The sequence below is a fragment of the Ornithorhynchus anatinus genome, chromosome 17 (genome assembly GCF_004115215.2).
Source record: "Ornithorhynchus anatinus isolate Pmale09 chromosome 17, mOrnAna1.pri.v4, whole genome shotgun sequence".
NCBI lineage: Eukaryota > Metazoa > Chordata > Mammalia > Monotremata > Ornithorhynchidae > Ornithorhynchus > Ornithorhynchus anatinus.
Window position 1 is genome coordinate 8,893,706 of NC_041744.1, and position 112,840 is coordinate 9,006,545.

Below are 112,840 nucleotides of genomic sequence, written 5' to 3' on the forward strand. Positions count from 1 at the left end.
GCTCCCGAGGCCTCCCAGGCCGTAGAGAAGCAGCGTGGTTCAGTGGAAAGAGGCCGGGCTTGGGAGTCAGAGATCATGGATTCGACCTCCGGCTCTGCCACTTGTCAGCTGTGTGACTGTGGGCAAGTCACTTCACTTCTCTGTGCCTCAGTGACCTCATCAGGAAAATGGGGATGAGGACTGTGAGCCTCATATGGGACAACCTGATGACCCTGTACTATCCCAGCGCTTAGAACAGTGCTCTGCACATAGTAAGCGCTTAACAAATACCAACATTATTATTAGAAGGTTCGCTGGCTTCTGCCAGCCCCGCGTTGGGGCGGTGCCACCCGGGGCCGCCGCACTGCCAGGGCAGTGCCAGGCCGAGGCCGGGGCCGGTGCCATCCCGGGCGCCGCCAGCAGGGGGCTCCGTCCTCGGGGAGGGGCGGGGGCGGAGCCCGGAGCCCGGAATCCGGAGCGGAGCCCGCAGCTCGGGAGCCGGAGCCCGGAGCCCGGATTCCGGAGCCGGAGTCGCAGCCGGTGGATGCCGCGGGCCTCGTTCGGCTCCCGCCCCGCGGAGGCTCGGCCGGGCAGCGGCGGGCCGGGCTCCCCTCCCCGCCGGAGGAGAGCCCCCTCGACCTCCGGGGACGCCCCCTCGCCGTCCGGAAGAAAGGGTAGGGGGCGAGGCCGAGGGTTTTTCTAGGGGGGCGGGCGTCGGTCCGGCCGCCCCCCGATTTGGGGAGGGTCCCGGAGGAGATCCTCGTCCTGCCCCGGCTGGGCCCGGGGAGAGGGGGCTGGGGTGCAGCCCTGCACCCTCCCAGGGGCTCCCCCGAATCGGGGGGCTGGAGGAGGGCACGCTTAGGGGGGCGGCCGAAGAGGTGGGGGGTGGGGGTCTGCTCTAGGGTCAGGCCTAGGCTCCCTCTGACAGCAGAAGCGGCCGATGCTGCACAGCGGAGTCCTCGGCTCCCCCGGCCCCTCTCTCCCTGCCTGGCATCTGACAGGAGCCCCCCAGGGTCCCCGGAGGGCCGGGCTCCCCGCAAGGGCCGTCCCCGATGGGGGAGATGCAGAGAACTAATTGTGCTAAGCCGAGGGAAGATGCCCAGGCCTCTGGGGGATCGGGGAGCCTAAGCGGCTTCCAGCAGCTGCCAGTCCTGTGACTGCCAGTCCTTTGACTGCCAGTCCTGTGATCGCCAGTCCTTTGACTTGCCGTTTACCGTCTCCCTCTGGGTGGGGGGCGAGGTGGGCCTCATCCGGCCCACCCGACAACCCGCCATGCCAGTCGGGCGACTGGTGCGGCGTGGTCCGTCTGTCCCTTCTCCAGCCCAGTCCGGCCGAGGAGGAGTGGGAAGAGGTAGCCAGGGCCGGACCGCACACTGGGGCATTGTGCCAGGGGGTCTGGGGGGAGCTGGACAAGAGAAGGGAGGTGGGAGGATGTAGCCGGCGTGGAGAGGGTCATGGTGAGGCTGGGGGAGAAGATTCCCCTCCTTATCTCTCTCCCCCCCAGCATCGCCTCAGCCCCCCAGTTCTCAGCCGGCAGGGAAGGCCGGAGCTCTGTCGGCGAGATAGAGCGGCTGTGGAGGAGTGGGTCAGCTCAGTTTCTGCGGCAGGACCTAAAGAGAGAATTAGGGAGAACAAAGCCCAGGAGAAAGGGCAGATGGTTTTGGGTTTTTGTGTTTTTTTTTTCCGAGGAAGGAGGCAGGGGCGGGATGACAGATGGTCAGATCCCAGGTGCTTCTTGCGTCGGGGGGGGGCTTTTCTGGAGGGTCTTTCTGGACGCCACCATCCTCTGCCTTTGAGCTGAGGGTAGCCAGGAGACCGGGGGTTTCCGGGTCTGTCGGGCTTCTGGTCGGGGTTTGGGAGCCAACCGTGCTGCCCACTCAGTGGAGGGTTAAGCCCGCACACACTGGTACCATCTCATTGGGCCCAGGCACCACGGTCCTCTCCCCGGGCAGGAATGGGCCTCTGAGTGAGGCCAGTTGCCATAGCAATGGGCCTTGCCTCTCCTAACCTTTCCTCACCTAGGACACACTCCTCCTTGGGAGACAGTGAAAATAGCCACTGCTTACTGGGATTTGGGGTTTCCTGACAGCCTGCGGTTGGCTCCTTGGCTTCCCTTCAGTCCCTTTGTCCCTCCTGTCCATCTGGGGCTTTCCAGGAAACATTGGTCGTAACTGTTTAGACAGAGCCCCAGGCGGAGGTCTGGCTCACAAAACCTTTTTTCTGCTGGGGGTGGGGGAAGAGTATTTTTTTTAATGGTATTTGTTATAAACTTACTGTGTGCCAGGCACTGTCCTAAGCACCGGGGTTAATACAGCCCCTGTCCTGCTGTGGAGCTCACAGTCACAGTGAGGTAACTTGCCTAAGGTCACGCAGCAGACCAGTGGCCGAGCAGGGATTAGAACCCACATCCTTCTGAGTCTCAGGCCCATGCTCTATCCACTAGGCCATGCTGCTTCTCAGCTGAGGGCAATTTCATCCAGAACCAGTGGTGTTTGCAGCAGGAGACCACCGTGCACTTGCTGCTGGTGTCTCTTCCTGACATAGGCCATTCCGCAAGCCCGGAACCAGGGAGAGAGGATGACAGCCCCAAGGCTGCCCCTTTCCCCCTCCCTCACGATGTGCCAGCTGTGCCCTGGGGCTGGGAGCCCAGGAACCAACAAAGGGATGATGGGAGACTTTGCGCCTCCCCTACCCCCACCAGCCCTCCCTTGGCCTTTCCCGTGTCGGGGGGGGGTCCCTCCGCTTCACCACAGCAGGCGGGGCTACCGACCAGCTGCCCTGCCCGCTTAGCTTCGTGCCCACCCTGGAATTAACCTCCAAACCCTGGGTCGTACCCCCCAGGCCTCGTGTCTAGTCACTCTCACTGGACGGGCTTTCACTAGATGGGTGCAGCCCCGGGGAGAAAGGGATTTCCTAGAGGTGGGGAGGCCGGGAGGTTGGGTGGAGTAGCAGGGAGACTGAGGCCGGAGTCTGGGCGGAAGGAAAATCCTCCTTCCCGAGGGTGGAGCCTCTGTTTGCAGAGACTCAGAAAACCCCTCCTGGCTGTGCCTGGGCGCTGAGAGCAGGGCTCTTTCTCAAAGTAAAGGTCTGTCCACAGCCAGGTAGCTTCCTTCTGGAGCCACCACCGCAGAAAGGAAGCAATTCGTCCACGCGCTGTGCTACTCAGACCGGCTCTGGCTACTGAGCCTGGGGTCTTGGGCAGTGTTGAGCCATCTGCACTGATGGCCCAGCTGGGCAGGGAGCGACTGGGTTGGGGGAGGAAGGTCGAGGGCTTCTCTTTGACTCGGTTATTAACGATGGTACTATTTAATAATAATAATAATGTTGGTATTTGTTAAGCGCTTACTATGTGCAGAGCACTGTTCTAAGCGCTGGAGTAGATACAGGGTAAGCAGGTTGTCCCACATGAGGCTCACAGTTTTAATCCCCATTTTACAGTTGAGGTAACTGAGGCCCAGAGAAGTTAAGTGACTTGCCCACAGTCACACAGCTGCCAAGTGGCAGAACCGGGATTTGAACCCATGACCTCTGACTCCCAAGCCCGTGCTCTTTCCTCTGAGCCACGCTGCTTCTCTATTTGTTAAGTGCTTCCTATGTGCCGAGCACTGTACGAAGCACTGGGGCTCACCATCCCATGCCCCCTCTCTCTTTCTCCTCAGGCCCCCAGAGAGCATCTTGATGTCTCACCTTTGCTCTCTCTCACTTTGGTTGTCGCCCCTCATTTTGGAAACATGGGCCAGGTGAGGCAATTGTTGCTACTTGGAAGGTGAGGGAAAGGGAAAGAGCCTGGTGCTCCTTCACTCCTCCCTCAGCTTCAGTAGGGGTGGATTTCTCTGTCCTTTGTCTAGAGGTGAGTCTTGCGTGGCCTGTCAGCTTCCATTTTCCCTGACTTTCTAAACCCCTCTTATCCGCCTGATCGGCCGTTTGCCTTGTAGTGGTGAACAGGTTCCGGCCCCTTGCTCTCTGCCAGGACTTCACTAGCTTTAAAAAATGATTTTCCGTAGTTATTCCTTCCAGAGTTCTTTGAGGTCTGCGTGATTAATCCTGTTTTGCATAGGAGGCCCAGAGAGGTTAAGAGATTTATCCAAGGTCACCCGGTGAGTTAGAAACAGAGTTGGGATTAGAACTCTCAGCCTGAATCAGAGCCTTAGCCTTACTCTCTGGCCAGCCCAGGTAAAGAGTCACGGCCAGGTCCATGGCCCCAGCCCACTGCCCTGTGCCCCGGGCCAGTGCAGGCGTCTGACTAGGGAGGAGTGTGGCCAACATAGCGAGCGAGCCGGATCCTGTCGGGAGGCGGCCCCCAGATCGGGTAGAGGCACTCGGGCGGGGAAGCTAAACTCAGAGCAACTAGTGGTAAAACAGAGGACTTTGGCCCTGCTGTCGCAGGCCTGGCATATCTCCCCTGGCCTTCGTTCCTCTCGTGCCTGGGCATCTGTGCCCCTCGGGGAAGGGTTGCCGGGTCAGGGATGGGGAGGAGCCATGGGCCACCGGCCTTTGCTCCCTCTTTGTTGCCAGGGGGCACCGGGGAGTTTGCGGGCCATTTGGCTTCCGGCTTCCCGCCGCGGCGGGGAGACGGCCGCCAGCCCCGCTGATGTCATGCGAGAAGCTTGCGTCGGGTTGGAGCGCACCTGGAGCCAGGTAATCTCCGTGTGAGCCAGCTGGGAGGGAGCTGCCAACCTCAGCAGAATGAGCGGCGGGAGGGCCGGAAGGACAGATTCCAGTGCCCAGCTCCTCCAACCCCGGACCCCAACCTGACATAGCCAGGTGATTGGCTGACCCGTCACCTCCAGCTGTCCGGTCTCTTTTCAGTGCCATCCAGGTGGGCCTCCTCAATCCCCATCCCCGGGGCTAAAGGAAGGACTGCCTGGGAGGCCAGGGGAGAAGCAGGGGGAGACCAAGAGAAGCATTTCCTTTGTTTTTATTTATGGATTGGGGGATTGGTTCCCAGTGGATTTTATGAGGGAGCAGGAGGACCCGAGGAAGCATTTCCTACCCAGGTCAGTGTGAATTTCAAACAGCTGACTCCAGTATCACTCAAGCCCCATGTAGAGGTGGGAAGATATTTTCAGACGAGGCTTGAAAACTAAATGAAGCCAGTTAACTATTTGAAAAATGCTCTGGGTTCAGTTCTGCTGTCCATCTTTTGACTGCCACCCCACCCCCACTCCTTTTATTAATCGGATTTTCCTAGGGACCTCTGTTGAAATCTGGCCCTATTTAAAGCCACCAAACCTAGATGTAATTGGGGTCCTTGAAAATGTTTCTAGGGGTTGGGGGTGCCCAGAGCATCGGAGTATCTCTTGAGACAGACACTGAAAGGTCAGTTTTTCAGCTCCCAGAGTGGAGACTGCAGAGGTTTTCTGAAGGGGGTGGTGGGGAGGGGGAAAGAGCAAAGGCTAGAGGAAGCAGGGAGATGTTTGTTTATTTGGGCGATTTTTAAACTCTAGCCTTCCTCTTCTGAAGCCTCAGGGTGCAAAGACCAGAGGGGCTAGTAGCTTCAGGCAGAGTTCAAACAAGAAGGAGAAACTCAAGACCCCTTCCCCCAACCACCAACAGCCCCCCACTGCTCTGCTTTGCTCCTCTTTGAGTCTGAGCCAGCTCCCAAGGAGAGGGCATGGGAGCCTGGAGACATAGGATCTCTAGGGCAAGGGGCCTCTCCTTCCAGTTTTCTGTGGAGGCTTGGTGGGATGTTCAGGGCAGACCCTGTGGAAGTCCCCCGAGGACAGGGATCTTGCGGAAGCCCCCTGAGGACAGGGAACCCGCTGGATGTGTTTTATGTAGAGAGAGACTCACACAAGGACACTTTCATTTATTCAATCGTATTTATTGAGCACTTACTGTGTGCAAAGCAGCACTTAGGAGAGTATACTATAACAATAAGAAACATTCCCTGCCCACAATGAGCATATAATCTAGAGGGGGAGCTTGAAGGACACACGTGTATACACACACAAATTTACACACATGCATGGGCTCAGGATGCGATTTTCAAAAATTACCACTGGCTTTATTTTCCCTGGGTCTCTCCCAGCCTCCTTCAATCCACATGTTCCAGTCCCTGGAGGGTGATGATCTGCTGTTCTCTGTCTCCATCCTGGGAAGGAGTGTGGGCCAGAGGAAAGAGAATGGGCCTGGGGTCAGAGATCCTGGGTTCTAATCCTGGATCCTCCATATACCTGCTCTGTGACCTTGGGCAAGTCACTTAATTTTTCTGTACTTCAGTTCCCTCATATGTAAAATGGGGATTCAATACCTGTTCTCTCACCTGCCTAGACTGTGATTCCTCACATAGGATCTGATTATCTTATATGTACCCCAGTACTTAGTACAGTGCTTGGCACATAGTAAGCGCTTAACAAATACCACACTGAAGGCTGAAGTTGACGGTAGCTGCAGCAGGAGGGATGTAGGTTAGGCAGAAGAGAGGGAGTTAAGTACCTAAGGAGTGACAGGAAGATTGCAGGAGCTCATTAGCAGGGGAGACCCCTCTCACACTCCCCAAACTGTTGAGGCTGGATTAGGGACAGAGTGGCTTGGAGACAAGGGGCTGGAGCTGATGACCTCAGGAGGGCCCAGTCAGCTGAAGGGCTTTGGGTTCCAACACAGGTGGAGTGTCTTCACCCCTGGAGCCTTGACCTTGTACCTATACGAAACAGAGCATGAGGAGGGCAGAAGGTAGAGAGTGAACTTGGAAATTGCCTTGTGTTTTCCTGTTCTGATCTCCCCTGACACACACCCAGCCCATTGCCCCGGCACCCCTCCCTCCTCCGCAGTGTGAGAGGAAGCCAGGGCGGTGGGCGAAGGCAACCATGGGCCCCTAGGGCCACAGGCCAGCCGAGGAGCTAGCAGAGGTGCAGCTGGGGAGGGGAATTGCTGCGGGCGGTGGCCCCAGGTCCCAGCATGCTGTTTTCCCCATTCCGCCATCCTGGCAGGGCACGCTGGGGCCTGTGCCCTCCCCCGCCTTCAGGAGGCGAGCAGCCTAGGCAGCGGCCCGGTCGGCTGCCGTTGGTCCCACTGAGAGTGAGAGTGGCTCAGACTCTATCTACTCATGTTGACCGGGCTTCCTCCTCCCCGTCCTCCCCAGCAGCCTACGGCTCCCACCTCCCTCCACCCTTGCAGTGGGTATGGCACCATGGATTGGGCTCAGGTGCAGAGGAGGCTATGGAAACACTGATGGAGCCCCTTCCTCCCCCCAGCCCCCACCCCCCTGCTCCTCCCGCTGCCATTTTGAGGTAGTGTTGGGGTGGGTGGCAGGCACACCATCCCCAGTGGGGCCAGCAGCATATTAGCAATGTAGATTGGACTCTGCCTCTCCCCTACTCCCACGCTGGTTGGAAGGAGTGGGAGAGTCCAGCCCAGCGCACAAGTTTCATGTGGAGCTGTTTCTCTGGAACATGGCCGAGTGGATAGAGCAAGGGCCTGGGAAGCAGAAGGATCTGGATTCTAATCCTGGCTCCACCACGTCTGCTGCGTGACTTTGGGCAAGTCACTTCACTTCTCTGTGCCTCAGTTAGCTCATCTGTAACAATGGGGGTGGTTAAGGTTGTGAGCCCCGTGCGGGACATGGACTGTGTCCAAACTGATTAGCTCATATTTACTCCCACACTTAGTACGGTGCCTGGCACATAGTAAGCGCTTAACAACAACCACAGAAAACCCTGAATTGTCCCTTCCTCCCTCCTCCCCACACCCACCTGCATCAGTCTTGGGCTCTCTGGCACATAATGGGCTCCTCAGAACCACCCCCTCAGAGAAGTGCCTTTCATGCCCTTAGTGACCGCTCTCAGTGGGCTGGGCAGTGCCAGCTTTTTTGTCCGCCTTGGGCCACCAGGATACCCGCTGGAGAGACCAGTCGAGCTCAAGTGCCTGGCTTGGATGCCCAGGGATGCCCCTGTCACTGATTTCCAGAGGATTCCTTTTCTGGGAAGGGTTAGCATCGTTGATCACCACAGGTCAGAAGAGGAAAGAATTTATCATGTCAGTCAATCGTATTTATTGGGGGTTTACTGTGTGCAGAGCACTGTATGAAGGACTTGGGAGAGCACAATATAACAGATGCATTCCCTGCCCACTATGAGCTTACAATCTAGAGAGGGAGACAGACATTAATATAAATAAATAAAATTACAGGTATAAGTGTTGTGGGGTTGTGGAGGGGTGAATAAAGGGAGAAAATCAATTTAGAGCCATCATCTCTCCTTCCCGGATTTGCCACCTTCCCCCAGGTCAGGAGAGACAGGAGCTGGCTGAGTTCCCAGAAACGGCAGAGTTTGCCCAGAGGAAGTGAGGTGACGGGTATCCCCTGATCACCTAGAGGGTATGGAGGAGCGAGGGCAGAGGGGATCTGGACAGCTTAAGAGCCCTATCAAGGCAGGGTAGCCCAGTGGAAAGAGCATGGGCATAGGTGTCAGGAGACCAGGGTTTTAGTCCCAGCTCCACCATTGGCCTGCTGTTGGACCTTGGGCAAAGTCACTTAATCTCTCAGTGCCCAAGTTTCCTTATTTTTGAAATGGGGAGAAAATGCCTAGGCTGGGCCAGGCCTGGGGCCCGCAGCATCTGTTCATTTCCCCACCACTCCGCCCGGTATCCGGGCTCTGGCACACACATGCCTATGCCAGGCTGCCTGGGGCCGGACTCTCGCCTGCTCCGCCCACAGATTCTGCTTTCCCCAGACTAAATTTAGGTCCTGAGCCTTGGATGAAAAGGATGTGACTTTCCAGGATCCTGTTTATCATTTTTTTTAAAGCATTTACTATGTGCCAGGCACTCTTCTAAGCACTAGAGTAGGTACAAGATAATCAAGTTGGATACAGTCCATGTCCCAAGTGGGACTCACAGTCTTAATCCCCATTTTTTTACAGATGAGAGAACTGAGGCATAGAGAAGTGAAGTGACTTGCTCAAGGTCACACAGCAGATGAGTGGCAGAGCTGGAACTAGAACTCAAATCCTTCTGGCTCCCAGGTGTAGCTTGCTTGGGCTGAGGAATTCTCCCCTCCTTGTACCCCGGCCCCGAACTCTGTACCCCTGCTGAGAATTGGGGAGGGAGTCAGAAGGTCATGGGTTCTAATCCCAGCTCTGCCACTTGTCTGCCGTGTGACCTTGGGCAAGTCACTTCACTTCTCTGCGCCTCAGTTACCTCAATAATAATAATAATGATGGCATTTGTTAAGTGCTTACTATGTGCCAAGCACTGTTCCAAGCACTGAAACACTGTTCTAGCTCATCTGTAAAATGGAGATTGAAACTGTGAGCCCCTCATGGGACAGGGACTGTATCCAACCCAATTGGCTTGTATCCACCCCAGCACTTAGTACAGTGCCTGGCACATAGTAAGCGCTTAATAAATACCGTAATTATTAATGGAGATGGTCAAGGACAGATCGGAGAGGCCTGACCCCCCGGGGGTGAGTGAACAGAGCTGAGCTGTGGTGGGAGGGGGACAGGAGCCAGGGATAGGGGCTCTAGCAGCTCCAGCAGGAGGATGGTGGCCTTCACCAGCCTGACGGTCAGCCCGCCTGCCCTTCCCCCACCAACCCGCCCCGGCCGGAGCACTTCCGCGTGTTGGAAATTGATTTGTTTATTCCACTTGTTCATCCATCCATTCAGCCATTGAGTCATGCTCTGCTCACTGTTGTTGCTACGGGCTACATCTGTTTTGCCTCCCCCTGCCCCCAACTAGATTGCAAACTCCTCAAGGACAGGGATCGGGTCATTCATTCATTCTTTCAATTGTATTTATTGAACGCTTACTGCATACAAAGTGCTGTACTAAGCACTTGGAAAGTACAATTCAGCAATAGAGACAATCTCTGGGTCACTTTCTCTTACTGCATCCTTGCAAATGCCTTGTAGCAGGCTGTGCCCTCAGCGGGTGCCCAATATGGTCTGAGGAGGAGGAGCTGAGACCCAGCAGTACAGTACCCTTTTCCTTCCCATTGTGGTGGGATCCTGGCTTAGCTCCTGGCATGGATTACTCAGGAGACCAGTGGCTCCAAGGCTTCTCCCTGTGTCCGCTGAGGCTAGTGGCACCAGGAGTCCGCGGGCCCTAGGGTGGCCCAGACATTCCAGAACATTTAGGAAGCAACGTGGCCTAGTGGAAAGAGCCTGGACCTGAGACTCAGGGAGCCTTGGTTCTAATTCCGGCTCTGCCACTTGTCTGCTGTGTGACCTTGGGCAAATCACTTGACTTCTCTGGGCCTCAATTTCCTCATCTATTAAATAGGGAATCACGTCCTACTCCCTCCATACCTACATACCTAGACTGTGAGCCCCATGTGGGGCAGGGACTGTGTCCAAACTGATAGCCTTATATATACCCCAGTGCTTAGAACAGTGCTTGGCATAGAGTAAGTGCTTAACAAATACCATAATTGTAACATCTTTGGATAATAATAATAATGATGGTAATTGGAAAGCTTCTACTATGTGCCAGGCACTGTACTAAGCACTGGGGTGGATGCAAGCAAATCTGGTTGGACACAGTCCCTGTCCCACATGGGACTCACAGTTTCGATCCGCATTTTACAGATGAGGTAACTGAGGCACAGAGAAGGCCCAAGTTCACACAGCAGACATGGCGGAGCTGGGATTAGAACCCATGACTGACTCCCGGACGCTTGTTGTATCCACAACCCCAAGATGCTCCCCGACCCTGTGCACTCTGAGTTGGTGTTGGGGTTGACCTCTGGTGCTCCAGAGAGGCGGGGAGCTGGACGAGATGGCCCATCAGGTCTTTCCCAGCTTGGAACCTCTGGGTAGAGTGGTGGGCAGGGTGGGAAGACCTGCTACGGTGACTCCCCAGAGCACTCTGAAGAGCACGGCAAGCCTGGAAAGCGTTGGGTTGCTGCCAGGCCTCTGGCCACAGTCTAACCCTCGGCCTCTGTCCCTTTGTGTCCATAGCACGAGACCGGAAACGGGGTCCCAGCGGCTGTGAGTCCGGGGTCGTGGAGCGGCCCACCGGGGGAGAGCCCCGAGACCTCCCGCCATGTTCCACTTGATAAAGAAAGACAAGGACAAAGACAAGGAGGGCGGGCGGAAGGAACGGAAAGACAAGAGGGAGAAGAAGGAGCGCATGTCAGCGGCGGAGCTGCGCAGCCTGGAGGAGATGCGTCTGCGGCGAGGCTTCTTCAACCTGAACCGCTCATCCAAGCGCGACTCTAAGGCCCGCCTGGAGATCTCCCACCCCATCCCCATCAAGGTGGCCAGCGGGTCGGACCTGCCCCTGACCGACCTCGACTCGGACGGTGGCGCCGCCCTGGACTCAGGTCGGCTGAGCGCGGCCAGCTCCAGCGACGACCTCAAGGCCGAGGAGGGCGGCTTCCGGGGCTCGGTGCTCCAGAGGGCGGCCCGCTTTGGCTCGCTGGCTAAGCAGAACTCCCAGATGATCGCCAAGCGGTTCTCTTTCTCCCAGCGCAGCCGGGATGACAGTGCCTCGGAAGCCTCCACACCCTCAGAGCACTCAGCCGCCCCCTCGCCCCAAGCGGAGGCCCGCTCGCTCGCCGCGCAGCTGGCTCGCCGGGCGGGTGGCCCCCGGGCCCGGGGCCCCGAGCCGGCCGGGGGCGGGCGTTTCGCGGCCGACCTGCGGCTGCCTCCCGTGGCGCCCCCTCCCCCGCCCGCCCCCCGGGAGCTGACGCTGCGGCGGCGCCCCACGGGGGACTTCGGCTTCTCCCTGCGGCGGACCACCACGCTGGACCGCACCCCCGAGGGCCAGGCCTTCCGGCGTGTGGTGCACTTCGCCGAGCCGGGCGCTGGCACCAAGGACCTGGCATTGGGGCTGGTGCCCGGCGACCGACTGGTGGAGATCAATGGGCAGAACGTGGAGAGCAGGTCACGGGACGAGATCGTGGAGATGATCCGTCAGTCCGGAGACAGCCTGAGGCTCAAGGTGCAGCCCATCCCCGAGCTGAGCGAACTGAGCCGCAGCTGGCTGAGAGGCAGTGAGGGCCGGCGAGGGGAGCCCGCCGATGTGAGTACCCACTGGGGGGCTCTGGGACCAGGGGTGCCGGGCGTTGGCGCTGGAAGGGTGCTGATCTCCCGCAGCTTGGGCCAAGTGGCCCCCGGAGGGCTTGTGGTCCAGGTGTCGGTATCCCCTCTTTGAGCGGGTACAGGGTCTCCCACCTCCTTCCCCGCCAAGCTGTGGGCATGCGAGTGATGTCACCTGTCTGGTCTCATGGGATGGAATCCAACCTGATTGTCTTTGTGCAGTACCTGGTGTACAGTAGGATTTTCACAAATCACCCCTCACACACGCGAAATGGGTGTGACATGTGAGGGGAAGCAGAAGTGGATGTCTAGGGAGTTCCAGGAAGTAGACTCATCCTTTCCAAGAGAAGGGGACATGGGGATCCCCTGGTGGGACAGGGATGTGGCAGCGATGGAGCAGCGGCTGATTTGGTTGACGGGGCTGTGGTTCTCCAAAGCTCTCATGATGAGGCCACCTGCGAGAAGTGGAGTGGGCAGAGCTCTCGTGTGTGCAGAGGTCAGCCCTCCTTGGAAGGCCTACACTGCCCGCCGGGGAGCGTCCAGTCGGGAGAGCCGGATGACAGAAACTTGGGGTCCCCCTGGCTGGGGGCCTGATTGGGAAGTGGTGACCAATCTCAGGGAGCTGTCTTGGTGTCCGGGGTCTCAGAAGGCAGGGACTGAGGACAGATTGCTCCATCTGATTGCTCCATCTCTCAATCTGTCAGCTTGGTTTCAAAAAGGCTTGGCTACCACCACGAACCAGAGGGACCTGTGCCTGGTGAGGCTGAGGAGGTTGGTGCTGGAGGTGCTGCTGCCGGGAAAGGGCGGGGGCCTTTGGGGAGAAGGAATGGCATGCCAATGGGAGGAGTTGAGGCGGGCCATGAAGCCGTTCTCCCAGGGGAGGGTCCCGGTGGTTCAGGGAGATCCGGCCCAGCCCAGGTCCTTCCCCAGAGATCTCTGAAGACAACGTTGGTCCCCGCCCGTCCTGGTGAGGTCGAGTCTTGCTTGGAGGCAGGGAGCTGGACGACAAGACCCCTGCCCTCTCTAGGAGCCCAAGATTGCTTGGGATCTGCCCAAAGAGCAGGCCAGTCCAAACGAGCTCCTGCTGAGTGAAAGGCCAGATGTAGCCGGGCCAGCAGAGAGAGGAAATGTAAGGGAAACCGGCAGCATAGCAGCCCCCGCTTCCTCCCACAGAGGAAATGGCCGTGGCCCGACGGCCAAGGCCGCTGTCTGCCCGGGCCAAGCGGCGGGTGGGAGAGCGGGAAGGTGGGGGCAGCCTCCCTCCCACCCCTTATCCCTGCCTTGTTCCTCCTGGAAGAGGCTGGCAGGAGTCCGTGGGGCTCACTTGTGCTAATTCCTCTCTGCCAATCAGAATTCTAGATCTTAAGAGGTCATCTTTGCCAACCCTCTGCCCCCAGGCCGGCCCACACCTTCCCTGCCCCAGACAGACAGGTGTCTCCAGTTCTTGAGGATCTCCAGGAAACCACGGCTTAGTTGGGTGGAATGCGGGGCGCTCCCTCCACTGCCTAGGCTGGGGCTGAGGCGTGGAGCAGGGCTGAGATGAGGGGCGGGGCGGGGGCGGTGCCGTGGCCACAGTCTCTGCCACCCCTTGCTTTCCTTGGCTCTCCCTGGCAGGGTGGGAGAGTGATGGTTCTGGGGTCTGGGACTGGGCAGGGAGGGGACAGGACTGTGTAGAGGTGGGTTTAGGTGGGAACGGGGCTGCGCCCTGGTCTCCTCTGGGGCCCCTCAATTGGGAGATGCAGGCAGCCATCGTGAGAGCCAGCAATCGCACCTCTCTACCCCACCGGCCTGGCCTGGAGCACCCCAGACAGAGCACCCCATTTCTGCCTCCTCCGGGCAGTCCCCTGCTCCCACGCCCTGCTAAGAACAAGTCCCTCAGGCAGGACTCTCCAACAGCGCCGACCGCAGCCTCTTGAGCCCCACAGGTCATCTGTCCGGCACGCCCGAGTGACCCCTGCCCCGGGGAGTTCCACGAGGGGGCCGGCCGGCAGCCAGCTACTCTCTCGCCAGCACGGAGGAGCTGCCTCCGGCTTCCCGACAGAGGTCTGAGGCCGGGTATGTGTATGTGTGGGGGGGGCTGATCCCACCCCACACCCTGCCACCCCATACTTCCTCCTTGGTGGCCAGAAGCCAGCCCGTGGCCATCTGCCGGTTGGCCTCTAAATTGCCATTGGCTCTGGGTGGACAGCGAGAGCAAATCCCGCCTCTGCTACTTGTCAGCTGTGTGACTTCGGGCAAGTCACTTCACTTCTCTGGGCCTTAGTTACCTCATCTGTAAAATGGGGGATGAAGAAAGTGAGCCCTACGTGGAGCAACCCGATTACCCTCATTACCCTATGTGCTGTGCACATAGTAAGCGCTTAACAAATACCAACATTATTATTATTATTATCGGGGCCGGCCCTGGACTTGAGAGAAACCAGGCAGGGTGCCTATGAGAAATCAGGCAGGGGGCCTCATGATTCAATTTCTTCAGTATTCCGGGACTGGAGGGAAATATTAGCGTGTCTCAGAGCGGGCCCCCATTCTGTTTCCTTAGCCTGGCCAGGAGGGCCGTGGAGGGGTCGACCTGGAGTTGGCAAGTGGGAGAATCTCACGGCTTTTGATGGTCTCTTTTCCCTCATCCCCAAACCGCATTTTCCTCAGGGGAGAACAGAGGCCCAGAGAGGCAGGGACAGCCCCGGCCCCACTGTTGCATCCTGTGCTCAGCTGGTGGTTAAGAGCTCTCCCTCATGTGCTGCCTCGGTTTCCAGCTCTGGCCTGGGCTTGTGGGGGGTGGGGGAGAGGAAGTAGTTGTGGACTTCCTGAGCTGGGGAGCGGCTTGGCAGATGGCGTCTCCCCTACTTGGGGGTGAGAGGTCAGTGAACTTGGACCTGGTAGCCGGGTGGACTCATGCCCCTGGACCCCGAGTGGGCTTAGGACTACCTCAGCTGTGCCGGTTGTCCCCGGAGGAGTGAGGGGTGAACTTTGAGCCGGGTTGGAGCCCCTCCTGAGCCCAGACGATCCAGCCTGGGTTTGAGAGATGGGGAGGGTTACCCAGATCCTCTGAGAGCGCTCTTCCTCTTCTCTGGCCTAACCCCAGCTTCATCCAGTTTTCTTCTGTGCCCTCCCCACTCCCTCACCCTAATAGGAAAGCTCTGTGCTGCCTTCTCCCCAGGGACTGCAGGCTCAGTAGGGTTGCAGGGACTGTGGCTGGCTACTTCTCCATTCCCCGGCTTCCTGGTCCAGGACCTCGTCTCCCCCAATCTCTAATCTGCTTCAACTCCCTCCTGCTGCAATTGCAGCCTGCTTCCTCTTGTTCTCTCTCAGCGGGGGTGGAGGGTCCCCCACTGGGGTTATTCCCAGCTGGAGAGAAGGTGCGGAGGTTTGGGAGGGCTCTTCTGGTCTCGACTTGGTAGATGCTCCGTCCCCTCGGTCCCCTCCGTAGCGCCCATCCCCTCACAGGTGATGGCTCAGGATGGGACCTGCCCCCCAATTCCAGCCCCCGCCAATCCCGCCGGGTCATCCTGACTGCCAGGCACAAGCCGGGTGGGCCAGAGGGCCCAGGTCCTGGCTGCCAGCTGGGGAGTGAGTGGGACCTGGGAAGCACACAGAGGGAGGTGTTCCCGGCCAGGGCCGGGGTTCCGGGGTGGGGTGCTAGGGCTGCCCAGCAGCAGGGAGGTGGGCAGTTGTCCATGAGGGTCTCGGGCTCCCCAGGGGTTGACTGGGTGCTGCAGACTCAGCAGGCTGGAATGCTTCTGTTCCTAATTTAACTCCAAACGAGCTTCGGCAATTTTTTTTCAAAAACAGGAAATTTTAGACATATTTTGGACCCAAGCTTCAGGCACCTCTGGCACCGTGGGGGCCTCTTGGGAGCAGCAGCCCCCCGGCGGGGAGGGAGCAGAGGGGACAGGCTGGGGGAGGCTCTCCCAGGTTGAGGAGCTGCTAGTGGGAAGGGTAGGAGCCCGGCTGGGGCAGAGGGATGCCCGGAGGTCGGGGGTGGTCCCTGGAGCAGACATGGAGTTTGCCTCTTGGGGAGGTGATGGGACTTGGGGGTCCCTCCTGCTTCTGCCTGGATCCCACTCCTGGATTGTCGAGCCCCCCAAGTTCCCTTGTGGGACAGGTATGGGCAACTCCAGGTTGGTGGGTATGGGCCCAGGACCCTACTTGGCCCTGCCACCAGCCCAAGGGTGGGTGTGGGGACCGGGCCTCCAGTAGTCTGGCTCAGGTTGGCCTGGCACCTTCTCACTGAGACTCACTGCAGCCTTCCTGGGCACCTCGGGGCCCAACTGCCCCTTGCCACCACCCACCTCCCCCCTCCCGGTATTTACATTGAAATGGTTCTGGAAAATACCAGATATGCAAAGGCCGGGGCCGGCGGGGAGAGCAAGTATTTTAAAAATGCTGCAAAAGGCTCCAGTGTTTCCCAGAAACCACAAATACACGCCGCGGCTGCCAGCGGGGCTCAACCCACCCTCGGCACCGTCCAGGCCGATGATCCCCATCCCACCACCCTGCTGGGGGGTCAGCCTGGCCCCACCCCGCCTGCCGCGCAAGATGGCATTGGTGGGGAGTGGGGCCGGGCCCAGATGGGCAGGCCAGATCCTCGGCCAAAGGGACAGGTGTTCTGGGCTCTGCGCCCTGGCCAGTGCAGCCTGGCCTGCCTTGCCCAGAGTTGTGTGACAAAGGGGTGGGGGCATCCTGTCCCCTCTGCCTGCCTCACGGGGCTGGAGCTTGGCTCCCAACTGCAGTTCAACCCCAGGGGTTTGCCTATGATGCCACACTCTACGTTTCCTCTTCACTGGAAGGGGCGGGCAGCCAGTTGGCTCCTCTTCCAGGCTTTTGGGCACTTCTCAGACAACACAGCCTAGTGACAAGTGCCCGGGCCAGGGACCTGGGTTCTAATCCCAGCTCTGCCTCTTGCCTGCTGTGTATCCTGAGGAAAGGCTTTTCATTTCTCTAGACCTCAGTTTCCTCATTTGTAAAATAGGGATTCAGACCCTGTTCTCCCTCCTCCTTAAGCTGTGAACACCATGGCGGGCTGGTCTTCATGTATTTATCCCAGAACTTAATGCAGTGCTTGGCACATAGTAAGGGCGTCACAAACATAGCAGTAATAATAGTCATAATTATAATTATCCACTTGGGGGTGTTACATCTCTGTGCTCTCAACCCTTCCTTTGTGGATGTGGAAGGCTTGTTTCCTCCACTCTCCAGAGCAGGAACTCGATCTTTTATTTCTTCTGTCGGTTCCTTGGGCCTGTTACCAGTTTCCTTTCTTTTACAGTCTCTCTGGGCTCCCTCGCTCCCCTCTTCTCACCCACCCCCAATTCTGAGAAGGCAAGGGACCACCAATTATTGGCCTCCCCTCTATTCAGGGGTTGTTCTACAAGTCCTGGGGCCCAGCTTTCTTGGGTCTCCCCTGAGAACAGAGCAAGGGGAAATGGGCTGAAAGTGCAGCAGGAAGGAGATGAGTTAAACTTGAGGAAGGGCAAAGACTGTCAGAGTCAGGACCGAACTGTGGTGGGAGGTCGTGACTCTCCTCTTGACAGTGAAGGATCTGTGAGTTTCCTAGGGACTCAGGGGACATCCAGAGTTGCACTGGACCCTGTGGTTTCAGGGCTCAGCTCCCTCCTGCTCCTTGCATCCCTGGCCTGTTGCAGGGTGAAGCGGAGTGGGAGGGTGTGAGGAGTTGGTCCAGACCCCCAGGCTATCTCAGGGTCCACATGCTCTCAGCCCTTTGAGGTTGGTATGGGGAGCAGCTGGGAGAGCCCTCGGGTCCTGGGTTAGGCTGGTGCTGTTGAACAGAGGGAAGGTAGAACCCAGCCAGGGCATGGCCACTGTGAGTAGTGGCCCCTCACCCCCCCGGGGAAGCCCAGGGATTGGGAGCTACGGCACAATAAAGGAGAATGTCTTCCCCCGGGGGGGCAGGTGGAGAGGGGTCCCTGTCTCTAGTCTGCGATGCCCTGGGGGGGCTCCGGGAGCCCTAGCAGAGATGGCTCCCTTTGGTCTTGTGCTCCCTTATAGTGCTTCTGGGAGCCCCGTTACTCCTGGAGAACCGGGGGATCCCCCAGGGAGAATGGGAATTGGGGGGACATCTGTGGCATGTCCCCAAAGACCACCTGCCCTAGGCCCCCAAAAGGCATTAGAGCCCGGGGTGGAGGGTGAGGTGGCCAGCGCCCAGCTGGCCAGCCAGTGTGGAATGTGTTTCCCGCCCCAGCTGGCCGCTGGTCCTTGGGGGGTGGAATGTGACCGGCCGGGGGCCCCACTTCCTCTCACGCCCTCCCCCACTGCCTGAGTGCCGGAATGCCGGCCCTGGGAGTTTGCACGGCACCGACCACCCCCCTCCCCTCCCGCCGGCACCGGTCAGAGCAATGGGTTCCAGCTGCGGAACCGGCCAGGGTGTCCCAGGGAGGCACACATGACGACACACATGATGACATATATTCCGGGATTCTGGCTTGGCGGGCAAGGGGACTAGGGTGATGTAGGATGAATTGAGGGTGTTTCAGGGCCCAGAGTTGGGGCTTCTGGGCGAGGGGGGGATAAGTGGGGGAAGGCCCGAACTTCTTGCGACCGCCCCTTGCGACCACCCCCCTGAGTCAGTGAGCTCTGGGTGAGCCCCGGGCTGGGTCTTAGCAGAGTAGCCCTGTCAGGTGGCTGGGTTAGGTGGCCTCCAAGACCAGTTCAGACCCCCTGCCCCTGCCTCCCCTTCACCTCTACCCCTTCTCCCCTCACGGTGTGGTGCAGTGCAGTATTCAGGCCCTGTCTCACTCCCCCACCCCTCTCTGACCTGCCTTCTCCTCCCTCCCCTCTCGCCTGGAACACCAGGCGTGATTCACTTCCCCCTGCCCAGGTCCCTCCCTGCCACACCCGGGGCAGGGCAGGAGGTGGGAGGAGGTTACTTCCCAGAAAGAATCCTCTGGGGAGGGGAGTGGGGGAGGGTAGAAGGTGAAGACTCAGAGGCCCCAGGTTGTTTCCCAATATGTCCGGTAGAGTGCTGGGCCCCCTGACCTGGGGGGAAGAAAGACTGGGCCCACTGTAGACAGTGGGGGAAGCAGCCCAAGCCCGCCAGGCGGGTGAGGCTGTTGTGACTCTCAGCATTGGAATTCATGGCCGTGCCCTTCGGTTGCCACCTGGGAAGAGTGGGGGGATACAGGGCGCTCCACGGCTGGTCCTTCCTCATGGGGCTGTGCCCCGGCAGGTGGCCCAGGACATCTCTCTCCTTCTTTCCCTTTTTCTTTCTCTCCACCAAAGGCCTCTGGTCTAAGGAAGTGGTTGTGCGGAGGAAGGCGGCACTGTTACCCCAAAGCTGGGCTGTCTGGAAGCTGGTGGATGTGACTGCCTACCTTCTTGGCTGACCAGCAGGACCCAGCACACGGATGGAGCAGGGCACAGGAAGGGTGGGCAGGGGCCTAGGGTGGGTGTGGATCGATAACAGGATGGAATCGATTGCAGCTGCAGCGGGCCAGGCAGGTCAGGTTGCTACTGGCAGGGAGAGGCGGGAAGCAGATATTGACTGCTCAGTCAGGGGTCACGCACGCGCCCTCCACTATCCCTCTCCCGCCCCTCTGCGTCTTTCAGTTGCGGCGGTCAGGAAGCCTAGAGAAGCAGCATGACCTTGTAGAAAGAGCACGGGGCTGGGAATCAGGAGACCTGGGTTCTAGTTCCGACTCTGTCACCTGCCTGCCGCGTGAACTGGGGCAAGTCACTTCACTTCTCTTCATCGTAAACTGTGGGTTCAATACCTATTCTCCCTTTTACTTAGACCAAGAACCCCATGTGAGGCAGGGAGCGGGGCTGACTGCATTATCTTATGTCTACTCTGAAGCTTATAGTGTCCGTGGCCCAGAAAGAAAAGGGCTGGGCTAGCGCTGCAGGAGGACTGTGGCCTCTCTGAAGATTGGAAAGAGAAGGATCCCCTCCCGCCCCCATATTGTGAGGATGCCCCTGCCTCGATTCCATCCCAACCCCAAGAGCTGCATCTCTTGGTCTGTTGCCTTGGAAACACATGCCCAGTCACTATGGAGATGGATGGAGAAAGCCAGGTTTTCAACTGCTTTGTGTCAGTGGTTGAGGGGGGAACAGGGGAGGCAGAACATGGGGGCTGGGGGCTGGCTCGGGGAGAGAACCAGGCCTCTGAAACAAGCATTTGGTTTTCATGTCTGCAGGGGAAGGTATTTCTCCAGACCTAGCCTGTCATGGTCTGGGGTTTGGCTGGCTGCAGGCAGGGACCCTCATCACTCTGACCCATTGTTTTTTCTTTTCTTTTTGTGGTATTTGCTAAGCCCTGACTATGTTCTAAGTGCTGGGGTAGATACAAGATAATCAGGTTGGACACAGTCCATTTCCCACATGGGGCTCACAGCTGTAATCCCCATTTAATAGATGAGGTGGCTGAGGCACAGAGAAGTTAAATCACTTGCCCAAGGTCACATAGACAAGCAGCAGAGCGGGGACTAGAACTCAGGTCCTTCTGACTCCCGGGCCTGTGCTCTATCTACTAGGCCACGTTGCTTTTCATTGTCTGGCAGTTAGTAATCATTCCTTATCGCTGGGGGGCAGGGAGTTGTTGCTTATTGCCCCGGTACTGTAGAGACTCAGTGAGGACCAGCATTGACCCACTAAGGAGTCTGCTGAATTTTCCTGACCTTCCGGGGTCTATCCTCACTTCGCTTTTCCAAGTGTTTACCAAGATGCAATGTAGTCTTTGTGTAGATAATAATAATAATAATAATAATGTTGGTATTTGTTAAGCGCTTACTATGTGCAGAGCACTGTTCTAAGCGCTGGGGTAGACACAGGGGAATCAGGTTGTCCCACGTGGGGCTCACAGTCTTAACCCCCATTTTACAGATGAGGTAACTGAGGCACAGAGAAGTTGTGACTTGCCCACGGTCACCCAGCTGACAAGTGGCAGAGCTGGGATTCGAACCCATGACCTCTGACTCCAAAGCCCGTGCTCTTTCCACTGAGCCACGCTGGGGCCCACCTTGGTCTCCCTTCCTCCTGCAAGATGGGGTTGGGGGGAGGCAGCCCCTTTCCCGGAGCATGACTGGGAGCTGGAGGCCTGCCCCGGTGCCAGCACCTGCTCTCCCTATTCTGAGAAAGCCACACCTGGAGGAGGGAAGGGAGCTGGCTCATGAAGCCCCTTCCTCTTAGTCTCTCCAGAGCAAGGTTGGAGGGCCTGGTCAGGAGGGCTCTGCCCGAATGCCCACCTCAGGGAGCAGGTAGGAAGGGTTGTGCAGGGATAGGAGGATGGCCCCAGGTTCCAATGGCAGAGCTCCTCCTTCCCCTGTCTCAGCCTTAAAGGTTCCTGACACACCCTCTCTGGCACCTGCTCTCCCAGGTTCCCAGGGCCATGCTCTTTGCTCTGCCATCCTCAGTCTGGTGGAGAGTGGACCGTGAAGGGGGCAAGAGGAGTTGGGGCTTGCCTCTGGCACTTGGGAGGTGGCCGGTCCTCCCTGGGGAGAAGAGAGGCTAATTTGGGGGAGAGATATTAGCCAAATCCAGCCTTCAAGAGGCCCAACCTTCAAGTCTAATAGGAGGGCAGCATTTATTAAGCATCCATTTACTAAGCATCTCTAACATCTCCCGACTCCAAAATCCCAGCTGGCCTATCCTCCAAGGGGTGGGTTTGAATGGCCCGGGAGTAGTGGCTGGGACCGGCCCTGCCGTTGGGGTGGGTCCCAACTCTGCTGGCCCAGCCGGGGAAGCGTGAGAGGCATCACATTCCAGGGCCTTCCCCACCCTCTTAGCTGCTCTGCTCCTAGAGCAGTTGGGAACAAGGAGCACTTGTGCTTTAGCCCACACTGGGGGTCTGTCTCCCAGGGCTGGGAGGCCTCAGGGCACCACAATTCAATCTCAGCCCTTTGACTGTTTGCTTCCTGCCTGGTCTGGGGACTCAGTGCCCCTCGTCCACGATGCCGACCTCTCTCCAGCTCAGACGCGGGTTGGAGGCCTGGCAGGGTTTGAGGATGGGGCTGGGATGGGCTGCGTCTGGGCTTCGGGTCCCGAGGGGGAGGACCCCCCCGCCACTCAGAGCAGCCAAGGGTCAGGGGTCAGCACTTTGGGATGGGATGGGAGAAGTGGCTGGGATGAGTTCATTGGCAGGGCCGATGACAGGGTTGGGTGGGACGTTTCTGTAGGTCCCTCTTCTGAAGAAAGGGTTGGACTCCTGTTCACCATGGCACCTGCTGGGGATTAATAAATGGCGATAATTGTGATGGTATTTATAAAAGTGCTTACTACGTGCCAATCACTGTGCTAAACAGCTGGAGTGGATTTGAGAAAATCACATCAATTCCTACCCTCCCACCCCTTTTCTTTCCCTATGTTAAGAAGGCCCAGCCTCAACTGGGCTCTCTGCCACAGGGTTAGCAGTGTAGCTGGGGTTGCTGGGAATCTCTTGACAGTGCCAGGCTGTGAGCAGAACCTTGGCACCAGCTAGCACAGATGACTGTGCCCTCTGCAGTGGCTCGTGTCGGGTCGCTTCCCTGGGTACCAGACTTTTCCTCCTCGGGACTGTGAGCTCCTTGTGGGCAGAAAGCATGTCTTCTAACTCTTGTATCTTACTGTCCCAAGTGCATAGTACAGTGTTCTGAACACAGTAAGCACTCAATAAATACTATTGTTGGGTTGAATCTGTGGACAGTAGAACATCACAGCCTCCCTGACTCTTTAAAGAAGCCTCGTCCAGTCTCCCCTTTGGAAGGCTAGTTGGCATCTAAGTCGTGGGGGTGTGTCAAATGATGTTGAGTAGGTTTGGGAAGGGAGGGAAGCCATGGGAGCTGGAGTTGGAGGCCAAAGGGAACCAGTGGAGGAGCCGGAGAGGGTGCCGGCGGCGGGGGAGCTCTGCGGCACAGGGGAATGGGATTATCCACAACTGGGTCTGTCCCCATTCCTTTGGTGAATCTTCTTGAAGCTCCCCTGGCCCACAATCCCAGGTCCTGCTGCAGCTGCTGAGGATGGGGGATGTGGCTGTTGGGCGTTAGGCATCGGAGTTTCTGATGACCCACCAAATTCCTTGCTGCTGTAACATAGGAATTAATCATATTACTCTTGCCTTCTTTTATGATGCCTTTTCTCCAGAGTTAAAGTGACCATAATTTGTGGGGCTCAAATTGAGATGGGGGAGGGACCAGAAAGGGGGGAAAGGACTAGGAGAATAGTAAGGGGGAAATGAGGAGAGGAAGAAGTTGGAGGGGACTTCTCGGCTTACCAGCTGCTTTCTGCCATCTGCATTTCCTGAAGTTCTCAGTTTCCTGAAGTTCAGTCACCCCGTCCCTTTCATTCATTCATTCAATAGTATTTATTGAGCGCTTACTATGTGCAGAGTACTGTACTAAGCGCTTGGAATGTACAGTCGGTGACAGAGACAGTCCCTGCCCTTTGACGGGATTACAGTTTAATCGGGGGAGACGGACAGACAAGAACAATAGCAATAAATAGGATCAAGGGGATGAACATCTCATTAAAACAATAGCAAATAAATAGAATCAAGGTGATGTACATCTCACTAACAAAATAAATAGGGTAATGAAAATATATACAGCTGAGCGGACGAGTACAGTGCTGAGGGGATGGGAAAGGGGGGAAAAGAGGGTTTAGCTGAGGAGAGGTGAAGGGGGTGGTAGAGGGAGCAGAGGGAAAAGGGAGAGTACAACACGGCAAAACTAGCAGACAGGTGCCCTTCCTGTGACGAGTTTACAATAAGCTCTTAACCAATAGCCACAATTATTATCATGACTGTTGTTATCAGTACCGGCCAGGGCCGTTGGAAAACCATCCCATGCCATGTGAAAGAGGAAACATGGCCCTCACGATTTTGTGGGGGCGAGTTGGCGGAGCTGGGAAGTGGCCGGCTTCCAGTTGCCCTTTGGGTATTTTATATTCACCCCAACTCCAGCCCCACAGCGCCTATCTGTCTTTGAACTGTGTATTGTATCCCAGCTCTGCCACTTGGCAGCTGGGTGACTGTGGGCAAGTCACTTCACTTCTCTGTGCCTCAGTGACCTCCTCTGTCAATTGGGGATGAAGACTGTGAGCCTCACGTGGGACAGCCTCATTCCCCTGTATCCCCCCAGAGCCTAGAACAGTGCTCTGCGCCTAGTGAGCGCTTAACAAATACCAACATTATTATTATTAAATTGCTTATTTATTCATATTAATGGCTGTGTCGACTGTAAGCGCTTTAGGGGCGAGGGGAGCGACTGCCCTCTGCTGGCCTCCCGCGGGAGAGCGGCCCTAGCGGCCGGCCGGGCCCGGGCGCATGCGCCGATTCCGGCCCCGCCCCCTCAGGCCGCGGCCGGGGAAGCGGAAGGACCCGGGGGGGGCGGGGCCTCGGCCTTCCCCTACTGGCAAACGGCGCATGCGCATTGTGTGTGGGGAATTAACTCCCCTCCCTTCCCCAGCAATGAGCCTCAGTCTGGTTGCCTCACCTGGGTTTGAGCTGCCCTTAATGAGAATTATTATAATAGTTTTGGCAATTGTTAAGCACCTCCTAAGTGCCAAGCACTGTTAATAATGTTGGTACTTGTTAAGCACTTACTAGGTGCAGAGCACTGTTCAAAGCGCTGGGAAAGATACAGGGTCATCAGATTGTCCCACATGAGGCTCACAGTCCTAATCCCCATTTTGCAGATGAGAGAACTGAGGCACAGAGAGGTTAAGTGACTTGCCCACAGTCACACGGCTGACAAGTGGCACAGTTGGGATTTGAACCCATGACCTCTGACTCCCAAGCCCGGGCTAATGTTGGTATTAAGTGCTTACTATGTGCAGCGCACTGTTATAAGCGCTGGGGTAGATACAGGGTAATCAGGTTGTCCCATGTGAGACTCACAGTCTTAATCCCCATTTTACAGATGAGGTAACTGAGGCACAGAGAAGTTAAGTGACTTGCCCACAGTCACACAGATGATGAGTGGCGGAGCCGGGATTCAAACCCATGACCTCTGACTCCCAAACCGGTGCTCTTTCCACTGAGCCATGCTGCTTCTCTTTTGGCAATTGTTAAGCACCTCCTAAGTCATCAAACACTGTTCTAAGCGCTGGGGTAGATACTAGTTAGCGTTTAGGTTTAGGCCTTGGAGGTGGCGCTTGCTGGACACAACCCTATTTATTTTATTACCCTATTTTTTTGTTAATGAGGTGTACATCCCCTTGATTCTATTTGTTGTGATTAAGTTGTCTTGTTTTTGCCCGTCTGACTCCCCTGATTAGACTGTGAGCCCGTCAATGGGCAGGGATGGTCTCTATCTGTTGCTGAATTGTACATTCCAAGCGCTTAGTACAGTGCCCTGTACATAGTAAGCGCTCAATAAATACTAATGAATGAATGAAAGGGATGGGGTGACAAGTGAATTCAGAGGAAGAAAAGAAGGAATGTCATGTTTTTAAAATCTACTTAGGCATGTCCCTCCTTTGGGGAAGCAGCGTGGCTAGTGTAAATAATAATAATAATATTGGTTTTTAAGTGCTTACTATGTGCAGAGCACTGTTCTAAGTGCTGGGGGAGATACAGGGTAATCAGGTTGTCCCACCTGAGGCTCACAGTCTTAATCCCCATTTTACAGATGAGGGAATTTAGGCACAGAGAAGTGAAGTGACTTGCCCACAGTCACACAGCTGACAAGTGGCAGAGCTGGGATTCGAACCCATGACCTCTAATTCCCAAGCCCAGGGTCTTTCCACTGAGCCACGCTGCTTCCAACCAAGCCTGTGTGCCAGAAGACCTGAGTTGTTTTTTGTTTTGTTGTGAATGGTATTTAAGCTCTTACTATGTGCCAATCACTGTGCTAAGGGCTGGGGTAGATACAAAATAGCTTGGACACAGTCCATGTCCCACATGGGGCTCACAGTTTGCATCCCCATTTTACAGATGAGGGAACTGAGGCACAGAGAAGTGAAGTGACTTGCCCAGGGTCACACTGCCAACAAGTGTCAGAGCCAGGATAGAACCTGAAGCAGCACGTGAAGCAGCGTGGCTCAGTGGAAAGAGCATGGGCTTTGGAGTCAGAGGTCATGGGTTCGAATCCCAGCTCGGCCACTTGTCAGCTGTGTGACTTTGGGCAAGTCACTTAACTTCTCGGTGCCTCAGTTACCTCATCTGTAAAATGGGGATGGAGACTGTGAGCCCCACGTGGGACAACCTGATTCCCCTCTGTCTACCCCAGCGCTTAGAACAGTGCTCGGCACATAGTAAGCGCTTAACAAATACCAACATTATTATTATTATTATTAACCTAGGTCCTTCTGACTTCTATCTTGTACCTCCCCTAGTGCTTAGTACAGTGCCTGATATTATTAAATTTAACAAATATTATTATCATTATTATTTTTAGAGTGACCTGGTTACAGGAATATGAGAGGAGGGCTGGGGAGATTCTCAGTTTCCCATGGGTAAATGAAGATTCCTCAATTTGTACTTCCAATCTCAATAATAATAAAAATAATAATTGTGGACTCCATTTTTAGTGAGGCCTAGAAAGTGCTTTGAGATCCTCAGAAGGAAGGTGTCATCTGTCCAGTCTGGCAAATGGCCATTTGTTGGTGCATCCAAGGGGAGAAACATTATATAGTAGGTAAATCGGCATGCTCCTGTTATTTAGACCCCTCTGGGCCTTTAGGGGAAAAGAGGGTTCTGGTAAGGTTCTAGTGTTTATTTTCAAGGTTATACAATCCTTTGCTGTCTCCCCTGAGGGTTTTGCAAGGAGAGCCTCTCCCTTACAAGTTTTCAGGGTGGGGAGTTTAGGCAGAGCCGACCCAGACGTGACCCATGTTGGTTCAGCAGGGCTCCTTCTCCTTTTTCACTCCCTTCTTCTTCCTCATTTCCCCAGAGAAGAAAAGGAAAACAGCTGGAGAGGAAAGATAGACAACTGTCCCCTGTTTCTTTCTATCTGGCCTATAAGGTAGGGGTCTCTCCCAGCCAGCTGTCTCCCTATCTCTGTCTGCCCTCCTGGCTTCCTTGCTGCTCAGGAGGGGTTCCAGGCAGCCCCTGACCCATGGTGAGCTGGAATAATAATAATAATAATAATTATTATTATTATAATGGTGGTATTTAAGCGCTTACAATGGGCAGAGCACTGTTCTAAGCGCTGGAGTAGATACAGGGTGATGAGAATAGTGCTTAGGCTGTGGGGGCTGTGGAGGGTGTGGGGCTAGTCGGTCAATCATATTTATTGAGTGCTTACTGTGTGCAGAGCAGTGTACTAAGCACTTGGGAGAGAACGATACAACAATAAACAGATACATTCCCTGCCCACAACGAGGGCTTTGGGGGCCATGGGGCCTGAGGAAGCTGTGGGACCTTCGGGGACCTGTGGGAGCTGGGCTGGATGGAATTACCTGAAGCGGAGGAGTAGGACAGACTGAAAACCTGAGGGTGGCACCACTGCCAGATGCCCACAGGAAATCTTGTGGGCGTTGTCTCCTCGTAACTGTGTGCCGTGACTCTGGGGGAGACTGTGTGGTGTGATTTGGGGGTGTCATCTGTGGTGAATCACTGGGTGGGGGCAGGGAGGTTGTGGGTTGTGTGTGAATGTGCGACGTGTAGGGTCTCCGAGGGGACGCTGCAGCCCTTTGGCCGCAAGAGGCTGTGTATTGGGAACCGGTGAGAAGCAGGGTGGCCTAATGGAAAGAGCACGGGTCCGGGAGTCAGGAGGATGTGGGTTCTGATCCCAGCTCTGCCACTTGTCTGATGGGTGACCTTGAGCAAGTCACTTAACTTCTCTGTGCCTTAGTTCCTTCATGTCTAAAATGGGGATTAAGACTGTGAGCCCTGTGTGGGACATGGACTGTGTTCAACCTATTTGTCTTGCATCTACCTCAGTGCTTAGTACAGTGCACATTGTAAGCGCTTAACAAATAGTACTAAAAAAAAAGAGTGTTTAGGGACTCTGATGCCTAGTGAAGTTGTGTGGGGCATGTAACGGATGACTAATTCAGGGCGCCAGCCTGGAACTCTTCTTCTGCACCATACCGTCTCTGTGTGTGTGTGTGTGTGTGTGACAGTTTAGTGCATCGGTGTGTGTCCCCATTTGATGTCTCTGTGATTTTGGGTCTGTGTGATTGTGTGCCCGGGACAGTGTGTGATGCAGGGGGCCCTGTGGCTCCTGGGCTGACATTCCTCTGCTATTTTTAGGGGCCGTATCAGCGCAGCTGTCCGGGTGCTGGGTGGGGGGAGAGAGCCGCCCCCCGCTCCTTCACCCTCCACCCCCAACCCCACCGCAGAGCCGGGGGGCGGGCCGGGGGGCGGGGAGGGGAAGGGAGGGCGGGACCTCCGTCCCCAGAGCTATTTTGAGGTTATAACGGAGCGGGTGCAACGACCCTCGGCTGCTGTGGCCTAGGCCATGCGGGTGAGTGTCCCCCAGACCCTCTTGCCCCGACCCTGCCTTCCCCAGGACTCCCGGCCCCTGCCTGACCTGAGCAAAGGACCTGCCGGCTCCCCAGTGCAGGAAAAGGGAGGAGCGGGGGGAGTCTCCCCTGCTTCTAGGTATGGGGAGGATCCTTAGAGGGGAGTGGATAGCTGGAGAGGGACTACCCCCTCCCACAAACTCCCAGTGCCCCCACAAACCCGACGCTCCCCAACATCGCTGCTGCCCCAGGCTCCCCAAAATCCCCGAGTCCCGTGCTACCAGTCCTGCTTCACCCCATATCAGTGTCAGTCCCTCCCTCACCTCCGACCTCCAGCTCCTCTTCCTGCTCCCAAAGCCCCCAGACCCTTAGGCAGCCGAGCTTCTGCTGCCACGTCCCATCTCTCCCCGCCCCCTCTGCCTCAGGGGAGAGCCACTCTCCCTGGGCATTGGGCCCAGAAGGAGCAAAGGAGGTAAAAGCTGAAGGCAGAGGGATGGCCTGGATGGGTGGGAGATAAGGGGACTCGAGGGGCTTTCTCCTAGCTGCCCAGTCCTCCCCACTGCCCCAGGCCGGAATGAAACACTGAAAGGACCTGAAGTGGGCCCGAGGTGCCTGCCACTGGGATCGGGGCAAACAGATCTATGCTGTAGTGATGGACTGTTTTCTCTTCAGCTCAAGAGACAGTGAGGGGAGGAGGGGGTGGGTAAGGGTGAGGGGCAGAGGAAGGTTAGTCCCTAGAGGTGCTTGCCTCCCTTGCCAACAGGAGAAGCCCGGCAGAGGAATCAGCAGGATAGGTTCTGAGGATTGAGCTCCCAGTAACTTATAATGAGGAGTATTTATTGAGCGCTTACCATAGGCAGAGTCCTGTGCTAACCCCCTGGGAGAGTACTACAGTAGAGTAGGCAGACGCGATCCCTGCTCTCAAGGAGCGTACAATTTTGCAAGCGGGCACTGCTGGGCAGCCTGGCTGAAGATATGAAGCCCGGCAGGCAGGGAGTCCACTGGGCCATGAGCCCCTCTGGCCTCCGCCGGCCTTTTGCCGTTGGGGTGGGAAATCAGGCTTGTTGCAACTGCAGCGACAGCAGGAAGTGGAGCTGAGGAGCTGATTCACCTGCTTCCTCTGGCCCCAGTCCGGCCCCGCAGCTGTGGACGCTTTCTGTTCCGGGGCTGGAGGGGGGAGACAGCCTACAGGCAGGGAGACCCTCTTTTGTTTTTCTTTAATTTTAATGGTCCTTGTTAAGCAATTATTATATACCAGGCATTGTACTAAGCGCTGGGGTAGATACAAGCTAATCAGGTTGGACACAGGCCATGTCCCACATGGGGTTCATGGTTTTAATCCTCATTTTACAGATGAGGTAACTGAGGCCCAGAAAAGTGAAGTGTCACCCAAGGTCACACAACAGACAAGTGGCGGAGCTGGGTTTAGAACCCAGGTCCTCTGACTCCCAGGCCCTTGCTCCGTCCAGTTGGCCACGCTGCTTCCTGGCTGGTGGTCCTTTCTCCCTGCCTTCCCCTCCCATATCACCCTTCCTCTCTCCCCGCCCCCATCTCACGTGTCCATCGCTGGGGAGAGGCTAGACCCAAGTCTCTAGGTTCTTCCCTTTGGTGGGATTTTGGAAAGCTTCTCGGCAGTGGGGGTTGGACCGAGGCTGGGGGCAAGACCGAAGCCCTTGGTCCTTCCCTGCTGCCCTCCAGATGAGGTGCCCGCCACTCTGGCCCCCCAGATGGCCTCTCTAGATGAGGGGCACTGGCACTGCTTGCCAGCCTGCAGGAACAGGTGACATTTTACTTGGGAATGCTGTGAACATCTGGATCCATAAGGGCCCACTGGACCCACAAACTGCCTTCCCCAATCCCAAGCCTGGGGGTCACGGGTTGCGGGGGGAGGAGTGGAGGTCTGGACTCAGAGCTTCCGAGAGAGAAACAGCACAGTCTAGTGGAAAGGCCATGGACCTGGGATTCAGAGGACCTGGGTTTTAATCCTGCCTCCTCCACTTGCATGCTGTGTCACCTCGGGCAAGCCATTTCACTTCTCTGTGCCTCAGTTTCCTCATCTGTAAAATGGGTATTCAATACCTGTTCTCCCTCCTACTTAGGCTGTGGGTCCCATGTGTGAGTCTGATGTGAGTGTCTTGCATCTACCCCAGTGCATGGCACATAGTAAGCGCCTAACAAAACTACATTATAGTTTTATTCTCCTCCTCTTGGTTCTGGCTTGGGAATGGGCCCACTCCACCCAGCAGCAGCGAGAAGCACCTCTTGGTGGGGAGCCCCAACTCAAACTCAGCCCTGGTTAGGAAACATGTGGTGTCTAGATTGGGGTTGGCGGGGGGGAAGCCAGGACACAAGATTGATTTTCAAGGGAAACTGCAGATGGCAAAAAGGGGCAGCATCTGGGATAGAGCTATATATTCCCATTTCACAGATGGAGAAATTGAGGCCCAGAGGGATGACGTGACTTGCCCAAAGTCACAGGCGAGCTAGTGGCAAAGTTGGAACTGAAATCCAGGTCTCCAAACTCCCAGTCTCGGATATTAGCCAGTAATTGTCTTTCGTCCTCAAAGACACCAGCGATGGTGAAATTCACCCATGAATTAGTGTGTGGTTGAAAAGGCCAATGGGAGGCCCACAGTCCTAAACACATTGTGTGCACGAATAGGTTGCCCTTGCCATGGTTGATGTTTGCAGTGCCTGGTACTGTTTTCCATTTTTCCTCCTTACCTCTCGTTCCTTATGAAGTTTTTGCCCAAAGAGAGCCGCTCCCTTCTTGATGGCAGGGCGCCGTGCTGGCCTCCCCTCAGCAGGTGACTCCTAGTTTTCAGCTGGGCTGCAATGTTGTCTGAGGCTTTGCTTTATAGAACATTTCCTCTGCCCTCCTGCCTTTGTTTCCCGATTTCATCCTTTGACAGAGCATTTGGCCCACTAGGCCGGACAGTGTGGTGACTGGGGTCTGGGCTGGTGGGAAGTTAGCAGAGGCAGGGATGGGTAGCTGCCTGGGTGGTCCGTCTTCCCCTGCTCCCTCTTGCTCAGAACAGGAAAGGAGTCCCGACACCAAGGACCCCCCAAGCAGTACCATAGTTTTCCTTGGTTCCTGCCCGGGGGGACCTGCCTGGAGGAGAGCAAGGGCTCCCCCCGGTGGTGGGGTCATGAACTCCAAACATTCTAGGGATAACTGTGAGCTCCGATTGGGTGTCGTTGCTCCCATTTTTGGGGAAGGATGAGAAGCAGCATGGCCTAGTGGATGGCGCACGGGCCTGGGAGTGGGAAGGACTTGGATTCTAATTCCCGTTCTGTCACTTGTCTCCTGTGTGTCCTTGGAGAAGTCATTTCATTTTCTCTGTGCTTCAGTTACTGCCTCTGAAAATAGGGATTAAGACTGGGAGTCTCTTGTGGAGCAGGGACTATGTCCAACCTGATTAACTTTTATCTATCTAGTGTTTAGTATAGTGGCTCTCACGGTGTTTAACAAACCATAAAAAAGATCGTTTAGAAATTCTGTGTATTAGCTGAGGAGAAGCCTTTCACGGGAAACCTAATAAAGAGCACGGGAGTCAGGATACCTGGGTTCTAGTCTGGCTTCGCCCCTGGCCTTCTGAGTGACCATGGGCAAATCACTTAACTTCTCTGGGCCTCAGTTTCCTCATTTGTAAAATGGGAATTAAAATGCCTGTTATCCCTAACTCTTAAACTGTGAGATAGAGACTGTGGCCCTTGGGAGCCCTCAACAGCCTCTGGGAGTCCCAATTCCTGCTCAAATTCTAACTTTGGTCTTTCCCTTCCTTCCTCTCCACTTCCTTTCCTTCCCTTTGTTGTCCACAGTGTCTGTCTGGTCCTCAGGCGGCCCCAGCAGGTCCGGGTCTTTAGGAAGACGTGCCGTCACCCACTCTGTGTGACTGTTGGGGGTCCTGCCAGTGCCCACCCTCCCTCGTCCTCCCGCCCCAGCCAGGGCGGCGCTGTGTCCACTGCAGACGGCGTCACTATGGCTTTTTCCTCACGGTTCGCCTTCTGGGAGCAAAAGGGAAGTTGGTTTTGTGTCCCATCTCTGCACCCGACATTTGGCATGATGTGTTTGTGAGTGGGCGGCAGGCCAGAGCAGGTCGGAGGAGACTGGCTGGTGGGGGTTGGAGCAGGAAGACAGAAGTTGGGGTCTGGGGAGGCTTGCTGCTCCTTCCTCTGGATAGTTTTCCAGGCTTCCTCAGCCTCTTCCCATCCCGTCGAAGCCCTGGAAAAGCTTTGAATCTGTCCCTGGCCTCCCTCCTTACCTCTGCACCCACCATTAACCCCGCTGCTCCCTGTCATGCACAGCTGCTACCTCGGCCCGGGTCTGGGAGGAGGGTGAGCAGGGCAAGCTCAGGTTCAGGTTCGGAATCCTCCCTCGGGCTCTGGGGGACTGCAGATCCTAAAGTCCAAGGGAGGAGCTGGCCGGAGCAAGGGAGGAGCCTGGGGGACCTGGAGGGAGGACCAGAGGAGTGACTCAGTGCCTAGAAAGAGACATGCCTTTGAGCGCACGCAGGCTCCCGGATGGGGCTGTGACAGCCCTGGGCAGGCCTCTGCACCGGGTAGAGGGCGGATGAGTCAGCCCCCGGCTGGGCATTCTCCAGGCCGTGGGCAGCTGAGGGACTCCCAGTCCTCACTGGGATCCCGCCCTGGAGCCTCCTGGAAGGAACCCGGAGTCAGGCCCGGGGAGAGACATTAGGCAGGCTGCGGTTTCCCTGAACCTCAGGTTCAACTTACGGTAACCCGTATGTATTTGTGCATGTATGTGTTTGTGGTGGGCTTGCATGCTGGGGAGGGATTGTGAAGTAACATCCAATCCTAACCTGAGTTTGGAGAAACTCTCACGGGAGGGATCTTGGGAGTGGGGTGCCGGGGTCTTCTGGAGTGACTACCAGTCTAGTCTGAGGCAGCAGGAAGGGCGATGCCCTGGGGACGGCAGTGCCAATTTGATCTAGTAAAGAAATTTTTGGTGGGGCAGTAAGTTTCTGTGATGTAAAACGTCACCCTTGCCCTTATTTCAGATCAGCGGGTTTGGTGTAAAGGCATGATTTCTCATGCAATTCTTCATGGGCTAGGGCCATTCTGAATTTTGAGCTACTGATGGCTTAAAACAGTGTTTCATTGAAAACCTCCTTTGTGGCTGTTGTCCCCATTAGGGGAGGGGGGGGCTTTTGTAAGTGTTACGAGAGGGAGAATACCAGGGTCAGAGCCTGGGTCATTAACTGGGCCTGGGGAAAAGGGGGTGGTATTTACTGCAGGGGGTGGCAGAATCTTAATACGACCATAGGGAGTTAAGATTAGCCCTGTCCCAGGGAGTCGGGGAGGCCAAGAGCTCCCTCTCCGAGAGATTCATGTCATTCGGGGCAGGGAAGTGGTCCCCAATTCATGAAGCATCAGTCCTCCCGGGAACAGGAAAGGTCCCTAGTGATCATATCATCTTCACCATCACCGGTGGTGTTTCCTGAGAACCTTACTGGGGGCAAAAGCTGTGAATAGGCCCATAGCCCCCACCTTCTCCTTCCTCTGGGTTGGGGTGGCTTTCCTGCCTCTACTGGAGCTCAGAAACATGAGGAGGGGGGGAAGGCAGCCCTGCTCACAGGCTTGGGACTCCACTAGGCAGAGCAAACAACCCAGGCTAACTCCAGAAGTGAGTTTGAATTTACTCTGGGCAGGCCTTTTATACAATGACTAGAGGGACTCTGATGTCTCCATAGCTGGACCTCTGCCAATGGGCCCCTCTCCCTATTCTTCACTCTGTCTCCTGTCAGTATTGGGATTGGATTTAAGCCCTTTCTGATCTATACTGGGTATAACATTGGGAACTTAGGAGGAAGTGAATTAGACCCCCTCTCCCTCTCTGACTCTCTTTTTCTCCCCTGCATTTTCTTCCCCCTCCCTTACTCCTCCCCCTCCCCCTCCTCTTCCCTGTTCCCCTCCCTCCCTCCTTCCCCGGGAAGTTGGTATGTCCAGAAGGAGTTGCCTTCTGGAGGAGAAGCCTGTGGGGCTGGGGTGGTGGGGTGGGGTTGGGCCCACCAGTGACCCCGCCTCCCTCTGTCTGTCCCTCAGGTTAAAGACGAGGACAGGCTGGTTCCCAAGCCCGGGCCTACTGGGAAGGAGAATGGGGCTGTAAGTGTCTTCGGGGCAGGCATGAGGGGAAGGAGACTGGGACTATGGGTAGGCAGGTGGGCCTCTCGTGGCCAGGACAAGGCTGGTTTGCTGACCGGGTGGGATGTCCTGGCTTGGAGAGGGGTCTCTGGGCCCCTGGCTCACCCCAGCCCTCCTCCCTCCCACATTGGCCCCAACAGGTGATGGGGGCAGTGACTATCTGGAGGCTCTAGGACAGTCAACCCCAGGAAAGGTCAAGGGAGAGTTGGGGGGACTGGGAGAGGCCATAGAAGCCCCCGGGGCCCTGGGATTTCTCATTCATTCAGTCATATTTATTGAGCGTTTCATGTGTGCAGCGCACTGTACTAAGCCCTTCTCAAGAAGCAGAGTTTAGAAGGCAGAGGTTCAAGGGCACTGCCAAAGTCTAGTTGCTCCCAGTCCCCCACTATTTACTCTGAAAGGGCAGAGAAGGGGTCCCGGGAGAGCTGGACTCAGTAGCTCTTGGCTCTGGGGGCTTCAGGGAGGATTCTCCTCCCTTCTCCCCTTCCCCCATCCCTGGATTCCCAGCCCCCTTTTCTGGGGTCCCACCTGTACCGTGCAAGAAGAAAACTTTGTGACAGCAAATGGAGGCAAGGAGAGTCTAGGCTGACAGATCTAAGTCGGGGGGCCCAGCAGTAAGGACAAGAGTGGGGTGAGAGTGTCGGGGAGTGGAGTGTGCTGGGCCAGCAGTAAGCCCCCCATTCTGGGCCAACCATCTTTCTGGAAGAGACAAACGCTACTCCCGTTTGGAGCGAGCAGAGAAGAAACCCCGCTCCCCGGCTGCTGGTTATTCAGGCAGGGGGCTGCTTCCTGCTCCCTCCCCCCCACCCAGGGTTAGGAAGCAGGGAAAGGGGGCAGGGGGCAGTGCCTAGTCCATAGCCCCCTCTGGGTCCCAGCTGGCCAGAAAGGCACCCTCAGACTTTGAGGGCGAGGCTGCTGAGTGGCCAGCACTTCCACTGCAGCAGAGACTCCCAGAGCCAAAATCAGGACTGAGGCTGCCACAGCCCCAGCGGACAGATGGGCAGGCAGCTTCCCCTTCAACTGCTGGGACTTACCGGAGGCAGAGGCTGCTGGCACCTTCCCTGCCTGCTCCTGGTTACTCCCTGCCCGGCTACCCCCAGCTACCCCCGGCCCCACGAGGGAGTTCCAGCACGAGCCAGGAGAGCCCGGCGCCAAGGTATCCGGGGGCACCTCGGGGCCTCCAGCCATTTAGGGGAGGCAGGCAAGGTGGGCACCCGGTGGGATGGAGCTCTCTGTCTGTCCCCCTCCCCCCAACACCCTGTGGCAAGTGGGCACGCTAACCAGAGGGAGAGAGCAAAGGGAGCATAGATGTTGGGTAGGGGTCTTTTTCCCTCTCTCTAGCAGCATTGATCTGTGAGATACCCTTCCTGAGAGTGGGAAGCATGGGGGTCGAGGGCAGAGCGGGTGGAGGCAGAACTGCACTGCAGCCTGCCTGGTGCTCCAGGCTCAAACAGGAGCGGCTCCTTTAATCCCGCTGCCTCTGCCATCGACGCTGCCGAGCAGGAGGGGGGCAGGAGAGGAGGCTGCGGCTTGGGTTGGGATCCAGAGTGGGGGTAGGGAGGGAGGCCTGCAGAGGGCCCCTGAAGTTTGAGCCGGAGCCGGGGAGCAGAGTTGTCTCAGCAGGTGGACAGGCAGACCTGAGGCGGAAGACCAGAGTGGAGGTGACAGCAGAGTAGTCCCGGCCGGCTCCGAGACAGTCTGGGGCCGGGCGGGCAGGGACTCTGGGGAGCTGGGGGGAGGCCCAGCCGGGAGAGGGGCAGCATGTGGGGGTCCGATCCTGCTCCTCACCTCTCAGCCATGGAAGGGAGTGTGCTGGGTGGTCCGCTCAGGTGAGCCACGAGGGGCTGTCTGTCCTTGGCCCTCTGCCTGTTCATCCATAGATCATTCTGGAAGAGAGAGACGTTTTCTCAGACCTGCTGGTTTTTGGGTTTTGGTGGGCGGTGGGGAGGGGGGATGTGGACTTTGCTCTTTGGGGGTGGGGAGGGCCTGGTTGAAGGAGGAGACCAGGAGATCCAATTCTTACCCAGTCAGCTTCCCCAGGGGGGCCTGGTGCTCTTGGGGGGCAAGGAATATGTCTGTGTTACTGTACTTTTCCAAACACATAGTACAGTGCTCTGCCCACAGTAAGTGCTAAATAAATATGATTGACTGTGCAGCTCCCTCCCTTCGCCCGCCCCCCGGGCTGAGTGTGGCTACAGGCCTGCCCACCCCTGACCCCTGTCTGTTTTTGTGAATGTAGCCAGAGGGTGTCCTGAAGGATGAGGCTGGCCCCCCGGGGAGTCCCAAGCCCCAAGCCGGCCCGGTGCCCACCCAGAGCCCCCGGCGAGCCCAGAGCCCTGCACCTGTGCTGACCAGCGGCGGTAGCCCCCCTCCAGCTCCCACCGACAGCCCGGGGGACGCCCCTCTGCCCTGCAAGCGGGTGGCTAAAGTGATGAAGAAGGTGCTGAGTAAGGGGCTGCCCGGCGATGGGCCCAGGGATGCCAGCGAGCCGGCGGAGAAGGGTGTCAAGTCCCCCGAGCAGCCGGCCCGGGGCAGAAAGGGAGAGAAGATGCCTCCAGCTCCCAAACCACCCCCACCCCCACCTCCGCCCCCACCCCCGCCCCCACCCAGGAAGGAGCCCATGAAGGATGAGATCTCTGTGGGGCTCCAGAGTCTGATGGCCCGGGGCAAGGGCAAGGAGCACAGACATCGGGGCAAGCGGCCCCCTGAGAAGCCAGGCTCCCCCGAGAAGCCGGTCTCCCCTGAGAAACAGGTCCCCCCTGAAAAGCCGGGTTCCCCCAAGAAGTCGGACTCCCCCGAAATGCCAGCATCTCCAGTGAAGCCACAATCCCCACCCCCACTCCTGGATGGACTCTCTGGCCCACTCCCGGATGGAATCTCTGAGCTGAAGCTGGAGCTCACGGAGACAGAGGCTGCCGGGGCCAGCCCGCAGCGGGAGGTACCCACCGTGTGCCACTAACCCGCTCTGTCCGTGAACAACACCCCCTCCTCCCTGCCACCCTCACCCAGCAGCTGGGCTCTTCGTCCTCTGGGCACGCTGGGCTACTGGTCTTCCTGGGAGGGCCCAGGCCTGGGACACCCCATGCTGGCAAGAGAGAGCTGTTTGCTACTCCCTGACCCAGTTGCTGGTGCTGGCGAGGGTGGAACCCTCCAGGCCGACTGCATGGAGTGACCCACTAACCAGCATGCCTCAGCGTGGAAGCTATCAAAATCTCAAGCCTGGGTCAAGGGAGGGGTTGCCCACAGAGGTGCCCGGATGAGCATCTGAATCTTAACTGGGGCACCCCCGGCTTCTCTCTGAACCGAAGGCCTGGCCGCAGGGTCCTCAGGGCGGGGGTTGCATCCACCCCAGGGCCACATCTTTTGGAGCATGGCAGCTGGTGGGTAGAATGGGATACTTCGGCCCGGAGAGGGGACGGACAGATGTTTGTTGAGGGAGGGCAAGACCGTACTGCCCCATCCTCAAATGGGGTATGGCGGGGTTGTAGTAGTTGTGGGCCCATTGTGGAGCTGGTGAAGTCTATTCTGACAAGAAGGGGTGTCCCCCCCCCTTGAAATCCAGGCTTCACTCCGGAACTTGAGCAGGGTGCTCAGGGGGTGAACACGGTGGGCACGGGGAAGTCTGGTGCCTTCTGGGGTTGGCACTGCCGAAGGCCCAGCTGAGGGGGAGGGGAACATGAGGGTGAAGAGGGATCATCTTTCTCCACCTGCTGCCCTGCTCTCGCTACCCGATCGCTCCGGCCAAACTGTCAGTCGGCAGGGGGTCAGGCTCGTCGATAAGGGACCTAGGTATTCCAACTCCCGACTGCCCCCCCCCCCCAACCAGTCTGCCGGGGGGAGCGAGTGAAAGGTCACCTGGTGTGAACTCTTGCTGTCTTCAGCCAAAGGGGCGAGTGGGGTCAGCTAAGTGGCTGGGAGGATCTCCTGGGGTGTCACGGCCACAATCCAGGGGAGCAGCAGTTACGGGAGGGGGCCCAAGAGGAGAGTCATCCACATCCAAGCGAGGGGCAGCTCAGGCCGCCGGCCCTTTCCAACCCCTGGTACCTCCCCCTCAGACTTCCCAGCAGTGACCTGCCCTGGCTGCTGCCCCGGCTGTTTCTCCAGATCCCTCTCCCACACGGAGGCAGGCATTTGGCCCCGGGACCTCTGGGGCAGCATAACTAATGCTGCTTTGACCTTTAGGCTGCCGCTGCCCCCGAGGCCCAGTTGACCGCCGCTGAGGAAGCCCAGCAGCGGCTGGAGCGGATCTTCATGGCTTCTGTAATTCCCTCTCTTCTCTGTGTGTGCTCGTCCTTCCTCCCCCTAGCTATCCCTGAACCCTCTGCATGCCGGGTCCGCGTGGCAGTCGGGTGCCCAGCTGGTTGAGGGAGGGGCCAAGAACAGGGCAGCATTGCTGATCTGCCCAGGGTTGGCAGGGACCCGCTTTCTCCTTTCACCGCTGGTTCCCACTGTGGAAGGGCTGGATAAAGGAGTGGGCAGGAACCTTGCTCTGCAAGCTGGATGTGTCCTGCCCATCCACCCAGGATCTTTGCAAAGCAAGATGCGCAATATGGCCCTGCAGCAGGTTGTGGCCAACAGGTGGGACTCCTGCGGTCCCTCCCCCCGTCTGAACTTTCCGGGGGGAGAGGGCAGACCCGCCCTATCCTGGTTCCCAGGAGGTTGCCCGCCGGCCCCTAAGCTGGCACACAAAGGCTCTCCCCCAGTGAGCCTGGCATCGAGCTGGAGCCTTGCTCACTGTTTAGTTCGTGGGCCACGGCCCCTGGGAGCTAATAATAATAATAATTGTGGTATACGTTAAGCTCTGGTGTGGCAGGGCTCCCGGGGAAGCTTCTGGTCTGCAGGGGCGTCTTTGCAGAGGTTGCCAACCTTCTTCCCGGCAATAGAGCTGGGTAGAAACCACCGCAGCCGGCTCTGCCTGAGGCCGGGCGGGCAGAGATCTGGTTGGTGGTCTCTCGACTGGACCAGGAAAGACTCCATTCCCAGGACCAAGGAAGTGGGGTCTGGACCCCTGCCTGGGCAATCCCCCCGGAGGGTCCCCTTCCTGGAGTTTGGCCTCTGAGAGCAATTCTCCCTCTGGTGTCTGATGGAATGTTGGTCTTGGGGGCCGGGACACTGGTGCCGCCCTCTAATGGGCTGAATGGTCGCACTGTGGGCCTGGGTAACATTGCCAAGGAGTGGGTGCCCATCCTCTGCTCATTTTTTCACCCCTTTTCTTCCCTTCTCTTTCCTCTCCTTGCTTTGCTGTCATCACTAGCTGGACCCCGAAGCTCCGGCTCCCACCCAGAGCCAGGTAGGGTTTCCGTGCGGCCGGGACCCTTCCGCTTCTGCCTTCGACCACCCGCCGCCTCCGGCCTGCACCTGGGCCGGCGTCTGTGCCCGGGCCGCGTGCTGGAGTGTAAGGCTGCCCACCTGGGTTCCCTTCTCACTTTTCCCTGGCCCGCGGGGGGCACTGCACTGAGACTTAGCCAAAGAATGCCTCTGAGAACCTGGAGAGAGAAGCACCCTGGGTTGTCCCAGCTCAGGCTCTGAGCCGCCCCCTCACCCATGGGTTAGAACATCTGGCTCCCGGTGTGGGCAGGAAGAGAGCCTGGCTGGGAAGTCACGCGGGAGCAGAGAGAGGGAATCCAGCTGCCGGGAATGGGGTTTCGGGGGGAATGGGTGGGCACTACCAAATTATCTGCCCTGTGGGGGATTTGGCTGACACTCACCTCTCACGACTCCCACCTTAAAACCGTGGGGGAGGGGGTCTGCGGTGCCACTGGATTGGCCCATTTGCCTTGAGGCATTCCCTGTCTCCACCAGCTGGCCACCAGGTGCCACTCAGAGACAGGGAAGAATTCGCTCCAGGGAGATCAATCAATGAGGTCTCAAAGCTGTAGTATTTTTCAAAGTGCTTTTTCATCAGCGATTTCATTTTACTGGGTTTGCATTTGGTGCCAGTCGGCTGTGATGACCGGGCACTGGGACTGTTCTAGGCTCCCCAGTCTCCCAATGCCCGCCTCAGTATCTGCTTGTGTTGGCATTCCTGCTTTCCTTGGGTCCAGCAGAGGGGTGAGGGGGCCTTCCCTACTGCGTCCCCCAATTTCCATCTCGCCACAATTGGACGTCATTGCCTTGTTTGACCCCCGGTCCTGCCCAGCGACTCTAATGGGAGATGGTGTGGGAGCCGCTGCTGCTGCCTTGGCCCAGGGCGAGTCTGGTCGGCAGCAGGGACGCCCCCCTACCCCGTTTCCTGATTCCCCAAGACACTCCTGAGAAAAGAGCAGAGCCACCCCTGTTCTGCCCATCCTACAGGGCGCAAGTGCCCAAGGACCGACAGGAATGGGTGGCATCAGAATTGTGCTTCCCGGTGTGGGGCAGGGAAAGCGAGAGGGTGTCTAGTTGTTGCCTCATCCTGGCAGGGCCGGGTGGCCATCTTGTGTCTCCCTTGTGCAGTGGGGCAGGGATGGAGCTGAGGGGTTCTGCCGGCCATTGGCATTGGGTTTTGCCCCCCGCCCGTTTCCTCCCCTCAAGTTTCCCAATGCCTGGCTCACCTCACCTCACTTTCCCCATCTCCTTTTCCTCATTGCCTGAGTTTGTCCTTGTCTTCGGCTTCTCCTATCCCTGGTATCCGAGCCTAGTTCCCCCATCTCCTTTTCCACTCTTCCTATTTCTGGTTTTCTGTGTTAGCATGGCGAGCGGGTGGGTTCTGGGCCTTTTCTTCCGGGGTCTCTGCCCGCCTTGTCCCCCGGGCAGGCACTGTCCTCAGCCTCCTCGCCCCATGCTGCCTCATTCCCCTCTGCCAGGGTTCCACTCCTGGTCCCCCAGAGCCAATAGTGAGCCTGCCCCTTCTCTCCCCACACTAGGCGAAGACGGAGGAGCAGATAGCCACGGAGGAGGCCTGGTACGAGACGGAGAAGGTGTGGCTGGTCCATAGGGATGGTTTCACTCTTGGTGAGTCTGTCCCGTAGGGAGGACCAGAGCGGGGTGCCTCTCCAGGGATAAGCCCACCCTTTGTAGACATGAGCCCTGCCTGGCAGGAGTTGGGGGTTGAGGGAGGAGGATCTGTGCCCCTTGCCACAGGACATGGGTGGGGGGAGTCAAGCCTGGTGCAGGTAGAAGGGGCCCCTCTGGATGGGGAATGATGGGTGGGGAGAAGTTCAGGGTGTGGCCACACCCGGGGCTGAGGAGGAAAAAAAGAAAACTGGTGCCATGGGAGTGAATGGAACAGAGAGGCAGGCAGGGTAGTCAGGCTGACAGGCGCCCGGGGAGTAACTGGGTAGTGCCAGCAGCCTCCTCGCTGACCTTCATGCCTCCAGCCTCTCCCCTCTCCAGTCCATGCTCCATTCCCTTGCCCAGATCTTTTTCCAAAATCATTTTTCTGTGCGTGTCTCCCCACCCCTCCAAAACCCCGGATGGTGGCTCATCCATCTCCACATCAAACAGACAATCGGTCACCATTGGCTTTAAGGCTCTCAATCAGCTCTCTCTCCCTCTTACTTGTACTCATTCCTCTCCTACAATCCAACCTTCACATTTGCTCCTCTAACACCAACTCACTCTCATTGCTCTTGCCATCAATCTCTCACTCACGCCTTCCTTTCCACTTAAAACTTCCTCCCCCTTCATATCCTACAGATCAACACTCTTCCCATCTTGAAAACCCTACAAAAATCACATCTCTAGGAAGCCTTCCCTGCCTTAATCTCTCATCACCCCCCGGCAGATTTTCCCTACTGCATTTACCTATGTGCTTGACCTCACCCGCCCCCCCGAGCTCATAGGTACTCACCTCACCCTCTCAGCACTTTTGCTATATTATACCCAGTTGTTTCACCTATCTGTAACTTATTTTAGTGTTTGTCTCCTCCACTAGACTATAAACTCCTTGTGGGCAGGAATCGTGCCTTCCAACTGTGTTGTATTGCACTCTTCCAAACCTTTAGTACAGTTCTCTGCACACAATAAGCGCTTAGTAAATACCATTGATTGACCAAATTCTGGTTGGCTGTGCCATCGTAGCCAGTCAACTGAAGTCAGAGGAGCTGAGCCTGCCGGAGGGGAAGATCCGGGTGAAACTGGACCACGATGGGACCATACTGGATGTGGACGAGGATGACGTGGAGAAGGTGAGAAGCAGCATAGCCTAGTGAAAAGAGCCTGGTCCTGGGAGTCAAGGGATGCGAGTTCTAATCCTGGTTCCACTACTGGTCTGCTGGGTGCCTTGGGCAAGTCACTTAACTTCTCTGTTCTCTGTCCCATCTGTAAAATGGGGATTAAGACTGTGAGCCCCATGTGGACTGTGTCCAATCTGATTAACTCGTTTCTACCTCAGTGCTTAGTACAGTACCTGGCACATAGTAAGAAGTATCGTTCAAAAAAAAAAATTAAAAAGGAGGAGAACCAGCGTGGGGTGTGGGTGGCAGGAACTTCCTGGGCAGGGAGACAGGGCGTGACTCCATCCCTTCCTTTCTCCAGGCCAATGCCCCGTCCTGTGACCGGCTGGAAGACCTGGCCTCCCTGGTGTACCTCAATGAGTCCAGCGTCCTGCATACCCTGCGGCAGCGCTACGGCGCCAGCCTGCTGCATACCTTCGCCGGCCCTGCCCTTCTCAGCCTCAGTCCCCGTGGGGCCCCTGCCATGTACTCTGAGAAGGTGCTCACAGTGCCCTGCCTGCCTGCCTGCCTCTCCTCCTTCCCCTCTCCTCCATCCATCTCTCTGTGCTGCCTGTCCCATTCGCTCCCTGGCCTCTTCCCTCTCATCTTCTCCCCTTGCCTCCAAGCTGGTGAGGTTTTGAGGGGTGGTCTCCTGGTGGTCCCACAGGGCCATGGGTGTTTGGCCTGCTGAGGGCCCAGCCTTGCCCACACAGAGCCACCAGACAGTGGACTTAGTCCAGCCTGGCATCAATCAATGGTATTAACTGAGCACTTACTGTGTGCAGAGTACTGTACTAAGTGCTTGAGAGAGTACAACACAACATAACAGACACGTTCCCTGCCCACAACAAGCTTACAGAGGGGGTCCAGTCTCTCACACTCAGAGCTGGGCTGAGCTGGACACGTGTCTGACCCTGAAGGGGGGGTGTCCCGTGGACACAGGATATGGGGATGCAGCATCAGTAGCCCCCATTCCTGACCCAATCTGAGGGTCCCCCCAAGCTGATATGAGGCCAGCCTGGGCTCATTCCAGCTCTTCCGGCCCAGTGGCCCGGTCCGGCCAGGTCTTTGCTGGCCAAGGATGTGCCCTGCTGATGCCGGCCCCCTCCCCTTACTCAGGTGATGCACATGTTCAAGGGGTGCCGACGGGAGGACATGGCACCCCACATCTACGCGGTGGCCCAGGCAGCCTACCGTACCATGCTGATGACCTGCCAGGATCAGGCCCTCGTGCTGCTGGGCAGCAGTGGCAGCGGCAAGACCACCGGCTGCCAGCACTTGGTGCAGTATCTGGCCACCATCGCAGGAGCCGGTGCCAGCAAGGTGTTCACCGGTGAGGACAGAGCAGCTGGGTGGGGACTGGGCTGAGGGGCATCCTGGGGCTGAGGGGGAGATATCTCTGTCAGCCCCTACACCCTGCTGCCCCATGGTCCACCGCTCTCTCTCCACCACTCGTCCGGTCACCCCAATCTGAGGCCCACTGCTGCCCTATTAGCTGCTAACTTGGGGTCCCCGACCTGCTGCACCTCCCCGTTTCTGCTTGCAGTGGAGAAGTGGCAGGCTCTGTCGACCGTCCTGGAGGCCTTTGGAAACAGCCCCACGGGCATGAACGGCAATGCCACCCGCTTCTCCCAGATCCTCTCGCTGGATTTCGACCAGGCTGGCCAGGTGGCCTCGGCCTCCATCCAGGTGTGTGCATGCTGGGGGGCTGGGGGCCGGTGGTGGGACTAGGAAGGGCATGGCCCAGCAGAGAGTGGATTCTAGAATCCTGGCAGCAACTAGTTTCCATGCTGGTTGAGCTGGCACTGGCCCGGCAGGGGCTTCTCTCTTCAGGGTCCATTTCCAAGGACCTGAGCTGTCAGGCCCCAGCCGGGGCCAAAGCTGGGCATAAGAAGTCCCAGCAGCCCTCAGGGAGAGCTATGTGGGTATGGGTGAGGGTGGGCCAGCTGTTCATGCCTGGAGTTTTTGCCCTCTCCCCTCACCCAGATGGATGAGTCCCCAGGCCGGGCACAGGAAGAGTGACAAGGGAGGCTTAAGCCCAGCCCTGCCCAACTGGGCCTCCTGGCCAAGCCACCATGGGTCTGAGCCTCCACAGGTCCAACGGTGGGGCTGCTGTGGGTGGTTTCTCCGGCAGCGTGGCCCACTGTGTCCCTCTGTGCCCCATGCCCCTCTGTGCCCCAGACGCTGCTGCTGGAGAGGCTGCGGGTGGCCAGGCGTCCCGCTCCCGAAGCAACCTTCAACGTCTTCTACTACTTGTTGGCATGCAGTGATGCCACGCTCAGGTGAGGTGGGCTGGGGGCAGCGGGAAGGCCGACTCTTGGTATTCATCCCTGGCACAGGCTGGCATCTGGTCCCGGGGCTTCTCATTCTCTGGGATTGGGGCAAGCATTCACAGTCCAACTTCCAGTGCCAACCATCTCCTCCTGGCCTGATCTGACAGAGGAGGCAGAGCTCCAGTCAGGACTCCACACAGGTTGCCCTCCTTCCCGCAACTCTTGGTGCAGGAGTGAGCTCTACCTGCACCACCCCCCGTCCCCCAAGGAAGGTGCCTCTTCCCAAGTCCCAGCCAATGGGGATTTGTTCTCTTGCGAGGGTGGCTCTGGTGCCATGGACAGATGTCCAGTAAGAGTCAGTAGGGGGATAGCACCACCCTTGCCAGTTGCGGGGGCACACTGGACAAACTCCCCCTGCCAAGGGTTGGGGCTGCAGCAGGCAACGGGTCGGTCCCCTCCCACTCTGAGCTGAGGGCCGGGCCTCGTCCTGATCCAAGCTTATGCCCCCAGAACGGAGCTGCACTTCAACCACCTGGCAGAGAACAATGTTTTTGGGATCGTGCCTCTCTCTAAGGTGAGGTGGGCAGGGCGCAGGCAGCCTCTGGTGGGCACCCATAGGGCAGTGGTGGAAGCTTGTGCCCTCCTTCGGGGGTTAGAGCCCTGGGAGGGCACCCTGGGCCAGGGTAGACCTCAGCGCATCTTGCCGGGATCTATGAGAGGAGCTCTGAACCCCATATCCCCCTCCCTGCCAGGATGGGTTGAAGACTGAGGCTGAGGGCTGGGGTTGGGGGCTGGAAAGTTGGGGGTCCGCTCACAGGTGGCTTGGGGAGTTGGGGGGGCAGGAGCAGGTGTTCCTCCACCAGGGTGGCTGGGCAGGGGGAGCCTTGACCCTGGGTAGGAGAAGGTGGGAGCCCCCAGGGTCCTGGTGCCAGCGGGCCAACGGCTTCCTCCGCAGCCCGAGGAGAAACAGAAGGCGGCCCAGCAGTTCAGTAAGCTGCAGGCGGCCATGAGGGTGCTGGCCATCACCCCCGAAGAGCAGAAAGCCTTCTGGCTCATCCTGGCTGCCATCTTCCACCTGGGGGCAGCCGGCGCTACCAAAGGTAAGGAGCTGCGTATGGGCATCACCCCGGGCACCCTGGCTGGGGAGCACTCTCCGGAGGAAATTCCCGGGGCCCCAAGCAAAGGGTCCCTCTGCCCAGCTGGAGTTAGCCCCAGGGGCCGAGAATCCCGGGATTGACACAGACCGAATGTGGCTTGCCCTTCACAGGATATCAGGCAGGTGACCAGCTGAACCCTGGTTTCCTGGGGGAAGGAGGGTGCGGGCTGGGCATGCGGATTGGTGACCAGAAGCCGGAGGGTCCAGGCTAGGGACATGGTCCTTCAGGTCTGATGAGGAGAGATTGAGTGTGGAACTGGGGGTTGAGGGTGAAGGATGGTGATGGTCGGGGAGGTGGTCGGAGGGCTGGGAATGAAAGGTTGAAGGTTGGGGATGGGGTTGAGGGCTGCGCCTGTGGGAGATGGGGAGGCTGGGGTTGGGTGGGGGTGGATTCGCTGGGGACGGGGCTGGGAGCTGAGGGCCAGCATTTAGGGTTGAGGACCGGGGAGGGGATCCTGGGGGACTGACTCCTGGGCCTGGGGATGGGACCAGTGCAAAGGGGAGGGTGTCAGCTGCTGGCACTAGCATGTTTGGTGAACAGTGGGCGGGGGCAGCAGTGGGCTCCGTCCCTGTACCCCCAAAGGAAGAGTTTCTCTGCTGGGGTCGGTGCTGGGGCCGGGGGGTAGCCTCCACTGAATAACCCCACTCCTGTTCCCTTCCTCCCAGAGCCCCTCGATGACCAGGCTGGTAATTGACCCTCCCTGCTCGCTCCCCCCTTTATTCCCAGGTGGTGGTGGTCGGGGGTGGGGGTGGGGGTGACCTCAGGGGGTGGAAGCTGGTGGAAGCTGGCCTGGGAAGGTGGGGGGACCCTGAGCGGGAGCTCCCTTCCCGTATAGCCCGTTCGGGGGTGTCTCATACAAACACCCCACACTTCCCTGGCTCCACCCCCCTTTCGGACATAACGGGGGACGTTTTCAGCATAGGGAATGTGGGAAGGTTGAGCTTTTGGGACCTTTCCCGCCCCTTGGGCTCCCCGTGGCTGGCTTCCACCAGGGCTCCACTGGTGATGGACTGGCGGCTGGCTTTTCTCAGGCCGGGCAGGGGGCTGGCCAGCAGGGGGCAGTAGCTTCCAGCACACTGTTGGGGTTGTGCAGGCCAGGGCTGGTCGGGCGGGGCTGTGGGCAGAGGAAAGAAGCTCTGGGGCTGCCCGGGTGCAAGGGAGGGAAGGGCAGGAAGGGACACCTGCCCTCTGTGTCCAACCCGATTTGCTCCTATCCATCCTAGCGCTTAGAAGCAGCGTGGCTCAGTGGAAAGAGCCTGGGCTCCGGAGTCAGAGGTCATGGGTTCGACTCCCGGCTCTGCCACTTGTCCGCCGTGTGACGGTGGGCAAGTCGCTTCACTTCTCTGTGCCTCAGTTACCTCCTCTGTAAAATGGGGATTAACTGTGAGCCTCACGTGGGGCAACCTGATTACCTTGTATCTACCCCAGCGCTTAGAACAGTGCCCTGCACATAGTAAGCGCTTAACAAATACCAACATCGTTATTATTATTAGAATAGTGCCTCGCACAGGGTACGCACCCAAGTAGAAGCAGCGTGGCTCAGTGGAAAGAGCCCGGGCTTGAGAGTCGGAGCTCATGGGTTCAAATCCCCGCTCAGCCACTTGTGGGACTTTGGGCAAGTCACTTAATTTCTCTGTGCCTCAGTTACCCTATCTGTAAAATGGGGATTAAGGCTGTGAGCCCCACGTGGGACAACCTGATCACCTTGTATCCTTGAACAGTGCTTTGCATATAGTACGCACTTAACAAATGCCATCATTATTATTATTAATAATTATGATTATTGTTGTGACCCCTGGGGGTGGCCCCAGATGACTCCCTTTTCAGCTGGCCTGACACCTGGGCTGTTCCGGGGAGAGCTCACGTGGGGATTATCCACCCCTTCCCCTCTCTCTCCTTATAATCCGGTGGGCCGCTCAGTTGGAGAAGGTGCCCAGGGATTCCTGGCTGGGTTGGTCTGGCTTGGGGCCGGGGCTGTTGGGTGGGTGAATGGACTCTGAGGGAGGGGAGGAGGGGAGGGGTCAAAGAGAAAGTAATGCCTGGCATGGCAGTGGGGATGTGTGTGTCCTCTTTGGCCTAACCTCACGTACAGCCGTAGGTGGCTCAGAGAGGCCTCTGTGTGTGTGTGTGTGTGTGTATATGTATGTGTGTCTGTCTCCGTGGCTGCTCCTGATGCTTGGCTCTGCTCCAGCTTGCGACTGTATACCTCACCCTGATTGAACTAGTGTGTGCGTATGTGTTTGAGTGTGAGAGAGAGAGCGTGTGCATGTGTGTGAACCCGGTCTGGGTGTACCCGATCTGGGTACGTGTGTGAGGTCCTGCTTCTCCTCCGTCCCCCACCACCTCCCCCTACCACGGGCCCTGCGACGGGCTCTATTGACAAGTGTTTGCTAACACACTGTTTTCTCTTGCATGCTGCATGTGGTCCTTTGCCTTACAGATGCTGTTGAAGGTAAACCCTCATTTCTCGTTAGCTTCTCCTAATTACCGTGATTAGACACATGTTGTCTGTGTTTGTGTCTGCGTGGGCTGATTTCCACCCGCCCTCCACCTGATACTTTTCCCGCTCCCCAAGAAGGGTTGGTTTTCCCGTCTTCTGGACTCCCCCAGCAGCCACTCAGACTCCGGAGTGGGAGCACCCCCACCCTGGCACCGAGAGAGATGGGCACCTCTAGGCTAATCCTCTCTGCGCTGTGGGGTCGGATTCCCACGGAGAACTTCTCTGGGCATCAGTTGGGTGCCAGATTGCTCTCTTCCCCTCTGGGATCCACCACTGTGGGGCACTAGTGAAGCAGCGTGGCTAAGTGGAAAGAGCCCGGACTTGGGAGTCAGAGGTCATGGGTTCGAATGCCGGCTCTGCCACTTGTCAGCTGTGTGACTGTGGGCAAGTCACTTAACTTCTCGGTGCCTCAGTTACCTCATCAGTAAAATGGGGATTAACTGTGAGCCTCACGTGGGACAACCTGATTACCCTGTATCTACCCCAGCGCTTATAACAGTGCTCTGCACATAGTAAGCGCTTAACAAATACCAACTAGTGCCCCCTATCGTCCTCAGCCCAGAATGATTCATGGTCCAGCTCTTGCCCTCCCTCCCCATCCCGGGCTTCCCAGTGCCCACCACCTCTGCATCCCCCACCCAAAACCTCATTGTTGCCCGGGGTGCCAAGTGATCGATCGGCTCCTGACCAGCCAGTTCCTCTTTGAGGGCAGTGCTGGGGGCAGGGACATTGTCTCATCTGTCCTTGGGCAGGTGGAGCTGTGCCCACCTCTCTGGGGTGAGCCCCACGGGTACCACTGCATATCTCCCAGGTGGGGTTCTGGGAACAAGACGGACCCATCCCCTGGCCCCAGTCCGCTGGTCCAGCCTGAGTCGCTGTGGTCTCTTTTCCCCCCGCAAGGTGGGCGCAAGCAGTTTGCCCGGCACGAGTGGGCACAGAAGGCTGCCTACTTGCTGGGCTGCAACCTGGAAGAGCTGTCCTCCTCCATCTTCAAGCAACAAGTCAAGAGCTCGCTGCAACGCTCCACCTCCTTCCGCCAGGGCCCTGACGAGAGCAGCTTTGGGGATGGCACAGGTACCCAGACCCAGCCAGCTGGCACCCGGTGGGGGGTGGTGCCCTCGGCAGCTCACCCAGCTTTGTCCTGGCTTTGTCACCACTTTGCCCCGGCTGGGCTGGAGCACCGGTAGCTGGTGAAGACCCTGTGGGGAGATGGGGAGTCCTCTGACCCTCTCCTCCTGCAGGCTCCAAGCTGAGCGCCCTGGAGTGCGTGGAGGGCATGGCCTCGGGACTCTACTCGGAACTCTTCACTCTCCTCATCTCCCTGGTGAACAGGTAGGTGCCCGGCCCGGGAGCCCACGGCCTCCCGCAGCTGACTGCTTTGTCTTGGTCCTGATGGATCTGTTGTCTGACACCTTGGCCGTCCCACTGCTCTGGGGGGCAGGGCCCAGCCTGCCCTGATGGGTCAGGGTGGGTGAGCACTGTGGGAGGGATCACTCTGGGAAGGAGTAGTGGAACATCCAGGCAGTGTTAGGATGGGCATGGGGTTGCGGGGAGGTCGGGTGCTGTTGGAAGGAGAGAGGGTCGGGCCGGGAATGGTGTGACCTGTCGGGTTGGAGGGTCTGCACCTCAGGTGCCAAGCCTGCTGCATTCATCTTCTCCTCCCGCTGCAGAGCTCTCAAGTCAAGCCAGCACTCCCTGAGCTCCATAATGATCGTGGACACGCCCGGCTTCCAGAACCCCAAGTTGAGCGGGCTGGCACGCGCAGCCTCCTTCGAGGAGTTGTGCCACAATTACGTCCAGGACCGGCTGCAGGCGCTCTTCCATGAGCGCACCTACCTGCAGGAGCTGGACAGATACAGGGAGGTGGGCCACCTACTGTCCTCCTTCTTCCCCCTCCCCGCCGTTACCCTCCAGCAGCCTTACCACACAGTGGATCTGGGGTCAGAAGGGTCCCCTGCCTGCCTCTAGCCCTTTCTTCCTCTCCCTCCTCCCCCCTACCTCAGGCCTTAACTCATCAGTTTTATAGCCTGACCACCTGCTGCTCACTCTACCCCAGGCCCTGCCAGTTCCAGGTAGAGAACCAGGGGGAGGGAACCCCATCCTGCCACCCCCGCCTCAGAGCTGGGTCGTCCACTGGGCCGACCCCTTGTCACCAGGCTCCACACCCTGGGGACAGGCTCTGACCACGGCCCTAACCCCTCTAGGAGAACATTGAGCTGACGTTGGACGATGTGGAACCCGGGATGGCTGATTCCGTTGCTGCTGTGGACCAAGCCTCCCCTCAGGCCCTGGTGAGGATTGGCCTCCCTCCTTGTTCCCGCTTTCCCAACCTCGACTCCTGTCTCTCCCTCCTTGTGGGACCCTACTGGACGTGGTGGTGTTGAGTTCCCACGTGAAAGTGTTTGGGCTTCACTGGAGTCCAGATAACCTGGCTCCCTCATACCCTCCCCCTGGGCCACAGTTGACCCCCGACCCACCCGGGCCCTCGAGCTTTGGCATCCTGCTCTTGAGGGCGCGGCGAGGCAGCAAGCAGGGAGAGGCATAGCTGTACCCTTCCCTACTGTCTGGTAGGTCCGCCCAGCCAGCAGAGCTGCTAAGTGGGGAACGGAGGCAGGGAGAGGGGGGCTGGTCAGGAATCCATGCTGACCAGGCAGGACAGCCCTTTCTGGAGCTGCAGCATGAGGTCTCCCTTGGCCTCGGGCCGGGCAAGAGGGTTGTCTGGGCTGCCAAGGTTATCTGCTGGATTTGTCCCCGGCAGTGACTCCTGACAGCTGCCCTGATTGGCTGGCATTAACGAGCTCCTGGTGCTTCCTATTTGTTCCTCATTATGCAAATTGCCCAGGACGTTTTATTGGAAAATCAGCTTTGACACCAGGGTACTAATTTCCTTCTCACCATTCCCTACCCATTGGCACATTCCCCCGCCCTATGGCTGGGGGAGTGGGGGAGGTACCAGAGGAATCCCAGAGCATGGGCAGGAAAAATAGGAATCCTCTCCCTACTCCCCAAGCCCGATCTCCTCTTTCTCTTTGGGCCTGGGTACTGTGTGCCATTTTTCCCTCTGGGCACAAGTTTTTCCCTACCCCGAGGGCACAGCTGCCAGGGCGGCAGCTGGTGGGCGAGGTGGGTCTTCTGAGACAGACTGTGCTGTGCCAGCCCTGGGCAAGAGAGGCGGCAGCAGGTGAGAGACTGAAAGGCGAATCACGTCAGCAGATTTGGGCTTGGGCCACTTGTCCACTGTGATGGGCTTGTCCAGGGCAGCTGAGGCCCACTTGCGGGCCAGAGTCTCCCAAAATCTTCTGGGGTGGGGCTGGGTTGGGCTGACTCCAGAGGCTCACTGCTGGGAGGCACCTGGGTGGGTCCAACTCTGCTCAGGGCCTTGGCATGGACAGCTGGGTCCTACAAGCATTGGGCACCCACAAGACATGGAGCAGCGTAGCCTAGTGGAAAGAGCAATAGGAACAGGGAGACCTGGGTTCTCATCCCTTCTCTGTCGCTTGCCTGCTGGGCCATTTTGGGATAATCACTTCACTTCTCTGACCTTCAGTTTCCTCGTCTGTAAAATGAAGATTCAATATCTGCTCTCCCTCCTACTTAGCCTGGGAGTCCCAAGCGGGACAGGGACTGTGTCCAATCTGATTATGTTGTAGCTACCTCAGCACTTGGTAAAGTGCTTGGCACATAGTAAGCACTTAACAAATAGCATAGTTCTTGCTGTTATTATCAGGTGCGCTCTCTGGCTCGGACGGAGGAGGCCCGAGGTCTGCTGTGGCTGCTGGAGGAGGAGGCTTTGGTGCCGGGGAGCAATGAAGAGGCCTTGCTGGAGCGACTTTTTGCCTACTATGGGCCCCGTGATGGAGACAAAAAGGGTGGGCGAGGCCCGGGTTGGGAGTGGGTAAACCCCTGGGAGGAAGGGCAGTGCCGGGGTGTTGGGGCATTGGTGTCTGTGTGCTCTTGTTCCTGGGGCCTCTCTCTGCGGTCCAGGGGGTGGAGTGGGCAACACGCTGAGGGCCGGTCCGCTCTCCCCACCCAGGTCAGAGCCCGTTACTGCGTGGGAGCCAGCCACACCACTTCTTCCTGGGCCACAGCCATGGCACCAATTGGGTGGAGTACGACGCCACAGGCTGGCTGAGCTATGCCAAGCAGAACCCCGCAGCTCAGAATGCCCCGCTGCTCCTTCAAGACTCCCAGAAGTGAGCTGGGCCCTGAGGACTGGGGAGGGCGTGCATGCCAGCAGGGTCTGGCGGCCCCAACTTGGGGCTGCTTCGATCTGTGCCCCGCGGGCGGGGCCAAGTGCCACTAGGTCCTGGGGAGACCGGAGAGGTGCCCACTGCGGTTGGAGCTCCCAGAGGGGAGACCAAAGAGCCCATTGGCCTCTTCCGATGTCTGTGCTTGGTGAGGGTCTCGGCGGGGGAGTCAGAGTCAGCAAGGAGGTGGGGTGGGATCTGACCCTGCCCCTCCCCTCGCCCCCATCCCCCAGAAAGGTCATCAGCAACCTGTTTGTGGGTCGAGCGGGCAGCGCCATGGTGCTGTCTGGTTCCGTGGCGGGGTTGGAGGGTGGCTCCCAGCTGGCGTTGCGCCGGGTCACCAGCATGCGCAAGACCTTCACCACCGGCGTGGCGGCTGTCAAGAAGAAGTCCCTCTGCATCCAGATCAAGTTGCAGGTGGTGAGTGGGCCTCTCCGTCCCGCTGGGTACCTGGACCCCCTCCTGCTGGCACCTTCACCAGGCCGCCCCCACAATCCCATGTGAACCCTCTGTTGGGGATGCCGCTCCTTTAGGGTCCAGTTAACTGTGGTACACAGGACTGGGTGTCAGGAAACTTGCATCTGACCTGATTAACTTGTATCTACCCCAGTACTTAGTACAGTGCCTGGCACATAGCACTTAACAAATGCCATAATAATAATAATAATAATAAGGAGACCTGGATTGTAATTCCTGCTCCATGACTTCTTTATGGTGTTTATTATTTCTAGTAGTAATAGTAATAATAATAATAATTGTGGTATTAAGGGCTATTAAATGATAGATACTGTACTAAACGCTGGGGTTGATACAAGATAATCAGGTTGGACAAAGTCCATGTCCCACATGGGGCTCACAATCTTAATCCACATTTTACAGTTGAGGTAACTGAGGCACAGAGCCCAAGGTCATCCAGCAGACAAGTGGCATAGCTAGGATTAGAATCCAGGTTCTCTGGCTCCTAGGCCTGTGCTTTTTCCACTCGGCCACACTGTTACCGCTGAATGGCCTTGGCCAAGTCAGTTAACTTCTCTGTGCCTCAATTTCCTCACCTGTAAAGCACGGAAGAAATACCTGTTCTCCTTCCCTCTTGGATTATGAGCCCCATATGGGACAGGATCTGTGTGTGATATGATTTCATATCTACCCCAGTGTTTGGTATATAGTCAGTGCTTAATAGTCACAACAATAATTGCAGAATTTATTATTAGTAGTATTAAGTAGGTCCCTCATTGACTGCCTGATAAAATGGGGGTGGGCCTTGTCTATCCTGGGGGTGGGACTTCTATTGGGGTGGAGCTAGCCTGATTAAGGGCCTGGCACAAGGTGGTATATGAGGCAGTGGGTGAGAAAAGGTCTAAAGTAGAAGCCAGGTAGTCCCAGGACCCCCCACCTCCTTCCCGGGTCTGGGCTGGAGCCAGCTCCCCCTGAGGGCACCGTTCTCCATGTCTTCCCGCCACCTGCCCCAGGATGCCCTCGTGGACACCATCAAGAAGTCGAAGCTACATTTTGTGCACTGCTTCCTGCCCGTGGCAGAGGGCTGGGCCGGGGAGCCCCGGGCCTCCGCCTCCCGCCGGGTCAGCAGCAGCAGCGAGTTGGACCTGCCCCCCGGAGAGCAGTGTGAGGCCAGTCTGCTCCAGCTGGACGTGCCCCTGCTCCGTGCCCAGATCCGCGGCTCTCGCCTGCTCGACGCTCTCCGAGTGTACCGCCAAGGTAGGTCCCTGCTCACCCCCTACCTGCCCCTCCCCCAACCTCCGGGCTCCCCCATGTAGCTGCATCACCCCAACCCACATAGTACCTTCCAGGCCAAATGCCTCTTTCCTCCTCCCCTCTCTCCCTCCCTCCCCCTCCCACTGTCTTTCCCCACCACCCATCTCCTCCCCATCCCTCTCTCCGCAGCCCTTCCCCTCCTCACCCGGTCCTTCCCCCCACTTCCGCCCCCACTCCTTCCAATCCAGAGGTGAGCACGGGGTGAGGAGGAGAGGGAAGACTTCCAAGAGCAAATAGGACAGAAAGCTGCTATTTTCCATCCAGGAGGGGAACTCTTGTCAGAGAGCTGGGGTGAGCGAGGCCAGGAGGCCTGCTCGGATGGCCATAGGGCCATCACCCCCATTGATCCTTATGCCTATGTCTGTTCCCAGTCCCTCCTCTGAGTTGCCCTCGCCCACCACCCCCTTTCGCCCTCTGCGCCCTCCTCCAGCCCATCCGCTTCTCGGCTCCTTCCTCCACTTGTCCTTCCCCAGTCATCTCCCGGCCCTCTCCCTCCTGTCTCTTCTCTTTCCCTTCCCCCTGCTTGTTCCTGTCCCCCAGACTACCCCCAGCCCTCCCAAATTGGCCCTGAACTTGACCATCTATGAAGTTCCGTGACCGCTCTGCCGGACCTGGTCACCGGGGGGGTCACCCTAGCCCCTAGTGCCTTTAGGCCAGAGTCCCCTGGGTACAGGGCCAGTCTGAGAAGCCTGGGTTCCTCGACACCCTCTGCAAGGAGTTGCAAAAAACCTCTCCAGGGTTAGCAGAGGCCAGGAAGGCTCAGATGGGCGCCACCTCTTCCAACAGTCACAGCCAGAGCCACAGCCAGAGGGGGTGATCTCCACCCCCTCACCCGGTCACCCACAGGGGGTTAGATCAGGGTTGGCCTCCTCCCCTCTCTCCCACGGTCCCGCACATCAGTCCCGGGGGCACCTCTAGGTCAGAGCGGCCCTGGGGAAACAGGGACTGCCTAGGGGCAGCCAGTCTACCCAGAACTGAGCTGGTTGGCCTCACTCCCCGGGCCACTCAGCAGTCTGGGCTGCGAGAAGCCCCATCCCCCGCCCCCGGCCCGAGCCCGCATAAATCATCGATCACACTCTGCATCCTGATAGGGACTCGGTGTTTATTATTTCAAAACCAGATTGTTACCGTTCTGAACCAAAATCGATGCGCTTTACTCAAACAAGCAGATCGATGAAGCGGGCGGCCGGGGGGCCCCGTTGGCCGGCGGGCCTGTGTCGATGGGGCTGATGATTAATTAAGATGCCCGGCGCCCGCCTCCACTCTTCCAGCTCGTCAATGTAATTGCCGTTCAGATAGAATCAATAGCGTGCTCTGTCCCGGCCCCCGGTACTCCCTGGTAGCTTCCCACTTCAATTACCCGGCACGAGAGCTGACCTCCTCATCCCCCTCCTGGGGGTCCTCCCAGTGCCACTTATGAACCTCAGCACCCAGGTTCCAGCTCTCTCCCCACCCACCCTCTCCCATTGACTTTTGCCCTTCCACTGGAATAGGGTGGGTTCCTCGGGGTGCCATCCTCAAAACCCTATTTGGACCGGCGCGGCCTCCATAGCACCAGCTTGGGGGACCCCTTGGTCTGCGTGAAACAGCGTGGCGTAGAGGATGGAGCACGGGCCTGGGAGTCAGAAGGTCATGGATTCTAGTCCTGGTTCTGCCACATGTCTGCTGTGTGACCTTGGGCAAATCACTTCACTTCTCTGGGCCTCAGTTACCTCAACTGTAAAATGGGGATGGAGACTTGACCCCACGTGGGACAGGGACTATTTCCAACCTGATATGCTTGTATCCACCTCAACACTTAGTACGGTGCCTAGCACATAGTAAGCGCTTAAGTGCCATAATTATTACAATTCATTATTATTATTATTGTCACCTAATCCACCATTCTGCCCCCAAGCGGGCCCCTTGAGACCCACAAGACACATTCCCAAATTCACAGGTCCCCAAGGAAAGAGTTCTATAGTTTCCCCCTCTTACCCAGTTGGATGTCATTCTGAAGTCTGACCCCCTGCCCCTCACACTGCAGCAGTATCCCTGACTGATTCTCCCCCTCCATGGAGGAGCCCTTCAGAGAACCTGCCGATTGGATCCGGGTCCCTCCGGAGCCACCCCGCTCTAGGCTCACGGGGCCAACTCCCTCCCGTGCTTCTCCCCACCCAGGTTACCCGGACCATATGGTGTTCTCGGAGTTCCGCCGCCGCTTCGAAGCTCTGGCTCCCCACCTCACCAAGAAGCACGGGCGCAACTACATCGTACTTGATGAAAAGCGGGTACGTAGCCTGGGGTAAGCTCTAAGCTGGCACCGGTAGGGCAAAGACCGATCCTCAGCACACAGCTGAGGGCCGGAGAAAGGCCGGATTAACGGACCCTCAACGGGCCTTAGCTTTCTGAGAAATATAAGTGTTATTCTGGGGGGTGTAGGCTGTAGCCTTCTGGAAAATGTGAGCCCTAGCCTTTTCGAGGGGCACAGGCTTTAATCTTCTGGAAGACACAGGCTCTAGCCTTCTTTAGGGCACAGGCCTTAACTTTCTGAGAAATACCAACGTTATTCTGGATTTGCAGGCTTTAGCCTTCTGGGAAATGTAGGCCCTACTCTTCTGGGTGGTGCAGGCTTTAGCCTCCTGGAGGACACAGGACCTAGCCTTTTATGGGGTACAGGCTTTACCTTCTTGGGGACAAGGCTGTAGTCTTGAGAACCCAGGCCATTCTGGGAAATGTAGTTTTCAGGCAGCAGGTGCTGGACGTCAACTTTAGGCCCCTGACCACAGCCCTGGATAGGAGCCGAGCCCTGCCAGCCGCAAGTTCTACCAGCCCCACTCCCTAGCCTTGGGCTTCCAGGAAGGGGCTACAGAGCAGAGGGTGATATGGGAGGAAAGTGTGGTATTGGCCCGGGCAGGCGAAGACCAGGGCAGCGAGAGCATCCTGTGCCTGCCCAGGACAGGGGCCACCGGCCCAGGGTCTGCAAATGCCTGGGAGCCCTGAATGGGCTTAGGAGGGTTTAGGAGGAAGCCAGGCCCACTGGCCTCAGGGGCCCAGGACTTTCTGCCAGCTCTTCAGCTTAGCCCAGAGAGGCCAGAGTCTTGGGAGTGGTGGTAGGGTAGCTTGTCCTCTAAACTGTAAGCTCGATGTGGGCAGGGAGCATATCTATCAAGTCTGTTGCATTACACTCTCTCAAGCACTTACTGTGGGCAGAGCACTGTACTAAGTGTTCCATAAATACCATTGGTTGATTGGGGGAGATGAAGATTCTGGAATCAGGCGGGAAGGAGTTAATCTCCCCGGGTGGTGGGTGTGAAAGGGATACCAGGAGCTGCACTCCCTGACTGACCTCCTGTGCCCATAGGCCGTGGAAGAGCTGCTGGAGTCTCTGGACCTGGAGAAGAGCAGCTGCCAGATGGGCCTCAGTCGGGTGAGTGACGCCAGACCCTCAGACTGGGGCATCCTCCCCTCTCCTCGCCACCTGGAAAGTCAGCCCAGGCCACTGACCACTTTCCCGCCCCTTCCCTGGCCTCTGCCTCCAGGTTAATGGCAGGGGTGGGGGAACAGGGAGTGAGAGGCCTGGTGCAGGATGCACCGCTCCAACAGGATCCCTCTCACTTCTTCCTGGCACCTCCCTTCCGGCCACCTGCTGCTGCCCCCGTTTGCCCCTCTGGCCTTCTGCTGACCTCAACTGCCTCATCTGTTTCTTGAATTTCCTTGAAGCTGGAGATGCATTGAAACAACTACTCCTGGCCCCTGGCTCGAGGCAGGTGCAGGGGACTCTGGGCCCAAGTGGCACAGCCCCCCTCCATGGCTTCTCCTCCCCACCACAGACAGATGTCCCAGACATATGTACCACCCCCAACTTAGTTTCTGGACACCCCCCAACCCTGGGCTTTATATCTGGCAGACACGCACAAGTTGGAGAGGGGCCAAGAACCTGGGCGTTCAGTGGCGGCTGGGCTGGAGGGGTGACACAGTCCTGGGGAGTTGTGGGGGCGGTGGGGGCAGCTGGGAGGCTGTGGCCCCTCAAGTGAGTGAATTCAGGGAGTTGGGCAGCCTGCTGTGTGAGGAGAGGTTGGGGGGCTTGCTCGGGTAGGGCACCTTTCATTCTCTCGTTCTTTCTTGGACTCTCTTCCTGCCCCTGTCTCTCGTCCGTGGATCCTTTTCTTCCCACCTTCACCACAAGCTGCTTCCCTCATTGTGCTGTGCTGTGGCCAGAGTCTGGTTTAGGCATCTGGGTGCCCGCTGACCCTGCCTCTCGGGCTGCCCCGGGTACTGCTGTGCCCACGCTCTGGTGTCTGGGTGCGCCGCTGGCAGGCCGGGACTTGTGCAGGCTGGCCCGCCGTGGGCGCCCCTCAGCACCCGACACCCCTGGGAATCACACGTAGGCTTGGCTAACTCTGTCGAGACCAGTGGCCCCGGGGCCCACCTGCCTGCCCAGCTCCGGCTCCGGGGCCTCTGGGCCAAAGGCCCAACTCCTGGTGGAGAAAGCCAGAGTCAGAGTGAGGCTGCATTGGGGAGCTTTAGTGGGGCAGAGGCAGAAGGCGACCACCCCAGGAGAGAGAGAGCGTGCGTGTATGCATGTAGGCTTATTATGTGTGTATTTCACTGCAGGTGGGTGTCTGGATTTATCTGCTGCACTGTGCCATGAGGTCTATTTGTCTGGGTTCCTTGTTTCTGTGTTTGAGGGAAGGGGAGATTTGACTGTTTGGTGTGTGTGTGTGTGTGTGTGCACGCGTGTGCACACATGCACTGGAAACCCACTCCAGCTTTAGGAAGTGGGATGGGCGGACCTGTTTGGGTTGATCAATCTTCTCTCTCTCTCCCACTTCTCCTCTGCCCCTCAACCCTGCGCCCTGGGGCAGGCTGATACCCCAAATCCGGGGGCACGGCAGGGGCAGGGCTGATCCCTCCGGCCCCCAAACCTGTGTGACAAGTCCCCGGCCCGCCCCAACGCCCACTTGCCCGCCTGCCCGGCGTCACCAGCTCGGAGCAAGCAAAACTGGCGTGGGGGTGGGGTCGGCGTTCTTACATGAAAGGGGCAGATGGACCGCGGCAGAGGGAGCCTCACCCACCCCAGCCCGTCCCCCTGCAAAACTGCCCGCCACCTTGGACAACAAAGTCCTCGGGAGAGGTGACCGTCTTCAGGCCCTTCAAGCTCCCCTCCCCGCAGCAGTATAAGTGGCTCTCCCCGGGAATTTTGGGGAGCCTTGGGGAGGACTGTTCTCTGCTTGGCGTGTTCTCTGCTGTGTTCTCAGGTTGGCGTGTTCTTCTGCTCCGGATCTGGCTCCCCCACATTGCCTCTCGCCTCCCAGTTCCTATCTTTTTCTAGATCAATCCCCCGCACCCATGGTTCCCCCTGCCCCCGCCCTCCTCCACTCCTGCTCTCCTTGCCTCCTGCCCTCCTCTGCTTCTGCTCCTCCACTCTTTGCCTCTTCCACTCCTGCTCCCCTGCCTCCTGCCCTCCCACTTCCCCACCCCCTGCCATCCTCCCCTCCCACTTCCCCACCCCCTGCCCTGCTCCCCGCCCTGACGGGCCTTCCCTCTGCAGGTGTTTTTCCGAGCTGGCACCTTGGCCCGGCTGGAGGAGCAACGGGACGAGCAGACCAGCAAGAACCTGACGCTGTTCCAGGCGGCCTGCAGGGGTTTCTTAGCCCGCCAGCACTTCAAGAAGAGAAAGGTGCCTCTCCCGTCCATGCTACCCCCACCCCTCCACCTCGTGTCTTCCCCCCCCCCCCCCCCCACCTTCATCCCCTCTCACAGCTCTTCAGGGCAGCTGGGCCTCCGGGGGCCCAGGTATCTCTGGGCTGCCCCCCACCCCCCAGCTCCCTTACCCCAGGGCACCGGGGAACAATCCTGGGGAGGCAGGAGTCTGAGTGAGGGGGTCGTGTGACTGCTGCGGGGAGGGGGTTCGGGGGTGGGGGCCCGGCTGCTCCGAGGAGATTAAGGAGCTGTGTCAGCGACTCCTTTGCTTATTAGCGAGTCTATAAAACAGCCCGTGCTGCCGCCGCCTCTTGTGTTTCAGCAAGATTAGGTTTTATGGCACATCCAGTCTGGGTGCTGGAAATAATCAGGCAGCAAATAAAGCAGATGAAATTATTCCTAATGAGAACAGAGCGGTCAGTGTCCTGCCCGGGGCCGAAGGGGCCCAAGCCCCATCCCCAGCGGCTGGGCCAGTGGGCCCTGGGCCCTGGGTGGGTGCAGGGGGAGACACGAGTTCCCCAGTGGTTCCTGGGAGCGGAGGGATTGTGGGGCTAGCAGAGGCCCAGAGGGGGCTGGGGGTGTGGGTGGGGCCCTGGAGTCAGAGTTCTGTCTGGGCTCCTGAAAGTGATAGGGGAGAATGGTGGGAGGGGCTAATTGGGCTACACTGGGTGGGTTGGGGCCAGGGTCTGTTTCAGGGTCGAGGCTGGGGTGCTGGGGTCGGGTCCAGGGTTGGGAGGCTGAGGTTGGATCCAGAGTTGGGGCCGGGGGCTGGGGTCAGGTCCAGGGTCGGGGCGGGTCCAGGCTAGGGGTTTGGGAGGGGACCGGCACTAAGGTCTTCATCTGTCGTGGCAGATCCAGGCCCTGGCCATCCGCTGCGTGCAGAAGAACATCAAGAAGAATAAGGGGGTGAAGGATTGGCCTTGGTGGAAGCTGTTCACCACCGTGCGGCCCCTCATCGCGGTGCAGCTCTCCGAAGAGCAGCTCCGGGGCAAGGACGTATGTCAGCCTGGGCCGCCGCCACGCGGGGGCCGGGGGCTGCTGGGCTGCCACGTTGGGGGTTGGGGGCTGGGGGCTGCTGACCCACTACTGCAAAGGCCAGGGATTACTGGTCCACTTCAGTCGGGGCAAGGGGCTGCTGGTATGCTTCAGTGAAGAGCAGGGACTGCTAGGCCACCCAGTGGGGACCCAGGGCTGCTAGCTCATTGTAGCCAGGGCGCGAGGCTGCTGCACTAGAAGGCTGCTGATCTGGGAGGCTACTAGGCCTGGAGGAGTCCCTGCTTCAATTCCAACCCCTCCTCAGCCCCAGGCTCATTGTGGGCCTAGGGATGCCCTGGCCCCACCAAGATGTGGAAGATCCAGACACATCCAAGCCCCGTGGTGGGCTGTTGCCTAGCAATGGGAGACAGCACCCTTCTGCTTTCTTATCCCCCCAGTTCACCCCTCCACAAGGATGTGCACAGCCTCCCCTGACGCACCCATCCCTATTCCACTTTGGCTCCCATTTCATTCAGTAAAGTACCCTAGCAGGGTGAGCCCCCACCCAAAACCCAGGAGAAAGCCCCCGGTAACCAGGCCCCACCATCAGAACTCCCCATCCCAAAGGGGTCCCCAAGGCCAGGGTTCCCCGACAGCTCTGGCCAGGACCAAACTATCTGATCTCACCTCCCATGTCTGTCTCCAGGAGGAAATCCAGCAGCTAAGAAGCAAGCTCGAGAAAGTGGAGAAGGAACGCAATGAGCTGCGCCTCAGCAGCGACCGGCTGGAGAGCAAGGTCAGGCTTCCCACTGTCCCTCCGTGTCCTCCACTATTCCAACGCTGCTCCCTTCCAGAGCCACCCCTGTAGTTCAGTCCCGGGGGATTGCCTGCAGCAGCTCGGCTTGAACCCTGTTTCATCCTCCTCCCCCCCGCCAGATCTCCGAGCTGACATCGGAGCTGACGGACGAGCGCAACACTGGGGAATCCGCCTCCCAGCTTCTGGACGCTGAGACAGCCGAGAGGCTTCGAGTTGAAAAAGAGATGAAGGATCTGCAGGTCAGGGGTGGGATAAGGAAGGCTAGCAAATAAACCCTCACCGTTTGCCAGCCCAGCTGATTTCTTGCCAGTTCACCCCCTCCCTGCATCTTGCCTGTCACCTTTCGTCAATTTCTTAGTGGGTGACACTTCATCCGACTTGGACGGGGCACAGAGGGGTTTCGGGGTCTGGGCGCCACTCTTGTGGGGACGGTAGATCCTAAGGCCCTTGGTCCCTCCCCGCAGATCCAGTATGATGCCCTCAAGAAGCAGATGGAGGCTATGGAGGTGGAGGTAATGGAGGCCCGGCTCATCCGGGCCACTGAGCTCAACGGAGAGATGGACGATGACGATTCCGGTGAGGGTCTGGCCGCAGCAACCATGGGAGGGGGTGTCCCAGTCCTCCCCGACCACTGCTCTGTCATTCTGTACCCCACCTCTCCATCATCTCTGCCCTGCCTCTCCCTCATCTCCCCTCTTCCTCCAACTGCATTACCTTCAGCAAACACTCAGGTCACACTGTGATGATGATGATGATGGTAAAGGGGGAGGGGTTTGCCCCAGGGGATCCCTGAAGGCTTCCCCCAACCGTTCATACACCCCTCATCCAGTCCACCTGAGGAGTGGGGAGCCCCTGTGGGTAGAGAAGGGGTGGAGGCAGGTCCCAGCTAAGGGGACCTAGCCATGCCCCCAGCAGCAACAGCTTCTTGTGCCCACATTTGATGCCCACATTTGGGGCCCCCAATGGGAGTGTAAGCCCCAGGCTGTGCCTTTGGTGACTCAGGGTCTAGAGAAGAGACAGGTGGCCACAAATGACCCAATCCATGAGAAGGGAAGGAGTCAGAGGATGTGGCCAGTCCTTCCTTCCGCCCACAGGTTTTGACTACTCTGCACTGAAGCATCACCGAGGAGTCAGGCCACATGTGATGTGATGTAGGAGGAGGCAGTTGGGCGTTATGTGCTGGGCATGAGGGGAGACAGGCAAGGCTCAGAAATGGAAGCAGAACCATCAGAAGCAGTACCCCAGGGTCACGGCTTAGGCGGCTGGCCTAGAGGAAAAAACATGAGAAGCGGAATGGCCTAGAGGAAAAAGCACAGGCCCAGGAGTCAGAGGACCTGGTTTCTAATCCCAGATCCTCCATTTGTCTGCAAGACACTTAACTTCTTTATGCCCCACTTATCTCATCTGTGAAGTGGGGTTCAGTGCCAGTTCTGCCTCCGTCTTAGACTGTGAGCCCCAAATGTGACAGGGACTGTGCCATCTGATTACGTGACATCTACCCCAGCAGTTAGAACTGTGCTGATACATAGTAAATCTTTAACAAATACCATTAAAAAAAAAAAAACCCACAACAGGGAGCCTTCCTCATGGGCTTGAAGCCTGTCTCTACCACTGGACTGCGCTGTGACCTTGGAAATGGCACTTCACCTCTCTGGGGTTCAGTTTCCTCATCTATGAAATGGGATAAGAGAGACTGAGGGATAGGAACTGTGTCTGATCTGATGACCTCACATCTGCCCCAGCGTTTAGCCTAGTTATTGGCACAAAGTAAGCAATTAGGCACTGTCATTATTAGCAGAGTATTGGCACCCCCAACCCCTAGGCTGCTCACCCCTGTGTCACCGGCCCCCTAGGCGGAGAGTGGCGCCTCAAGTATGAGAGGGCAGTGCGAGAAGTGGACTTCACCAAGAAACGTCTGCAACAGGAGTTTGAGGACAAGCTGGAAGAGGAGCAGCAAAGCAAGAGGCAATTGGAGAGGAAGGTGAGTCAAGGAAGCCAGTCCAAGCCCCGCCTCCCCTCCCAACTCTGGTTCCCTCCCCCCGGCCCAGGGGCAGTCTTGGGTGCCGGGTTGGCTGGGGGAAGCCCCAATGCCCCAAGCCCTGGCCCCGCTCTCCTCTTAAAGCCGAGATTCCCGGCTCTCCTGTGGCACCCGCCTCTCGGATGGTCTCCCCCAATCCCGCCTTCCTCCTGCCCCCAACTCTCTGGGCAGCCCTTGACGTCTGCACCCTGACCCTCACCCCTGTCCCCTCTCTGCCCTGGCACCTGCCTCTGCCCTGACCCCTCTCCGTCCTGGCCTCCAGCTGGGTGACCTGCAGGCCGACGGTGACGAGACCCAGAGGGCGTTGCAGCAAGTGAAGAAGAAGTGCCAGAGACTGACCGCGGAGCTGCAGGACACCAAGCTTCACCTGGAGGGCCAGCAGGGCCGCAACCACGAGCTGGAGAAGAAGCAGAGGAGGTGGGGACTGGTTGGGGGACAGGGAGGAGAAGAGGGATTGAGAGCCGGTGAGGAGAAGCAGAGGGAGTGGGAGGGGGCTCGCCCCATCTCCTCATATTGTGAAGGCTCAGGCTGCGTCAGGATAACTGGGGATGCCAAGGCAGAAGTCCCTCGTATTCCACCTGAACCCGGCTTAAAGCATCCTTGCAAATAAAGACCCTAGACAAGCAACCCAACCTTACCACCATCCCCAGGGAGTCCGAAACCTGACACCAGTCTCTTTGCCACTGGCCTGGGATCCTGCGCTATTTGGAAGGGTATGAAAGCAGCAACCCATTAGCAGGGGAGGGCACGGAGGCCGCAGAGATGCAGCCTGTCTCCAGCCCCCTGCCTCCCCACCCCCAAGCCCTGCTTCACTCGAGGTATTTTTGCCCGAAGGTGAGACCGAGCGGCCTTCACTCTCCATGGCATCCTCAACCAGGAAGGGGTTCGGCTTCCCTTTGGAACAGCCTCCGCCCTTCCCAGCACCTCCCCCACCAACCCTCCCCCCACCAGCTACCTGGCTGCTTCAAGTCTTTCGGACAGGCCCAACAGGCCACAGCCCCCTGCCCAGCGGGTAAAGAGCGCACGCTCCCAGCTGCCTATTGATGTCCATGGACTGATGAGTTCAAATCCTGCCAGGCCTCAGGAATCGCAGTGCAGATTGCTTCCCCCTTGGCCCTTCGCTCCCTGCTTTCCCTCCGCCATGCAAACACCCTGGCGGTGTCCCGGCCACTGCTGCCGCCATCTCATTATGCTAATAGCACGAGGAGGGGAATGATCCCGGCACTGAGAGAAGAATCCAATCTAAATTAATTTCCCCAGCTGGGGTCGGCTACTCGGCTCCTTCGTTACTGGGGAAGGGTGCTGGAGGGGAGTGAACTGCCCCGTGGGGAGGGGCGGGCAGAGAGCAGACCCCGGGGGCGGGATCTCCAAGTCCCCTCCCTGCTACAGCCAGAGAAGGGGTAATAATAATAATAATTGTGGTGTTTAAGTGCTTACTTTGTGCCAGGAACTGTACTAGCGCTGGGGTGGATAACGAGCAAATAGGTTTGGATGCAGTCCCTGTGCCACATGGGGCTCACAGTCTTAATTCCCATTTTACACATAAGATAACTGAGTCAGAGAGAAGCGAAGTGACTTGCCCAAGGTCACACGGCAGACAAGTGGCAGAGCCGGGTTTAGAAAGTGTGCCCACATGAGGCCCTTCTGGGGTTCTCCTGCCCTGCACGCCTCAGGAAATTACCCCATCCTCCTGAGGGACTCCCAGAGCAGCTCAAACAGGCTAGAGGAGGTGGTTCATCAGTCCTCAGTTTGTGACCCTGCCTTGCTCCCAGGAATTTCTAGGAAGGTAGATGCCCCCCTCCTACCCACCGGCCTCTAGTGGCTGTCTCTCCCACAAACCACCCACCGTCCTACCTCCTCACCCAACATCCTTTCTCCTTCCCCACCCAGCCCTGCCTCCCCCTTCCCCGCTCTGCACTGCCGCCGTCCCACACCCCTCCTCTGCCACAGAGGATGCTCTCCTCAGCAGGACCCCGCTAAGAGCCGCCCCTCCCCATGTGGGCCTCCCCAGCCTCTTGCCGTCGCTGATGTGCCAACCTGGCCCAGCTAATGTGTTGCCAGGCTCCCCGCTGGGCGGCTTATTAGATTGAAACAGCCCAGGGTTTGGGGGACTCTTTCATTTTTCAGCCTGAGTGGCTGATTAGCTATTCAGGGAAGGTGTGAAGAGGAATTTCAGCAATTTGCTCCTTATTTAGAGGCACCGGGCAGGAAATGAACGGCAGGCAAGCAGAGGAATGGGGAGGACCACCCCTGCCCCCCTTCCTGAACTGCGTGCCCCCTCCCTGAACTGTGTCCCCCCCCCGACCTGCGTGCCCCCCGGGGGCCGTCGCCTACCAGACCCCACGGGAAGGCAGAGGGAGGGAAGCATCCGGAGCTCAGTGGCTTGGCCAGGCATGTGGTCTTCCTCGTGCCCACCCTGGGACCCCCTTGTGCCCACCAGGAGGTGGTCAGGCTGCTGGCCCCCCAGGCCACACAGACTATGCAGCGCATGCAGATGGAGGAGGTGGTCCCCCTCTTCCCCTCTCTGGCTCAGCAACGCCCGTGGTTGGACTAAGCTCTCCCAGCTGCCCGGGTCCGGGCTCTGTGTCACCCAGGGGATTCTCGGATTTCGGCCTCGGGGCAGCGGTCTCTCTGCTGTGTCTGCAGCTCCCAGTCCTCATGTCCCCCCTTCCCTCCCCGCCAGGTTCGACAGCGAGCTCTCCCAGGCACAGGAGGAGGCCCAGCGTGAGAAGCTCCAGCGAGAGAAGCTGCTGCGTGAGAAGGACGTGCTCATCGCCGAGGCCTTCAGCCTCAGGCAGCAGTTGGAGGTGAGTGGCAGCCCTTCCCTGCCCACCCTCCTGCCGTCCTTTAGGTCTTTCCCTCTCCGCCCCCATCCATCCCACCAACATCGTCCCCTGCCCCTGGCCATCCCGGAGCCCGGCCCCCTCTGACCCTGCCTCCTCCCACCCCAGGAGAAGGACCTGGATGTTGCCGGCTTCACCCAGAAGGTAGCGTCTCTGGAAGCGGAGCTCCAGGACATCTCCTCCCAGGAGTCCAAGGACGAAGCATCCCTGGCCAAGGTCAGGAAGCAGCTGCGGGACCTGGAGGCCAAAGTCAAAGATCAGGAGGAGGAGCTGGACGAGCAGGCGGGGACCATCCAGATGCTCGAGCAGGTGGGGGAAGGGCTGGCGGTCGGGAGCCGGGTCGCGTGGGACTCATCTACCAGAGGGCCACAGGGAAGGCTCAGGACCTCTAGAAGGAATCAGCCTGGTTGGGGGGTGGCGGGAGAAGGAGCTCCTGGGAGAGGGTCTGCCACCCTTCCCAGGCCCTGCCCCAACGTAGACAGGGATCGGGAGAACTCTGGGAATGCCAGACTACAGTCGAGGGACCTCCCCAGCCCCTAGCTGCGACCTTGGGCCGGGGCAGGAAACTCGAGCCCTGGGGGGAGGAGCTCCAGCAGCCCAGCTACACCCTGCCAGCAGGCAGAGCCCCTCTCTGCTGTGCCGGACACACGGCCCTGCTGGATCCAGAATGGCTGGGGCGGAGGCAAGGGCTGGAGGTTTTAATGCCTGGAGGGAGCCGCTGTGGCGAACTGGGGGCTTTAATGTCTGGAGGGAGCCGCTGTGGCCCTTGGCCTGGCACATCGGGCTGCCTCAGTGGTAGAGGTTCAAGGTAACTGGCATCACCCTGCCCAACCCCATCACCTCCCCACACCAGGGCAAGCTGCGCCTGGAGATGGAGATGGAGCGGATGCGGCAGACACACTCCAAGGAAGTGGAGAGCCGGGATGAGGAGGTGGAAGAGGTCCGACAATCCTGTCAGAAGAAGGTGAGAGCCATCCAGGGCCCACACCCCAGGCCCAGGCACCTACATCACCCCCGTAAGCTGCATCCTGCACGGAATTATGGGAATAATAGTTGTGGTATATGTTAAGGGTTTACTGTGTGCTAAATACTGTACTAAGCACTAGGATAGAAACAAGATCATCAGGTAAAATGCAGTCCCTGTCCCATACGGAGCTGACAGTCTGAGTAGGAAGGAGAACAGGCATCGAATACCCATTTTACCGATGAGGAAACTGAGGCCCAGGGAATCGATCAGTCAATCAATCAATGGTATTTATTGAGTATTTACTGTGTGCAGAGCACTGTATTAAGCACATGGTAGAGTTCAGTGCAACAGAATTAGCAGATAGGTTCCTTGCCCACAACGAGCTTACATTCTAGAGGAGTGAAGTGAAATGATTTGCATGCAGTCCCACAGCAGGCTAATGGCAAAGCTGGGATTAAAACCCAGCTCCTGGGGCTCCCAGGCCTGTGCCCTTTCCACTAGGCCACATTGTTCAGCCCATTCCTCCTGCATCCTGGGGGTCAGGGTTGGGAAGGGGCCTGGCATTTTGCGCACCCCCTCCACACATCCCCGGCCGGGCTTGGCCCCAGTGTGACTCAGTGTGCTTTCCCCTGGCCTGGCGGGCTGCAGTTGAAGCAGATGGAGGCACAGCTGGAGGAGGAGTACGAAGACAAGCAGAAGGTGCTGCGGGAGAAAAGGGAGCTGGAGGGCAAGCTGTCTGCCGTTAGTGACCAGGTGGGAGTGATGGCAGGTGGCGGGGCTGGGGGCTTCAACCTGGGGTGCTGGGGGCCTCTGGTCAGCCCTCCGGGGAGCAGTGGGGGCAGGGGATGGGGTTGGTCAGACGGGTGGGGGGCGACAGGTGGTGTTTAGGTGTGGGGCGGGCTGGGCCTCTGACTCTTAGCCCTCCTAGGTGAGCCAGCGGGACTTTGAGACGGAGAAGCGTCTGCGGAAGGACCTGAAGCGGACCAAGGCCCTGCTGGCCGATGCCCAGGTCATGCTGGACCACCTGAAGAACAGCGCACCCAGCAAGAGGGAGATCGCCCAGCTCAAGAACCAGGTGCTTGGTTGCACGGGAGCCTCACCCTCTGCCCTGCTTGAGTAGGGGTTGGGGCAAGAATCTGAGCTCGGGCTCCCTCCCAGCATCCCCACACTCCATATTGCCCTCATTAAGCATCCTGATTGCCTTGGCAGTTCTGGGATTCCAAAGGGACCGGACGGTGGTCTCCCAGGCCCCTCCTGAGGGCTGGGGACCACCCCTGTGCTCTGCCACACTGCTTCCAATGACAACAACAATCAGGGGTTTATGCGTGTTCACTTGCCCTCCCAGCTGCCCCCATCACCTGCTCCTTGGGTATAACTGTCATTTATGGAGCACCGGCTGGGAGAAAAGCACAGTTTGAGATGTTGGGAGTGTACAAAGAACAGAATTCAAGAATAGAATCCCTGCCCACAAGGAGCTTACAGTCTATGTAGGTGAAGAAGGTGGGGAAAGAAATGGGTTAAATTTAGAAGAAAACATCAGAACTAATAACCCTTTTCCACTTTCTCCCTAAGGAGGTAATCAAACTATTAACTTGGCATCATGGCCTAGTGGAAAGAGCACGGGCCTGGGAGTCAGAAGACCTGGGTTCTAATCCTGGCTCTGCCACTTTTCTGCTGTGTGGCTTTGGGCAAATCACTTAACTTTTCTGTGCCTCAGTTTCCTCATCTATAAAATGGGGATTAAAACCACAAGCCCCGAATGGGACATGGACTGTGTCCAACCTATAATAATAATAATGTTGGTATTTGTTAAGCGCTTACTATGTGCCGAGCACTGTTCTAAGCGCTGGGGTAGACATAGGGGAATCAGATTGTCCCACGTGGGGCTCACAGTCTTAATCCCCATTTTACAGATGAGGGAACTGAGGCACAGAGAAGTTAAGTGACTTGCCCACAGTCACACAGCCGACAAGTGGCAGAGCTGGGATTCGAACTCATGAGTCCTGATTCCAGGGCCCGTGCTCTTTCCACTGAGCCACGCTGCTTCTCAATAACCTGATTATCTTGTATCTACCCCAGCACTTAGTACCATCTTAGTAAGAGCTTATACAAATGCCATTAAAAAAAATCTATTAGTGGTATTTATTGAGCACTTAAACTGTGTGCAGAGTACTGTACTAAGCGCTTGGGAGAGTACAATTGAGTTGGGAGACTCTAGACTCTCAGCTCCTCCTCTAAACTATCAGCTCCTTTTGGGCAGGGGACGTGTCTACCAACTCTGTTATATTGATTTCGCCCAAGCATTTAGTACAGTGCTTGCATACAGTAAGCACTGAGTTAATACGATTGATTAGCTCCTTGTGGACGGGGAACATATTTAACACTGTTGTATTGTACTCTTCCAAGCGCTCAGTACAGCATTTTGCATGTAGGAAACAATAAATGCCATTCTTTGACAGACACAATCCTTGCCCTCAAGGAGCTTTGAATGTAGTGGGGGAGACAAATTAGAAAGAAGCAACGGCAGATTAAGGAGGATGTAAAAGCCCTGTCTCCACCCCATGACCCTTCCCTTCTACTCGTTCTCATCCCCATGGGGATTGCGGGATGGGTGCGGGATGGGTGTGGGCTGGTCCATTGCCCTCTTGGTGCAACCCGGCTGACCATCTGCCTCGGGCGGGTCCGTCCAGCTGGAGGAGTCGGAGTTCACCTGTGCAGCGGCCGTCAAATCCCGGAAGGCGATGGAGGTGGAGATGGAGGACCTGCACCTGCAGATGGATGACATCTCCAAGACCAAGACAGCGGTGAGGGCCCAGCCTGGGTGGGGGCCCCATAGCCCTCTCTCTCAGAGCCCCCAGCCCGCGGGACCCTGCCGCTGAGGCTGGAGCTTTTTTGGGGCGAGGGGCGGGGTGGTCTCCTTCCTGACCTGTAGTCCTGCCACCCTTCCCCCATTGGGCCACTCCCCACACCAGTTCCCTGGCCCAGAATCCTGGCACAAACCCAACCGTCCCCAACCCTGGCCCCTGTTCCTGCCAGCCAAGAGTAGGGGAGCAGGGCCAGCTGAGAGTGGGGACTGAGGTAAGTGGGGTATGAGGGGGAGATGGCGGTCACGGGGCTGTGAATCCCCCTTCCCACTTAACTGCCCTTGCACGTGGGGGTGGGTCCAGGCCCGAGGGCCATTAATAATGGCAGCCGGTGCTGTGGAGCCAAGCCAAGTTGTGCCCTGTGAGTAGCTCCAGCCACGAGAAGAACGGAGATGGCTTCCTCCCGCCCTATCCCCATGGCCCAGCCCCATTGGCGACGGTGGCGGCTGGCTAATTAGAGCCGTTATTTAATGCCTGCCTTTTAATTCCCCACCTCCCCCGCGGCCCATCGATGGAGAAGTCATTTCGGCGGTGTGCCCGGCTGGGGCCGTTCAGAGTCGGGGAGAAGGGGGGCTTGGGGGAAGCGAGGTGAGACCAGGAGGACGGGGGAGTGCCCAGCCTCTCCCCCATTCCTGCCAAGCACTGAGGTATCACGAGGTGCCCATTGCCCAGGTTTGATTTATCCCTGTGGCATTTGGGCTGCTCAGCGATTTTCAGGTGAGTAATTCAAATGCCTTAATTGCGTTCAAAAAGGCTGTTATGAAATTATCGTTTTATTTAAATCCGAGTTAATAAATTTCCTGGCGGAGGCTTCCCCTGGCTCCCCACAGCTCGGCACAGAAACGGATGGAGCCGGGAAGGAGCTATAGAGTCATTTTGGGGCAGAGATATGGGCAAACGGGGTTCCCTTTTCAGCCAAAGCTTCTTAGTGTGTCTGTCCCACCCTAGCGGGCTGGGGTGGGGGGGGTTCCTCTTCCCCACCTGCCACACCCCTCTCCCAGAACTCCCCTGAAGCAGTGGGAGATCTGGAGCTTCCCATCAAGCTTGGTTGGGAAAGGGTCCTTAGTCAAATGTTTCCTGAGGGCAGGTGCCCCCCACCTCTCCCTTAGTCCAACATTCGCTGGGATGACTGGAGGGGAGAGGCAGATGGGGGCAACAGAGCAGTCAACTCCATGTCTCTAAGCTTTTCCTCAACATCCCACCCTGAACCTCTGAAGGGGGGTCCTTGTGGAGGAAGCCTGTTGCTGCTGCTCCCCACCTGCTGCCTGATTGCTCTGCCCAGATCTGCTCTGCCCATCTCCCCACCCCCGGGGTGACTCCGGCGATATTCCATTATGGGAGGCCAGGAGTGTCCACCCCCAGGCAGCAGGGGAGAGGCTAAGCTCGACATCTCTTTTCAGAGGGCAGTGTGGTTGGCTGAGTAGCACAAGCTGAGCCCACCCCACAAGCCTGGTCACTCAGGGATTCCCAAATAACATCTGGGGCAGAGAGATGGGGGCTCTGCCTGCCTCGGGCTGCCTGGGAGGCGTGGGCTGGGGCCTGATCCCTCTAACTGGGAGCCACACCAGCCCCTCGGCCCCCTGAGCTGTGCCCCCTGCAGCTGGGAGCCACCGCAGCCCCTCAACCCCCTGACCTGCTGCTCTGTGTCCCCGAAGCTGGAGGAGCAGTTGAGCCGCCTGCAGCGGGAGAAGCATGAGGTGCAGAGCCGACTGGAGGAGGATCAAGAGGACATGAATGAACTGATGAAGAAGCACAAGGCAGCCGTGGCCCAGGTACCCTCCCCCAGCCCCTGCCCCCCTACCCCAGCACGTGCTGCGAGTTCATACTCTTGGGCTCCTCCTCCCCGGGGCTGGGGGAGGGGTGGAAGGGGGTGCTCAGATGAGGGTGAGGATGTTCCCCTGGGCTGGGCTTTCCCCAATTGTCCCTGGACCCTTTTCCCCCCTTCAGGCCTCCAGAGACCTGGCCCAAATGAGTGATCTCCAAGCACAGCTAGAAGAGGCCAACAAGGAGAAGCAAGAACTGCAGGAAAAGGTATCTGGAAGCTCCCTGAGTGGGTTTCTCCAGAGACTGAGGTGGGCTGGAGTGGCAGGGACAGGTGTGGCACTGCCTGGCAGAGCCAGGCTGCCCGGTTTGCTGTTTCTGTCAGCCTGAAGCCCAGCCCCACCTTCTCCCCGAAGAGAGATTCGGGGCCAGTGCTGCAGTGGAAGTGTCAATGAGCCGAAAGTGAAACTTCCGGCTGGTGACCCTCCACCTGTCCCAGCACCCCACCATCACCATGTGACTGGTCTGCCACAGTCCCTTCCCCAGGAGCTCTCCCAAGGGGGAGAAGTTTGCAGACTGACCCCAGAGACTGGGAGATTGGGGGAAAGGAGGGGAAGGAGGAGGGGCGGAGGAGGAGAGAGGAGAAAGGGGCAGTGACCCCACCCCTCACTTCCCTTCCTGGGTTCCCTCCCAGTTGCAAGGGCTCCAAAGCCAGATGGAGTTCATAGAGCAGACCATGGTGGACAAGTCTCTGCTCAGCAGGCAGGAGGCCAAGATCCGGGAGCTGGAGACGAGACTGGAGTTCGAGAGGACCCAAGTGAAGCGGCTGGAGGTGGGTGCCCCCTGCTGCCCCTCCCCCAGTGCAGCGGCAACCCCCACCCCCACCCGGGCCCAGAACGGCACCCCGAAACTGGGCACTGGCTGATCAGAGCCTACCGCTTTGGAGCCAGCAAGGGGCTGGAAGTAGCTGTAGTGGCCACCAACTTCCCCGGGCTAGGAGAATGTTGGCCTAGGGGAGGAAGACAAGTCCCAGAAGCCCCTGGAAATCTGGGAAAGTGCTCAGTATAGGGCTCTGCAGAGAGTGACCGCTTGGTAAATACCGTTGATTGATCAACTGGGAGAAGGGTGAAGAGAAGCACTCCCTTCAACTCCTAGGGCCCCTGGTTTGGAAGTGGGCTATGGGCAGGGGGACAGGGCCCATAAACTGCCTCTCCCTGAGGGCCCAGGGGCATGTGTGAGGGGCAGCTCGGCTCTCCAATCCAGGTTCGTGAGCCTGCTTTACATTCTGCTTCGATGCCTGCTATCTGCCGGAGAGACCCGAGCCAGCTCAGCTCCGTCTTCGCATTCTCCTGCTCCGAACCCCGACCCCCTCCGCTCTTCGCTCCTCGGCAGGGTCATAAATATGCAGCGGATGGTTTCACTTGTGGAAGAGATGGGATGTGGGCTCCCAGCATTCCATTCCCCTCCCTCGTCCCCTTCCTCATTTTCTCGGCTACCTACCTTGTTCTCTCTGGCTATCTCCCTCTCCAGCCTGGCCCCTCTGGACCTCCCTCATCTTCCTCCCTCCTTCCTGCCTCTTTCTCCTCTCTCCTCCTCTGCTCCTCCTCCCTCCCCTCCTTTCTCCCAATCTCGTCGTCCCCCCTGCCTTTGTGCCCCCCTCCTTTCTTTCCCCCTCACCACCTCTCCATCCCTCCCTCTCTGTATTCTTTCCATTGCTGCCCGGCTGCCTGTCTCAGCTCATCTCTTTGATTCTCCACTCTTCACCCTTCCCGGCATCTCCGCGTTTCCACCTCAGCTCCCCTCCCTCTTTCTATCTCCCTCCCTTCCAGACTGTAATTACCACACACTAAATTCAATCCATTTTTCCAATTCCCCAAAGCCGGCCTGCTGCGGCCCCTCCCTCTCAGGAAGGGGGAGGGGTGCAAGGGAGCTCTGTAGCCCAGGGAGCTGCTGGCTGCCCCCTCCCCCCCAAGACACACACACACACACCCCCGATGCAGCCCCCAGCCTACCAGCTAGCTGATGCTGACGGCCCAGAGCCCGGCGTCTGTGGACAGGGATGCCTGGGTTCTCCCAAGTTGTGGGCCCCGGCAAGAGAGTGGGGAAATCCTAGCAATCATTATGGTATTTGTTAAGTACTTACTATGTGCCGGTCACTGAACTAATAATAATAATACTAAAAATTATTATGGTATTTAAGCGATTACTACGTGCCAGGCCCTGTACCAAGTGCTGGGGTGGATACAAGCAACACAAATCAGATTGAACACAGTCCCTGTCCCACATGGGGCTCACAGTCATAATCCCCATTTTAAAGATGAGGCGAAGTGAAGTGACTTACTTAAGGCCACGCAGCAAAGTGGAGAAGCTGAGATTAGAACCCAGGTCCTTCAGACTCCCAGCCCCGCACTCTATCCATCAGGCCACACTACCTCTCCAGATTTGGCCCAGGTGCTCAGGATCCATTTTCTGCCAGCACAGCTGGCTGCCTGCCCTCACTGATTTGGGTGCCCTCACCCTGCTCAGTCCTGCCAACTGCTGGGTTTCTTAGCCATTCGGATCAGGGCTTCCTCAGTGGTGGACAACAGGCGGCGGCCTTCTGGCTAAAGAGAAGCAAACAGAAGCAGCATGGAGAGAACACAGGCCTGGGAGTGAGAGGACCTGGGTTCTAACCTTGGCTCTGCCACTTTTCTGCTGTGTGACCTTGGGCAAGTCACTTCACTTCTCTGGGCCTCAGTTGTCTCATCTTTAAAATGGGGATTGAGACTGTGAGCGTCACAAGGGACACGGACTGTGTCCAACCTGATTAGCTTGTATCTCCCTCAGCGCTTAGTACAATGCCTGGCGAATAGTAAGCATTTAACAGATGCCATAAAAAAAGGCAGGAGGCAGGGGTTGGTTGAGATGGCCTCTTGACTGAGGTCCCTGTCCAGGAGGATGCAGGGATGGGTGGCGGCTGGACCACCTCCAGGTGTCCCCGTGTCGTCTTCCAGAACCTGGCCGGCCGGCTGAAGGAGAACATGGAGAAGCTGACGGAGGAGCGGGACCAGCGCAGCGCAGCCGAGAACCGGGAGAAGGAGCAGAACAAGCGGCTGCAGCGCCAGCTCCGTGACGCCAAGGAGGAGATGGGCGAGCTGGCCAAGAAGGAGGCGGAGGCCGGACGCAAGAAGCATGAGCTGGTACCTGCCCCTGCCCCCACCCTGTGGAATCCACCCTCCCCACCCCGCTGATTGATTGCAGGGAATGCCCCGCCCCCTAGGCTGCAGGGGTTTTGGGGTGGGGAGGGGCCTGGGCAGGTTGAGGGAAGGAAAGAAGGGACCCGAAGTCCCTCCAGGGTAGAGTCAAGCCTGAACTGAGGGAAGAGGGGGAGGAAAATGAGCAAGCAGTCCCCCAAAACAGTGTGACCCCCCCTCGTGGAGAGTCACCAAGTGGGCTCGCACAAAGTCCCTGGCTGAAAAAGAGCTGGGGTTCAGAGAGGACCACGAGCTGCCCCTGCACTGGCCACAGCGGCCTCCTTTGGGTGAAGAGAGGGAACAGTAGCCTTCGCCGGCCAGTGTGGCACTGCCCACTACGTGCCCCTAGGAGGTGGACCTGGAGAGCCTGGAGGCGGCGAACCAGAGCCTTCAGGCGGACCTGAAGCTGGCCTTCAAGCGCATCGGAGACTTGCAGGCCGCCATCGAGGATGAGATGGAGAGTGACGACAACGAGGACCTCATCAACAGGTGAGGAGGGAGGCCCGGGGAGGGGACGTCGGCAGAGCCGAGGGGCAGCCGGTTAGCAGGGCCAACTCTAGCCCCAGCTTCGCTGATCAGGGAGAATTAGAAAGAGAAAAGCCCCATTTCCACCTTTTGTCTGCCCCTTTCTCCTCCTCACTGCCAACTCCTAGCTGTGCCCGTCCCTTACTTCCCCCTTTCCCTGTCCTGCTGTTCCCTCCCCCCACCCCCCATTCCCTCCCCTTTTCCCCCCTTTCCCTGCCCTGCCCCCTCCTTTCCCTCCCACCCCCATTTCCTGCCCCAGGCCTCCCTCCCCACTTCCCCCACTCTCCCTAGTTGGGAGACCGTAGGGACTGGGAGGGCGCTCCTAGCATGACCCATCGCAGGGGGGAGAATATCAGAGTGGGGGTCCCTCCCTTCCCTTCCCTTTGTTTCCTTTTCTTCCCCTTTATTTCCTCCCCTTCCCTCTCTCCCCTCCCCCTGCCCCCAGAGACCCAGTTTTTCCCCCGGCTGCCGGCAGGCTGGTTCAGGATGAGTTATTCCCCCGTTTAGCCAGGTTTTCGATGGGGCCTGTCCTGCTCTGGGGAGAGCGAGATTTAAGGGCCAGGGCTCCTCGGCTCCTCGTTACCCTGACAGCAATTTCCTCTCGTAAAACCCGCCCAGGGACAGTTTAACCAAGTGAGATTTGCAGTCCCGGACTGCGGGGCCAGGAAGCAGGGGGAGCCGCAGCAGGGGAACCGTCGTAGTTGGCCCCGGCTCTAAGCAATCCACTGCTGTACAGTGCCCGACCCTCTTCTGTTTCCCTGCCGCCACCGCTATCACCCCCTCTCCTGCCCAAGCTCCGCTCCCAGGGCCCGGCCCTCCATTCAACCAACAAACAATGGGTTGTATTTACCGAGCTCCTACAGTGGGCCCAGAGCTGGCCAGGGACCCATCTCCCACCCGCCCCACGGGAAGCCAGGCCGAGCCCCTCCTCTGGACCTCGTGGGCCAGAGCCCCCGGGCCGGCCAGTTCACCTTCCCGCTCCTTGTCTTCCCCGTTGGGGGGGCACCGTTTGCCCTCCTCCCCCTGCCCAGTTGCCCCACTCGCCATCTTCTCTCCGTTTCCAGTTTGCAGGACATGGTGACAAAGTATCAGAAAAGAAAGAATAAACCGTGAGGACCCCGGAGCGCCCGCGCTCCACCCTGCCATCCCCACCGTGTGGTGTCTAACCACCCGCCCCCCTAACCCTCAGCACGCCCATCCCCTGGAGCCCTGCTCCATGGCCGCTCCACCGCATGCCTCCTGTGCCCAGCGCATGCTCACATCCCCCCACACTGTGCACACTGTGCCAGCCTCTAACACTACTGATCTGTTTCAGCGGGAGGCAGGGTGTTCGTGGGAGGGTTGTGGGGGAGTGCTCCAACCCTTCCTACTGTGCTCTCCTCTAATAACGCTTACCTGTCTCAGCAGGAGGTGGGGGGTTTATGATAGTGTTTGCCAATACTACTTACCTGGCTCAACCGGAGGTCGTGGGGGGAGGGAGACCTCATTCTAGCGGGGGAGGGGAACAGCTCGGAGGGTTGATTTTTGTGGGCAGGTGATGACGTGATTAACTGTGCTGTGCCGGAGATGGGGGTCTCTAAAGAGTAGTACCCCTTTGGGGTCCATCAGGATGAATTCAGATGCCCCTTAGAGGGTGAGGGATTGGCCTGACCTGCATCTGGAGGAAGGCCCTGGAGCCCCCCAACCTCACTCCTGGGGTCCCCGCCTCCCCCCACCCTGGCCCTGTCCAGAACCTGCCCCCATTCCCTCCCTCGCTCCCTCCCCCCAGCCGGCAGGAGCCGCTGCGGCTATGCTGAATTTCTCTCTCCTTTGGAATTGACTGTGTTCCCCACCCTACCTCCCTCTGGAGGCCCGACTAAGGTTTCAGAGCCGAAGCCAGGGATTTGGGAAAAACAGGTCCCCTCCATTGGGCCGGGAGGAGGCTGAGGGGAAGCAGCCATGTAGATAGCCACTCGCCCACCTCCTGGGGGCCAGTGAGAGACAAAAGCAAAGGGCACGAGAAGGGATTGATTTTTGCCTTCTCACCTGCGCCTCTCCCGAGAGCAGCTGAGTTGATGTCTGTGGTTCACTGGATTTACGCTCCAGGGAGGGGCTGGTGGAAGATGCAGCCAGGGGAGCCCGGGGCGGGGACGCACACCAGCCCCCTACCAGGGCCGCAGGGGTACGAGCCAGGAGATCAGCCACCAGGCACCACCCTCTCAGTCCCCCCACCCTGCAACCGGCTCTGCTCACCAGGTCCTCCCCCTGGACCCGGCCGGGCTGGCGGCGGTGAGGGAATCCATAAGAGCTAATGATAAATGTAATCGCGTGTAACAGTGATAGAGGGCCGCTGGAGCCCAGTTGTCACACACAATTAATATCCCCCGCAGTTCTGTCTCCGTTTGTTTGTTCCCCTGCGACTCGGCTCCCAGTTAACTAATAGCACGCGAGCCCGGACATAAATTGTGTTTGACGCGAGGTTTAATTCCCACCATTTAAAATCCCAACTGCCCCCTGAGTCTGCCTGCCCCCAGAGTTTGTTTACAGAAAATCACCCAATTGCTGTTTGGAGGATCCTGCCTAAGGGAGAGGACAAAGGGGAGATGGAGGAGGAAGAGGAGAGAGGCTGTTCCCTGCTCTCGTCTAAGCTGGGCCCTGGCCCTTGGGCAGAGCCTGTTGAAATACCCAGTGATGGTGGAATCTTGTTCCATGCTCTCTCTGACCCACCCTCTGTCCGCTTGGGTTGTCCCTGACATCCCAAGGGCACAGCCCCCACCACCCAGAGACCCCCCCACTCACACACACACACTCGTGTGCCGAGGTATCGAGCGTGTGGAGGCGGGCAGAAAAATGTTTCGATTTACTTATAGATACAGTTGTTATTGCCATAACCTTAATGAAAGCAGTAAACAGCGTGGTATTAAGGGAGATTTATACAGAAATGCTTTTAACATGTAGGCACAGATTTTGCAATGCATACAGCACCTCCTTTTGAACGGCGATCGATATGGTTATGAATGGCGGAGATAAATTAGAGGGTTTTAAGCCAGAGAAGGAGGTTTTTTTCCCCCCAGGCAGATAAATCAGGTGGCACTGGCTTTCCGAGGAGCCTGTGGCATGCCATAAATCTGGCAGCCAGGTGTGACTGGGCACAGACTCGAACAGGCGAGTGCAGGCTGCCTGCTAAACTCCTGCGTTAAGGGCCACGGCTCAGCTGCTCTTGGCCGTCATTTTGCAGTTGCCTGTGGAGACCCGTAGATTGGGCCCCGCTTCCTCCTCCCCAGGTCCCGGTGCAGAGCCGATGGCTGTGAGCAAGCGTGTTTTTGTGTGTGTCTATGTGCGTGTGTCTGTGTGCGTGTGTGCATGTGCGCTGGCTATTTATTGAAGAACATAATTCAGGAACGAGCCCTCTCCGGTTGACACAGATGAAAAGGAAATTTACAACCAGGAGACACCCGGCGAAGCCGCGGCAGGGAGATGCAGTGAGCCGCCGCCGTTGCATAAAATTCCCCAAGTGTCCAAGCCTGGAAAAGGCTGCCCAGAACCTTCTAAGGTCTGGACTTAATGCCCTTCTCCAGGAATAGAGGGCAAGGGAGGAGGCAGGCTGCAGGGGAGAAGAGCAACCTCCTTTTTTTTTTTAAATGCTATTTTTGTTAAGCGCTCACTATGTGCCAGGCACTGTACTAAGTGCTGGGATAGATACCAGGGATAGATACCAGCTAATCAGATTGGACCCAATCCATGTCCCACATGGGGCTCACAGTCTTAATCCTCAGTCCAAAGTTGAATTTTCCATTGGCACCCAGCCAGAGTTGTCACCCTACCTCAGGAATCTTCCACTCCGCTTCTTCTGGAGACCGACTTTTCCGTTCCCACGCTGCCATTGTCCCCCTGCCTCCTCTCCCTCTCTGAGACAGAGAAGCCACAGAACAATACTGGGATGTGGCTCACACCACTTTGCCGGGGCCACCCACCTCAGCCAATCAATCAATCAGTAGAGTTCATCGAGCACCTGCTGTATGCAGAGGACTGCACTTTAGTTCAAAAACATGAGCCTTGTCCTCAGGGAGCTTCCAATCTTGATTATAGATTGGCCGCCCTCTTTATCTAGGGAAATTTCCAGCTGCAATCCACCTCCCCATTGTGTGTGTGGGTGTTGGGGGTGGAAAGGGGCACAGCTGCCCCTTGGGGCCTGAGAAAGCTAGAGAGGGGGGCAGGTTGGGAGTGGGATTGAATCTTCCAAGTCTGTTGTGTGTTACTCTCCCAAACGGTACAGTGCTCCATATACAGTTAGCTCTCATTAAATACCACTGATTTATTGATTGGTGTCTGTCAGGCTGGGAGCTCTCACTCTCTCTCTATTTGCCTCAGTGCTGTTGAGAATCCCTACAGTATAATCAATCAATCACTGGTATTTATTGAGCGCTATGTGCAGAGTACTACTAAGAGCTTAGGAAAGTACACTACAGTAGAGTTGGTGTATGCAATCCCTCCCTACAAGGAGCTTCCATTCGACAAGGGAATGAATGAGTGTGGTTCTCTGCAGCCTGGTCATCTTTGAGAGTCGCCCAGGCCCTGCTCAGTGGGGATTCACAGCGGAGAGGCGCCTGCCGACACTCTCCCCAATCTGCTTTCTGGAGTTGGATTTCTGAGGCAGTCTGACCAGGGAAGACAATGGGTGAGCGGGAGGATCTGCTTGTGAATGGGGTATTTTCCGTTTAACTACCTCCCAGTGACCCCGGCACACTAAGCTACTGCATGCCTTTCTGCGGCGGGCACACTGTCCTGCTGCCAGCCTGTCTCGGGCAGCCTGTGCGTTAACTTCCACTCCTCCCTACCCCTGCCCACCTCTCCCTGTCCGCCCCGTGCAGCGAGGGTGATTCAGACGTGGATTCGGAGTTGGAGGACCGGGTCGACGGGGTGAAATCGTGGCTGTCCAAGAACAAGGGCCCCTCCAAGACAACTTCGGACGACGGCAGCTTGAAGAGCTCCAGGTCAGTGCCCGGTCAGCACCACCGCATGGAGTTCTGTGCCCGGTGGCCAGGACTTCCAGTGATTCCCAAGCTAGATGGCCACCACCCTGGGGAATTCAGGAGGGGAGAGGGGCACCTCCACCTCTGTGGTTCCGGGACTGAGGAAGAGGCAGCTCTGCTTGAGGTGCTGGGATTGTGGTGCCAGGTTGGGGCGCCAGGATCATCAATCGGTCGTATTTGTTGAGCACTTACTGTGTGCAGAGCACTGGACTAAATGCTTGGGACAGTACGATACAACAGAATTAGCAGATACGTTCCCTACCTATAACAAGGTTACATCTAGTGGGGAGAAGACATTAATATGAATAAATAAGATGCCAGGCTGGAAGTTCCGAGCTTGTGGCTCCAGGTTCAGGGTACAGATGTCAGGCATACGGAGGATATCGGGGAGGCAACAGACAGGAGGGGTGAGTGCAGAAAGTGTGCCAGGAGGCTGAGGGCATGTCTGGAAGGGACACCTATATGGATTGTAGGGGAGCTGAAAATGACTGGCTGGTCTTTTGGGGAGTGTGGGGCTGGTCGGTCCCTGGGGTGCAGGTAAACCCACTTACCCAGACCAGTAGGTCACGGTTGGGGGCTTGGAGGCAGCTGGGGCTCGGTTGACCCAGCGACAGAGCAGAGAGGACAGAGGTTGTAGTGGAAAAGGAGATGGGATTGGTGTTTCTGAAACCTGTCCCCGTTCCCCACTGGGCACCAATCACTGGTCCCACTGCCGGGCCCCGGTCGCCACTGGGCTCCGGTCACTAGTCACACCACCGGTCACTGCTGGGCACCGGTCACCGGCACTTTTGAGTCCCGGTCACCGCCGAGCGTGGCTTGCTCTGTGTCAGAGACCTAATGGCGCCTCTCCCCCGCTTCTTCCTGGGCTCGTGTATCCGAGGACCCCCTGGTTTGCCCACCATTCCCCCAGCTCCCCCAAGGGAACCAACCAGAGCTCTCCCAGGGCGCAGTGGGAGTTGGCACCTCTCCTCTTGAGGACTTTCCCCTCCCCTTCCCCTGTTCAGCTGCAGTCCCTAGAGCCCTCAGGGACAACCTCCGCCAGGGTCCCCCGCCGCCCCCGCCGCCCCACTGGCAACGAGGCAGGGAGCGTGACAAGCAGTGTACTCCTCCTCCTACCTGCCCCGGCTCTCCCCGCAGCCGTCCTCTGCTTCTCCTCCTCCTTCTGCTCCTGTTCCTGTTTGGTTGGGCCAGCCAGGCCCAGCCCATACCCCCGATCCCCCCAGACCCCCGCTGGACCCCCGCCGCCCCTAATTGGTTTAACGTATGAAGTCGAACAACATTTTGTTATTGCAGATAGATAACACCGCCCCCTGCCCGCCCCCCACCCCTCCTCTCCCGGCGCGGCGCCGCGCGGCACGGCTCCAGGTAGTTGACAATGAAATAAATTGAACTAAACGTTTTAGAGGGGGGAAAAGTGAGGAAATAGAACAATAGTCTAATTTACATGACATTCTCCATGAAGCTATTTTCACTGAGGCAAATTATTTTGCTTCATTTCCTCCGCCGCTCCCGCCACCGCTCTGCTAGGGCTGCCGCCACTGCGACGCTCTCCTCCCCTCCCTTCTCCCTCTCACCTTCCCTCCTTCTCCTCTTCCTCCTCCCCCAATCTCCCTTCCCTCATACCTCCTTAATCCTCTTCCTCCTCTCTCTCCCCATTTCCTCCCTCCTCCCTCCCCTTCCCCTCTCCCTACTCCTCCTCCTTCCTTCCCTCCTCTCCCCTACATCCCTCTTACTTTCCCTCCTCCTCTCCATCTCCCTTCCCTTGTTCCTCTCTAATTCTTCTTCCCCCTCCCTCCCCTCCCTACTCTGCCTCCTTCCTCCTCTCTTGCCTTCTCCCCCTCTCCTCTTCTCATCTCCCTTCCCTCTGATCTCTCTAATCCTCTTCCTCCCCCATCCCCCTTCTTCCCTCTTCCCTCCCCTTCCTCCTCCTTTTCCCTTCCCTCATCCCTTCCCTCCTCCTCCTCCTCCATCCCCTGGTGCCTCTTGACTTCTCCTCCTGCTTCCCCTTTCCTCCTCCCATCCTCCGCTCTTTACTTCACCTCCTCCTCTCCTGTCTTCCCTCCCTCCTCCCAGGCCTTTATTCTTTGGGTTTCATGCTTGTTCTTTTGTGTGTGTCTGTCTCTTTCTTTCTCTCTGTCTCTCTCCACCCCCGACCCGGGCTTCTGCTTCCCCTCGGGCTCTCCCCATCCCAGATTGGCCCTGAGCCCCGCACCCAAGGTGGAGGTCAAGGAGGGGAAGGGGGTGGAGGAGAGGCCTCCCTCCGTCCTGAGCTCTCTGAGCTACCGGAAGCGGCTGGTCCTGAAGGACTCCATCGGGGGGCTGGGGGACGAGGACTCCCTGTTCTCCACCCTGAGTGAGCGGCCCACCTCCCCCGAGCGGCCTCCACGGAAGGCCCGGATGGAACCCACCCCCTGGCGGCAGGGCGAGGCCGCGGAGGAGGAGGAGGAGCGTGGCTCAGTCCTGTCGGAGACCGGCAGCCGGCTGGGCCGAGGCTCCAAGAAGTGCTGGGGCTCCATCACGGACCGGGCCTCGGCCGTCTCTGCCCCTGTCAGCCGGGCGTCCTCGGCCACCCGGCAAGGTCACGGTGGTGAGGGGGAGGCCCGCTCCGTGCTCAGCTTCTCGCTGTCGGGCTCGGCCGCCTCGCGCCTCGGCTGCCTGAGTCCCCCCTGCAGCCGGGCCTCGGGGGCCACCAGCCCCGGCTCCCGCCCATCTCGCCCGCGGAGCCGCCTGGGCGTCTGGGACAACGAAGACAACGACGTCGCCAGCCTGGCCCCGAGTGAGGCCCTGAGCCTAGCTGAAAGCGAGGCCCACTCCCTATACAGCCACCCGTCACTGGCCCGCAGTCTGTCTGTGCCACCCCGGCCCCACACCTCCGCCTCAGACGGGCCGGCTGGACGCCGCTCCTACCTGGACCCTGACCTGGAGGCCGCCATCAACGAGGTACTAAGCTACCGGCCCGGTCAGTTCCAGCGCAGCGGCCTTGAGCTCGGCTCGGACCCTGAGGACGACGAGCAGAAGAGCGTCCGCAGCGTTCAGCTGGCCCCACCCGAACGGGCCGCCGGCCTCCGTCGCTCGGCCTCGGCCGCCGACGTGTCCCGGTCCCGGAGCGGCCGGAAGAGCCGGAGCAGGAAGCGGAGGAGTAGCAGCAGCGGGTCAGGCTCAGATGCCTCCTCGTCTGGGCAGAAGCGGCGGAAGAAGGGCAGGTCCCGGAGGGGCAAGAAGAAGTCCAGGAGGAGGCGGAAGAGGCGTGAGACGGAGTCTGAGTCATCCGAGTCTGAGTCCGAGTCCTCATCCAGTGGCTCCACCGTCTCGTGCCGCAGCGGCTCCAGCGTGAAGAAGGGCCCCGGGAGCCGGGCCCCCCCAGCCTCGGAGGGGGAGGAAGGCGGACGGACCAGCCGGCTCTCCCGGAAGGAGGAGAAGAAACGGAAGAAGGAGGTGGATAGCCTGATGATGCGCTATCTGTACCGCCCCGAGAGCGACTAGAGCCGTAGGTGGCGAGCTGGCATGGAGTGCCGCATGGGCAGCCGGTGCCACCCGGTGTGTGCTACTAACCACCAGCTCCCCCCTCGGCCCAGGATCATACTATTCCCGTGCATCACTGGGCCCCAGGGTCCACCTCTCCCCGGTGCCCTTGTCAAATGAGCAGCAGTGGGTGCCCCAGGCTCCCGGTTTCTGCCTGCTCTCCTAATCCCTCTGTGGGAGCAGCCCCGGGAGCTGATCCTGATTGCAGGCCGGTGCCATTGTGCCAGGGTTAGACCCGACCCTGACCATCCCCCTCCTTGAAATCCACAGGCTTCTGGGGTTTAATGAGGATGAAATCATCTGCCTTAGGGCTCCGAAGGGCAAGAATCTCGAGGGCTGGTCCCTCCCATCCCGGGCTCTGAGGCCTCCTCCTCCTCCCAAACCTCAAAGTGCAAAGGGCCCTTTCTGCCGCTGGCGGCACCAGTTGTCCCATCTTCGGGTCTCGGTTGCCCCGGTGACCTTACGGCTAAGACCGGCTGGTTTCTGAGCACCCCAACGGATTGTTCATTTGCCCCTTCCTCCTTGTGGGCCTGACACCCCCAGTTCTGAGCCGCCCACCTCATCCCCACCCCCAACTCCCTAGAACTTCTGTGTGGTCTTGGACTAACATGCACCCATTGCATGCTTCGAAGGTGGGTGGGGTGGTCATGGGAAGGTGTGTGTTGGTGGGGTGCATGTGGTGCAGGAACATGGAGGGAGCTGGGCGTGGCCATGCGACGGCACAGTCCATGTCCGAGGTGCGGGACTGGGAGGGGGCTGGTGGGAGAACTCCAAGGCAGAAGCCGGGATCTGGCAACAGTTTCTTCTATGGGTAGAAGCAGGGATTGGGAGGAGAGGGAGTGGGCCCGCCACTCGGTCTGAATTGCGGGAGCCCACCCCCCCACCAGCATCCCCAGAGAAGCCAGTCGCTTCCCAGGCTCATCCCTCAGGTACCTGGGAGGCTCCCTCTGCCAGGCTCTGGGCCACAGTTGGGCTTGTCTGGGCTCTGACTCCATCTATGCAGAGCCAGGGACACGGGTCCTTTGGTAGAGCAGGAGAACCAGGCCGAATCTGATGGGGAAGGCGGGTGCTCGCAGGAGGACCCCAAGAAGCAGTGTGACCTAATGGATAGAGCACGACCCTGAGAGTCAGAAGGGCCTGGGTTCTAATCCTGACTCGACCGCTTGTCTGCTGTGTGACTTTGGGCAAGTCACTTAACTCCTCTGTGCCTGTTACCTCATCTGTAAAATGGGGATTAAGACTGTGAGCCCCATATGGGACAGTGACTGTGTCCTACCTGATTAACTTGTATCTACCCCAGTGCTTAATGCAATGCCTGACACACAGTAAGTACAGAACAAATACCATTTTGAGAAAACGATCCAGGCAACCCAAATCCCTCCCCTCTGTTCTTAGCCATTTGGTGTTAGGAGAGACAAAGATGGTGGAATCCACCCCCTCCCCTCTCTCACCATCAATCAGTCATATTTATTGAGCCTGTTGAGAGTTGAGGTGGATGTGGGGACTGGCCCTGGGGGACACTGGGTCCTTAGGGAAGGCCGTCAGAACCAGATGGTTGCGGGGAACCGGACTGGGGTAGGAGTGCTGAACCGCCTGCCAGCTATTTTCTCCCTCAGCACCAAGATAATAGTGCACTGGAGAAGGCAGGGAGACACGGGGAAGCTCAGAGGAAAGAGAAAAAAGATGAATCAAGCGGTGAAGATAAAGCCCTATTACCCTGTAATGGCCCCATGATGGGCGGGCCATGCTTGCATGCAAGGAGGGAGAGGCCCTTTCATCACTCGGGGAGAGGGGTTGGTACTGGTTGTGTAGGCACTGTGCTAGGGGCTCGCTCTCAGCAGAGGGCTTCTGCCAGGGGCTTTTTTTCTCCTCCTTGGACAGAGGCTTTGGGAGCGAGGTGAAGGCTCTTATCCTAGAAGGGTCAGTGTGTTGTGGGGCCGTGGCGGGGGGGGTGGGGGGGAACTGGGGGAGGATCTATTGATGCCTTCCAGTGTGGGAAAGGGAGTTTCAGCCCCGGGCGTGGTGTTCCACAGGAGAGGGGACGGAGGAGTGGAGGGGCAGTCCTGTTGACAGCAGGTTAGCCAGCTCACAGATCCAGTCGTCAGCTAGTCTCTCCTGAGTAGCAGAGTGGCCTGTGTACGACAGAAAGAATGTTGGTAAATGGATGGGCTGGGAAACTGGCGTGGGCTGGTAAATATTTTTTCTTGTCTGCAAAGGTGGCTGAGCGTTATTCCAAGTCCGGGAGAAGCAAGGTGTTAGCTTCTCCGTGGGCCAGTCCAGGGCCCTGGGGTGAGAGACAAGGCCAGGCCGGCCCACGGATGGGAAAGGAGGGTGACCCACTCCCTAAATGTCTTCTCTTGTCTCCTCTCTAGCCCCCCGAGCTACCGGAAATCCATCTCCCTCGACCGGTCAGATGATGAGCCTGACCCCTCCGACAGCAACTCCCGATCCCGATACCCCCGCCGCAGCTACCTGAGCGACAGCGACACAGAGGCAAAGCCAAAAGAGTCCAGTGCATAGTCCCTGGAGAAGCCAGCTCCCTGCCCTTCTAGCCTCCCCACCTACGACTGGGGGGGGTGCAGGGGTCCCTAGAGTAGCCCCCCGCTGCTGGCAGTGTGCATGGGACACCCCCGGGCCTGGTCCTCTCCAGGCGGACTGTCTGGGTCCGGGCAGCCACCGGCCGTCAGGATAGAACTTCACCCCCTCCCCGGCTCCTCCCTGCCCCGCTTCGGCGATCGGAGGGGTGGCAAGCCGGGGGACCTCCTGCTGGCAGCTGGGAGGCCCGCTCTTCCCCGGGGGACATTGTGGGGCCACCGAGGCTTTGCCCCTCCCCATGCACCCCAGAAGAGGGTCTCTCCTTCAGTACCTGCTGTCTTTTTGTTTTCTAATTTAAGAACAAAACCGGTCCCCCCTTCTAAGCCCCCCTGCCCCTTTGGGGGCCCAGTGGGGGCATTGCACCTGGCAGCTTTGGGGTAGGAAGAGGGAGGTGAGTGTTGGAGTTACGTATCATCCTCTGTCTTCAGCTGAGCCAAAGCCAGCCGGTTCTCATCAGGCTGAAGACAGGGGACTGGAGCTGGGAGCGGGGTGGGGTGAGGAGGGGGCTAGGCTGGGGGCAGAGCAAGGACCCCGTGGGGGCCCCTGTGGGGGAGACTGAACATACAGCCACACGGCACAGGATGTCAGAGACAAAAGCCCTCTGTGAACACACAGTGACACTAGGATCATTCATGGGGAGAGTGAACAGTCACACGTCATCAACAGGAGACAGGCACACACACACACACCCTCCCCCCTTCACCAACAGGACACACACACACACAACCCCTGGACTAATTGGTGCCCCCTCCAACCCTCCATTCCTTGGATACATCATATAGGCCCCCCTCTCCAATAAGGGCTTCCCGTCCTCTTTGCCTGGATATTGAAAATTGCCTGGCTGGGGGTCCGGGGGGGAACCTTGTCCCCCTTGGCATTCCCATTCTGGGTTCAAAGTCTGTCCCACCCCAGCCCTTTCCTCTCCAAAGAACCACAGCAAACGTTGCAGCCCCCAGCCTCCAGAGGTTCACCTTTGTTAAACCCTCATGGTCAGGAGGGCAGTGTCCAGGGACCCCCCCCCCCCCAGCCCTTGCCTGCTGACTCCCCCTCCCTCCCCTTCTCTTGCCTCCTGTGGTTTGCACTGGCCTGGGCACCTCTCTTTCCTGTTTCCTTCCGTGTGGAAATAAACGTCCTTTCCCCCCCTAAGACTTTGTTGAGACCTAAAAAGGCTTGTATATCCAAGACTCTAGGGTGGGATGAGGTATGGAAGGACCCTCTCGAGTTCTTCCCTGCCCCCTCCAATCCAGGCTGGCCCATCTCTCCAGACGTACTCTGCCCCTGTCTCTTGCCCCCAGCCTCAGCAGCTCCAGCATTTGATAGCAGTTTTCTCCTTAATGATCCCCCAGCCAGGCTGTGCAGATGACTGTCTTTAATCTTCCCTGATAAATGGATCACACCGTTCCTTAATCATATATTCATATTCAAGGCAATTTGAATCAATTTGGCAGGGAGTGTGTCACGGGAGATGCCGTGACTGCCGTTTCGCCCCAGGGTCTGGCCCCCAGGTCCTCCCCACCCCCAGCCACCAGCCTACGAGAGCCATCTAGCACAGCGAGGAACCTCAATGGTCATGTTGGTAATCCCCCTGCCCATGGAGTGTAGAACCATGGGAGCAAGGATCTTTCCAAACGCTGGTGATCCCTCAACTCTCCAGACCATCCATTCAGAGGACTTCATGGATGTCCCAGACCTGAAGTCCTTGAAGTCTAGTCTCAATCCTTCCAGCTGCAGTTTCTACCTACTTTCTCCTGTCTGGTCCTGAGCAGGAGATGGAGGGCAGCAGTTACTCACAATTGAACAGGACTTCGCAGCCAGAAGATGGTTACTCTCTCCCTCATCTTCTCTGCCCCAGTTGATATACCATACTCCTTTACCCTTTCCTTTCTCTCCTAATCCGGTGGAAGGTCCTCCCATCTGCTCTGTCCTGTGCCCAGATGGTGCCCTTTGGCTTGACTAGGAGCAGTGTGGTAGGCCTGGGGGCACTTTCCTATCTACCCCAAGAGACTGCTGCCTCAGAGGAGGTTTCTGACACCCTGGCATTGGGCCCAGGCCCACCACTGCCTGGCTCTCCTAGACAGGCAGTGCTTCCAGGGGGAGAGAGGAGGAGAGGAGGCCCCGGCCATCATGGGCCCCTGGGACCTCCCCTGCCTGTCTCCCACCCATCTCTCTGCACATCAAGTGCTGAGAAAGATTCTGTTTGTCTTTTGCCCAGCCTGGGAGGATAATTTTTCCGGGCTCAACACCCTCCCCCCACTTCCAACCTGGCCCCTGATCTCAGCCCTAACCCAATCTGACTCCAGGGGCCTAGGCTCATGGGTCAAGGGTAGGAAAATCCTCAGTAACCGATTCTTATTGCTGTAGCATGTGCATTTCATTTGCATAAAGCCCCTAGCAGTCAAAGCCCACGGAAATGCCCTTCAGCCACCCCCTCCCAGCTCTGCTGGCCAGGGGGCTTCTGGAGAATCTTGGAGAATGGCAGTTGGGATGGTATGGGGCTGCTTGGAGGCCGTTGCCTTGCCCATGGGGCCCAATGCCAGATGATCAGCTCTGGTTAGTTCTGCTAGCATGGTTCCTCCCGCAGGTGCAGGAATGCCTCACCTTGGGAAAGTAGAGGAGTGGATAGCAGAGGACAGGGCTGGCCCCTTGAGGCTCCTGGCATGGGTGTTCTGAGCCCCAGGGGATGCTGGATCCAGCAAAGGGATCCAGGCCCTAAAGCCTGCAATGGGCTCCAAATCTTCCAGCCTTCCATTCTGAAGAAGGACTCAAATGATGGTGGTGGTGTTAAACTCAGGCATATGGCAGGGGTTCCTTCATCACTGTTTCTGGCCGGTAAAGCGAAGCAACCAGTGTGGGCCTGGCTGAGTGGAAGAGCCGGGGGCCGACCGGGAGGCTGCAAAGGGGAGGATATTGAGAGGATGGCCAGGGACCTGTGGGCCACTGGGAGTATTTGTCTGGGATCAGGGCAGCTGAGTGTGGAGTACTGGGCCCAGGGCACATGAACCCCTTATGCCTGGAACAGAGGACTGGGTGTCAGCGGGTGCCCCGGGAAGAGGAAGAGCTCCAACCCAGGGTGAAGTGGGGCTTTGCAGTGCCTCTGGGGCTTGGATAGGGACCCCCTTGCGTCCCCTACCCATCGCACCGACTACAAATCTGGGCTTGTTGGGAACAGATGGCACGGCTCCCGCAGGCAGCTCCACCTGTTCTGGGCCCGGAGTGATCGGTTCCAGACAATGTTAATGCCAGAAGCGCAGAGTCCCAGAATCTCCGCGTCCCCCACCTGCACCCTGGGGCCGGTGGAGAGCTAATGGAGCAAGGAAGATGGATGACTCCCCCTTCCTGGGGGAACATTGGTTGGGGAGGGGGGCTTTCTGGGTGGTGAGGGTGCAGCAGGCAAGTGGTATGAGTACAGCATGAAGGCAGCAATATTGCTTGTTCTAGAGGCCAGGCGGGCCCAGAAAATTGGCAACCTCAGGGGCAGGGGTGAGGGGTGGGGCCAGGGTACTGGAGAAGAAGAGCAAAGGTTGAATACCTGGACAGATTTCTTTTAAATGGATTATTACAGGTTAAGGTGTGAATGACCACCTAGGACCTCGGTCACCAGCTCAGGTACTTGTCTGAGAGGCCTTGCCTCTATCTCCTGTTCCTGTTCCTTCTGCTGCCAGGGCCAGTGTGTGGGAGGGAGCTGCAGGCAAGCCCCTCTTGGACCCAGCCCCCTCCCCAGAGGCTGTCAGATCCGGAGGCATCATTCACTGTGGCAGAGGCAGCCGAGGGGGTCAGATAAGTGGAGGGGCAGGGGACAGCAGGCAGAGGAGCTATGTGCGGGTAAGGTGAGGGGGCCACTGACTCCCTCCAATGATAGTGGCTGATAGCCACCTGGGACTATTTGCAGACACACAGGCACCTAATAATAATCATCAAGGTATTTGTTAAGCATTTAGTACGTACCAAGCACTGTACTAAGCGCTATCCCACAGTCCCCATGATGCCATCCCATCTCACTAAATGAGCACACATGGCAACATTTATCAGAAGGACATTTCTCAGCTGCTTCCCTCACTAATCCTTCCCGATGCTCCTCAACCAGGCGCCCCAGGCAGCTCGGCTCCAAGTCCCTGATTTACACCCTACTGACAGATCCCTGCTGCACCCCCACCATCTTTGAAAAGGACGATAGTGTGACCATCTTTGAGAGACTCCGTGCAGCCTCCATCTTTGATAGACCCTATGTATCCATCATTTTTGAGAAGGGTGACAGTGAGACCATCTTTGAAAGACACCACGCAGCCGTTATCTTTGAGAAGGGCAACAGTACAGCCATCTTTGAGAAACACCAGGGTGTCACCATCTTTGGGAGCTCTCCCAGCCGCCCCAAAGCTCCCTGAGGCGATAATTTACCTCTCATCATCTAGAGGCAGCCCAGTCCTCCCCCGTGGCCTGCCTCGGACTCCCCTGAGGATGATCTCCTCTCCACGGAAGGCTCTCTACGTATTGCTTTACCCAGAACTTCCTCCTCCCTACCCCCCCGGGGGCCCCACAGCCCAGGGCCACAGGAGCAGAGCCACACAGCCTCAATGGGGCTGGGGCTAACCTGCTCCCAGTGCCTCCAAGGGGAAAGGGTAGGGGCAGGAACTGCTGCCTCCCAATCCTACCCCACCTCAGTGCCCCAGGTCCCAGGGCATGTGCCAGCTCAGGGAGAAGGAGGGACTCTCTCCCCAGCACCAGCACCCACCCACATCTATTATGAGACACCCTCCACACAGCCAGCTTCTCCCAATGCAGGCGCAGCTGGAATACCCAGAGCTCCTCCAGTGCCCGCCTACTGACCTAGAATGGAGACCCAATTTCTCATGCCCAGTGCCCCCAACCCCTTGCTTTCAAACGCAGGCCCCGCCTCCTGGTCACTGTATGCGAGCAGCATCAGTCTGAACATCTCTGTGATGCTTGGTGGAAGACTGCATCTGGGTCTCTCCCTTCGCCTGTTTCTTCTCTCCCTCTCCCGCTAACCCTTCTCTCTCCCCTCTCTCCCTGTCACTCCTTTCCTGTGCTGTGTTTGTTCCCCCTCTGCTCACAGAGCAAGATTTGTTTCTGTAGAAACAGCAAAATTTCCCCCTCAGGCAATACGGAGCCTCCCCCTGGAGGCTGAAAGGGAAAGAGGAAGGCAGAGTGGAGGCCTCAAGGGATTTTTTCTGCTTCCACCCTGGAGAGGAGCTGAGGAATGCCCTAGATACTAAGGAACCGGGGACCAAGCACCCACCTTCCACTCCCGGTCTCCTATTGATAGGCAGAGATGTGGAGATCATCTTATCCTGTCCCCTGCCTTTGTTTAACCCATCCCAGAGAAATTGGAGGTGCAAGGAGAGACCTCTGTCTTTAGAGAGCTTATTCTGGCTCTTTATTCACCTGTTTCAGATTCCAGCCCTTGACTGTTTTCCGTGAGTTTAGCCTGAAACCTTCCTACTGCATTCAAAGCCCACTTTTCCATTTGCTTGGTCTTCCCAGGAAGGTGTCCTGCAATTATGAAGCGCTCCCTCAGACTTCTTACCCCCAATCTGAAAAATGCCACTTCCCGTTCCACTCTCTCAGGATCTAGCTCTCAAATGCAGGTGTCCCCTCTCCCCGACCCCCACAACCAGCCCCAACCCAGACTGAAGATATCATGCTCCCCCAAGATCCCCTTACCAGGTTTGAACCCACAAACAAACTAGCTCCTTCCTCTATTGCTCCCCCTTGCTCCAAGCTCTATCACCCTGAGCTGCATCAGAAAGCAGATTGGAGTCTAGGGCTTTACTGTTTCCTCTGCTTTCTCCTCTTCTTGCCTTCCTTCTTTCTTCTACACGGTGCCTTTGTGTCAGTCAATCAATCAATCCTCTGCTGTGCTTAAAATTTTATTATTAATGACAATAATAATAATACTTATTAAGTGCTTACTGTGTGCCAAGCATTGTGCTAAGCGCTATGGTAGATACCAGATAATCAGGTTGGACACAGTTGGATAATCAGGTGCCCCATGGGTCTCACTGCAGCCTAGTAAACACTCAGGTGGTCTTCCCTCTGTCCTTGCCTTCTCTGCACATCCCACCTTGGCTTGGCAGATGGTTTGCTGGGGCAGGGTGCCCAGGGATCTGGGCAGGGAGGAGCTGGAGAGAGCGGGCAGGGCCCGGTTTCCTCACAGTTGGAGCCATCTCGCAGGTGTCTGGCCTTTGAGACACCCTGCCCTCTGCCTCTTGCCCCCAGCCTTTACCCCTTGATCCCTGCTTCCTCTCTCCTGCCCCCGGGCTCCTACAGGACCTGAGTCCACAGTTCTTTCTGTCCTTGAGAAATCTGACCCAATTTCTCTGTGTTGACATCCCATAACCCTCCTCTGCTCACCTTGACACTGCCTTCATGCCTGCCTCCCTGTCAAACCACATGTCCCTTGGCTTCCCTCAAGCTCTGAACAGAGGGTTTTACCATCCCGTCTGGCTCAGGGGTGGACCTAGATCTTATTAGAAGTCTTGGCATGCCTGGCTACCACCCTCCCAGGAAGTCTCCAGAGTGCCACACTCCTGTGCCCTCCCCAGGTTTTCCCTGTCAGTAGGCTGGGATGTAAACCCTGCAGTTTCTCCTCCCAACCCCCCGCCCCCTCCCTCACATCCCCGGTGCCACAGACAGTAAGTAGCTGAACAGGGCTTGGGGGGGCAAGGCGGGGGTGACTGCAGCTGGCTGGTGGATGGGGACTGTGCCAGACTTTCTGGGGGGCTGAGGCTAGGGGCGGGGAGATCCCTAGCTGTGCTTCTCATGCTCACTCTGAAAAAAATTGATTCCCTGGAGGCTTTGGGAGCTGGGCTGGTTTCTTCCCTCAGAACGCAGGGCCTCCCCATGGTGGTCCCCTTAGCGCTTCCATCTCCCACCAAGCTTCCACTCCTCTGCTTTTCCCATGATCTCCTGTCCCTGCTTCTTTCTTTTCCCACCATGCTTTCCGGGCCCTCCTCTTACCCTTGCACACTTGGAGAAGTTTTTTGCTCTTGTTTTTGTTTTTATGTTATTTGTGAAGCACTTATTTGTGCCAGGCTGGAGTAGATAGAAGCTAATTAGGTTGGACACAGTCCATGTCCCTCATGGGGCTCACGGTCTTAATCCCTATTTTACAGATGAGGTAACTGAGGCACAGAGAAATTAAGTGACTTGCCCAAGGTCTGTAAGGTCTCTAGACCGTAAGCTCATTGTGGATAGGGAATGTGTCTGTTATACTGTACTCTCCCAAGTGCTTAGTATAATGCTCTGCACACAGTAAGTGCTCAGTAAATACGATTGCTTGATTGACTTGCCCAAGGTCACACAGCAGACAAATGGCAGAGTAGGGATTAGAACCCAGGTCGTTTGACTCCCAGGCCCATGGTTTGTGTTTCTCCTGCTGTTTTGCTGTTTCCCCAGCACAATTTGACAAGTCCCTGAATTCCCAGATGGCAGGACCCTGCCCTTCCCCTGCCTCCCAGCAGGGACACCGACGGGGACACACACACACACACACACCGCTCCCCGCCACCCCCAACAACTCTCTACCCTGAGCTTGGTAGGAGTTGGGGTTCGGGAGAGGGGTGCCCAGGGCTGGGCTCTGGGTGAGCAGAAGGGGAGGGGAGGAGAGGGGAGGGTGGGAGGAAATAATCAATCAATCAATCAATGGTATTTATTGAGCGCTTACTATGTGCTGAGCACTGTACTAAGCACTTGGCAATATGTGCAGAGCGCTGTACAAAGTATTTAGCATCGTAGGAAGAAAAAAGCTTAGCATCAAAGCAGGAGGGAAAAAGAGGCTCCTCCTCCTAGGATCCCTGCACCAATCAGGAGAGAGAAATCCGAGTCGGCTTTGGCCCCGGGGGATAGGTCTAAAGGCCTCAGAGAGCAACGGCCCCCAGAGTGAACAGATGTGGGAGGGTGTTGAAAGAGGCTACAGCAAACCAGAGGAGGGGAAAACTCAATTAAGATGGCCTAATTCACATTAAAAACAAATCAGCTGAAATGGTAAGCCCTGGCATAATTACGTTGTTTCTTGGGTGTTGTTCGGAAGATGGAACAACTTACTTTATAGTTCTTAGTTCGCTATGGATAAGTCCATGGTCTATTAGTCGGAGATAATGAATTTCTTTACCTATGCTAGAATTGCTAGCTATTTATTTGGCTTCTAGGTTAAAAGACTATTTTGCTGTTTGCTTGCTCGCTAAAAGACAGTTTAATAAGCCTGCTAATTGTGTAGTAGTTTATAGGAGTTTGCAGATTCAGGCTCAGTGTTGCTTCAGACTTCTTTGTAGGCAAATTCCTGGTTGGGACGGGGCTGTCTCGCCTGCAGACGTCTGGGTATTCAGGGATCCTGTGTCCGCAGGCTGAGCCGGAGGCAGCTGGGAGTCCATCAAACAATGGTATTTATTGAGCCCTTACTACACTAAGCATCTGGGAGACTACAATACAACTGAGTTGGTAGAGACACGGTCCCTGCCCATAAGGACCTTAGAGTATGGAGGGAAAGGTAGGCGTTAAAATATATTACAGATATGTGCTTGGGGGCTGAGGCAACGTAAATATAGGTGCTTAAATGGTTTGGATTCTAGGGCATAGGCCACGTAGAAGGGACAGGGAGTAGGGGAAGAGAGGACTTGGCCTGGGGAGGGTTTTTGGAAGAGATGCCAGTTTGCTCTTGATTAAATGTTCTTGAGGTCAGGAGGGAGGACAGATGGGTAGGCTGGGCTGGGGTAGGGTGAGCAGCAGGCTGGAGTGGGGGGGTTGGGGGAGGAGAATTAATAATGTTGGTATTTGTTAAGCGCTTACTCTGTGCAGAGCACTGTTCTAAGCGCCGGGGTAGATACAGGTTAATCAGGTTGTCCCACGTGAGGCTCACAGTCTTAATCCCCATTTTACAGATGAGGTAACTGAGGCCCAGAGAAGTGAAATGACTTGCTCACAGTCACACAGCTGCCAAGTGGCAGATCCGGGATTCGAACCCATGACCTCTGACGCCCAAGCCCGCGCTCTTTCCACTGAGCCACGCTGCTTCCCAGCAGAATTAGGCTGGAGTGGGGGCAGTTGAGGAGGGTATCAAGCTGGGCTGGAGTTTGGGTGGGTGGGGGCAGCAGGCTGGGCCCAGACAAAGCCAAGATGACTCAGGCCCACAGTTTCCAAGAAATAGCCTGAAGGGAAACCAGACTAAGTCTAACGGAAATCAGACGGTGGGCCTAATGGCTGATAGGATCCCCTTGGCTTCTTGTTTCTCTCTGGCCCTCTGGTTTCCATAAGACCCTCCCTAGTGGGGGAGGGGAAATGCTGAAGGAGTGTGCTGCAGGCAGAGCTTGTCTCCCGGGAACTGCCGGCGGCTGCCACCGAAGGAAATGGAGAAGGGCTTTTTTTATTTAAAAAAAAATGTATAAATAAGGTGGGTGGGAGGGGTTGAGTGGTGATTCAGGGACAGGTCAATTGGGAGATTCTGTTTAGGGCCCTCGTATGTGTGCATGAACCGTTTAGAACAGAGGTTGCCCAGCTTGGTTCGACCAGCCAGGGGGTCCTGGGCGTCTGGCGTTGAATTCATGGCATACAGAAGAGATTCAAAATAGCATGCAAATGACCGTCTGTCATTTGGGAGTCAACAACACTGACACTTTTTGTAATAGAGTGCCTGTCTTTTACACAGCATCACACCTCACCAGTGTTTCCTGACCCTGGTACCTCTTTTAACCCCTCCTCTCATCACACCCCAGTTTCCACCCCTCTCCCTCAGGCCCTGGGGTCCCCAACTCCTGCCTTGCAACATTGGCCGGGCCCCACCCCCCTCGCCCAGAGCCCTGCCCCTTGGCCCGGGGCCCCGCCCCTCCTTACCTGCCCGGGGCTAGTTGGCGAGCGAGTCCGCCTCTCCGAAGCAATTAGCACGAGGAGTCCAGCCGGCTCGACGCTAATGCGCTTTCATTAAGTGGGAGCGATCCTAATGATAATAAAATGGCACATTTAACATTCAAACATTGAGCGGGCTTCTGAGCGAGAGTGTGTCTCCCCGGGATAACAGCTCCATCTTCATAAGGACCTGACAATGCACCTTAATGAGGCCCGGACCTGGACCTCGGCCCTCCGGCATCGGGTGGAGCATGAGGTTGGGGGAGGGACGGGGGGGGACCAGAGGGAAGGAGCTGGAGGACTTGAGCTGAAGAGAACCAAAGCCAGAACACTTGACGGAAATTGAAGACATTGGCCGATTCCCTTTCTGAAACATAGGTTCAGGGAGGGAGACTCTGAAGGCATTTGATTACAAAAAAATAGAAACCCAGAGGTTAAGTTGACCATCCCCCTGCTTCCAAATAGGCTTTCTGGAACTGGGTCCAAGCACTCTGAAGACTCTTCCCAATCTTAAAGATACCCAAATGAGGAATTTTTGTACAGTATTTGTTAAGCACTTCCTATGTGCCAGGCACATTATTAAGCGCTGGGGTAGATACAAGTTAATCAAGTTGGACTCAGTCCCTGTCCCTCACAGGGCTCGCTGACTTAATCTCCATTTTTCAGATGAGGCAACTGGGGCACAGAGAAGTTCAGTGACTTGCCCAAGATCACACAGCAGACAAGTGGCAGAGTTGTGATTAGAACCTAGGTCCGTTTGACTCCCAGTCCCATGCTCTATCTATTAGGCCATGTGGCTACTACTAGATCCCACAGCTTCCCTCAATCTCATTCCTGGGTCTCCCTCACCTGACATCTGGTAAGTTCTCCCTATAGTCTAACTTTTGGTCTGGGGCCCCCTGGATCCTTTGATCTCTCTCTTTCTCTCTCTCAGAAGGGGGAGAGAATTAGAATAGGGAAAAGTGGTGGTTTGGGGACTCTCCCATGACATCAATCTGGGTGGCATGCCTTGAGGCAGGCAATGTCGAAACCACCTGCAAAGGAGAAGCTGCCCAGAGGGGTCCTGGGCCGGCTCTGCCCAGGGCAGTCACAGCCTGGCCTTGCCCGGGCCGCAGAACCGGGAGATTCGAAATGGCGCCAGGTCCTGGGATGGATCCATGCCCAGGCTGAGCTCACACAGGAACTTCCCGACCAGTGGGGACAGCTTGAAGCCGTGCCCTGGTGGAGGAAAAGCTGACATCAGTCCCCAGCTCTACCCCCTGCCATCCCAGATGCCACCCACCAACCTCACCATCCGCTGCTTCTTTTATTCCCCAGGCCCCTTGGGCTTCATCTGAACTCTTTCAACACCAGCTTCAGCCCCATCCTTCATCCCAAATGTAGGGGATTGCCCTCCTCTAGCCCTCTTGGCCCTTCATTCCCTCCTCGCTCCCACCTGAAGACCTCTCTGGGCTCCCGACCTCCAGGCCTCTCTCTGCCCTCACCAGAGAATCCCGCTCCAACAATGATGTTGGGATGAGTTGGGTGGCGATCCAGGATGAAGTGTCCATCTGGAGTGTTCTGGGGGGAAGACAATAGGTTAGGAAGATAGCCTGTGGGGACATGGAGGGAGAGTCACAGGGGTGCCGGGAGCAGGGATGAGATGCAAGGTGGGGATTGGGATGCAAGCTCTGCAAAGGGTTAAGAAGACTGGGTGACTGCCCAGAAAGGGGGCAAACATAGGTCATGCTGGCAAACATAGGTCATGCTGTCCCCTGGTGCCACTATGTCAAGAGCCCCAATCGTAGCTCTGGGAAGTGGAGACCCAGAGAGGTTAGTGACTCACGTGAGGTCACACAATATTTAGGGTTCCAGAAAAAGAAGCCGGGTCCCCAGCCCTCAGTCCAAGGCTCAGATGCCCCCAGGCTTTGCCTCTGAAAGACCTGATTCTGGACTTGCCCGGTCCCTGGCCCCCAGCCCAGGCCCCTCACCGTGTACATGCAGCGCTCCACCACCGCAGGCTCAGGCTGCAGGCCGGGCAGGTAGTCCCTCACAAAGTCACTGAGGATCTGGATGTCAGAGGTCACCAACGGGCAGTCTGGCTCCTCAGGGTCTGCCTCATTGCCATGGTGGTAGCAGACCTGGCACCCAGTCAAAGCAATGAGAGTCTGGTCCCTGCCCTTCTGTTGCCCCCTACCCTCCTCGCTCCCTGGGGCTGATGGATGGGCAGGAAAGGATTAGGGGATGATATATGCCCCTTCGGCATGTGGGTGCCTGAAGGCGTGAGTCAACAGGAACTGCTAACTGCCACCACGCTGCCCCTGGCCCCTGGCCAGAGCACCAAACCCAGAGACGGTGCTCGCTGTCCATGTCCAGACCAGGTTAGTGAGGGTAGAGGCTGGCAAAGGGCATCCAGAGAGCAGCTGGGTTCCCTCGTGGTGCTCCCAACCCCCGGCCCCTCCCACTCACCTTCACCAGCCCCGGGTACTCCCCTGCAGGCAGCCCGTAGATGTGGTGGGGAGCTGGGCCCGGGTTCACCCCCAGGAAGCAGGGAAAACCACCGGCTGCCCCATAGGTGCCAGGTTCCTTCTCCCGCCAGTAGCACACGTTGATGCGAACAGTCTGTGGGCAGAGGAGGTGGAGGGACCAGGTGTGCGCAGGGAGGGAGGGATGCTCCAGGTCTCCCGCTCTCTGGGGAGCGGAGCGTCTGAGGGATGAGGCAGGGGAGAACTGGTCGCCCAGATTTAAGTGGGACAGTCCCCAAGTTTCAGGATCTGTCGTTCTAATAACAGCATTATGTGTTTCTTTGCAGCCTCCTGTTGCTCGTGCAAAGCTGAGGATAGGTCGGCAGAGGGTGTCTGGCAGAGGGATTCCGTAATGCTGTCATCCGCCACCCTACCTGGCCATGCTGGGCATGACTGTTTGGACCCCACCAGGCTCTGCCCAGCCTCCACTGACACTCAAATTGCCTCGTCTCTCGTTGCCCTGGTGGGCCTTGAATGCAGACAGAATGGGGACTGAGGGCGGCAGGCCTGGGGTGATTTTTGCCCCATCTCCCGTCTGCCCCCTGCTGACCCAAACTGATTACCTGAAGAGGCAGCTTGAGTCCCAGGGGAAGGAGAAGGCGGTTGGTCCAGGGTCCTGCAGTAATCACCAGGTTCTTGGCGTGATATGTCCCGGAGCTGGTTGTCACGGTAACCGGGAACCCCGGCTCTATCTCCAGCACCTTCTCCCCGTCACGCACCACGCCTCCCAGCTGTCGGACTGCATCCTGGAAGGGGCAGGAAGAGGAGAGATGTGCCCACCGTCTGTGGGTCTGGAGATCCATGCCAGATCCATTGAATGGGCAGAAGAGAGTGCCCCAAACCTGTCATTAGCTTCCCAGACTCACTGGAGCAGGGGAATGGCGGGTAGCGGGTTGTCAGTCCAGGGCGGGAGCAGTCGGGGGTGGGGAGGTGTCAACATTGGCACCCGGTGGGCGGGAAGGCCTGGCAAGCTGGGGCTGGTGGGCCCCCTTGGCGGAGCCTGAAGGGAATAGTTTTCTCGTGCCAGGATTGCAGGTCCCTGCTGCCCTCGTTCCTCCAGCTGGGAGCCTAGAGGGGCCCAGCCCTCCCAGGGCCACCGGGTATCACCTGCAGGGCCTTAAGGGCTTTGTCTGCGAACAGCACGCCCCCGCTCTGCTCCAAAAGCCCCTCTTCGCCCCCTGGCACCCTGATCCCAGGAAAGTGCCGTCGCAACTCCTCCGGGGGCAGGGCCTGGTGGGCAACCCCGTGCTGGGCCAGGGAGTCCCGCATGGCCTGGAACTCGGGGTTCTCTGCTCTTCCCAGCAGCAGCAGCCCCGTCTGCCTAGGAGAGAAGCAGTTGGGAAAGGGCACTGGAGTCACAAGCTTAGGGAGACTTAACCGCTGACCCCAAGGCTCCCTGCAGGCTCCAGAGCATCAGGACCTGACTTTCAGGACCCCGGACACTCAGAGGAGGCCTGATTTGGATGTGGACATCCAAGCTCCCACAAACATTCCTAACCCGTTCGGGGATCTGACACCTTTCTCCCCCTAAAGATCCTGTCCTTCTGCTCTCCTCTCTCCCCCTCCCCTATATCTCCCTTTCTCTTTTCTCTCTCACTCTCTCTCTCCCTTCCTTTCTCTCTCTATCCCTTTTTCTCTTTCCCTTTCCTCTCTTTGTCTTTTTTCCCTTTCTCCCTCTTCTTTTCTCTATCCCTCTCTCCCTTTCCATTTTGTCTCCCTCTCTCCCTTTCCTTCCTTTCTCCCGCTCTCCTTTTCCTTTCTCTCTCCCTCTCCCCCTTTCCTTTCTTTCTCTCTCTCTCTCCCTCTCTCTCTTCCCCACCTCCTTTCCCCTCTCTGATGTCTGTTTCACAGTAGCTCTTTCTAGTTCTATGCTTCAATCTCCATCTCTTTCTCCGTATATCTCTTCCTCTACCTGTCTCTCGCTCTCCCCCGCCTCCTCTACTCTGTTTCCCCCCCACCCCCTCTTTCTCTCTCTCATATCTCATCCCCCTTCCCTCCTCCTCCCTCTTTCCCAGCCTGGTTTCAAACAGGCTCCGAGCCCAGCGGCACAGAAGCCAAACCCTGTTCTGGCCCCACCCCTTGGTGCCCAGTGACTGCCAAACACCCCCCGGGCACCACAAGCAACGTGGTAATAGCCTGTAATGGCACAGCACGGGTATTACACGCTTCCGAATCCCACATTATCCGGTCGAGGGATTAAAGGGAAGAAGGGCGATGGGGGGGAGGGAGGGAGGGACACAGAGGGCCCAGGGGCTGGTGTCAGTACACAGAGCTGCGCAGCGAGCACAATCCATTAGCCATGGCCCCTGCCCACCCTCGCCCTCAGCGGGCAGCTCCCTCTGCGCCTTCCAAGCTCAGCAGGGGAAAGAGGCTGCGGAGATGGAACCAACAAACATCTCCAGGGTTGGCAGCTGCCTTGTTTAAGTGGATGCCGGGTCAAGGAGAGCGCCCGGGTGTTTCCTTGGACAGGGGACATTAGAGAGGGAGCACCGACTGCACAGGGATCCAATAGAGTGCCCACTCCGGGGGGCAGTGCGTAGGGGCTCCTGGTCCTGTGGTCAGGCAGGGTAGGGGGCCCCGGGGTGCTGGGCATAGAATGAGCTTTGCCCATTACTGTATGCCCTTGGAACTGCCAGTCTATGCAGTGAAATTTAGGAGGAACTGAGGATTGGGAAGGAGCAGCAGTGTGGCCTAGTGGAAAGAGAACAAGCCCGGGAGACAGGGGGTTTGGTCTCTAATCCCATCTCCGCCACTTGCCTACTGTGTGACCTTGGACAAGTCACTTCACTCTTTGTGCCTCAGTTTCTTCATCTGAAAATGGGGATTCAATATCTATTCTCCCACCTTCATAGACCATGAGCCCCCTGTGGGTCAGGAACTATGTCCAAGCTGCTTATCTCATACCTTGCGCTTGGCACATAATAAACGCTTCACAAATACCACAATTATTAGTGATTAGAAAGAGATGAGCCTATATTGAGCTGGAGGTGGGGAGGGGCCCAGAACTGCCAAGCAATCAATCATTAGCATTTATTGAGCGATTACTTCGTGCAGAGCACTCTACTATTTACTACTCTTTTTAACAGAATTGGTAGACAAGTTTCCTGCCCACAACAAGCTCACACTCTAGGGGGGAGACAGACATTAAATATGTCAATTTTGGATATGTACATAAGTGTGTGGGGCTCCAGAAAGGTGAATGAAGAGAGCAATCTAAGTGCAGGTGTGTTGTGGAAGACGAAATGAGGACTTGGTCAGGGAAGGCCTCTTGGAGGAGATGTGCCTTTAATACCAAGAGATGTGCCTTTAATAAGGCTTTGAAGATGGAGAGAGTAATTGTCAGATAAGAAGAAGGTGAGAATTCCAGGCCAGAGGCTGGATGCGGGCAAGAGGTCAGTGGGGCGATGGATGAGATTGAGGTACAGTGAATCTGTTGACTTCTCACTCTACCACCTTCCCTCTGCAGTGATCTTCCTCACTTACACCCTGCTGCCCCTGCTCTTGCAGGAGAAGCGAAGGGGGCAGAGCCCTCCGGGTTCTTGAGCCACCACCCTGAGGGGGCAGGGGCAGGAGACTGAGAGGACACAGCTAGCCTCAAAGCCCTGGGTTTGTGCTGGACCACAGTCATTCAGTAGGGGAACTAAGGGTGCCAGGACTAGGAGCCCCCTCCCCCGACTCCCCATGGGGGTTTTCTGGCCCATCCTCTTGCTTCTGGGCAGAAAGATATCTCCCTTAGGTCAGATCTCAGAGCTCTCCAGAGAAGCAGTGTTGCCTAGTGGATAGAGCATGGGCCTGGGAGTTAGAAGGACTTGGGCTCTAATCCCAGTTCTGCTACTTGTCTGCTGTGTGACCTTGGGCAAGTCACTTCACTTCTTTGTGCCTCAGTTCCCTCATCTGTAAAATGGGGAGCCATATGTGGGACATGGACTGTGTCTAACCTGATTATTTTGTATCTACCCCAATGCTTAGTATAGTTCCTAGAACATAAGTGCTTAACAAATCTATAAAAGAAAAATCCAGTCCCTGGGAGTAACTCTACCCCTTCCCTTCACAAGCCTCCTGTCCAATCTTTTTTTGGGGGCCCGGGGGAGGGAGAAAGCCTGGATCTCGTCCGTGCCATAGAAATGGCTGATGTCCCAGGGATAGGAAGTGCTCAAGGCCCAGCCTCCCTCAGGAAGGGCTCTGGTTCCAGGCGGATTTCTGTCCTGCATCTCCCCTTCCCTCTACCAGTTTCCCACTCCAGGCCTGCCCACGCTAAAGGCGGGTCAGGATGATCCAGCCCTTTCAACTGCTAACTTAATCCATGCCAACTGCAGGAGATTAAATCCCCCATAGTACAGGAGACTGCTACCCGCTGGTTGGCATATGCCAGCAAGTTGCCTTGCCAGCTCTACTGACTTCAGCCCAGACCCACCGGGATCAGGTAGCTTTCTCTGACTTCTCCCATCAATCCTACTTCAAGCCCTGATACTCTCTAGGGATCCCTAATCCTGCTCTCCACTCCTGGGTGACATCTAGTGAGGCAGGAGGTAAGGTGACAGGGTGTCCATGGAGTGGCTAGTCAGTCAGTCATATTTACTGAGCACTTACTGTGTGCAGAGCACTGTACTAAGCACTTGGGAGAGTACAATATAACAATGGGTTATAACAACATAATAACTGCTGGGCAATGCAGAAGGTGGGAGGAGCAGGGGTTTTGGTGCTTTTTTTAATAGTATTTGAGCACTTCCTATGTGCCAGGCACTGTACAAGCACTGGGGTCTTGTCTTGTGCTGTCGGGTCATCTCCGAGCTATAACAATTCCAAGGACACATCTCGCCCAGAATGCCCCACCTCCATCTGCAATCGCTCTAGTAAACTCTGGGGTAGATACAAGATAATCAGGTTGGAACCAGTCCATGCCCCATATGGGGCTCTTAATCCTCATTTTACAGATGAAGGAACTGAGGCCCGGGGAACTGAAGTGACTTGCCCAATCTTACACAGCGGACAAATGGAGGAGCTGGGATTAGAACCCACGTACTTCTGACTCCCAGGCCCACGGTCTTTTCACTAGACCATCCTGCTGGGGATATGGGGCCCGAGAGCTGCCTGCCCTAGATAAGCCCAAGACAATTGGGGAAGAGCTGAGGTGGCCCAGAAGGGTCTGGCTGGGCTCCTGCAAGGTTTTCTATCCCTGAGTTCTCTTCATTCTTCACCCCAAAACTCTGGCAGCCCAGAACCTCAGAGGCCTGGAACTTCCATAAAAGGAGGCAGCATGGCCTGATGGAAATAGAATGGGCCTGAGAGTCAGGAGACCCAAATTCTAATCCCACCTATGCCTCTGGTCTGCTCTCAGACTTTGAACAAGTCCCTGCTCCAGTTTCTTCATCTGTAAAATGGGCATCAAATATCTGTAATTATCATTATTGTATTTAAGTGCTTACTATGTGTCAAGCACTGTTCTAAGTGTAGATATCCCTTAATCATTCAGTCATTCATTTGTATTTATTGAGCACTTACTGTGTGCAAAGCACTGTACTAAGTACTTGGAAAGTATAGTTCAGGAATGAAGAGAGAAAATCCCAGCCAACACTGGGTTTACAGTCTAGAGGGGGGGCATAGTCCCTGTCCCACATGGGGTTCACCGTCTAAGTAGGAGGGAGACAGATATAGAATCCCCATTTTACAGTTGAGGAAACTGAGGCACAGAGAAGTTAAGTGATTTGCCCAAGGTCACCCAGCAGGCAATTGGCAGAGCCAAGAGTAACATGCAGGTCCTCTAACTCCCAGACCTCATGCTTTTTCTACTAGGCCACTCTGCTTCTCCCACCTTCCTAAATGGGAAATCCCACTTGGGACCTGGACTGTGCTTGAGCCCAGAGTAACTGCCTAATGAAACAGTGTTACTATCTGCGCTGGAACACAGCCACCCTGACCCCGCAGGGCGAGGGGGAGCCCACCCTGGCCTAGGGGTGGCCAGGTCCTTGGGAGCTCCACAGAGCTTTGCCAAGGCCATGGTTCTCCACAGAGGACCTGAGGGAGCCTAGAGCCTGGGGCTGGTTCTAGGGAGGAGCATTTCACGGACCCTCCAGCTTCCCTTCCTGAGATGCTGCTTCCCCTCCCTGAGTGTGGGTGAGGGCACTGGGGCTCCCAGCTGAGCACCCGGCCTGCGGGGAAGATGGGGTCGCAGGTGGGGAGAGACGTGAGCAGGTACTGGCCGCAGATGAGCAGCTTCTTCACACACCTGTGTGGAAGAATTGGAGATCAATCACTCCAGGCTGGGTTGAGCAAGCTTCCCTCATCCTTCCTCGGCTTCCCCTCTGCAGGATGGAGAGGGAAGGATTGACAATCACTTAAATGCTCATTTCCTTAATGGTTCTTCCTCTCTCCCAATCTACAGCCCGCCTGTTCTGTGTCTATGGCCGGCTTGGCTGGACCGAGGAAGGAGAGGTAAGAAGGGGTGGGGGCCGGGGCCCAGGCTCTGCTCTAGGAGAGAAGGGGGCGCCTGGCTCATGTGAGTTGGGGAGCGGGGAGGGGGGCTGGCATCTCTTGAATGGAGATAGATTCCAGGTCACCCCCACAGGTGCAGGAGGGACCTGGGAGCGATGGGAAGTGGGGCGTGGGGGAGCTGCGGTCTGGGAGAGGTTCAGGAGCTTCATCATTTGGGGCTTTGGGAGAACAGGAGCCGCCCCGAGCACTGGGGATGGGCCGGGCGAGCACCCATGAAGCAGTCTGGAGACAGTCCTCCTCCGGCTCTGAGACCGTTACTTGTGTCCGGGTGGAGACTAAACCCAAATTAGGCCTGAAGAAAAGGAGATTGATGCCCAAAACAAATCAGTCCAAGTGGAAATGGGTTGAAGTTGCAGCATGAGAGCTTTAGGTTAGATTAAAGGAAGAACTTCCCACGAGGGAAGGGTGGGAGACAGGGGAACAGGAGCATGGGAAAAGGTGAGGGGATTGAAGGCTGAAGGGTTGGGTCTTGTCTGTCCAAGAGAGTTTAGGGACAGTCATAAGGGGAGGCAAGGGCTTGAATGAAATGGTGTTTCCTAGTCCGGCTTCTGGAATACTCTGAACTGTGAACTCGTTGTGGGCAGGGAACGTGTCCACCAACTCTGTTATATTGTATTCTCCCAAGCGTTTGGTACAGTGCTCTGCACACAGTAAGTGCTCTGTAAAAACGATTGATTGCTCCAAGAGCCCTCTGACCAAGCCCCAGCACCCCATAGAGTAATGAGAATTTTCTACCCTATCCTGCACCCTACAAATAATTTATTATTATTATTATTATTATTATTATTAATGGTATTCGTTAAACACCTCCGGTGTCAAACACTGGTATTGAGTGCTGGTGCAGATCCAAGATAATCAGGTTGAACATAGTCCCTTTCCAGAGGGGAGTCTCCCTCCAAAGGGGAGGAGGGAGAATAAATATTGAATCCTCGTTTTACAGATAAGGTAACTGAGGTCCAGAGAAGTTAAGCGCCTTGCCCAAGGTCACCCAGCAGACTAGTGGAGGAATGGGTATTAGAAGTCGGGTCTCCTTATACGCTTTCCGTTAGGCAGCGCTGCTTTATTCGAATGGCAGATGTTTCTCTCTGCGCCCGCGGCCCCTTTCTCCTTCCTTCCCCGAGTTCCAAGCCCTCTTTTCCTCTCTTCTCCTTTTCAACGCCTCGTTCCCCTCTCTCCATCTCCCCTCCTATTTCTTCCCCCCTCTCCCTGCACCTGACTGGGTGCTTCTGACACACTGCCAAATCCAAGCCCTCTCCACCTGTCTCCCCACGGGCAGAGCTCACCGGCCCCAAAAAGCAGCAGCCCCCTTCGCATGTAGAGAGAGAAAGGGGCCAGTTTCGACCACTGTCCATCCTGACAAGCTGTGCTTATTTACTTTGGCGTAGGGCGAGCTGGCTGCCTCGGGTTGGGATAAATCTGCAATTAGCTGCCCCGGTTGTATTTGCATAATGGCTTTCGCATTGTTCTTAAGCTAATGGTGTTTCTGCAACACAACGGCAACCTCTGTGCCTCCCGGCCATTAAAGTAACTGCCGCCCTGTGGGGCCACGGAACCAATTTGCAGGGCCCGGGGGAGGGATACGGGGTGGGAGCTCGCCTTGCACTGAGGAATTTGGGTTTAGATTCCCCCTCTCGGCCCTGCTTTCTCAGGAAAGCAAGCTTGGGAAAATGCAGGTTAGGTCTTCTCCTTGGGAAGCCGGGCTTGGGCTGGTAAAGTGTTTGCAAGCGTGTCTGCGGGGGGAAGGGGCGAGTGGAGAGCCGTATTTCCCCTCGGTGGTCGGGGGTTTCCAGTGAGATCAACGTCTACGGGCAAAACCCTAATAACACCTGGAGTTTGCACCCTGTTTTTCTCTTTCCAAAGGTCCGCTCCCACCCCGGGATCAGATGACCAGCTGGGAAGGGGCAACGGAGGACTGTGCAGAGGTGGGGCGGATGTTTCCATTCCAGTCCTAGGAGCTAAAACTGTGGGTCCTCCCTTTTTTTAATGGTATTTGTTAAGCACTTATTAGGTGCCAGTCACTGTAATAATAATAATGTTGGTAATTGTTAAGCGCTTACTATGTGCAGAGCACTGTTCTAAGCGCTGGGGGAGATACAGGGTAATCAGGTTGCCCCACGTGAGGCTCACAGTCTTCATCCCCATTATACAGATGAGGGAACTGAGGCACAGAGAAGTTAAGTGACTTGCACACAGTCACACAGCTGACAAGTGGCAGAGCCGGGAATCGAACCCGTGACCTCTGCCTCCCAAGCCCGGACTCTTTCCACTAAGCCACAAGCTAATCGGGTTGGACACAGTCCATGCCCCATGTGGAGTTCGCAGTCATTTAATCCTCATTTTACGGATGGGGTAACTGAGGCACAGAGAGGTTAAATGACTTGCCCAAGGTCACACAGCAGACCCGGGGAAGAGCCGGGATTAGAACCCAGGGCCTTCTGATTCCCTATGCTGCTCTTGCTCGTAACTCTTCAAGACTGTAAACTCGTGGTGGGCAGGGAACGCGTTTACAACTCAGTTATATTGTACTCTCCTAAGCACTTAGTGCAGTGCTCTGCACACAGAAAATGCTTGGCAAATACAATTGATTGGTTAGGGTGGGTGGCTGGCCCACTTGGTCTGGCTGGGCCTCTTTCCCCCACCCAAGGCTCTGCATCCCACATTAAGAGCCCCTTTCAGCAAGACCCACCCTCCCAGCTCCCAGTGGCTCACCTGCACAGCTGGGTGCCCGCCTCACGTTCCAGCTGTGCCCACAGCTGGTAGCACTGGCCCATCATCCTTGTGTAGAAGTCCTCGGGGTACACCTTCCGGATGATGCGGGTCTGCCCGTGCGAGCTGCCTCGCGAGTGAGGGAGGGGGAACTGGGGGCAGAGAGGTGGACTATTAGCCCTGCCACCCCACCTCCCTCCTGGCCTCCGTCCCACATGTTTCAGTGCCTCCTCTTGTTTCTGGGCTTCACCAGGCCAGGTGAGATGGGGCTCTGACCTTTTGGGGGGCCTCAGCCTAGGGGAGTCCCCTGGCCCAGCTCTGTCACTCCTCCTCCTCCCCTCCCATCAGCTGATCATCAGCCCGAGCCCTGGTGGTGCCCTTTCCAGCTCCTGAACGTGGTTGCTGGGTGGGTCTGGCAGGATCGATCCAGATCCCGGCCTCCACAGTGGGAAAAGCTAAGCAAAAACCCTGGCAACCACAGTTAAGGCTGAGGGTTCGATTTCTCATATCCTCCTCAAGCCTTCGGTCTGAGGGGCCCCTGGGGCTTGGCGCCAGGAATGTCTGCGTGGCGCAAAGGATGGGGTGATCCAGCCCCCTCCTGCAGAGTCCTAGTGTGGAGGGAGCTAAGGGTCGGGAGGGGTCGAGCTTCTTTTGCCCCTGATCCTGTAGGATGGGGGTGGGGATGGCTTGTCTCCCTTGGCAGAAACCCCTTCTTTGTGCCTAACCTAATTCCTTCCTGTTGCAGTTTTAAATCCATCCTTCTTGGCTAATTACCTAACTTTAGGAAGTTTCTTCTGTGATCCACCCTCCAGCTAACATGCCCAGGGGAGGCAGTCTGGCAGAGTATCCAGAGTGGGCACCGGTAAAGGAATAAGCCCACCGGGTCCCCAACCCAGCTTAAATGACTTCAATAATAATAATGTCGGTATTTGTTAAGCGCTTACTATGTGCCGAGCACTGTTCTAAGCGCTGGGGTAGACACAGGGGAATCAGGTTGTTCCACTTGGGGCTCACAGTCTTAATCCCAATTTTACAGATGAGGTAACTGAGGCACCGAGAAGTTAAGTGACTTGCCCAAAGTCACACAGCTGACAAGTGGCCGATCCGGGATTCAAACCCATGACCTCTGACTCCAAAGCATGTGCTCTTTCCACTGAGCCATGCTGCTTCTCTAAAGCAGAGAGCATATTTTTCTTGCAGCTCCACGAGGGCACTGGGCAGCATGGACTAGTGGATAGAGCGCAGGCCTGGGAGTCAGAAGGACCTGTGTTCCAGTCCTAGCTCCGCCACTTGTCTGCTGTGAGACCTTGGGCAGGTCACTTCACTTCACTGTGCCTCAGTTACCTCATCTGTAAAATGGGGATTAAGACGGTGAGCCCCATTAGGAACAGGGATTGCGTCCAACTGAATATACTGTATCCACCCCCGTGCTTAGTACAGTGCATGACACATAGTAAATGCTTAAAAAAAGCCACCGCTGGGATCACAGGTGCACGGTGCCCAGGAATGGACACGGCCCAAAGGTGCCAGCACCCTCCACCCCACCATGCCAGGACCAACCACTTTTTCCTTCAGCTCTTCTCAGCCCTCCGATTCAGGACCAGTTTCAGGGCCAGCTTGGGGAGGGTTGGTGCGTGCATGAAGCCCAGGGGAGGGGGGCTTCGGGAATCCACACGCACAAAGGAACAGCTCTGGAGTCAAAGAAACTGCAGGAAGAGGCCAAGGATGCCCCGTGAAACCTCCACTTTCAAAATTAAAATCTCTCACTGAAGACCCTGTCAAATCCAGGCCCCTGCACCCCCTCAAATACACACACACTCTTACTCACTCACTCCTCCCCTCCCAGCATACCTACCCCCGCCCCTTCCCAGACCTTCTCTGCCCAAGTATCGTGGCTTTCCTCTGAACCCGGCAGAGGCACCATGCCAGGGCCCAGAGTGGCAGAACGCCCCCTTGCCGCCCCTCCCCTCCCCTGTGCTCAGCAAAGCCCCCTGGGCTGGTTAAGACTGCTGGGTAATGGAAAAGGTTTTTCTAATCACTAAAGCTCATTACCAAGGAAAGTAAATCACTAACGAGTGCAGAAGTGTTGGAAACAGAACGGAATGGGACAGCGAGCACGGTGTCAGGAGGCTGCGGGCTCCCCTTGGAGACGATGGCATATGTGTGTGTGTGTCCCCGTCCCTGACCTCTGACCCTGAGAAAGGGGCTGAACTTTGGAGAGCTCCCGTTAAGAGCTCCTTTCCATTCCCCAAGGAACGGGAATGAGGGGAGAGTCACGAGCCCTGTACACTGTGAGCTCCTTATGGTCAGGGAATGGCACTGTTTACTGTTGTATTGTACTTTCCCAAGCGCTTAGTACAGTGCTCTGCACAAGGTAAGCACTTAATAAATACGATTGAATGAATGAGTGGTGTTGGTGCACTGGAGGGGGGGGGGGTTTGGGAACCCTGGGCTTGAGGGACAGGAGTGGGGGGCGGACAGGGTCACCCCAGACAAATGGACAGCATGACCCCGTGGAGAGAGCACAGGCCTGGCACTCAGAGGACCTGGGTTCTAATTCCAACTCTGCCACGTGTCTGCCGCGCAGCCTTGGGCAAGTCACTTCACGTCTCGGTGCCTCAGTTCCCGCATCTGTACCACGGGGCTCTGAGACTGTGAGTCCCACGTGGGACATGGATTGCGTGCAACCTGATTAGCTTGTATCTACCTCAGCGGATAGAACAGGGCCCCGGCACATAATAAGCACTTAAGGAAACCCATTTAAAAACAAAAAAAAAAAACAACCCTCCCGTTACCAGCAGCTCAGACTTGTCCTAGGTCCGGGCTGCAGCTTGTGCGGTGGCTTTGTCCTCGGTCTCTGAGCTGTGGGTGGAGATCTAGGCTAAGGGGGGAGGGGAAGGATAAGGGGGGAAGGGGACAGTTCCTAGGGCTGGAGGAGGGGTGGGGGAAAGAGAGGAGGCCTTACCTGCTCCAACAAGAGAACTTCTTTCTCCCGCTTGGCTAGGTGGTAAGCAGTGAAGGAACCCTGGATCCCCGCCCCTACCACGATGGCATCGTAGAGAGCCCTGCCAGGGGCACTGGACACTGCCATGGCCCTGTTCTTCCAGCCCCGCAGTGGAAGATCGCAGTCAAAGTCCAGCTTTCACCCTGGCCAAAGTCTGTTGTTCCCACAATGCCCTGGAGCCGCGCCTCCCTCCCCACCCCCCGCACCCCTCCCCACCCCCCGCACCTCCCCGCCCGCGTTCCCCCGCAAAGCAGGTCGCGGGGTCGGGTTCCGGAGCCGGGGACACGGAGACGAGGCCTGGCTCGGCTCCCAGCCTCACCCCTGCCTCCCTCCCTCTTTCTATTCTCAGCTCCATCATTGTCATGCAAATGATCCCTTCCTGTGCCACCTTCCTGCCTCATTATGATCTTTGTCTCGGACCGCCGGCCTTGGAATTTCAATACCTTCAAGACTCTGGGCCTTCTGGCTCCGCCCTTGGTCCTTCTCAGTCTAATTTCGGAGGAACTGGGCCGGCTAAACCCCCGCCCCCAGCTCCAGATTCCGCCCTCTGTATCTGCCCTCTGGTTCTTCTGCCCCGTCGGTTAGTCAGGGTTCGCTTTGCCCCAGGCCAGGGGGGCCGGCCGGACTGGCAGCGCTGCGCAGCTGTGTGCCCATGGAGTGGGATGTGGAGGCAGGCGGGTGGGTCACTGTGGAGGAAGGGAGGAGGGAAAGGGAGGGTCTATCTTCATCTGCAGCCCCAGGGAGAGAGAGGGCTGGGCAGTCAAGCAACTGCTTTTGACTACTGTGACCACCTGCTCTGCCACCTGCTCAAAAGTTCCTCTGCTGGAAGAGGGCAGGAGACATGGAACCGGGGCAGAGGGCACTCTTCTGACCTCCCTCATTTTCTCCCCACCTCCT

At 57.4% G+C, this 112,840-nt stretch overlaps 2 protein-coding genes and 1 long non-coding RNA gene across 19 annotated transcripts; 2 read left to right on the plus strand and 1 right to left on the minus strand.

The window, feature by feature from the left end:
• Positions 1–521: 521 nt before the first annotated feature.
• MYO18A (myosin XVIIIA) lies at positions 522–88,528 on the plus strand. 15 transcript variants are annotated; one of them, XM_029082175.2, is made up of 45 exons: positions 522–653; positions 10,881–11,946; positions 39,718–39,753; positions 41,309–41,396; positions 42,465–42,571; positions 42,921–43,097; positions 43,718–43,931; positions 44,145–44,287; positions 44,780–44,880; positions 45,382–45,445; positions 45,827–45,971; positions 46,694–46,714; positions 48,469–48,480; positions 49,429–49,602; positions 49,770–49,860; positions 50,199–50,391; positions 50,733–50,819; positions 52,256–52,397; positions 52,562–52,721; positions 53,009–53,195; positions 54,245–54,488; positions 56,706–56,815; positions 57,889–57,954; positions 60,079–60,207; positions 61,083–61,226; positions 61,912–62,001; positions 62,142–62,261; positions 62,487–62,598; positions 63,876–64,003; positions 64,323–64,477; positions 66,744–66,867; positions 67,012–67,212; positions 67,757–67,867; positions 68,519–68,623; positions 68,799–68,945; positions 70,561–70,674; positions 72,390–72,506; positions 72,682–72,765; positions 73,190–73,327; positions 75,489–75,674; positions 76,078–76,217; positions 77,318–77,362; positions 81,104–81,226; positions 83,458–84,752; positions 87,160–87,249. In XM_029082175.2, exons 2-44 carry the CDS (start codon positions 10,966–10,968, stop codon positions 84,746–84,748), a joined length of 7,347 nt encoding a protein of 2,448 aa, XP_028938008.1. In that variant the 5' UTR covers positions 522–653; positions 10,881–10,965; the 3' UTR covers positions 84,749–84,752; positions 87,160–87,249. The 15 variants fall into 15 exon arrangements, with proteins under 15 accessions (XP_028938008.1, XP_028938007.1, XP_028938009.1 ...); XM_029082174.2 differs by lacking the exon at positions 46,694–46,714 and having other exon boundaries at positions 39,718–39,858; XM_029082176.2 differs by lacking the exon at positions 46,694–46,714.
• An 8,764-nt stretch (positions 88,529–97,292) lies between these two features.
• PIPOX (pipecolic acid and sarcosine oxidase) lies at positions 97,293–112,048 on the minus strand. 3 transcript variants are annotated; one of them, XM_007672564.3, is made up of 9 exons: positions 111,905–111,971; positions 110,500–110,645; positions 108,943–109,091; positions 100,849–101,062; positions 100,305–100,487; positions 99,686–99,838; positions 99,208–99,357; positions 98,722–98,797; positions 97,293–98,455 (listed from the first exon to the last, which is right to left on the minus strand). In XM_007672564.3, the coding sequence occupies exons 3-9, from the start codon at positions 109,005–109,007 to the stop codon at positions 98,325–98,327; spliced, it is 972 nt and encodes a 323-aa protein (XP_007670754.2). In that variant the 5' UTR covers positions 109,008–109,091; positions 110,500–110,645; positions 111,905–111,971; the 3' UTR covers positions 97,293–98,324. The 3 variants fall into 3 exon arrangements, with proteins under 3 accessions (XP_007670754.2, XP_001510684.2, XP_028938021.1); XM_001510634.4 differs by lacking the exon at positions 110,500–110,645 and having other exon boundaries at positions 111,905–112,048; XM_029082188.2 differs by lacking the exons at positions 99,208–99,357; positions 110,500–110,645 and having other exon boundaries at positions 111,905–112,048.
• LOC114817838 lies at positions 105,731–112,031 on the plus strand. The gene is made up of 3 exons (XR_003765705.2): positions 105,731–106,173; positions 108,094–108,155; positions 111,944–112,031. It is a non-coding gene; the product is annotated as an uncharacterized LOC114817838 (long non-coding RNA).
• Positions 112,049–112,840: the final 792 nt, after the last annotated feature.

Excerpts from the sequence above, each read along its gene's own strand:
- MYO18A (XM_029082174.2), top strand. The coding sequence starts at position 10,966 with ATGTTCCACTTGATAAAGAAAGACAAGGACAAAGACAAGGAGGGCGGG. Across the intron at positions 76,218-77,317 it reads AACGAGGACCTCATCAACAG|TTTGCAGGACATGGTGACAA; the intron begins GTGAGGAGGGAG and ends CTCCGTTTCCAG. Across the intron at positions 81,227-83,457 it reads GGCAGCTTGAAGAGCTCCAG|ATTGGCCCTGAGCCCCGCAC; the intron begins GTCAGTGCCCGG and ends TCCCCATCCCAG.
- PIPOX (XM_001510634.4), bottom strand. The coding sequence starts at position 112,030 with ATGGCAGTGTCCAGTGCCCCTGGCAGGGCTCTCTACGATGCCATCGTG. Across the intron at positions 100,488-100,848 it reads AAGCCCTTAAGGCCCTGCAG|GATGCAGTCCGACAGCTGGG; the intron begins GTGATACCCGGT and ends TGCCCCTTCCAG. Across the intron at positions 99,358-99,685 it reads AGTACCCGGGGCTGGTGAAG|GTCTGCTACCACCATGGCAA; the intron begins GTGAGTGGGAGG and ends ACTGGGTGCCAG.